Genomic DNA, 144,179 nt, shown 5'->3' with positions numbered 1-144,179 from the left:
TTTGGGGATGCTTCCATTACAACAAGGAAGGCATTTCAGCATGTATTTATTTTATTTAAAGAAGCAGGGATCTGGTAGTGAGAAAAGACTATAGAATAGTTGCATTTATTCATGGAGCAAGGGCAAATCAAATACTCTTCATAATTTTGGTTTTACTAAAATATATATATTCCATCTGTCTTCTTAGTTTAAGGTTTACAATAATACCTGCATGCTCAGTTTCTACCCTAGACAGATGTTTGATACCTCAGTATAGATTAAATCGTGCCGTTGCAGGATGTAGTTCATATTTGGGTAAGGAACTCATCGGCCCTTTCCTTTTCCTCTAGGTTAGGAAGCTGGGTTAGATCAGGAAACTATGGTCTCCCTATTTTGGGGCAATTTTCCATTATTTACCTTTTCCAAAATCAAAAATAAATTATTCTTTTTAAAAATCTGACTGGCTTCATTACTCTGTAACCAACGAGTATACCACTATCATACATATAGGCGAGTGATTATGTTGCTAGAGATTATGAGGTTGTCATCACTTAAGGAGTTGGCACATCTTGGGCAAGAGATAGCAGTCACTCCTGGAGTAGGCTTCTCTGTAAACATCCAAAGGACAAGAGTAACGGTAGGTTCCTAGCCCAATGTTTACATTTTTCCAGTCCTGAGCGTAAACCAAGACCGTATGGCCATTTTAAATTATGCTTACACGCTTCAATGGCTATCCTAATTGGAGACGCTAACCTCCATAAGAAAGTTTATTGTAAACGGCACTGAGTAACAAGCATAATCATATATAAATGTAGTAAATAAATTAGGAATCTTCCTTTCCTTAAATGTTTCGCATGAAAGCCATTTAAGCTACATCAAACTAGCCTTGCCTTACAGTCACAATTTGGCTCTTAAACTGGTTCTTATTCCATATCCCTGTACACCACAATGCCAAACAATAAGATTTCAGGGGAGCAAACACTTCATGAGAAAGGAACGCTCATGCAGCATCTTTTTGCTCCTGGAGATATGCTAAGTTTTAGCTATGCACCATTTCATTGACCCATAGATGTTGGTGACCTTTATATCAACCTAGCAAGCATGTGCTCAGTTTTCAAATTATGTGTACTAAACAAAGGTGCAAAGTAGCACCATCTTTGATCATACCCTATTCCACTCAGTGTAAGGGACAGGGAAAGGAGGTGAGATACTCTGCCTCTAGATAGTCTTTCAGTTCACTTACTGGATCTGCATTCCACTTTTTGACAAGTGTCCAAAGTGGCTTGCAGTGGGTGGGATCCCCCAGATAGAGTTGGGGAGGGGGTTTCCACTGATTATCTCTCACACAGCAGACTTCCAACTCCCCCCTCGTTCTGTTCCTAGGGGCCCCTTCCAACAGAAGCATAGGGGAGGGGCCATGGCTCAGTGGTAGAGCATCTGCTTGGCATGCAGGTCCCAGGTTCAATCCCCAGCATCTCGTTAAAAGAACAACTCTAGGTCTCTCCCTCGCAAACCTTATTAATATGGGTATTCAGGAAGCGATGAAGTTACTTAGCACAAGGGTGGCAGACCTTGATTGAGTACATTGAGTAGGGCGAGTGTGCTCCACTGCTGCTCTAGAAATTTCTCCAACCACCCTCCCTTATTTAAAATTTCTCACAACTCCCAGCCATAAGTGAGTTTTTATGCTCACTACACTGAATGTCATTCCGACAGCTAAATTGAGCGGTCGTTTGATAAAATTCCATTTTCAGATAGGCTATGTGTCTGTCCATCAGGAGCAACTGAGACAATAGATCACCTTCTGTTATTTTGTAATCTATGGGCTACACCCAGGGCCACCTGGATTGCGCCCATTTTATCAAGATATCGTCTTCCTGTTGACTCTTGGGTGGTCTCATTCTGTTGGGTGATGCTGACCCAGAAATACCCAAATGTCTCACAAAATATCTGGTTAATGAGTTTCCTTAAAGGCACAACAAGGTTAAACTATTGTTAACTAGTGATATTATTGTAGTTACTGTTATGCCAGTAAAGTAACTCATTTCTTGGTTATTGTGATTTTAATTTTAAAGTTTCAAGTATTTTAATAATTTAAAGTTACTGCAGTTGTACATTTTAATAATCTGTAATGTTAAAATTATTTTATCCTATGCATGTTGTGCTCAAGACCTTTGGTCAGATGAACCTGAAATAAAAGGAAGTTAAAGGGACCAGGCACGTAGGTGATATGAAACACCTCTGCCTGAGAGCCTGGAGAGCCACTGCCGGTCTGAGTGGACAATACTGACTTTGATGGACCAGGGGTCTGATTCAGTATAAGGCAGCTTCACATGTTCATTTCAGATTCCACTTGGGGCTGCAGAAAAGGAAATCACACTCTGAACGCAAATAGCCTGTGGGACACTCACTATTCTTACAATACAATAGATTCCTTTAAGTTTTTTATTAAAAAAAATAAATATGCAAAACAAACTGTGAGGACAGAGACCGGCAGGGTTGATCAAAAATCAAAAGTTTAAAATACTGGGGAAAAATAAGAGAAAGCAAAACAGTCAGAGAACATGGGAGAATAGAAGGGCTGAACCAGAAGTAGGCTTGTGATGGTACCTGTGCCTGCCTCCCTTTCTGGTTAAGCACTTTGATTTTAAGCAATTGATACATGAACCTAATGGCATCGGAGTTTTCTTCACTGTATACTTCCCTGCAGACTTTCCACATTCACAGGAAAAGGATAGCTATGGAAGTTGCAAAAATCTTCACACCGTAGCTGCTTAAAACAGCAAAACCCACGTAAAGGTCCATACCATAGGTCTCAAAATTACTGAGAACTTCGTGTAAGTCACGGATTTTCACGGGCCAATCACCATTTTAGGCTTTTAAATGTATAAAGAAAATTAGGTTTGGTAGTGGTTTGAAATTATTTTCCCAAGGTTTCTACAAATTTTATATCTGAAGTGCCACTTCCTTTGCTGGTTTAGATTGAAAATGTTCAGAATCCTGTCATCTGCAGAACTGTCATAATAAAGTAAACACAACTGTACTACACATTAAAAAGTATTTTAATACATAAAATAGTAAATAAAAGTGGCAAGCTTATTTTAAATAACATATTTAATTAAAGTTTTTGCAAAGGCAAAATATTAAACTTAAAATAGGTCTTAGTACATCAAAATACTAAGTATTCTAATTGTATTCCAAGCATGGCCTTTGAAACACATCCTGTACATCCCAGGAAAAGCATCCTTGATCTTCAATTGTACAGACTGAATTTTACAAACATAATAAATATATTTAAACCCTTACACATAACAGTATATGTACAACAGCAGTTGACAATATTAGCTCAGAACAGCAACTAATGATATTTCCCACCCCTCTAAATTGTATTTGTACCCTAGGCACACAGGAGCAAGCGAAGGTTTGATGGTCTCATATGCGGCTAGCCTGCAACTCTTTTTCCACTAAAAAATTAAAATATTTTTCTTGTTAGCATACAAATTAAGGAGAGTTCAGAAAACAAGACCAATTATCTTTGTCACAGCAAAAGCTTGGGGTTGGATCCTGCATGATTTTTTTGCGGACAATTTTTGCCAGTTGCAGCAGATGTGATTCCTCTGTTCCTTGATGTCCCCTCTCTCAGGAATAGCATTTCAAGGAGCATTCAGCTGTAGCAGAAAGAGTGGATGCGCAGAAATCCACTCCTCTTTTTGGAAATTCCATCGGTGGAGATTCTGCAGCATCCAACCCTTGCTTTCTGAACTGTCTGACTTTAGAATACAGAGAGGCAAAATGTTCAAATGTCTAGTTTTGGGAAACGGTGCAAGTCTCAAGCCAAACTTTATCTAGTGCCATTTAATTTTACAACTGCATTTAAGGGCAGACACACACAAGATAGTGGATGCTCCATGAACTGAGCAGTCGGTGTTCAGCCCCCCTCCCCAAAGAAAATAGTTATGTGTTGGTACAATTCTAACTGGAGCTGTTGAGGGGAGATCGGTTTATGCCCTCCACCACGCTATTTTCCCAACCTGAAATGGCCCTGTGGAGCTTCTACAGGGAAGCTTCATGGTCCTGATCAGAACTACCCCCAATGCCTGATTTATTACTTAATAGGAAAAAAATGGCGGGAACTCCATTCACAGAACATCCAGTATCTCATGCAGTTCTGGTTTAAGACAGGGCAGCCATGCTTCAACACGATTAACTAAATTTTTGTTTTTTTTTCTGAATTTTGCAAAACCAAGCCAAAAGATCATTTTCAAGCAAGAGTTTCAGCATGAACAAGTAAAAAGGCTATTTCCCCCTCCCCTCCTGTACTGGAACTGCAAAGTTTTACCCAGCAGTAATTTGATGGGGACGTTATTGCTGTTTGATATAGATAAGGAAAGAACACACACAGAGGTGCTAACACTATTTAAAAATAAAAAGACATTTCTACAAGTCTGGTTATATCACATGTTGCATGTTCTTTGCTTTTTCTAGCAACTGTGCTTCAATCACAAGTTTCATCCCCTTGAGAAGACAGGTAGCCACAATATTTGTATTTGCGAAATCATGATCCATTTCCAGGGAAACAACTGATGACAAAAACAGGTTGTGAATAGGAGCAAGGGAGACAGAAACTTGCTTTGCCACTGAACAGTCGGGGGAAACATTTTACACATTAAATTTAAATAGTCCAATATAAAGTTCTTTGTGACAGTTATCATTAAAAACCTCCTTAAAAGACAACTTTTAATGTAGATGCTTCAAATGATTGCACATACAGAAAGCCAATGACATCCTCAAAATGTTTAGTTACAACTGAAGTCCTGTAGGAAGTCAACTGCCAAAGCAATCCAATGGGCCTAGAATATCATGTCTACATAAAGCAGGAATATTTGAAGATTGCAAAGGCACAAGACTCTCACCTTTGTGCAATTACTCTGTAAATCTCCATTAGCCTGATTAAAGCATTAACAAGTTGTCTTCTCCATTCCATTTCCCCCCCCACACACACATACATCTTAAAAGTTAAAAGGTGCTCCTGTTATCTGTGCAAATCTAAACATAAGCCCTTCTTGCAAACCGTTAATTGCTTCAAAAGTAGAGACAACTGATAAGTATTTCAATTAAAACAAATTCCAGGTCTAAGCAAAAGAAAAGGACCTACGTAAAGCTTAAAGACTAGCCATGGGAATCCTTTGCCCTCACAAAAGGAATGATGATTTAATGGAAGCCTAACAAAATTTTCTGTTCAATTACAATGTTAAAACCATGATTAAAATTCAAGTACATTAATAAGTGTAAGCAAACTACATTCTTACAGCAAGCCGTTACAATAAAATGAAATTAAAACATGCCTTTTGATTTAAAAAGGAACACTTGATGAAGCAAGTAAGAGCACAAGTTTGGTACGTTTGACTGGCTTTCACAAGAACTTCACAGGTCCTCCTGTTAAAACACCCTCATCAACCAATGGATACACACCCTTAGGTAATTTGCAAGACGCTATGCCTGCTCCATATAGACCTATCTGTAAGTCACTTTTAAAGCTGTGGTATCCTTTAAAATAAATACAAAGGCTAGAGACAAGCAGCTATTCAGTGCCCATGATGTACACAATGTTAACACATTTGTACAGTATCTGGGTTCCAGTAACAAGTAGTAAACTGCCATGAAGTTGGGTTTGACAGTGCAGTGTTATGGGATTGGTTTTAAGCCTGTGCTGTCAAATTAAAGGCTAGAGTATACAGTGAACAGGCCATGAGACACAGAAGGATGCAAGGGAAAATGGCAATTAATTTCAATATAGTCACATAATCTTCGTATGTTACGTAGTGGTATATTTTCTTCAAAAATCTACCTTGTTTTTACACAATGGGAATAAACTATTTATGCACTAACACATCTTCAAGCCCTGAGCCAAAACTGCAACCAAAGAGAACTGCAGTTTCAGCAGGAGATGAAGATAATCAGAAAACAAAAACCCAATGATGCTTACATGGTATAAAAATTCAGATGTTTTACATATGTCACTATACAACAGAATATACAGATTTGGCCAGCTTTAGCGATAAGCCTGGGCATAGAAAAACCTAATTGCTCATTGCAATGTACAATGGATTTCCTGCAAGCAGAAACAACCAATGCACTCAAAATTGAAATGCAAAGAAGAGAGTTTGGGAGATGACGAATAGAAGTAGTACATAGTGCTGATTAAACTTACTGGCAATTTTCTTTAGTAAAAATACTTAAAAGTTTCATTTTCCACAAGAACAGAAGTATTAGAAATTGGATGGGGGGATTTACTATTATTCTCCCCATCCGTTAGCTCGCTCTTCCTGGCCTCTCTTAACTGCTTTTCACACGACTTCTGTGCACACTGTTGATCTACCCTGCAATGGTAAATCACCTGGAAGAGCATGTCTTCCTCAATTACGGCTGAATTTCAGCCCCACCCCAATAGCGATCCTGTATCCCTGAAAATCTGATTTCCAAAGACCCATTCCCATGGTCACAGAGCCTTCCAACAATGTCATGCTATTTATTGCAATTATTACTTATAGAATTATTAGAGCTAGTGTGATTGTATTCACCAAATCATTATGATTCCTTCCCACACACACACAAAATTAGTCAAAGGAAACTGGAAGCTCTTTCAATGCTGCACGCCCTCTTCCAAAGTGCAGAGTCACCTGAAGCTTTTGAACTTGTCCCCAGCACCACACCTTCACTTGGCAATGGGAATACATTATGTTAACAGGAGGGATTCTTTTTTAAAAGACTTTCAACTAGTCTTCAGTACACAGACCCACTTTGTTCAGCTTTTTTTAAAAAGAAGACTCTTTTGCAAGAGCAGGGAGATAGTGATCAGTTGCCATCTGCAGGTCCTTAAAAGCATGTCCTTTTGAATTATCAACACAGTCAGAATTATTAAATTGCCTTTAAAATACAAATGGCATATTTTGGTACTGGGATTGGAGTTGTATATAAAAGACCTAAAACTGTAAAGTTATGCATGACCCAGCACAAGAGATTTAAAAATAGTTTACTCATACAAGGTAATTAGAACTCAATGTTTCTGTTCTTACCATTTGGTTAGAAGCCTGCACACAGTTTAAGCAAGATTCTTACCAACCACACTCCCAGAGGGAATGGTTCAGCACAGTTTACACAAAGACACACTAAGCTTTTTCCATATTACCATAAAAGAAGAGTTCCTTCAAATCAGTGGAAAGGGAGATTAAGCCTCACATGCTAGTTACCTTTATCTATAGGTAGAAGTGGTTAATTAAGGTATTCATACAAAACCAGCTTTCAGGCATAGCTAGCTGCACCAATGCCTCAGCTTTCCCATTTGAAGTAGTGTCTACATTGCCATGCTAGTTCTTTGTTCTAGTAGTCTTGGTTCTACTGTTCCTCTCTGGTGTGCAGAAATAAATTTCTGCTGAAGTATATGTCTGAGTCTTAACCTTTTCTGCTTTTTCATCTTGGCTCTAAGTTTGTATGAGAAACCTTCACCATTCTGCATCTCCAATGGCTTTGGAAAATACATAATCTCTTCCATTAAGATTCATGATGCCGTCTTTGAGGTGGAACTTCCACTTGTTCTTACTTCTATGAATCTGCAGGGGTGAAAGGCAAAGTTGAAGAGACTCATCCCAGGTCTTGCTTTATAAACCAATATTTTATCCTATCAAGCTAGCCTTCCTATACACGGTAATATAATGGAAGACACAGGTTGTTGTGTGTGAAGGATGCAGGGCCACTGTGGCACATTCACTCCTAGCTCCAACAGCAGCTAACAGAAGTGCCTTTTTACTTACAGCTTCCAAGAAGTCTATCTTGGCAAATTTATACTCAAGGATGACATTTGTAGTATGATCACTACTGCTAGAATGACGTGATAAAGAAATGCTCATCAGTCTAAGTCATTTTGGTGCCACACTGGACACATTTCTTAAGCAAAGACCATTGTGCTATCAAAACAAAAGGTGACAACCTTGCTCACTGAATTAATTGTGAAGTAACAGAGAGCTAGAAGAGTATGTCTTCTCCAGCTGGTGGCAAAGAAGGAATGAGGGGGAATGGTGCCTTTCCCCTCGGCAAATTTCGGTGGAAAAGTGCCGTGTTGCATGGCCATGAGGAGGAGCACCTTTTCAGTTGATTAGGGCTAGAAAGTTCTTTCTCTCCGGCTGGCCTGCACATATGCAGTCCTGATGTGGAACTGCATGGAAGAGCATGGAATCTTTCAAATTCTCTCAAAAGAGATATTTTCACAGTCTTTCAGCACCCAACGCAATTGCTTTCTGTTCACATGCACTATATTATATCAGCTTAGCTGTCACCCAATTAAAAATCACAGTTGAATAACTGGGTCTCTATTAAATTTCAGACTGAAAATAGCTTTGACCAAAAAAAATTGACTTTGTTTTAAATGACATATTTATGAGACGTATACTAGCATTATTAATGTGTTATTTCCCTTCTCTTATGCATAGGAGCAAATGCTTCTTTTAAGATGGAATCAGCCATCTGCAATTTTTCTGCATTCTTCTGTTAAACGTAACTTTTTTTTAAAAAAAGCATGCTGGCTGATTAATTGGGGGTGACATTTTAATAAAGCAATTCATCTAACCGACTAAAGTGTTGCAGCCCTAATTACCAGCAAGATATACTAGAAAAACACAAGTTTTGCTAATAAGACTATATAAAGAAGCATGTGTCTTTTGCTTCACCCAAAACTTTGCTGAGGCAGCTGTTACCATATAGATGCTTGAGAGCAGCAGTTGGCTAAGGTTTCAGGAATCCTACTGTTCAAATTATTACCTTATCATACTGGCACACAACAACGTTCTCGGTATCAAATAACTCTTGTCCTTCTTCATCACTCACATCATCTTCACTATTTAGAGGTTCCTAAAAGAGATTAATGAACTGTATTATCAGATCACAGTAAACAGTATTTATTTACAAGTCCTATACCATGCCTACGTGGCCAGACACAAATCAACTTGAAGAAAATGCAATTAAGATAATTTTTGTTAATCAAATCCCTAATTTGTCCACTGAAAGTTGTCCTGTCATTAAGATTGATTACTGCTTTTTTAATGGTGTACTGAACCCAGAGGTAAGTAGACTATCTGTAGGAGTAGGAAAGGTACTTTGAAGCACACACTCAACATTCATGGATCTTACCTCTTCAACCTGGCCATCTTCACCTCCATCCTTTTCTTTGTCCTCTTCTTCATCATCATCATAATCTTCCTCCTCCTCCTCCTCTTCCTCAGATGAGGTGTCACCTGCTCCATCTACCTGCAGCACTAAAGGTGCCTGTGGTTGTGCTGGTTGCTGCGGAGGTTGCTGTTGACCTGCTGCAGGCATCTGTGCTTGTGCTGGTGTTGGCGCCGCCACTGTTGTAGGTATTACCTGGGTTTTGTTTCCTGTAAATAAAATCTGCTGGGGCTGAATAATTACCCCCGTTTGCTGTGAGATCCCTCCAGGAATGGGAGCCAAAACCTAGCAGTAAAAAAAATAAAATAAAGGTATTGTTTATAACACCACAGCAATTTGAAACCAAAGTTTGTCTTTGTTACGCTGAACCTTATACTAATTAAGGGCTAAGGCAATATAATCCTTATTTTTCCCTCTCAGTGGTTCCATCTATTAAGGTGCACAGTGTTAAGACTACTCACATACTAGCCAGTCACGGATAGGACCCAAATAAACAGTAAGTGGATTGAGTTTCCAGAATCTCTCTTCTTCCATAAAATCTGCTCGAGGGTCAAAGGACCCTCAAGAACAGAGTGAGATGCAATACGGAGGGCTGCAGTGCAAGGGAGAAACTGGCAGAAATAATGTCCTTCCCTCTTGCACAAACTCTTCTACCAATAGAGCAAGATCTCATGCACAACTAGTGTGTGAGAGATTTCTGCCATTTCCCTTTTCTTATGTTTCCTATTGTGCTGTGTCCTACTCTGTGCCCAAAGATTCCTTTACTGTCAGGCAGCAGCTTTTTGGTGGATATAAGATAGGGAGAGGTATTAATAGCTCCATGTGTTGTTGTTCTTTTTAATAAATATTGCAAGTTCATTTTTACAATCAAGTATCATTAACATTAATTATGAGATCTAGTCCACACTTAACTAAACATAGCAATCAACTTTGTGGGCAACATTCCAATCAGCAGTGATTTAACACTTTTCTAGACAACGCCACCCCCCATACCCAGTGCAAAGTCCGATGGAAATGGAAGGAAGCAGAGGTATTGTATTTACTCAAAAGGAATACTAGCCTCTCCTCCAGTATGTCGTCAAGAAAAAGAAGAGATTGTCTTATGCTTACATTCAAGCTGCAAGCATGTACAGAAATAAAAAAAATCTGTGTATAACATGAGGGGAGACTGTCTTACATACAGTGTCGCCTCCATTTTGGGCAAATACAGCAAATTGTGTTTGTTTTCACTTCAGCACTGCCTCTTATCACACTGGCATTTAATTACTCAGAAGTGCAAAAAAGTGAACGACAAGCATCATTCTACTAGCAAAAGTGAAATAAATTGTTTCCCCCCATTTTTTTTCACTTTACAAGCTACGTTGGGTTTTAATCTTTGATGAAAGTCAATTCTCAACTTCACTGAAGAAGAAACCAACGAACTAGAAAACCAATGCAAATCTTGGCACACAGACAATGTAAAGTTAGACATACTTGCAGATTTAGTTTTAGAGATCTGCTTTACTTAGCCCTAATCATCTTACTTGCTGAATAACAGGAGACTGTACTCCACCAGGTTGCATCTGTGGTATAACCTGTTGCTGTAGAAGCACTTGCTGTTGGGGCTGAATGATGTACTGTGCTCCATTGGCAGTTCTAACCACCTGCAGAATTTGGCCTGGAACAAGATCAGTCTATTTGAATATTTCAGTTAATAACCTGTGACCTTTCTTGAACTATACAAGTTACACAACAAAATGCTACATTATTTGACATATAGGAGCCCAAGTAGTTTAAACACAAGGATATATACACAAGCTCTGCAAGCACTTCAGTAAATATCAACTGAAGTAGCTAATGCTAGATTGCTAACTTTACTTCTATAACTCTCTAGTGGCATGTCAATTTCCTACCACATAAACTAACTTGCTGGATCAGACCAGGGCAGCATTGCAGGAAAGAACCTGGGTTGTTGCCATGCTTTTGATTTCCCACTGCTTACAATGCAGAACAAATGAAGGCTTCCTCATTTCAAAAGCCTCCAAAGATCAATTTGCAATAACATCCAAATGTGGTCAACTGGTAAGAACAGAGTTTCTTTCCCACTAACCAGAATGCTAAACCAAAAGTAAAGGACAATTTAGAATTCCAGTCTGAGAAGATGCAAACTGCAACTCGACCAGCTGCCCACATTTGGAATTCATGAGAAACAAGCTGAACTGAAGGCTTCTGAAACTGGAAGCTTTTCAACTGCACTCGGCATTCAAAGGGAGGGATGCAGTATGCAAGCATGACAAGCCAGGTTCAGGCCCATCACAAATAAAGCTTGGTTTCGGTGAGTTAATTATCTGAATGCAGCAAGGAAGTTCATACGATAGTGAACTCTCAGAGCCCAAACATTCATCTAGCACAGCATGCAGTCTCTAGACACACCTATAATCAAAAGCAGCTAAGCCTGAAACAAAACACAGGAAAAACACAGGAGGCAAAGCCAATGAACTGCCAAATTATTTAACAGAAAAATCCAGATGTGTTTCATTGATCTTCACATATCTGACAATCATGCAATTTTCACCAGGTTGTATAAGAGTTTAACTACGGAATACATTGTCCAATAAAAGTGTATGAAATGTGCTGGAATTGTTTGATAATTCAACTATCTTTACTAGCTTTTCCTTTCGTATTTTTTTTCTGTACTTCAACTAGATTTTTTTAACTTCCATTCAGGGCATCAATATTCAAAGGCATACTAATTCTAAGAATTAATTTAGTTCTTATAGCAAACAGCTGTTGCTACAGGCATTCTCTATTAATTTGTCTAATCCATTGCTCTTCATAATTTTGATGCCTAAGGCAGTCTGTTTTTACACTGAAGCCTAAGGTACAGTTCACTCTTCTGTTGAAAACAGCACATGTATAGTTTCTTAGTTAACATCATGAACAGACAGGCATCTTCTTTGCAACTACAAAACAGTCCAGTCCAAATAATCCCTCTGGCATTCCACTATCCGCTCCGCTCAGTCAGCCTGTCTTTAGGATGTAGTAGTACTTTCTGGGATTTTCCTGTACCAGTCAGCTGTAACAATCTCAGTGCAAATTCCTTCTTTAGCTTGATGTCATTACCCACATATTGACAGAGAAGTGGGCATTGTATTATGAGTAGTGAATATATAAACATGGTAGTGTGGTTCTTCAAGGCACATTGGTATACCCTGGCTCAGACTGGAAATCTCTTTTTAAAGCCCTCTAAGCTAATGACCATTATCACATCTTACAATTTCCAAAAGGCTATTAAATACTGTGTGGAGTAATACTGTTTGTCATGAACCTACTAGCAACATCTCAATACTGACAGTTCTGAAAAGGAAGGCAACTAAGAGGACACACGCTAGACTATTACAATAATCATTCTTAACAGTCTAAGGATTATACATAGAATTCTAATGTGGATTCAACACCTCTTGGCAGGTTAAGCATTGACAAAATACGGAAATTTGTTTTAGTATATTTTACTGTGCATGCTTCAACATCTTTCTAGAATTGGTTATGACTATATGGTATACTTTACTGCCTTAAGTAAAACTTTAATCACAAGGCTTGCTTCAGTCATCTCAACCAAAAAGGTTTTTTTTCCATTTGCTATAACCATACCATAGACATACTTATTACATTCTAAGCTTTAAGGGGCTCTGGCTCAACGACTTTTCCATTATCCAGAAGAAGGTATGAAGTATCTATAATTTAAGATTAATATATTTCAAAGAACGCATGCCTTAGGAAGCTTACGCTTTCACACAGACTAAGCAAAATCCATTTGGTAATTTCAAGCCTGGTTTCTGCCTAGCTTGTTTTCAGGATAAATTTAGGAGCTGGTTTTCAGCTATAAACCTTAAACAATCCAAGTCTTGATTTAGCACAGGGAAAATCTCCTCCCATACAACACGCCTTCTTCCATTTAAGATTTGCCTACAAGGCCATGCTGTAAATACCTTGTCCAGAAACTATCCTAACCACCAGACACAGGACCTTTTCTAAAGTAGCTCCAAAACTTTAGAATGCCCTTTGCCGCTCTCTACAACAGGTAGACAGAATTTTGTATTTGTTATATTTTGGGAAGGTATTTTTTATATGTGTAGCTTCAATGCATAGTTTTGGTTTCTAATTTTAATTGTTTTACAATATTTTTTGTTTTACCTTTTATACTATATACCAACCTGAGATCATATATTGAAAGGTGGTCTGACAAGATTATAAATTACCTGAATTTGTAAGAATCTGTTGAACAGGAGTAACACCAGCAGGCAAAGCCAAAGTAGCTGCAGTGGCAGCAGCACTCTGAAAGGAAAGAAACTGGTTAGTAACAAAAATAATTATACAATATACTAAATTTAAAGTGAAAAATCAAGTATTTGTCTTAGAGCAGAACAGATCTGTGTACTCTATTTATTGGATTTCTCTATATTCAGACCCATATTGTGCCCTTCTCCCATCTTGAGCATCACTTCAAAGAGCATGGTTTTCAAAAGCCAGTAGCAATAAAAGCAATAAAAAGTGTAATCCCTTGCTTTTGATTTAAAAAAGACTTAACACATAAAACGTCATTGCTATAAAATCTGTTTTCTTCTGTGTAAGATAGGAAAATTTATTCATTCTACCATTCACAAAGACTCTATGAAAGAAATGAACACTCTTGGCCAGATGATCAACTACTGATCTTAAACAAGTAAGTGTAAAAGTAAAATGAGTAGCAAATTTCATTCTGATGGTGTTCAGAGTTCCCAATTAGGCTAGCAGTAAACATAGGTTCTTAACGCCAAGATAGATAAAGGTTTTTACTCTGGTTGCAATATTTCATTTTAATCACTCAATCTGTGATCTACAAAACATTCTGCTAGATTTAAAAAGTTAAATACGCCTTTATCTGGCTGTCACCTGTAACACAAGCACACCAGAAGAAAGGCCTGATACACCACATGGTCTATTTATGGATCATTTTGACCCAGTTTCTGTGATGGATGTCAACAAGACCTTGGGATCAGTGAAGGCCACTGCTCAAACTCTGGATCCTTGCCCATTCTGGCTGCTAAAATCATGTAAAATCAGTATCTATTATAAATTAATCACTAACTCCGGACACCTTCCCTCAGCCACTCAAAGAGGCGGTTATCCGTCCATTCCTACAGAAAAATGATGTGACCAATTATTGCCTAATTTTTAACCTGCCCTTTCCGAGCAAAGTGTTTGAGACAGTGGTAACGGACCAACTCCAGGTCATCTTGGATGAGTCATCTGCTCTAGACCCTTTTCAGTCTCGCTTCAGCCAGGCTACCGGACAAAGACGGCTCTGCTAGCTTTAGTTATGACCTCCATCTGAGTGTAGATGAAGACCAAGCCTCTTTGCTGCTCTTACTGGAGTTATCTGCAGCCTCTGATACAGTAGGCCATACCATCTTGTTGAGGTGCTTGGAGGCAGAAGGTGATAGGGGATGTGCATTGAATTGTTTCAATTAATGCCTCACAGATTGGACTCAAAGTGGTTATTGGAAACCAGTTCAGTGTGGGACCTAACCTGTGAAGTTCCACAGGGCACAATCCTATCCCCCATGCTTTTCAATCTCTATGTAAACCCTTGAGGACAAATCATCCGTAGCTTGTTGATTATATTGACTCACTCTGTGTCCTCCTTGAGTTCAACTGTGAAAGGCAGACTACAAATAACGTAAATAAATAATAAACATTAAATATTAATTGCTAAAAGAGACTGTTTCATACATTTTTATGCAGAGTGATAATAAATGTTAAATAATCATGTATATGATGTAGTGTTAATCTACATAGTAAAAGTTAACAATTTTCCTTTTATGCAGACTACACAACTAAGCCTGTTTATAAACAATCAGCCCCAGGACCCTTCATGTCTTCCAGATACTGTAAACTACATAATCTTACCATGCCTGAAGCATTCATGTGCTGTATCAGCTTTGAGTCTGGCACAAGAACTTGCTGTTGAGGTGCTAACAAGAAAAAGAATAGTAATCATTAGACTCAAAACAGAGTAATTTGCCATGGCTTATTAGTAAAACAACTCTAGTAAAAAAAGATCATTTAACATTGTTATATCTAAAGCTTAGAACAAGGCTTGGCAAATTTGAGGTGCTGGGTAGTGATAGTGCCAAGAAATATTATTGCAGTGTCTAGTATTTTCAGCAGTGATTTTATTTTAGCTATATTGGAGTACAGTTGCACCTTAAGAGACCAAAAAGATTTTCAAGGTATAAACCTTTGACTCTCAAAGTTCCCTTTGTCAAAAATCCTCAGCAGAAGTACAAAGGCATTATTTCACATCAGAATACATTATTTGACATAAAAATACATGTCCATGGAATTATTGTCAATACTTGCTTATGTTAACTTTTACATCATTCAATGGTAACAGATGAACTAATTTCTTAAGCAGTTGTTTTCTATACTGGCTCCAATATGCAATTAAATGGAGAGGTTTTTAAAGCAATTATTAAATTCTGAGAAATTGTGGAGAAGTTAGCTTAGGGTTACAAGTCAGTTTTTTGTAGTGTTAATGACAATTAGGGTTACCCCACGTTTATTTATATACTACAGAATGTTTGTCATACCTTAAAGAGAGTTACTCCGGTCTAAGTTTATTCATTTCAATGGGCTTAGACTGGAGTAACTCTCCTTAGGAATGCACTGTAAGTATTATATTTTGTGGTAGCAATAATTAGAAAATGCAGTCATTAAAAACACAGAACTCTAAATGTTGAAAAATGAGTCTGGCTCCTAAAGACGAAGAAAATTTGTCATAAGCTGAGTGATAACCAATTCTCTGACTAACAAGGTTCCATTTTTACTGTTTATGCTTTCTAAAAGGGAAGGCATTTTTAAAGTACCTGCCGTTTAATATTAGAGGGAACAATATATCCACTAAAGTTCTCCAAATGAGGACCTGAGCACCAAACACTAACAGGAAAAAAGGACACTGAGAAGGAGAGCATGGTACGCTTGGTCTATACAGGCTATGCTAGCTAAGGATGGAGAGCCTGACATGACTTTTAAAAGTGCTACACTATTTTGGGAGACATTGTAACAAGCAATGTATATTTTCTTTGATTAATTCCACTTGACATAGAGATTGAATGACTTATCAGACTTTCCCCCCAGAGAAGACCCACCTGGGAAGTGAGTCATGTATATTGTTTAGTCTAACTGCACCCTTAAGGATTCTCAATTTAAATGAGAACAGGCTTTGTTACCTGGCAGATCTGTATGTTGTCATTCATGACTTGCCCAGCTCTAATTGGTCCAAGGCAGGGAAGTCTGATTTGTTTGCCAACATGGGAATTCTTAGGTTTAACAGAAGAGGCAGAACAGGTTGTACAAAAACTCTCACCTTGGATTCTACCTGATGACTACATAGAAAATGCATAGGCTAGCTACAACTGCTCAAATGTATGAAAGACTGAGATGTGATGCACTCAAAGCCACTTTGGATTCTTAAATGATTTCCCAGAGGATTCTAGAAATAAGAACTTTATATCCTTATATGGAACTTCATAAAAACCACAGTGATAAAAAAAAAACCTTGAAAAGGTTTTTTTCTTCTTCTGGTCTTTATAATCAAATATTTCATTCAATGAGCTTGTCGAAAATGATACCAAGTCCATGCTTCTTGCCTCGTGCAAAGGAATGCCTAGATTACTTGGTTACTTAAAAAAAAAATTAAAAGGGTCTTCTGTTTAAACCAGCCAAGAGTCTGAATCTGACCTTGCACAGGATTGCAAGGCTGAGACACAGTGGTCCCATTTTAAGACTCTGGGCCCACAGGAACTTCCCCTTGTTATAATTAAAGAGATAGCAACTGTCAAGATAAATATCTAATTTTCATCCCCTTCTCCAAATACAGATATTTGCTTAAGACAGGCAATTAGATAAAACACAGCAATAAAATACCAACTGCAGTAAAAAAAAATCTAACTAATTAGCAACAAACTGATACAAATCTAAAACAAAAACCAAACAGAACAAATCAAAACTAAACCATATACCTGACAACAAAAGGCCTTTGTCAACTATCAACTATTTTCAAATGTATCATTGTTGACCAACGTGACTGAACAGGTGGTAGCTGGACAACTTCAAGGTTTCCTGGATGAAGTGAACTATCCGTATTCTTCCCAGTATAGGTTAAGAACTGGATACAGGGGACTGAAACAGGCTTGGCCCCCTGATGAATGACCCATGCTAGAAGATGGATGGGGGAATGCAACCCTTGATCCTTCTGGATCTCTAAGTGGCTTTTGATACTATCAACTATAGTAACCTTTTGCATACATGAACTCATCAGGCTATGTGCCCTAGATAATCCTGAACTTCCTTCGGTCACCTTGAATTACAAGGAAAGGCAGAGTATAAAAGTTTCAATAAATAATAAAATTCAACCGGTCTCCTAGCAGGGTACTGTTAAAGTTCATGTCCTTGTTGAGGCAGTCAAACTGGGTTATGGGATTAATGCTGATCCTAGGATGTGGCAGGATCAGCATAGCAATACTTGTAAAGATCACTGCAATTCCTGGCAAATGTAGACTGGAAGGCATTCCGGCTGATGAAGAGGACACTCTTCTTTATTTGACAAGCTCAGGACAATAACCAACTTGTGCACCAATAGCGTAGTGCCAAATCTGCATTAGCAAAAGCAGCTTACATTGATAGAAGTTATGAAAGTAGCTATGGATGACAAGTAACCATTCTGGCAGCACAACCCCACAACGAAGCAGAACTACTGTGTCTGTGCCCTGGATGCAGAAAGATGATTGCTTTCTTACTGGCTCGGTATCTGGCTCTTTATCTGACGTCTTTGGTTTTTAATGTACAGAGCAGCAATCTGTTCCAGCAGCTTTGAGGGTCCCATAGCTGAGGCCTTTTCAACCACTCCTCAGTTAGAAGGGATCAAAGGGGTACAATCAATCCACCAGCCCTCAGCAAGTGTCAGACTCCAGCCAGGAGCTGGCTTTCAATATATAGGCCAGAAGCAGATCCATAGTCCAAAGCAAGTCACAGTGAAGTTCCAGGCAGCAATTCAGGACCAATGAAGCCAGAGACAAGAACATAGTCAGAATTAGTGAAAGAGCAATTTCCAGGCAGAAATCAAGGGAAAACTTTCCAAGCAATATCTTCCATCGAGAGGTTGTCCAATCTAAGGAGCAAGCTCTAAGGCTAGAGGCTAGCAAGCAGAGACTGGCCCGTTACATCTGGTTGTGTGCTTGGATAGGCTCAGACTAAACGGCATCTGCCAGGCTTGTAATGAAAAGCAAATGCTGGGGACACGGGACCCAAGGCACACGAGAATGGCTGCTGAGAATATCCACCTGTTAGTGTCTTACAGTATGGGCTTTTCCATGCATTTTTGACAGCATAACGAACGCAGTTATTACTCAGATATTGCACAGGGCCCAAGACATCTTCCCTTCAGACAGTACTTCTGTTCTTGAGACCCATTTCCCACCATTCCAACAGCAGTACTTCAATAAAAGAAAAATGCTCCAAGTGTTCTGGTTGGCTACATGTACAATGATAGTTCAGCTTATGCTTTCCCATGCAGAAGAGCTCCTTGTTTAATTCCTGCCATCTGTATTTAAACGCTCTCTAGCAGCAGGTATCAGAACCTTTATCTGCCAAAGACCCCAGAGAGCTAACGAGTTAAGCAATAATGAACTAGACAGACCAACAGATGGCTCTGTATGAAGCAACCTCATAAGCACAGAGACCCTGGCTGCAAAACTTTCTAGTTCTTCATATTTCCACAGGAAATTTTCCATTTCTAAAGATTCATGGTTGTACATAATTAGCAGCAATGAATGGATTCAACTGCCAATGTTTCGATGCTGTAAATAAAGGGGGCTCCTCCTAGAAACAGTGTTTTCTTGATTTACAAACAGGAGGGGGCCCCACCAGAAATACATATAATAATTCAAATTTTAAAAATTGAATTATGAATTTCCCTGATTTGTTTTATAGATCAAATTAAAACCAAAGCTAAAATAATATCTAATTCTCAACATGGCTGTAGATGCAGATAATTAAATTCACAGATTAGGGTCATGTAAGAGAAAAAATGAACCGTTTTAAAATACCAAAATCTCTGCAGCCATTTTGGATTACCTAGGCAACTTGGCTAATTCAAAATGGCCACTGCAGCCTCACTTCAACACTGGAGGTGAACTGGGGAAAGAAGGAGTGGGATGGCAGGCAAGACAAGGAAAAAAGGAAAAGGGGGTTGAGTAGGAAGCAAAGAACAACTGGGGGAAAGGGGGGGAGTAGGGACTGCAAGGAGTCAAGAAAGCTGAAAAAAAGAAGAGCTGCATGAGGAATGGAAGAACAAATGAGAAGGAAAGTGGCAGATGGGATGAGACAGGTAGGTGGGAAAGAGGGAATGAGCAAAACTGTGGTGGCTTTGATGGACACGAAAGAAGTCCTCGCAGGTTCCCCATTAGTTTTTATAAGTCTCCTATCTCACAATGGTATAAAGGATTTTGTTACCACCAATCAGCTAATGGAATAAGTAAGGGAAATGATGAGGTGCCCCAGTGACCTTTATTGTCCAGAGTTAAATTTTGTTGAAACAGATGCACAACAATCATGTCCGCAGCACATCAGGCACAGTTCTTTGGGCGTGCCAAATTTAGTGTGTCAGTTTCCAGGGCCTTCAGGTTTTTTCCCTCCCTTAAATTTAAACAACATAAAGACAGTACACAAGACTTTTCAAGTATTATGCCAATCAAATAATTTCCACATAAAGTTTTGAACTTGTCTGAATATTTCAAACCACACTTGCTTTATTTCCCCCTGATCAAATATTTCAGTTCAATTATGTGTTGGTTTGGGAACAAAATTAACATGGGATGCTTTTAAATTTGTTTAATAAATTTAAGACAAAATAAATTTGCTAAATCAAATCACACTCACTGTAAAGTATTCCATTTCTGATTTTTCCACAAAGCCCCGTCCCTGTATATGAACGAGGAGAAAGCCACCCTATGAGACAGTAAGATCATGTTTGCCTTGTTCTCTATCAGTAGAACAAAATGATTAATAATTTGTTGTTCTGACACATTTCTATGACATAAGTGTATGTGCATGGCTAAAGCTGTCCATGTCCTAAACACATAGTAGAACAGTTGCAACAAAATAGCCAGTTCACTGCCAGACCATTAGACCTCATACTAGCTATCTCATTTATTTGCATAATCTACAGCTTCAGTAATATCTTCATAAACAATGCTTACAAAAAATCAAGAGAGATAGTTTAAAGGGCTGCTGCGTGGCTGAAATGTTTGCTACCTCACGAAGTCTTTCTCCAGTGCTCTGCATATTCAATCTACTGTGTTTTTGGAGGATACCTTGTGACTCACTGATGCTTCAAAAAGGCAAGGTCTGTTAAGATGTGAAAAACTGACGCTAGAAGAGTTACAAAATAAGTGGGAAAGGAAAATATTTAGAGAACAGGTGTTCACTTGCACAGAAAAACTGCTGCACCCACATATCCCAAGAAAGCCAATAAGGACTTTGCTTGTACCTTGCTGTGTTGCAGGAATAAGGACTTGCTGTGTCTGGGACTGCTGCTGTACTGTCTGTTGTGGCTGCGGTTGCGGGTGATGGTGAGGATGGTGGTGCTGTTGTTGTTGCTGCTGCTGCTGTTGCTGCTGCACTTGCAACAAAAGCTGCTGTTCCTCTGAATGAAATCCATCTACAGCCTTGGACTGCAGCAGTTTGTTCTCCCACAGCTGTGATTAAAAAGAAATGCTCCTAATAAATGATTAAGTACAGCAGCTTATTCTACACTGTTATTGATCTATGAGACTATTCAGCATCTATTCAGAGCCAGCATGGTGTAGTGGTTAAGAGGAGTGGACTCTAATCTGGAGAACTGGGTTTGATTTCCCACTCCTCCACATGAGTGGCAGACTCTAATCAGGTGAACCGGGTTGGTTTCCCCACTCCTACACATGAAGCCAGCTGGGTGACCTTGGGCTAATCACAGTTCTTAGAGTTCTCTCAGTCCCACCTACCTCACAGGGTGTCTGTTGTGGAGAGAGGAAAGGAAGGTGATTGTAAGCCAGTCTGATTCTTCCTTAAGTGGTAGAGAAAGTCGGCATATAAAAACCAACTCTTCTTCTTCATCTATTCAATTACCAGGGAAGAGGACCAGAGATCCTACATTTTGTTCTCTTCTTTGTTTCACTTACACAATTGTCTGCCCAACAATATTGTCAGCCAGGCACAACATTTCTAAAGCGGATAGGTAGGGGCTTAGGGCAGTTTCCAGTGGAAACTGAAAGCAGCACAAGAAACAGAGTTCCCTTCATTCTAACTTCAAAATGCAGCTTGTATTTAAAAGTACATTGCAAGAACATTACACTGGAACAAATAAAGCAAGCATGCAATGCTCACTGCTTTCTCAGAGGATATTTATGACTTTGCTTTTTAAAATAGGAAATGTTAGCACTATTTGGGATATATTAATAATCATATAGTTTTGCTTATCCTATTATAAATATATTAGTTTATTAAAATTTCATTTGCAAGAGCAGTAATTTTCAATGTAATCTCATTGTAAGTGGAGAAGAAAATGTTGAGAAAACATTCTGAAGCACAAATCTTTGTTTTGTTTAAAAACCAAACACTAGCTCGTTTTTCATCTTTACTAGACAGTGATGTGGTCATATTACAGCGATTGTATTTCATTTTCAATACCAGATGCATCATTTTGGAGGAGGATAATTTGAAGAATCTTAAGCAGCTACATATCTTCTTAAGAGACAAAGCTTTACTGGAATACTGGAATAGCACGTTGGCTTTCTGCCCAGTTCAAATTTCATTTAAGACTTGAATTCACTAGGTAGCCACAAGCAACTACTGCTTCTAACTTGCAATAGGCAATATCAGTGATTTCCCTTGCATGATCTTGAGGGTTACTGCACTTTGTATTCCCAGAGATGTATTAAGAGTTTGAAAATGTTATAAAAAACATCGCTTTAAAAGGGTTTTTGGATACCACGGCTAATAAATGGTTGGAAGACGTCTTCACAGCTACAGGGGCCAAACAAAGTGCGGTAATCCCCCTTGTAAGAATTTCAGATGTAAATGAAGCACTTTGAATACTTTTCTGTTTAATACTCATATATGAAGTAAAGCCCTTTCCCTATATGAAGCCCTCAGTTTAAGGGAAACAATGCTCTAAGTCAGCGGTTCTCAACCATTTTGGTATGGTGACCCCCCAAGTCCAAATTCACTTGGTACTGAGACCCATCCAAGGCTGACCCAAGGTTTTTGTGTGCCCTAAGCAAGCTATGACCATAGCACCCACTATCTCAGCATTCCATTTTCTACAGTGGCTAACCAGATGTTTTTGAGAAACCAATAAACATCTGCCCCACTATGAACCCCAAACAACTGGCATTTCAAAGTACACAGCCCTTGCATATGGAGGTTACATTCTAGTATTTGACCACCCTCTCCTTTTCCATTCCTCCCTCTAATCCTCCCCTAAGACTCTAAGAAACTCATTGTAGTAACCATCAGGATACATATTACTTTATCAACATGTATATGCAGTGAAGAAAAAAATACCAACTAACATATAAAATAGAAGATGATGTTTCCAGGGTCAGATTTTGGTTTCCAAAATAAAGAAGAGAGCAACTGAAAAGGCAGTGGCAGCTATTAGGAAGGGCTGGCCCGCGACCCACTTTCAGAGGCTTCGTGACCCGCCCACTAAGTGACCTGCAGTGAACATAACTTACTGTTTTCAATTCCACAAGGACTTGCTCATCAACACCCTCATCCAGAAAGACTTCTCGGACATCATTGATAACATCTTCAATCACAGACCTATATAGTTTAGGCTTTTTAAAAAAAGGTACAAGAACTGCTTGTTAAGCACTAATCAATGCTAGCAACATTTCAAAACATTTTGAGGAAATATTTTGCATATCTGCATCATGATGAATTAGTGAACTAGTGTCAGAGATCACATTTCCAGATCATCTTTGCATAAATTAAAACAGGTCTACCAAACAAGAGCTCAGTTATACTATCTCCATCTGTTAATATCACAACAATGTGATTTTACAAAGAAACAGTGCCTCTACTACAAAAACAACAATTCATATATGTTAGAAACTACTCTACATTGGGCTCTACTCTATTTCAAGCATGTATTCCTACAAAGGCACCGCACTTGTCTTCCTAGCGATGTATTAAGAGTTTGAAAATGTTATAAAAAATACTGTTTGCACTTTCTATGTATTTCCACCGATGTATTAAGAGTTTGAAAACCCTTTTAAAGCGATGTTTTTTACATCATTTTCAAACTCTTAATACATCGCTGGGAATACAAAGTGCGGTAACCCCCCTAATTGAAATACAACCTGTGTTAGGAGGGTTCTGCATCTCATTTCTCACTCAAGTAATCCTGACCCACAGTTTAATCAAGCCAAATACCAATTTCTGTCAGTTGGATAAAACTTCAGTTTGCAAATTCCTTACACGTCAGACTACAAGAATCAGGTTACACTTCTAACCGTACATACTTAAATGTAAATCTCATATAATGTATTAGGGCTTACTTCCAAGTAAATGTGCATAATGTCAAGTTGTCAGAGTAATTTCGCACTGCCAAATTAAAGTAAGCCATAGAGCCAGCTTACTTACCTTTAACTACACTATGAATTAAAGAACAAAAGATGCTTAAAGCCAAGCATTTCAGGATAAAGCTTCTACTGGGGTTAAAAACAAAATCAACAGGGCTGTTCCCCCCCCCATCATCACTCACCACAAAAGGCATTTAAGATAATGTGAAGCATAACCAAGTTTATCACATAATATACATAGGCACACATAACACCTTAATCTTGGTTTTGTATACAAGACAATTGTATGGATTAGTAGAAAAGGGCAAGAGGCCAGTAGCACCTTAAAGACTAACAAAAATATTTTCTGGTAGGGTAGGAGCTTTCTGAAGAAGTGAGCTGTGGCTCACGAAAGCTCATACCCTGCCAGAAAATATTTCTGTTAGTCTTTAAGGTGCTACTGGGCCCTTGCCCTTTTCTACTACTGCAGACAGACTAACACGGCTCCCCACTGTGAATTGTATGGGCGTTTACATAAAAATAAGCCCCATCAACTTCGATGGGGCTTACTTCCAAGTAAACACGCACAGAAGATAACTAAAAGACCCGGGGGACTTTTTCTTTTTTTTTTTTTTAAAGGGGAAGGAAATGTGTCCTCCCTTTTTGCACAACGTATCATTAGGAGATCCGAAGGGGCGAAATAAAACTCAGCAGCCCACCACCCGCTTTGCCATTCGGCAGCCACTTGGGTTCCAGCAACGAGCAGCGGGCTTGAAAAACAGAGGGCGAGAGCGGCGGGAGAGCCCAGACAAAGCGAGAGCGCCGCTCCGCCCGCGCGCCTCGACGGCGTCAGGCGCCTCCCAGGCCGCTCGCCGCGGCTCTCTCCCTATTTAAAGGCTGGTGCGGCGTTTAAATGGAGAGGCGGTGACGTGGGGCTGGAAAGCACCTTCCCATCCTGGCAGAGTCTATATTAGAGAGCGGCAATGGCTCTATATAAACAGGGCAGCCGCGGGGAGGAGGAACACAAGGAGCAGGGAGGCAGGAAGGAAGGAAAGAAAGCGAGGGGGGCAGCCATGATGGATCCGAGCGGGCGGCGAGAGGCGCCGGGCCTCCGGGTTTGTCGACCACCTTCGGGGCGGCCGGGGGGGGGGGTGAATTTTGAATCTGGGCTTCTTCTTTTTTTTTTTTTAAATGTAGAAATCGTGACGGGGAGGGGGGGGAAGCGACACAATCCCCCCCCCTTTTTTTTTTTGCTTTCGTGTAACTGCTTGTTGCAAACCTCTGTGGAACCGAGACTCGGCCTCGGTAGCCGCCGTTACGGGAAGCGGAGAGGAGGAGGCGGGAAAAGAGAATTGGGGGGGGGGGGGCGGCTCGTCGCTAATTTTTTTTTTTTTTTGCTTTTTTAAAAATAATTCTTGACCAACGAAGATGGACCAAAGGTGGCTTCTGAACGTTATATTTTGGAGGGGGTGGGGAGAAGGAGAGAGGAAAGGGGGGGAAACCTTCTGCCGGGTTGAGGTAATAAAAGTGCTTTTCAACCTTCCGTCATATATAAATATATATATATTACGCTAAATAAAAAAAGGCTCCGCGGATGGTTTCCACCACCAACGTCTTAAGAGCAAGGAAAGATGGAAAATAAAGAGGAAACACAAGCATATTCTCCGGGGGGGGGGGAGGAGGAGAGGGCAGCCCACCACCGTCCGTCCCCCAGGCTGAGAGAGAGAGACGTGCGGGCTGCGGGCGGAGAGCGGCGCCAGCTCGACCCCCCAACCCCAGCTCTGCCCCGTCAGCCGAAGCCGAGCCCCCCACCCCACCCCAGGCTCTGGGGTCCGCGGCTCCGTCCCGCCGCCGCCGCCGCCTCTCTCTCTCGCCGCCGCCACCACCGCCCAGCCCGCCCCCCTCCCCTCCCGAGCCCCTGCCCGGCCCTGGTCCTTACCACGGGGTTTGTATTAGCCGAGTTCGCCATGTCCCGGGCCAACCCCCCTGGCAGGACAGCCTCCCCTGGCCCCCACCCCCTCAACGGCGGTCGCGGCAGAGCGGGCGGCGGCGGCGCTTCTCCCTCCCCCCACCCGCCCCGCCAGGCAACGGCCGCGCTCGAGCGGGCTCCGTCCCCGCGGCCCCCACCCTCCTCCGTGCGTCCCCGCGGCCGCTCGCCGGGGAAAGCGCGTCAGCCGCCCTCCCCCGCGGCCCGGCCTTACACGGCGGCCCTTGGGCTGCAGCCGCCAGCCGCCTGCTCTGCTCGCTTCGCCCCTTTATATAGCGAGTGGCGAGCAGCTGCGCGAGCCGCCCGCGAAAGGGGGAGGCCGAGCCGGGGAGGGAGAGCGAAAGGCCGCGAGACGGAGCGAGACGTTGGCGCCGCCGCCCCCCCCTCCCACGCTCCTCCCTCTCTCCCCTACTCCCCCCCCCTCGCTGGCGTCACGGGAGGAGGGCGCCATGACACCTACCGAGGCGGAAGCGAGGCGCGCGGAGGGAGGGGAGACACTCAGGAGCCACCCACCGTCGTCGCTGGCCTCGTGAACATTTTCGGGCTGCGATCCGACCGGCTCACGCTTCGACACCCACCGCCTCTAGAAGACCTGCGTTCCTTTGAACAGCGTTCTTCTTTTATCGTGCTTTCACCCCCACCCCACCGCAAAAAAAAAACGAGGGAGAGAAGACAGGCACAGATCTCACTTCCGGGTGAACGCCGCCACGTGTGGGGCAAGGGACTACCGAGCGGCGCGTGACGGCGCTCGTCCCTGGGCCGCGCTGTCCCCTTTCTGTTGGCTGCCCGGCACGTTCGAATGGGGACCGGAAGTGCCGGTGCAACGAAAGCAACGGCTGCGGCTCGGAGGAAGCGCAGCTGCTCAACCCCAACAGCGTCTGTGGCCGCTCGCGCGAGGAAGACTCCCGTGCGTCCGAAAAAGCTTGCCCTTGCAGCGCTTTCAGTATTAGTTGGAGTGGCGTGTGTTATCCAGGAAGAAAAGGCCAAGAGTCCAGTAGCACCTTAAAGACTTAACATTTTCAAACTCTTAATACATCGCTGGGAATACAAAGTGCGGTAAAAAAAACAAACCCAATTGAAATACAACCTGTGTTAGGAGGGTTCTGCATCTCATTTCTCACTCAAGTAATCCTGACCCACAGTTTAATCAAGCCAAATACCAATTTCTGTCAGTTGGCTAAAGCTTCAGTTCGCAAATTCCTTACACGTCAGACTACAAGAATCAGGTTACACTTCTAACCATACTTACTTAAATGTAAATCTCATTTAATGTATTAGGGCTTACTTCCAAGTAAATGTGCATAATGTCAAGTTTTCAGAATAATTTCGCACTGCCAAATTAAAGTAAGCCATAGAGCCAGCTTACTTCCCTTTAACTACACTATGAATTAAAGAACAAAAGATGCTTAAAGCCAAACATTTCAGCATAAAGCTTCTACTGGGGTTAAAAAAACAAAATCAATAGGGCTGTTTCCCCCCCCCCCATCATCACTCAGCACAAAAGACATTTAAGATAATGTGAAGCATAACCAAGTTTATCACATAATATACATAGCCACACATAACACCTTAATCTTGGTTTTGTATACAAGACAATTGCATGGATTAATAGAAAAGGGCAAGAGTCCAGTAGCACCTTAAAGACTAACAAAAATATTTTCTGGTAGGGTAGGAGCTTTCTGAAGAAGTGAGCTGTGGTTCACGAAAGCTCCTACCCTACCAGAAAATATTTCTGTTAGTCTTTTAAGGTGCTACTGGGCTCTTGCCGTTTTCTACTACTGCAGACAGATTAACACGGCTACCCACTGTGAATTATCCAGGAAGATTTTCTTTTTTCACTGACTGTCAGTGTAAGACAAGCCTTTCCGGAGGTTGCGTGCAGCCACGTGGAACCAAAACAAAATGTTAAACCAAAAGCCGTGACACCCGTTTTATTACGACCGACCAAAATAACACAGAGTAGTGTGCAGACTTTCCAATTGTCCAGTACCCTTCACTGGGATGTTAAGGGTGGTGTGTGTGTATGTGTGTGTGTGTGTGAAGAGAGTACTGTTACACGCACTTAAAACCTCTGGTAAACACTCTGTAGTTTTGTAGGCCAAGCAGATTTGAACAGATGCTTGGATGAGGTGGGGTTTCATGTTGCGCTTCTGATTTTCTGGGAAGAAGAAAACGGCTAAAACGATAAAAACCAGTAGTCCATCAGCAACCTCACTGGGACCTAAGGCCTTTCAAAGGCCAGGAACAGGAGGAAAAACTAGTCCTTATATGAACAAATATGTAGATTAATTTTAGACCATGCGCTAGGTAAAGTATCAATTGAAGGAAGTAGTATTACCCAGCACCTCATTGTGGGCTGTTTTCCTCCCATTGAAGGACCCCTCTGTCATCTAAATGCAAGTTCCAAGAAATCACGTCAATACTTATTACAATCAAGCAGAATAATACCAATCAGCATGCAAGCTTTCACGTTCTCCAGAACTCTTCATCAAGCTGACCATTATTATATATGTTTGTTGCCTCAAGCAACATGGCTTTTGATAGTTTGTATTTCACATTGTTGCATGTGTCATCTCACCATCTGCTTCTGCTGTAGGAATTCAGGCAATTTAGCCACAGCATATAGATGGAAGGCACATGAAATAGCAATTTTGCTGATTAATGTAATTGTTACTTTAAAGGATTTGCAAGACAGTTTACTAGGGTGCAAGCAGCCTTGTTAGAGTAGAATATTAGTACCCTGGGGACAGAAAATACATCAGTGTCTTTCTTATGGTCATCAGAAACCACTGTATTTCTCCACAAAAATACATTGTCACAGCTACGTTTTTGATCTGCAGTATTTCAGCCAGTTGAAAAACTGGATTAAAATGTTTTTGAAGTATTTAAATAGAAATCATATTGTTGTAATGTATATTGGAGCATTCTTTAAAAGCACTTTCTAAACAAAGCATTAATTTTTAATCCTGGTCCCATGTATGGCTACTCAGAAGGAAATAATAAATTCAGTGGGACTTATTTCCTTGTAATTAAATGTATTTCCTTGTAATTAAATGTAGGGTTAAGGTAAATATTAACAGTGCAATCCTAAAAAGACTTATACCCATCTAAATCTATTGAAGTCAATAGTCTTAGAAGGGTATAAACTCTGATTTGGATGGCACTGTAAGGCTGCAGTTCTTTAGATGTTCTTTGTAACTGCCTAGATTACCCAAACTTACTTTTGCACCAAATTTATTTTAGATTCAAGTCATACTTCTTTGACTTCATGCAAACTGTCACATCTGGATACTGCTATGCTCTACTCTGACATTCTACTAGAAGCAGGGAATAATAAAACGTGGCATTCAAAATGCACTGTTAAACCTTTCAGATTCCCCATGTCTGCTGAGTTTCCCCACATATTAGCAAGTACATACAAAGCTTAGAACCCATTTTGAACCTTAGAAGTCTGAATCTGACTGCTATAACCATTGTTATGTTGACTACAGTTTTTTTTCCTGATAAAACCTTGTTCAGTGTTTCTTATTTAATAAAGAGAGATTTTAAGGCATTCCTCATCCCAGGACACTTTATAATTTTTAAATTTGCTCCTTTGCAAACAAAAGAACTTGATAGTTCTTATGTTTTTACCTAGTTATTTTCACTTAGGAATTTCCCCAGGGTGGGGCAGTTTCAGTACCATCTCCTATGAACACAGATGGCTGATACTTCACTTTCTCAACTTTGGCCCTAATTAGAGTAAGTTGGCAAGATTTTGGCACAGCTACATCTAGGCCATATTACACAATACACTATAACACCTGGCTGCAACACTATCTAGTCCATGGGTTCTCAATGGGGGGGGGAATTCCCCTCCAGGGGGGAATTGGGACCACCATTCAGCAAAGTGTGATGTTCTGTAGATTATGTACAATCTGTAAAATTGTAGTTTGTTTTTAATTTAATCTGATATTCAATAAAGTTTATGACTATCTTGGGAAGGGGGGGGACAATATTCTGAACAATGATGAAAGTGGGGGAATGGAGCAAAAAAGGTTGAGAACCACTGATGTAGTCTGTTCCTCTTGTTAATTCTACATCAGGGATGTCAAACATAAGGCCTGAGGGCCAGAGCCAGCCCCTTGAGAGCTCTTATCCGGCCCATAAGCCACCACCACCCCACTCTCAATCTGGGCTGGAGAGGCATGCCCTGGCCCGACCAAGTGACATTTATGTCATATCCGGCCTTCATACCAATTGAGTTCGACACCCCTGCTCAGCATGATTTTGGATTGGGGTTTGTTGTTTATATACCCATATCCTCTATAAGTTTGGGAAAAACAAGTGAGATCTTGTGCTTTATCTCCTGTCAACATCTGACAGTGCATTCCTGAGCCTGGGGGCTGAATGGGCATAGGAGGCTCCCAGACCCCAATCCTGGCATCCGTGCTATTTGTGCCGTGCAAACTGGCACAGACGCCAGAGTAGTGCCACTTGCACTGGCCCTCAGGGACTGCAGCGGCAGTGCAGCCCTCGGACACTGGCTCAGCCTTCTGCCCCTGCTGGCGTAAGTCCTCGCGCTGGTCCCAGGGGGGCATTCTGGGGGGTGGAGCTGCTGGTAGGCAGACTCCTGACCCCTTTCAGGCCTGGAATGCCACCTTCAGCTGTGCTGTGCCAGGTTTTTGCTGGTGCAGCATCGCTTTTCTCTATGGAGCTTCCCCCCCTTTTAAACTTTTTAGTTTAAAAATCCCTTTTCCCCTGCACCGCAGCCACACAGTCCCCAGCCACTGCAGGTCTCACCAATGAGCTGTGAATCAGTGATATAATAGCTGCAAACTAGGTTTCAGATCATGGCTTTCTAGAAAGTCGCTAGCGTGAGCTTATTTTTAGTTGATCGGATAGCTTAAATGCTTGTAAGGTACTGTTTCTGGAGTTTCACGATTTGTGTGCTAGTTCTAAAAGTGTCATGACAGCTGGGGATTCAAGCAAAAAAAAAAAAAAACTCGTGCCAAATGGTCAGTTAGCAGAAAAACAAACAGGCACTGATAGCAATGGTCGTTTATGGAAAGCAATAGATCAAGCAAAACACAACGACATGAATACAACGTAGTATCTCAAAAATAAACAAATAACTAACAGGCATTCCGGGTGAAACATCTACCCAAGCAAGTGAAGGTGGCGCGTTCCAGTCAGGACAGCTGGGCGAGCTTGTAGCAAGGCCCCGGAAGGTGGGTAAAAAAACGTTGACTGTGTTTCCATGCAGATCGTAGCGGCGCCTCTAGCCTGCAGTTGAGTAATAATCCACAACAGGGCGGAAAGTTGTGGTGACCCGAGATAGGAGCCCGGTGCAAATCCTATTTCGCAGGATGCTTTATCGGGATTTAATGCAACGATATGTGTCTTGCAGTATAATGACATCTTAGTGTGGGTGTATGGAAGGCTAATAGCCTGTCTTAGGATGACTGTGATTTATCATACTGGTGTATGCAGATGCTTATCTCTGGCATATCTTCTTTCCTTTGTATCCTTTCAGGCATTGTAAAGCACTTTGCAATGATACACATGGGAATGAAAGGACATTATATTAGTAAACGCCAAGGACAACAGAGTCTGGGGTCAATGCAAAAATGCAAAGCAATGGGTGACTCCTTAGAATCAGAGTTGGAAGGTACCACCAGGGTAATCTAGTCCAACCCCCTGCACAATGCAGGAAATTCACAACTACCTTCCCCCAACACCCCCAGTGACCCCCTACTCCATGCCCAGAAGATGGCCAAGATGCCCTCCCTCTCATTATCTGCCTAAGGTCATAGAATCAGCATTGCTGACAGATAGCCATCTAACCTCTGCTTAAAAACCTCCAGGGAAAAAGAGCTTACCACCTCCCGCGGAAGCCTGTTCCACTGAGGAACCACTCAAAATGTTAGAAAGTTCTTCCTAATGTCTAGACGGGGGGGGGGGGGGGGGCATTTCAGTTGTTATATTGTTGGAGAGCTACAGCTTAATATAAGGTTGCCAACTCGGGGTTGGGAAACTCCAGAGGATTGGGGGTGGGGAGAGTTTGGGGAGGGAAGGAAGCTCAGCAGGGATGTGAGTATACTACAAAGCTGCCATTTTCTCTAGGGGAACTGATTTCTGTGTTCTGTAAGAACTCTAGGCCGTACCTGGAGGTTGGTAACCCTAACTTTGTGAATTGGAACAATGTTCTACTTGCGATCCTCCTGATACATTCAGTTTCCACTTTGTGTAAACACAGCAATGCAATGTAAGTATTTTTCAACCTCAGTACACCCAGTCAGAAATCCTGGTTTGTGGCAGGTATGCATTTCTGTGCATACCAAGGCTGGCCACTACTACGGATGGCTCTGTTCACACAAAATGGCAACCAGGCATCTCAGGAGGATCATGGGTAGCGCGCTCTCCCATTACACAAGGTTGGAACCAGGCGCAGATTGGCCGTAAAAGTGACCAGGAAGAGTCTCAGTGGGTTGATGACTCGGGGGGAGTGCCTCCACACTGGGGCCACCTGAATCTGTGGCCCACTCCTCCCACCAGGGCCACCCCAGCCCAAATAGAAAGGCTGGTGCAAGCTGGAGGCGCAAGGAAGGAGGGCTTGCCATGGCTAGGAACATTCCCTTCTGGCTTGCCCTCATCACAGCGAGGGATGGGATGCTCCTGGCCTCACCCAGCTTGACTGGACACCTCCTACTTGGGGCTGGTCAGGGAGCACACCCTCCCTTTTCCAGGGCTGTTTCTCCTTCCTTCATCTCCCCAGATGAAATGTCAAAAAATGTAACAACCCCAAAGGTCTAAAACGAAACAGGACAAGAGATCACTTCCTCAGAGGTATGAAGTGTGCCCTCAGTTGGCAGATAAGGTGGGTGCATGTGTACAGAGAAAAAACCAAACAGTGGGGCTGAAAGGTGATGAAATGCAAGAGTACCAATCTATGACAGTTCATTGCACCAGCCACAGGCATTTGGTAGGTCTCAGACCTGGAGGGGAGCATGAAAGGAGGGTCGTCCGCTAGCCTATATTACCTAATGGCTTCCTTAACCTTCTTGTAGCAGCCATTGTGGATGTACCTACCAGAAGGAAGGCCATAATCACAGAATCAGAGTTGGACCACCAGGATCATCTAATCCAACCGCCTGTACAATGCAGGAAATTCCCAACTACCTCCTCTCCACACACCCAGTGACCCCTTCTCCATGCCCAGAAGATGGCCCAAAAAATCTTCCAGGATTCCTGGCCAATCTAGCCTGGAGGAAAATTGCTTCCTGACCCCAAAGTGGCGATCAGCATTTCCCTGGGCACGTAAGAAGGGGCCACGAGAGCCAAACACTGACACAACCCTTCCTGCCCTCACTTTCATGAACTGCCTAAGCTCACAGAATCAGACACTAAGTGCTCAACTACATTTTATATTAGCACATAATTTATTTCCTTGTGCTTAAAAACTTTTATTTGTGGTGAGGGGCTATGGCTCAGCATTAAAGCATCTGCTTGGCATGCAGAAGGTCCCAGGTTCAATCCCCGGCATCTCCAGTTAAAAGGACTAAACAAGTAGGTGATGTGAAAGACCTCTACCTGAGACCACGGAGAGCCGCTGCTGGTCTGAGTAGACAGTAATGACTTTGATGGACCTAGGGTCTGCTTCAGTATAAGGCAGCTTCATGTGTTCAATCGTGTATCCCTTCAAAAGCCACATAGCTGTCAATGTATGTACTCACATATACCGTTGGGTACAATTTTTAGCCCTGTGTAGAAGCACTATGATTCAAAGTACCACCACCAGGCCCTGCCCCCACTCTATGAGTCCCCAGATAGGGGATGTTGGGGTCTGGTAACCCTAAGCCAATGTGGTGCAGTGGTTAAAGTGCCAGATTAGGATCCAGGTTCAAATCCCTGTTGTTCCCCTTCCCTTTTAAAATCTATAGGGCTAAGTAAAGGTATTTTAATACTTAATAGCCGTATAAAGGATATTGATTATCAAGAATTGCTGTGTTCTTTCTTATTCAATTTAGCTCCAAGGATTCCTCATCAATATGCACCTTGTTAATCAATTTTAGCCATTCCAAGATATCACCATGCTTTGCTGGCTAGATATAATATGTTTCAATCTCCATTGAGAACAGGAAGATATAAAAAATATTCCAGCTAATCATGCATTTTGTCCCTGCTCTGATAACTTGATTGAATCAGTAGCTCATGTACTATTTCATTGTAGATTTTATATTCAAGCATGCCTGGATTTACTGGAACCTGTTTTGGATGATTAAAAACTGTTTTCTGAGCAGGAGACTCTTACATTTTTATTGGCTGGGGTTGATCAAAGAATCATGGTACAAGTAGCTGCATTTTGGCCCTCTGCTATGAAAATACGGGCTGAGATAATGTCTTGTGTATAATTTACTCTGATAACCTCTAACCCTTTTCATTGTTTGATGTACTATGTTTAATGATATATGTAGAGATATAATTTGAGGTAATGAATTAACGAACATAGTTTTTTGTTCTTCTATATGTCTTATGGGCAGGGCCATAATAAACAGTGACTGACCCAAATTCCCACTCTGCCATGGAAGCTTGCAGGGTGGCTTTGTGCCAGTCACATACTCTTAGCCTAGCCAACCTCACAGAGTTGTTGTGGGGACAAAACGGATAAGGTTGCCAGCTCCGGGTTGGGAAATACCTGGATATTTTGGGGGGCAGAACCTGAAGAGGGTGGGGTTTGGGGAGGGGAGGGACTTCAATGCCATAGAGTCCAATTGCCAAAGCGTCCATTTTCTCCAGGTGAACTGATCTCTGTCGGCTGCAGATAGGGTTGCCAACCTCCAGGTACTGTACACAGCCACTAATAAAATTAATGACACTAAGGGTGTTCTTGCAATATTCTATTATGCCCTTAACATTACAACGTAAAATAAACCATCACAGTGGATAGTAATACAGTTACTCAAATGCACAAACGGAACTAAACATCTGAGTCCATATGGTAGATGTTTAGATGAAAAACAACATCCAATCACTTGTGAACACTGTGGTAACTTCTTAGAACACCAGGGAAAATGATTATGACTTATCCGGCAGTATGAGCTCTTCGTGCCAAGATGCACTTAATCCCATGGTCAGCTGGTGGTTGCTGGCCAATCCCGTGCTGTAATTGGGAATCCTGCTGATGTGTGTGACTAACACAAACACGCTGCTGGAAAAAAGCTATGTGTTCTATGCACATAGAACGTGGTGACAGGACCCTGGTTTCATCTTGTTTCACGTTGTAATTACGTTGGCTTGAAAATACGTTGGCTTCTTCAGACTTTATATTCTAACATCCGACTGCAATTTTGCAGTTCATGAGAATGACATCGTAGTCCCTTTGTCAGAGGGGAGGGACTTCAATGCCATAGAGTCCAATTGCCAAAGCGTCCATTTTCTCCAGGTGAACTGATCTGTCGGCTAGAGATAGGGTTACCAACCTCCAGGTACTAGCTGGAGATCTGCTATTACAACTGATCTCCAGCCGATCGAGATCAGTTCACCTGGAGAAAATGGCCACTCTGGCAATTAGAGTCCAATTGCCAAAGCGGCATTGAAGTCCCTCCCCTCCTCAAACCCTGCCCTCCTCAGGTTCTGCCCCCAAAACCTCCCGCCAGTGGTGAAGAGGGACCTGGCAACCCTAGCTGGAGATCAGTTGTAATAGCAGGAGATCTCCAGCAGGAGATCTCCAGTTAGTACCTGGCAACCCTAAAAATGGAGGAGAGGAACAATGATGTAAACTGCTTTGGGTGTCCATTGAGGAAAAAGGCACAGGATAAATGATTTGACTGCTCTTTTGTCCATTGTACGTATAACACCCATAAAGACAAGAGCCTCAAAATTGGCCACTGGCTTCAGGATGATCGTGGGCGTTGCAGTGCCAAACATGAAGGGACTCGGGACATTCTGGCATAGGTGAACTCCAGAACCCCTGATGCTATATGCAGTGGTAGTTAAGGTAGGCTGTGACAGAAAATAAAGCTATAGGTCTCAAAATAGGCCCTCAGATTCAGGGTGATGACAGGAGTTGCAATTGCAATAATTAAGGGAATAGGAGCAACCTGGACAAGGTTATGTAGAGACCCAACCCCAGTGCTTATTTGCACTAGAAGCAATGGTTGTCTGTTTGTGGTAGGCATAATTAAACAGAAAATAAAGTTGGGAGTCTCAAAAACGGCCACCAGTTTCACGATGATCTTGGAATCCAAGTTTGAATCCCCACTCTGTTGTGGAATCTTGCTGGGTAACTTTGGGGCAGTCACTCTCTCACAGGGAAGAATGTTGTAAGCTGCTTTGGGTCCCCATATGTGAGAAAAGAGAGGTATAAATGAAGTAAACCTATAATAATTGCAAGTAGCAAGGGGGTAGGTGTTTCTGGAGATAAACTCAGCCTAGGATGTAGGGATCCAGGAATGTGGAGACAGCACAGATAGGAAGGGTGGAGTATAACCCCTCCTTTACACAAGAAACCTTCAGATATGAAAAGTGCAGTGTACATGGAGTTTCCTTTGAAGACTGTTCAGAAATTGTGGGTGGTTCAGAGATTGTAGCAGAGAGATTGCAGGGTGGATGTAAGCAATAAATCACAGATCTCACCAGTTTTGAAAGAATGGTATTTTCTGCCAATTCATTTCCATGAACAATTCAAAGTGTTACCCTAAAGTTTAAAGTCCTGAATGGTTTGGGATCAGGGCACTTAAGAACTGTCTGCATCTATACAAAGCTGCCCGTCTGTTAAGGTCAACTAGAAGGTAACCACAGATAGAGTCTTCTGTGATATGATACCTCTAGTTTGAATTCCCAACTCACAGTGGTTCACCTAGTGACAATTTGTGGAGGTTTAGGGACTTGCTAAAATCTTTATGTTTATTTTCCCAAGAGTTTTTCTGAATGGTCCCCCCCTTCTCAGTTTATATTATTGTCTTTCCTTACTCCCAATTTAGTTAGATTTTAGCAGTTTAGGGTCCTTGCAAAGATATGGGGGGGGGGGTAGGTATAAATCTTTGGAAATCCCTCCCAATACAAATACAGATAAATGTGATAGATGTCCAATAAATGTTTTTCAGATCCACCGTAATGAAACCCATGATATGTGAATAGCCAATAAACCACAAAAAAGAAGGGAAAGGAATGGGTTCACACCTGAATCTGATATACCAATAGGGATGAAACCCGTTATCAGTACTGAATCCATGATAATGAATGCTTTAATTAACTGGGTTTCAAAAGGACTTAACATGTTACAGTGTGACTGAGGTCACATTAAGCATGGCACAAGGCAAACACATTACACAAGTCAAATCAGGTCATACTTGTTGCCAAATCAATTCCGCAAAGAGCTTTTCACAAAACCAATATCTGAATGTAGAGAAAAAAGTAAGATTCTTTGAGGCCATAATGCACATATTATAAACATGGCAATCCTGATCCACTTTAAGTCACCTTTTGAAACCACAAAACAGATTCTAGGTTTTCTCACTAGACCCAGTCCTCAATAATCAGGGCAACCATGCTGTGGTTTTCAACTAATGAGGTTCAGGTCAGACAAAAGAAAGGATTTCTTCACTCTAACCTGTGAACTGCACTGTCATAGGACATAGTGATGACCCCTAGTTAAGTTGCCTTTAAGAGGCAATTGGACCAATTCATGAATGGTAGGTCGATCAATAGCTGTTAGCTATGGGCTACTGAATTTATAGTCTTCTTTGAAAAACTACTGCAGGACTAACAGATTCCCCTGAAGAAGCCTTTTGGGCAAAATTCATAGGGAATTTTATCTGAGTAATAAGATATATTTTTACCTATTTTGTACCATTGGCCTTGGCATTTTTTAATCTTCTGTGATTGGTGTGGTCCTATTATTTCTTCTTGCTGGGTTAGATGGACCACTTGTCTGATCCAGCACAGCTAACCCTGAACATTAGAGCAGACGTTACTCATCTAGCCTGTGCTTAGCAGTGCAATGTTAACGAACTATGAGAAATTTCCTGATACTTTGATTCCTCAGCTTGTTTTTTAATACTAAACAATTTAAATGCCTGATAGTTGCAAGAAAGATGGATGTAGCTTTGTGATTGTTAGCAATTATTCTGACCTGAAGCTATCACAGTGGCCAGTTTCCCCTTTCCCAAATGTAAGTTCCTCACCCTTTGAAAGTTTTAAATCGAAGGCACTTTACACACACATTGCTGACTGATTGCTGGAAAAATGCAAGCAGACACAGCATCTCAACCAGATAATAATGGTGTTCCTAAGAAATAATCACTGTCCCTGTTCTATTAGTACATGCCTTCCATGCTACAGTAGCATATTACATATAGCCCTCTCAGATGTAACTACTCTGAGGGGGAAGGATTCTATTCCTTTTAAATGGTGGTTCTTGGGGCTTGTTTGTGGTCACAGGTGTTACTGAATGATCACAACTGCAAATAAATGAGCAAGCTATGTTTGCTTGAACTTTGTGGCTTCAGTGTGCAAAGTTTGCAATTTGAAGGCCTTTGGTGGAGGGATACATGCTTATCATTAGATCAGCAGCTAGGCAATATATGACTTAACCTTTTTTTTTTAAAAAAGGATATTCCGTTCAATGGAATTACCACAGGTTCAGTTCACCCTCAAGAACCACGCTGGGGACCCCTGGTTTAGGATCTCAGCATGTTTTAATATAGCATTACTCTGGAGTAAACACAGCACTGAAAATCCAGTTCTGATGAATAATCTGTATGATTTAAAACTTTCAAAGGGGGAGGAGCTTACAAGGTAAAAAGATCGGTTCCCCTGAAAGAAATGGCACCTTCAGTGGGCAGGCTCGATGGCATCACATCCCTGCTGAGCTCCCTCCCTCCTCAAACTCCACCCTCCCCAAACTCTGCCCCCAAGGAATTTCCCATCCTGGAAATGGCAACCCTACCAGCTCTTCACAATAAGAATAATGATAAAAACAATCTCTCCCCTATTCTAGAGCAAAGAATAGAACCCTTCATGCATCCTGCTACTCCCGTGGCTTCTTCTCATGCTTTTCAGTAACATTTGCAAGCACACACAACAGTACCTTACAGTGTTGTTATCACAGACGAGCGCATAAGAAGAGCACTACAGGAATAGTGGTCATTGATACCTCTTGTTCACACATTTGGTTCCATGCAGCGTCACCTTGTGATTGGGTCAGTAAAGGTCTGCAAGACGGAGCTGTTCCACCAGGCCTATGGTTGAGGACAGCGATGGCCTTTTATGCAGGGACGTTTCCCCGCAGCCACCCCCGCCGCCTGCTTCAGGGCTTCCTTTTGCTTATGCATGCCTTTCCTGACGTCAGAGGTCGCCTCCCTCTCCCTGCATGTTTTGCCTGTTTTCCAGATGCAAAACACACAGGGAGAGCGGGGCGACCTCTGAAGGGAGGATAAGGCATGTGTAATCAAAAGGAAGCTCCGAATCAGTTGGCAGGGGTGACTGTGGGGAAACGTCTCTGCATAAAAGGCCTATGGGTTTATGTTTGTTGCTGTCGTTTAAAATGCAGGCCTCTAGAGTAAAGAAGAGGGGCTGGATGGGAGATTATGGTTGGTTATGATTGGGTGGTAACTGTACCCTAGGGGGTGGGATTGACTGGTTGGTTCAGAGGATTTGTGAGTGAAGACCTTGAGTTGATGAAGAACTTGAGTGAGATACTGTGGAATGCAAGATAAATCTGTGTTCTTTATGTAAGTTATTAGCCTGTGGCAAGTGAGGAAAATAAGCCTTTTTGGAAGTGATTAGCCGAAGCAGCAAGTGAGGAAAATAAGCCTTTGTGGCTAGATCTACTTAAGGAACTTTAGAGAAAGAGGAACCATAGCTATCTGAAACCATTACGCTTATGAACCATACAGAAACTGTTACACTGTTATATTTCTAAACAAACTCTATGCCTAAGTGAGAGCAGCTGTTTTATTTAGAGTAAAGGATCCCATTTTATCTCAGAGAGTCACCTAGAGTTGCCAACCTCCAGGTACTAGCTGGAGATCTCCTGCTATTACAACTGATCTCCAGCCGATACAGATCAGTTCACCTGAAGAAAATGGCCACTTTGGCAATTAGAGTCTATAGCATTGAAGTCCCTCCCCTCTCCAAACCATGCCCTCCTCAGGCTCTGCCCCAAAAACCTCCCACCTGTGGCAAAGAGCGACCTGGCAACTCTAGCATCACCCACACACACTGACCGGTCTGACATTCTACTAAATGTATCTAAGCCATTCTGTTCTTTGAGTTACACTAAGAAGTCTTAGGCGAGAGCAAAAGTAAGTAGGAAATGCTAAGGAAGGCAAAAAGGCAGCATAACACGCGTCATGTCAAAAAACTGCAGACAGGGGCCATTACAGCTGTTACATATAATGGGTCTAAAAAAAAAACACAAGCCTTACAACTACCTTCAGTAGAAATGCTTCTCAAAAGCACCAGTTCACAGCTTCTTCGGGCACAGCCAAGATAATACCTTGCAGGTGAAAAGCATCTCTTATATAACCGCAATCCAGCATACTTTCTAATCCTGACAAGACTCACAATTGTAATCAATGTAAATGACCACTGCAGCAAATTAAGCAGAGACATTTTGTGATACAGTCTTTCAACCAGTCCTGTTCCAAAAAAATCCATGTAGACTTAAAAAAAAAAAAAAGATTGTTCCTATTTTGTAATCTACATAGGGGAAAGAGAGGGTAAATCTTATCATATCAATCATTTTTTTCAGCTTAATGGGTAGTATCTTTCACGTTTTGGCCTACAGCATTACTTTCTGGCCACAAGATGGCAAAAGAGTTCATCCCATAGGAGCGAAATAAGTCAGAGACTTTGATAGACATCTCTTCATTTTGGAAACAACCTGCTGGAATATTCAAGTGTGGTACGGCATAAACTTGTAGCAAGATGAGGGAGTAGATTTCTGAGGTGGAAGAGTAAAGTATGTCATCTTTGAGTACTCTCCCTTTTAAAATATTCCTTGCAAATGAAATACTAGTATAACAGTGATAAAGGTTTTAGTCCAGTTTGCTCCCTGCTGTGCTAATTTTCTGACTGTGGAGTATTATTTTTATAAAAGGGAACATTAAAAATGGTACAGTGGCACAGTCTATCCTATCACCTCAACACAGTTCCACCTTGTCTAGTTAAAAAAAGGTGACGGTCCCCTGTGCAAGCACCGGGTCATTCTTTACCCATGGGGTAAGGTCACATCCCGACATTTTCTAGGCAGACTTTATTTACGGGGTGGTTTGCCAGTGCCTTCCCCAGTCATCTTCCCTTTACCTCCAGCAAGCTGGGTACTTGTCTAGTTAATGTATTTTTATTCCACCTTTAAGAAACAGCCATTGGTTCTGTGATTTTGGTTTTTTTGTCACTTTTTTTTTTACATTTTATATTTTTCTATAAACCTGGGGCTCCAGACTTGTAGAAAAACCCTTCCTGTCTGTTCCTGGCCCCACTGTGTGGATTTTTTGATCCACACTCTATTGTCTGGTTCGGAATTAGATATAACAAGTGGGGGAATCTGTGAGACCCAGGAGAGATCCCATCCTTCCCCCTCACTTGGTGATAGTAGTGGCTCCCATTGCCCCCTCCACTGCCCAGCCCCTTGTTAGGACTGCTGTCCCCTCCACCTCCCCTGCTCATATGACAGTGGCAGTTCTTGCTCCTCCTTCCCCACCCGTTCCTTCTCCCTAAAGGGAGCCAGCATGGTGAGGTGGTTAAGAATGGTGTTTTGGAGCAGTGGACTCTAATCTTGAGAACCGGGTTTGATTCCCCACTCCTACACATGAAGCCAGCTGAGGGACCTTGGGCTAGTCAAAGCTCTCTTGGAGCTCTATCAGCCTCACCTACCTCTGTTGTGGAGAGGGGAAGGGAAGGAGATTGTAAGGCGGTTTGATTCTTCCTTAAGTGGTAGAGAAAGTTGACATACAAAAACCAACTCCTCTTCTTCCTCTTTGTTGAGATCTCACAATGTAGCATTGCAAATTCTCTGTATTTTCTCCAAACCTTACATTCCCCCCCCCTTTTGTAATTTTCTGCTAACTTCTTGAGTGGTGATGTTAAAAATAAGGCCACCCCTGCAGTTACCCCTGAATTTTCTCAACCCTGAAAGATCCCCTAACTTCTGCCAACCCTGAAAGATCCCCTAACTTCTGCCAAAGGCCTGGATAAAATATCGAGTTTGATATCAAAGCAGAAGCCCCCAAACTAGCAGGAATTTCCTTGGATGCTCTCCCATGGGAGTAACCCAGATGTTGGAATGCTGCCAAGAGCGCATTGATTAAAGGCCTTTTGTCTGAAGCCTCCAGAGCTGTCTCACACCCATGGTCAAGAGTAATTGGCTCAAGTTTGCTAGTCCTGAGGTCCCTGAGCCCTCTTCACAATACAGCCTAACTTGCTAGCTCAGTTGCAAACCAGGGGATGCCATCAAGCTGCTACTCAGCCTTTGAGGGATCAGCCTGGGCTAGTCTACTACTTAGGTTAACTCAATTACCCCATCTAAGCTATTACACTACCCCATCAGCATGGCTATATTTGGTCTTCTGCTTCTACCCTGAATGCTGATCTGTCTGCGCTCACCTGAAGTTTGAGCTCACCAATAGAAAACAAGAGCCTGCTCCCTTGATCCAGCCCTGCTGCGGGTCCTAAACCCTGCACAAAACTGGGTGAATAATAAATTCCCCCACTGAAATGTAGCCACTTCTGAATCTACATATTGGGCATTTTAGCCCACCCCAACTCTGTACTTGGTTCTGTATCCAGGTTTCCTTTCTCAGCTTTACAGTTGGTTTGCTGAATCACTGAGCCCTCCTTCCTTATGCTCCCGGATTTTCGACCCTCAGTTGGACCTCCAACTTCATAGCTAGTTACTGTTTGGGATTTTCCATCTGCCCCAGGAGTTCCCTGCCCTGGACCAGTGTTTCCTTCTTCTGCCCCAAATCACAGCACATCAGTTTCTTCTTTTCAGGATAGGAAATGTCTTTTGTTTTCTCCCTATATTTTCCTCAAAGACTCCCCATTTGCACTCTGATAGTGGCGCAGAGTGGTAAGCTGCAGTACTGCAGTCCAAGCTCTGCTCACGACCTGAGTTCGATCCCAACGGAAGTCGGTTTCAGGTAGCCGACTCAAGGTCGACTCAGCCTTCCATCCTTCCGAGGTCGGTCAAATGAGTGCCCAGCTTGCTGGGGGTAAAGGGAAGAGGACTGGGGAAGGCACTGGCAAACCACCCCGTAAACAAAGTCTGCCTAGAAAACGTTGGGATGTGACATCACCCCATGGGTCAAGAATGACCTGGTGCTTGCACAGGGGACTGTTACCTTTTTAGGCAACTACCAAGGGTAGCATTGCTAGGATTGTACAGCTATATTGAAACACTAGTTTATGTTTTTGCTTCCTATTACATTTCATTTTCCCAGCATTATATCTTATGAAAATAAATATTTTCTTACTTGTGATCCTCTTTGTGTCTTGTCTTTCTAAGGGATTCTAGAAAGGGATTTGTGTACAGGAACAGTCCCAAATAATTACCCCAGAAAACAAATGTGGTTCTGCACATGTAGAGATCTAGCTACAGGTGATAGACCTAACACAGGGACCTAGCTGAGTAACACAGATCTGTAGGAAAATATCCCCTATCTTTACAGTCTCTGTTTTTTAAATCTATACTGGGACCAGGTTCAGAATGATATATATGACAAGTGGGGGATCCACAGGAACTAATATAAGGCATCTCTTTTTCCTCTCTCACACTCTTTTCTCTTTCCCTATCCCCACAGCTTCTATCCTTTTCCTTCTTAGAATCAGAGTTGGAAGGGACTACCAGGGTCATCTAGTCCAACCCCCTGTACAAAGCAGGAAATTCACAACTACCTCCCCCACACACACCCCGTGACCAATAATCCATGCCCTTCTCTCCTTCCCAGGCCTGACCAGAGTCATCCAGAACAGTGTCCAACACTGGTGCACATGGTAATATTTTAATTTCCCCCCACCCAAACGAAACTAAGGCAGCTATCGCATCCCCTTTTGACAGGTGGACATGCAGACTAAGAAACGTGGTTACACCAACCATATAATGAAGTCACCTCCACAGGTCACTTGGCAAAGGGACAGGGCTCAGATCCAGCGTGTATGGGGTGGGTTTTAATACCTTTAGTAACAGCTTTGGGCAAGGCTAGGGTGTGATCTAACCCAGAGGTTGAACAGTGCTATAAATGGTCTCTCTAGTTCTTTCATCTGTATGCAATTTTTCGGCACAGGAAAATCAAATGAACACGACAATAAATAAATAATTTCAGTGAAGGTAGAACTTCATTTGCATTTATTCAACAGTTTCTCCCACAATTCAAAACCAGAACAACATTTTAACAAGAAGCCGCAAGGGAGGAAAAAGTCACAACAAAATGTCTAAAGGTTCTGCCAGTGTGTCGACTCTCTCATAATACATCAAAAAGGTACAAACCTGTTACAAAATATGTAAAAAAAACACAGTCACAATAGTGCAAGAGGCTATGGGCTATCTGTCTGGATGGAGGCGGTGAAAAAAACAGGCTGAAAACTACTTGTCCATCCTGCGTGGCTTGAAGTGAAATAGCAAAAGAGACGGATTCCTTCCACAATAAATAACCAGGGGACTCTGCACAGCTAGCAATACCATGAAGTCATTTTGTCTATAAACAATGATCAGAACCTAACGGTGGGTTGGATTCTGTGGGTCCATTCTGCCTGTAGCTGGCCACCTGGCAGGAGAATTTGGGGGTGGAGACAATCTCTTTGGCATCTGGCACAAAATTGGAAATGACATTCATTGCATCAGGGCTATGGACTATGATTAGTCAGAGACTGAGTTTTGAGCAACTCATAGTGTCATCCTTGACACAGTGACGTGCTTTCCAGTTTTGAGCCAAAGTGATGTTGCGTGTTGGTGTGAAGCCAAAGCCCCCCCTCTCCATTTTTCTCCTGCTGGCCTGTCAAGCAATGGCAGTAAATAGGGGGTCCCAGCCAGCTGTCCCACTATAGCAGGAGACCTGCCCCCCCACTCTTTCCCTTGATGCTTGGCTCCTTCCCTCAGGAAAGATCCTCCACTGACAGAACGGATTCACAGGATCCAACCTGGTTCTTTTCAGTTTGCCAGTGCTCTGGAACAGAGGACTGGGTATTGTCATATCAACGAAAGATGAATCCATGTAAGACAGATGTAATAACAGCAGTGATGCCTCTCCTCGGAACCGTCTGTAGTGCATTCTATGGAGGGCATGCCCTTTATAGAGCTGGTTGTTTAGAATACATTAAAGCAAAGCACCAGAGTCTGAGCTGAGCTGCCTTTTGGACACAACTGAAAAAGTGCTAATTGTTAAGTTTAGAGTGCTAAGAACTTGGGAGTCATTTACCTAAGACATAATCCTCTCCCCGATTTCCCCTTCTGATGATTGCATTCCCTAAATTCAGCTGAAAAGGGGGCCTTTTGAATGTAGTCTGAGTACATGATGTCCATATAGGGGCAGGCCCCAAAGCTGACACTTTTTGCATCTTTTTTGGAGGCGGCTGTTAAAACTTACTGTTTGGGTCATCTCTGAAGTGAGGCCAAGAGCTAGTTCACAAATACATGGATGTCACTTGAGCTCTGTATCCTTGATCACAGTTATCTGAATTTGTAAAAAGGCCCCCATGGAAAGCTTCCACCTTGATATGATTCGGAGCCAGTGGCTTGGATGCATGGGTGTTTTTCTATGGGTGTAAGGATTTCCACCTGTGGAGTGTGACTTTACCTCCCACGGTAGCCTGAAATGCCACCTGAAATTCTGTTCCCTGGGGGCGGACCCAAGCCTATGTGCCCTGGCATCCCTATCTGGACAAGGAACTGCACTGGAAAAGGTGACTTTTTACAGGTGATTTTGCTATAGGTGAGATTTCTCAGCATAGTCCAGCTGCTTGGGCTGCACAATGAGCCCCCTTTAAAAAGCAGCGTTAATAACTAACAGTTGCTTGCACGGTCAGTGGTTTGGAGCCTGCATTCAGTTTCCCTTGTGTCACCCCCCACCCCACCCATCATTCAGTTTTTAAAAGAGGACTCCACGCATATATAGCCGACCTTTGAAATCAAACAGAGCCAGCCTACTTCTCAGCAACAGAGCACATTTTGCATGCAGAAGGTCCCTGATTCCATCCCTAGCATTTCTCGTTAAAAGGAGCTCAGGAAGCAGAATGGGAAAGACCTCTGTTCAAAACCCTGGCAGTCAGGAGAGTTGGTAGCTCCAGATAGATAGGTGGGCTTAATAAACAGAAGGCAGCTTCATTTGTTGATATGTAGGCTCCATTGCCGCAACCTTGACAAGCAGGTACTAAACTAGATCAGATGAGGTGAGGGAAGAGGCAGAACAGGGATCTGTTCTCTACAACTTGCTTTCTACCCCTCCCAGCAAGACCTATTCATCAAATCAATTCCCACATTATATCCCAGCATTCTAAACAGTTTAATATTTTTAATGCTTCTGCATCGTGATCCTATTTAGAATTGCATTAGGGCTTAATGCAGAGATGGATGCAAACCCAGCCCAGGGGGCTGCAACCCAGGAATTACAAAGGATTCCTACATACAAAGGAATCCAGCCAAAGTCAAGCACTTTGTCCCACTGATGGGAGAGTTACAAGCAAACATATCAGGCTAAGACCCCCCCTTTACGTATACACCCATACTTGTGAGTAAATATGCATAGTATTGAGTTGTAAATCTCCCAGCAAAGTATGCTTAATTTTGCCTGGATTTTATCCAAACTCTGCAAATATTGGCTTTTATTTCTAAATATCCAGGACCATTGTTGGAATTTCACTCTGGGTGCAATCATTTATACAGTGTAGAAGGCACATTTTTGTTTTTAGAGGTGTTATTGATTAGGGACCAGGGAAGTTTCCACTGCAGATCAAGGCTGTACCTGTGGACACTGGGTGTTTAAATCACACTGAAGTCCATGAGATTTCAGCAACCTAAACTGCATGCAGGGTTGCAGCCAAAGTGTGGAAATCCCAACACTGTTTTCTCTCTCTTCCACATTCTTAAGTGACTTTTGAAATGGTCCATTGATAAAAGTCGCTTGGAGAGTCTCCAATGTGAGAAATGCTATGTAGAGTAAAGCGTGCGCACTGCCCAGGATGCGAGGCCCATTTTGCATGCATGATCAGTAGCATGGCTAGACCCTTGCAGGTAGCTCTGCAAGGCAATTGTTTGCCATCATAACTCTATTGCTTGGCCTGCAATTGCATTATTAATTTTACAGGTATTGCAAGACTTACACAAATGACTTCAATGTGGAACATTTCAAAGTAGATACTCCCACTGCATACTGCCAAAAGCAAATGCTGCCTTCTAGCTGTACCCTTTCCCCTATAACATAAATATATGCACATGGTGGCGGGGGGAGGTGGGGAGATTGTTATGACTAGCTATGGCCCTCAACATCCTCCATGTGTTCACTACAATGCATGTGCAGGCCTTTGCATGTACCGGTGCATGCACAGAAGGGCTTTCTCCATAAAATCCAAAAACCTGGAAAAAAGGCTTCTTGAGTGCATGAAGATATCAATATATGTGTACAGTCATAGATGGGTAGACTATATGTATTTGCACCAATGAACATGCATAGGTCTGGGACAAAGCTTGCTTCTGTTACCCTGTTTGCCCTCCTTGAAACAACTTAAAAGGGCTACCGCAGCTAGGGACTGCATTCCAGTTTGCACTGGTTCTCACTGGGGGCAGAGAAGAAACAGTGGGTTTCCTGGGAGACCCAGGTCATACTAGTGACCTGCACATATTCACAGAGGACTAGAAACTGCCAAGATTGTGAGGACTTATTCAAGCATACATACAAACATCATATAGCAAATTTCCCATGTAGCAATTTGAACTCTGTTTTGCAAGGCAGTTTGCTGCTAAACAGCTAGTGCTTACTCAAAGGGTGTATTGAAAGTGCAAGAGCATGGGTTCTGAGTAATGTGTTTCTGCACAGGAAAGATGTCTGTTTTTCCTGATCTACAAGGAGACAGGCATACAGGATGGGAGGAAAAAAAACAGACGTCTGCTGACAGCTCTAGCCAACTGATTAGTTAGTAAGAACGCTGATAATTTTAAAAATGAGAAATGGCTATCATTGTGAAATAGAAAAAATTATCTTCATTATTTGGGGAACAAGTATGGAATACTACTACTACTACTACTACTACTACTACTACTACTAATGTCTCTGAAGCAGAGACTGTTGAGAAATGGGGAAGGTACTGTACTGTAGGCAGGGCTGGGAGTTCTCACCACACATACAAAATTCCAGAATCCATTCAAAGGTAACCCAATGTTGCACTAAGAAAAACTATCATATGAATCAGCCATGCAAATCAATCCAGTTTGCATCCTCCTGTTTGTAAGGAGGTGGGGTAAGAAGCACTGAAGCTTTACTAGGGATACAGCCTCACTCCAGTTGAGTAGTGTCCTGTCTGAAATAAAGTTGTCTAAATAGATGCCCTACCCTGCCCTGCTCCAGGCTAGCCAGATCTCATCAGATCTCAGAAGCAAAACAGGGTCAGCCCTAGTTAATATTTGGATGGGAGACCACCAAGGAAATCCAGGGTTGCTACGTAGAGGAAGGCAATGGCAAACCACCTCTGTTCATCTCTTGCCTTGAAAACCCGATGGAATCGCCATAAGTCGGCTGTGGCTTGACACTTTCGACCTACTAAATAGAAGGAGAGTTGGCTTTTATACCCTACTTTTTCTCTACTGTATGGAGTCTCACTCAAAAGTAGCTTACAATCACTTTCCCTTTCCTCCCCCCACAACAGGTACCTTGGGAGGTAGGTGGGGCTGAGAGTGATCTGAGAGAACTTGGATTAGCCCAAGGTTACCCAACAGACTTCATGTGGAGGAGCGGGGAATCAAATCCGGTTCTCCAGATTAGAGTCTGCTGCTCTTAACCACTATACCACACGGGCTGTCTAGATGTCCTCCTTAGGCATGTCCAGATTATCTCCACAGCCACATGGGCTAGAAACTTGGATTAAAAAAAGACAAAAACCCTGAAAGCTAAGATCCTCAGGATGTTAATGTCTGCACTGGTGTGAGGCAACTGTGCACTTAGGGAATTCAAAGAGTCTTGAATGCAATATATTCTTTCTGCTCTTTATACAGTAACACCAACTGTTGCGGGAAGCATAAAAGTCTAGCACACTGAAGTCTTTCCAAGGCTGGTCCCACACTAGTCACAGACTCTGCAATTGCCATAATTTGTTTATTCCGTTTTTATGGACCGTTCAGTCAATCCCTTTGCATTCCAGTATTTATTTTTTATGTTCTGTTCCTGCCTTTTCAGACTGATGTGTGGTTTTAAAAACTTAAAGCATGCTAGCAATACCAGGGTAGCCCATGTGAACAGTCAGGGCAATTGAAACTTCTTAGAGCTGTAGTGTTTTCAATTTTTCAGTCCTTCCTTCTCCCTCTGCCTTAGGGTTGCCAACTTCCAGGTACTAGCTGGAGATCTCCTGCTATTACAACTGATTTCCAGCCGATAGAGATCATTTCACCTGGAGAAAATGGCCACTTTTGCAATTGGACTCCCCTCCCCTCCCCAAACCCCGCCCTCCTCAGGCTTCGCCCCCAAAACCTCCCGTTGGTGGCGAAGAGGGAGCTGGCAATCCTACTCTGCCTAGTTCTTTTTGTATTCATTAATGAATTGTAAATTATCAGCTCTTGGTCCCTTGCAGAGGGACTTGTGCACTCTTTTTGTAGTTTGTCATAGCCACAGCTCTTTTAAAATTTTGTAATTCCACATTTACAATCATTAACAATGAAATTAAAAAAGCACGAGCAGTGACTAGCACTGGATATAAAGAAAAAAGGCTATACTTAAGTTCCCCGCCCTCACAAGGGAACAAAAACTGATAATTAACCTTTGGTTCATAAGTGGTGGGAAAGAACCGGAAACCCCAAGAAGTGTGATTAATTAGACTGAAAACGTAGGAATAAAAGGGAAATTTTGGGGGAAATGGGACTTTTGCTGAAGTATATTTAATGGTAAGTTTTTAAAATTTATTAAAACTTTTATATCCCACCTTTCCTCATGGTTCAAGTGGCTTGTCAGAGGGAATGGATTTTAATGATACAATGCTTTATTAAGTGCTGTGTGGAATACTGGTTTCAATTCCGCTTGCATCTGAATGTCAAAAAGGAACAACTAAGCAGCACAAAAAAGTTGGAGCATGGAACCACTTTAAAATAAGACACAGAGTTGGAACAGAAAACGCAAGTAGCCTTCTCATCACTTATTCCACCCCTCCCAATCCGGACAATTTTCATTCCACCATACCTGTCAAAGAGTACCAAAGACACAATTTCTAATTTGTCAACAAAACTATGATGTGGGTAACAAGCCATAACCAGTCCTCCTAAACCATCCCGGGGTGGGGGTGGGGGATCAAATAAAATCTGTTTCCTCCAAGTATCTTCCCCAGACAGGAATGATCAAACATCAGTCAAGTTCTCCTCTACTGGCAGCTACAAGTACATCAAGTTTAAAGAATAACCCTGGCCTTGGCATCAGTCTCAGTGACTAAAGGTAGCTTTCTGAAGACCTATCAAAACCCAAAGAAAATGTGAGATATTTAAAAGGTCCAACTTAGATGTAGGGAAAATTCACTTGTCGATTTAATTGTGTTTCAGTTGCTGGAATTCTCAAGAGGTTCTGTCTACTGGAATTCTCAGTAACTGGGTCTACCTTAGTTGAGGGGGAAGGCTGTCGTATCATGGAAAGCTTTTATTCCTGTCACATGAACAGTTTAAAATGAAATGTTTATCCCCTACACCTCCATCTTCCTCAGTACTATTGCAGACCATCCAGAAAAGCTCTTCCCAGGACTGAATTACCAGTTTTCAAGGGCAGGTCAAGATGTTGTTACCCAGGCTAGGTGCACACCTTATGTATGTTTGACTTGTAGTCATCGAAACACCATTATCTCATTGTGAGAAGATTAGCAGTAGGGGTGAAGGCAGGCTTGAATGAATTGTAAGTCTTTAGACACTTAAGTGAGCTGCTATCAAAGCCACCAGGGTATTGTAAACAAATCTCAAATGAGCTTCCGCTCTAAACAAGGTCACCGTAGGCAGAGACCTAGATACTCCAAGTGTTTCCCTGTTCTTCCAACAGCTCGAAAGAGGCTCCGTCTCTTCTCTTCCACAAGGCCTGTTGATTATATTGATATAACCACTGACGGCGGACCATTCCTTCAGTGTACAGCACATTCCTTGGCATTACCAGTTTCGTCTCCCATCACATCAGGATTTAAACTCTTTTTCTGCTCTATTTCCACCTGATGAGAAAAAATAATTAAGGAAAAGAGCAAAAGCTTACCTAATTTCTGCTTTCTGGCAACCTGAATCAACAGTAACTTGCTCTAAAACAAGAACAACCAACTTCTGAAGTCTTAGGGGCCATATTATTTTCAGGCAGTCATTGATGAGTGGGAAGTGTATATTGGTCCTTATCTCTCCAAACAATGGAACACTACTGAAGGAACATGTTTTCTATAGTGATTCCCCCCCCCCCATCTCACAGACAATGGAATTCTTGCTTCCTAAACTACCATATTCCTAAACCTTGGAAGCTGGCCCTTCCCTGAGAAGGTTCAGGATGGGGGAGAGAGACTGGATTCTTCTCAGCCATGATGTTAGTGCAAGGCTATGAGTGAGACCTGTTTCAGCAAAGGGGGAACTGCCTGTTATTTAATTACACACATAAACATCCCGTGGGTGTCCCTGCAGATCAGATCTAGAGCCTTATTTGGGGCATTCATCATGAAACTAGCTCTCTAGCATGGATTTGTCACATTGTTTGCTTTGGAAAGGGCAAAGTTTACTTCATTGGAATGAACACTAAGTCTAAATTATGTATAACTTAAAAATTTAAATAAATAAATAAATAAAATTGTGTAGAAGGGGGGACCTGCAAAGACTTACAGGGGATGGGAAAGCCTATTGGGTTGGATCCAGCCATCTGCTCCTGCAAAGATTGCAAATCTTCCCCACTTTCCCCTCCCCCCAGTGGTCCCTTCTGACCTCGGAAAGCTAAACCCCCAGGGACACATGGAGTAATAGCCATGTGGGTCAGTCTGCTGCAGTGAGGAAGGGGGTGAAATTTTTTCCTTCCTTCCTCTTCTATCAGTGCAGCTGTGCTGATGGAAGAGACAAAAAGGCAATTTGCCCCCTTCTCACTGTAGCCCACTGATTCACATAATTATTACTGTATGACAGTCATGCAACCTGGAAGTCAACTTTCCTAGGATGACAGAGGCTGCTGGGAGAAGGGGAAAGTGGGAATGATCCATGACTGTGGCAGCTTACCATTGATGGATGCTGGATCCAACCCATTGGCCCCTTACCTGCCTTGCCTTATGCTTTCTGGGCCCTGAGCCACCTGCTGGGGGGCGGGGGCTTGGAGAACAGGATGTGCTTTCAGTTCCACCACTCTACTGCCAGCCAGCTGATTGGTGAGCTAGGAGCAGAAAGTGTGTAGGATGTGCTTTCAGCTTCAAGGCTCCATCCCCCAGTATCATCCAGTTGGGCGGGGGGAAGGTCCTGAAGTAGTGAAGCTCCAACTTCTCCTGATAAGCTAGCCAGCTCTGTGCCCCTTCCATCAGATGGCCAGTGATGTTACCTGGGGTTGCTGAGCAACCCAAAAGTGGCAGTTGAGATCTCACAATGTAGTGTTGCATGATCATGGCTGGCCCTGTTTAGTGTGAGTTGCAATGTCTGCACAGTGTTGGGGAGTTTGAACACCCCAAATTCTTATTTTGATAGGTTCTACAGGTTTTTTTTGCGGGGGGGGGGGAAACCTTGTGCTATAAATGTAATATCTCCATCCATGCTTTGGTGAGCTTCTCAATCATACCTTGTAACTGTAATGTGCTGAATAGTTGACCCACTTCCTGACATCGGTCTTGCCTTCCACAGAGATGGAACGAACGGCAGCCTTGGATGCTGAAGTGGTTGGCATGTCAAACTCCACATCCGCATAGCGGACAATACTGGAAGGCACTTCCCGGTCAGAACCAAGCTCCAGGTGGCAGAAAAAACAGTGAGGATGACCAGAACCTATAAACGACCAGAATAAGACTATGGGAATTAAAAACTGGCTGAAATTTAACAATGAAATTGTGTAGAAGCAATTTCTTAAAAACAGAGGAAAGCAAGACAAGGGCAGAAAGGCAGAATATAAATTTTGTAAATAGTAAAGACAATCCAGTTGTCATAGTTCGGAGTGCTGTTTACATGTAGACACAGTAGGTTGCATGCAACAGACAGAATTGTGGTGACTGAATAAAATCTGTGGATTTCACATTCCACTGTTAATTTATGGATTGACTCCTGTTGATGCAAACATGACATCTGAATGGCTTTTATTTTTTAGCTCTGTGGCAGCTACATTGCGCCAGATGCCCCAATCTGAATCTAAACTTGTCAAAGGCAGTAAGGAAACATCTGGGTGGAGGCTGTTTGGGTTCCTGCTTTGGCTTTATGAGTACAAGGAGCTCAGGAAAATATCTTTTTATAAGCTGGAACATGAGAAAGCATGCATTGATGTGGGACTGGTGTGTGTGTGTGTGTGTGTGTGTGAAGAATGGGATTCAGCCTTCCCCCTTGCAACATTTTCCCCACCCAAAATGGTCCCAGGTACATTAGTTACCCCACTGGAGCTTTGCACACGAAACACGTCACTGCATATGCAACCCCCAGTGGGGAAAATAACACCTCCTGGGATATTTTCAGCACGATTCTCCTAAGCAGAGTTACACCTTTCTATGTCCATTGAAGTCAATGGGCTTACAAGGATGTAACTCTGCTTAAGATTGCACTGTTTGTGTGGAAAAAAATGGCACGGGGTGGAAGGCTGAAGCTCTTTCTCCTCTCATGTTGTGCTTCTGATCCAAATCTGACCCCTGCGGCATTTGGGGACTTAGTTCCCTGAAGTTAGGGTTGCCAATCTCCAGGTAATAGCAGATCTCCTGCTATTATAACTGATCTCCAGCCAACAGAGATCAGTTCACCTGGAGAAAATGGCCACTTTGGCAATTGGACTCTATGGTCCCTCCCCTCCTCAGACCCCGCCCTCCTCAGGCTCCGCCCCCAAAACCTCCCACTGGTGGTGAAGAGGGACCTGGCAACCCTACCTGAAGTGGCCTTAGGCAAACCAGTCTCTTTCCGTTTCAGCCCCAGACCCCAATGTGAGACTGAAGTGTTGTTGTTGTTTTATTTAAACCTGATAAGTTTAATTAAGATTTCTAAGGAGACTTGCTTTGAGATTTGTTAGGAGACTTGCTTTAAAACTGCCCTATTTTTACATCTGCACAAGCATAGAATCATAGAGTTGGAAGGGACCACCTAGTCCAACCCCTGCACAATGCAGGAAATTAACAATTACCTCCCCCCCACACCCCCACACTGCACTTTTGAAAAAGGAATATGCAGTATTGGTGTCACAGAAGCAATGATTTCATTCCCTTTTTCTAGCTGACTTTGAAACTGAATAAGAGATTAGGCACCTGCTGTTTAGGTTATCTTTTGTCTTAGCTAAATTATTTGGAAGAGTTACAGAAACAAGGCCTGAGAAAGTACCTTTCAAGAGTTGAGGTCTGGCCTTCTACCTTGCTTTCTCAGAATGAGCTCATAAGTACTTGCTGGCTGGTCATTTGCATCTGTGCTTTATCACTTATTACAATAGCTAAACAGATACTTAGAAGTAGTCACATGATTGTGAGAATGAACTTTAGAGAATAAGATTGATAATTTTATCTATAAATAAGCATTTATGTAAGAAGCAAATCAGATTTCTTTGAACTGAAGTCTCAGGATGCAGAGGTTGAAGAATTATAGATTTTGGTAAGATATTGGGATCTTTGGGCTCATTTGATAATCCCTAAAAGCAATAGACAAAAGACTGATACCTGATTTGTTTTAAATATTATAATCAATTTTGATATGTATTAATAATGTTAGGAACTCTAATTATAATAACCTGCCTTTCCACATTTTGTGAAGGTATAATTATCTTATGCCTTTATTTTATAATGTCTTGCTTAATAAAAATAACCTCTTCTTTAATTAATAAAAGATAAAAAGATTCTGCAGGTGTTCTGCAGGTCAGTTGCTGGTTGCTCAAATAAGAGGGAAAACAGTTCTCACGGTCCAAAAAGATTATTGTATTATCAAAAGCCAAAGAAAAAGGAGCAACTTTTCTGGCATGATAAAGCAAAGAGAGATGTGAGGCTGCTATTGTTTCAGGAGCAGAGCTTCTGGAGGAATTCTCAGTTCAAAATCTCTCTAAGTGTTGTGAGAGAATAATTCACACGCTACGTTGGTAGGACTTGCTCTGATTGGTAGGACTTGCTCAGATTGTCAATGAGTGAGTGATAAAGTTTATTGTCTGCGGCCAAAGGCCATCATAATCCACCATACAAAACATTAAAATAACTTTAAAACAGTCTGACCCACAAGAAACTAGTATTTAAATAAGTTAAGTTCCCTGATTAAAAACAGCTTTAGCTCGGATTTTCTTAGCTGCTAAAGCAAAGAGTGACACTCTGTAGGAAACATCAGGATTGGCATCTGACAGGAGAAAGAGCAGCTTCTCTGGATCTGGAGAAAGATTTAGGCCCTTTAGAAACGCTCCGAGAAATTTAAGTCTGGGCTCTGTGTAAAGAGGACAGAATAAGGTGTAATGAATTAAGTCCTCTGGAGCAGCTCCACAAATACATAGGCGAGAGGCCCATGGTGTTTGGGAGTAACGTCCAGCTATCCAAGCCATTGGCATGGTTTGAAACTGGAGAGAGGTAAAAGCTATTCTGAGGTTATGGAAGGGAATACTGACCAGGTATGAAGCTCTGACATGATCCCTTTTAAACTGTTTAAGCCATGGTGAGAATTTGGACTGGGAGATTGATTGCCTGTCTGATGCAGCATCACACTGGAAGATTGTCAATGAGATTCGGCATCAAAGCTATGTCCTATTATCCTTCAATATGAGTTGGCAGTCTCACAACAAAAAAGCAGCAATCAACTGTATGCAGTGATGTTTTCTTCAAGCTCTGTTTTGTTTGTCTACAAACAGATACTCACACTGAAGCATCAAATCATGTCCAGTTGGGACTGAGGCTCCTCACAGCCCGTAAACAAGGCTCCTTTCATCAGCCAAAAGCAACATGTTGCTTTTGAGTCGGTGGAACGCAAGACAAGTTACCAGACTGTTCTTGGAACGGCCACAGCAGTGCTTTTTCTGTGGAATCTTGGTTTGGCTGTGTTGATCTAACAGCTCCAACCTGGCCCGGCGCGGGATTTTTCATGACCAGTTTTGTGCCATCGGAAAACAGCTGCCCCTCCACACAACAAAGGACAGCTGTACAACTCACACACTTGCCTTCTGTTTCGCAAGGGGCAACCGGTGCTTTCATGCATCACAAAAATCAATCCAGCAAGACCCGAGTTAGGCCAATTTCAGAATAAGCCAAAAGTACACATTAGTCAGGCTACACCAGTAGATTCAGCAGCCCACATTTATGTATTCACAGGGTTGCCAAGCTCCAGGTGGGGACTGGAGGTCTCCCAGGATTGCAATGGATCTCCAGACCGCAGAGATCAGTTCCCATAGAGCAAATGGCTGGTTTGGAGGGTAGACTCTGGGGCCATTGTACTTTGCTGAGGTCTCTCTCCCACCTAGCCCCCCCCCTCCCCAGGCTCCACCCCAAAATCTCCAGGAATTTTTCAGTCCAGACTTGGCAACTTTAGTATTCATAGTAAATAAAGCAAATTTAGGCCTTACTCTCCTTGAAATGGTAAACTTGGATTGGGACTTCGCCACTTCATACTGCAGATGAGCACACACATTGCTGATTGCTGCATTATGCCGGGGGGGGGGGGAATCCTTCTGGTAAAAACCTAGATATCAAGAAGGGTTCTACCCTTCCTTCAAGCACCTAATTTTCCACACATGGCAATTTTCTTTCGTATGGAGATCTTTTAATCATCTGAGCCCCACCTGAAGTCCGAAGCTGGGTGTGGACTAAGCTTGTATCGTTTATGCTGCTTATAATATGAGACTGTCAAAGACTTTTGAATATTTTTGACAAGGCCTGTTGCTATGGCGGAGTCAAAAGGGAGGTGAATGGAGATTATTTTGAAAGACCTCAAAAAAGGCAAGAACTCTATCTAGTCTACCTTTATCCTGCCCTTCTTCTAAGGAGCTAAGGGATGGTGTCATGGTTTCCCCTGCACACTTATTCTCAGAACACTCTGTGAGTTGAATTAGACTAAGGGAAAGTGACCGGCTCAACAGCATCCAGCACACTTCAAGGCAGAGTAGGGGCTTGAATCCACATCTCTCCAGTTCTGAAACGGTCATTACCATTGCATGCTAGGGAAGTTTTTATGGGACAGTTAAGGCCTGGCCAGTATCCTAGTTTCTGGGACTTTAACTAGACACTGCTTTTATGCCTTGCCGAAGGTTTTTTAGAAAAGCTCAAGATGCACATCTTCAGTGTAAATGTTCCTGTAGTACTGTTTTGTCGTACCCTAATCTCATCAGCAGCTCCACTGTTATCTGACACCCACCCTATTCCCACTATTGATCTGTTTTTCCCTAGACTCTCTTCCTGCTGTCTTGGTGGTTGTAAACTGTATTGTAAGGGTGCTTCTAAATCAGAAAAAAAATAGTCCTTTCCTTCTTTTTTCAGCCTTATTGTTGAAGCAGTGCTAGTTATGATGCAGGGCTGGTAGAAGTCTTCCTGGAATTGAATGGGCTGTGCAGCTTTACTGTTAACCATGCTGCACTGGATTGCCCATTCAATGTTAACTTTTACATAAGATGCACATGGACCTCAGACTTCCAAGAACTTTGATGTTTCCCTCACCTGCTAGAATCTAGGCAGGCCACATCTACTATGACTTCAGAGCAGCTAAGCCAATGGCAACCAGCACTAAAGGGCTATTACTTCTCTGCCAACACAGGCTGAACTGTGATATCTGAGCAGATTGGCCAATGGCTCAAGAGAGGCAGATAAGCAGAGAAGACAGAGGCAAGAGAGGAGAATGTAAAAGCAGGATGGGTGGGTTAAGCAGCATCAAGAGGGCTGTTAGGTACAACTAGCGTCTGTTGTTCTAACTATTAGTACTGTTGCAATTTTTTAGACATTCAGAAAACACGGTTACCTCATTTTATGCAGCCAGTTTTTGAACTTTCCAACTAAACATGTTTAACAACTGTCAGGCTAAACGTTATTCCAGTGTACCCCCAAGTACAATGTATAAAAGACAACTTTCTGCACAACCATCCCGTTTAAGCAGAACTACCCACCAGAGTTTTTGTCAGGCAGTCGATTTATCCTCCATACAATGGAATTAAAGGCATGCTCATATTTGGCAGTTCCTAGTGTTACTCTCATTACTGGCTCTGAACCAGAAACACTGGTAGATCCAAAGCTGGCACATTTATTCACTTTTGCTTTTAAAGACTTTTCCCCAAGGACGCTTTCTCTACGGAAATTTTTCACCCACTCCTGTGGCACTGGGTAGCGGACCATCACATTTTCACAGGGAACCTGAGTTAGAGGGTCTCGGTTGGAGGAGAATCCCGGAGACATCATCAGCCAGCTCTGGAGTTCCACCTCCGCCCCATTGATACTGGCGGCAATCCTCAAGGTGAAAGGCAGAGTCTTCTCAGAAAATGTACTCCTAAAGCGCATCAGTTCAAACCGGCAGGCATCCAAGGGGTTAAACAGAATGACGCGGTTGCTGGTGAACATCTCCTCATCCACACAGCTGTGGAAGTGGCAGTCGTACAACTTAATCCACTTGGTGGTGGTGGTAGGCATGATGTCATGCCGTGAGACGATTTCATTCCCTTTGACCAGGATGTCATTGAGGCCTAGCCTGCATTCTGCCAAGCCTGAAAGGAATGTGAGAATATGCACTCTTGTCAACACATTGTGCTGCAGAATCCTGTTGTCCCCTTTGGCCAAGATGCCATAGAACTCATCCTTTACATCCACTGTGACTTCCTCTTCTTGGTAGTTTAGTCCCACTGTGCTCAGGTCTGTCGATGGGGTGGGCAAATCCATAAGCGTATCCTGAACTGCCCTGATGAAGCTGAGGAAGTCTTCGTAACTAGTTGTACCAAGCTTTATAACCTGTTCCCTCTCTGCTGCGTGAGTGACAGCTGGCTTTGGCTGGTACTTCTTTTTCTCCTTATAGATGGTACGGTCTATCCTCACACTGTGAATCCTGCCATTCTCATCATAGTTCTGGAGCTTGGGCTCTGAAATCTCATGGTTGATTTCAAGCTTGAATGCCTTGAAGGGCTTCTCCAGTCCCTTCTCATAAAAGAGCTGCAAATACCCACTCTCAGTCAGCTTCACGTAAATTGGCCCCCAGTGTCTAGAGGACATGATGTTCTTCTTGTCTGGTATCCTCAGCATCATTGGCCAACCGTCCTTCCGCTGAGGTGGCCCCAAGCTGGATAGAGTGCCGTCCAGTTCAGACGGCAACGTGGGGTCATCGTCAGGCAGAGCACAATGGCTTAGCTCATCTGGATCCCCAATCTGGAGTTGCTTGAGTTGTTCAACAACATCTCTCTGTGTTAGGTGTTTACTTGACTCATTGAAGCTGATGGTCTCAGGCTGTTGATGGAGGACAATGAGGGAATCTCTCTGATTTTTACCAGAGGGGCCAGACACAGAGCTGGAGTGGGAGCGCCTATCCCGTTCTTCAAAGAAAGAGCTGAATGGGTTGATAGGGGAAGGTTGAACGTCTCTCAGAGATTCATCGAGGAAAGGGTTCGTAGCACTCCAGGGGGGCGCACCGCTGACCGAAGGCAACCTGGTTATAGAGGAAAGGTCTAGTTTCTGAACTTTTGAGAGGTCACCCAGTGTGCTCCTGGGACGTTCCCTCTTTTTAAAGGATGAGGTGAGGAGGTTGGAATTTGCATCTGGGGCCGGTGCTGCTGCTGCTGCTGCTACTGCTGTTGTTGCAACTGGTGGAGTCACTGTTGGTGGGGTATCTGCTTTCACGGGGGATAAAGTCTGTGGAGAAACACAGCTGGCTTCATTGTCATCAAAAGTTACCCAGCTGGGGAAACGAGCTGGGGTTAGGTTTTCACTGTGGCCATTAAAAGATGTGCCATTCAGCTGCCAGCTGGGAGCCTCCATTCCTAGCTCTTCATCTTCTGGAAGCGATGAGGAATTGTCTAAAGGAGAGGGGGAAGGAGAAAAGAGAGCCATTACTATAACATATGTTTTAAATATTGCAGTATATCTCATCTTTGTTGCTATACACATAAAGACTACAATGCAATATATGTTTGAACGTGTGCTAAAATGTTCTAGAGTTGGGAAATTGTTCCTGTAGAGCAAAAGACCCCACTCTCATCTCCTTTATAAAATTGCTGGTGGAAATAAATGCTCTTCACAACAGCCCAAAATGAGACAGACATTTTGGTTCTGCTTATGATAAAGATGATGCAATCCCTGTACAGTATACTTTTCAGTGATTCTTTTAATTGGTCATCTCTGATCAACCATATTCAGATACATTGCCTGAGTCAACAAGATTCTCTTATGTAGACACTTAAAAAATATAACTGTGCTACTATTGATTCTATCAACCACACCAATTTGCCTCTGGACAGAACACACTCAGTGGGCAAAAACGCATGGTCGCTTTATCCTCCTTTAATCCCTGTTTCAGCCAGGATTCAGCCTGGATCGAACGCATGCGTTTCGCCTAATGTGCGTTCGATCCTGGCTAAAACAGGGATTAAAGGAGGATAAAGCGACCATGCGTTTTCGCCCTTTGATAGTTTTTCAAGTTCCGTGGCAAAAAAACAAAAAAAGGTCAAGCGTTCAGCATTAATTCACAAAACAGCTTTGTGACAGTTTAGCAACTCTTTAAGTTCCCTTGTACAGAGAAATACGTTTCACCAAAAAATGATGCTGGGGTGGGGTGGGGTGGGGAAGAAACAGCTAGGAGGGAAAAAAATGAAATCATATAGAGCTTTTTTACCTTCTCATGGCTATCCATAGCTCTAGGAGTCATACCTCACATACCAAACAGATATTCCCTAAGAAAGGTGCGATTGATAGGCGGCTATCCTGCCCTTTTCCAAGTTGTGTACTAATCCCCTGTTACCAAGGTTTGAATGTACAAAGCCATAGCAACATCCATTCAGGAGGGAGAGAATGTTGGAAGGCGGCGTGGGAGGGGAAAAACTGAGAGTGAACTGAGAACTCCAGTGGTTGTTCAGGAAACAAAGGGTGTGACTGTTGAGGGGATCACTGGGTTGGGAAGTCTGGCTCAGGTAGAACAGATTGGTTATTTGGTTAAGGTTAAGGTAAGGTAAAGGTCCCCTGTACAAGCACCGGGTCATTCCTGACCCATGGGGTGACGTCACATCCCGACGTTTCCAAGGCAGACTTTGTTTATGGGGTGGTTTGCCAGTGCCTTCCCCAGTCATCTTCCCTTCACCCCCAGCAAGCTGGGTACTCATTTCACCGACCTCGGAAGGATGGAAGGCTGAGTCAACCTTGAGCTGGCTACCTGAAACCGACTTCCGTCGGGATCGAACTCAGATCGTGAGCAGAGCTTGGGCTGCAGCTTACCACTCTGTGCCACGGGGCTCTTTGATTAAGGTTACTGAGGAAAAATTATCTTCCTCAAGAGCGAGTCTTCTGAGGGAAGCAGGCTGGATGTGCCTATGTTGGTGTGACTACGGAGTCCGACTGAGTTGAAGCACCCCTGAAATTTGAGCTGGCACACGCTGGTTAGCTGAAACCGAAAGCCCAAGTTTAATTTTTTCCAGTAATTATGTGAAAAAGAAAAGATTCGCCTCAGCCAAATGCTGCGAAGCTATGTTGCTGCAGCAACATTCAAACAGCAGCTGTTTTCCAACTTGACTGTTGAACCCTGCTAAGAAACCAAATAATGATCCGTTTGCCATTCTTCTTCCTGTGCCTCGCTCAGGTTTACAAATAATTCGTCATTGCTCACAATAGTGAACTCTCATTAGTCCAGCCATCAAAATAAAAACTGGGCCACGATACCTTAAAACCCATTAAGAGAGATTTCTGTCATCCTGCCCCAGATTAAAAAATAATAATCACAAAAGGTAGTATTTCATTTTGCTCTGTCTACATGACTGAGTCACTGAGTCACTGGAAAAGACAGTCATGCTAGGAAAAGTTGAGGGCAGCAGGAAAAGAGGAAGACGCAACAAGAGACGGATTGACTCAATAAAGGAAGCCACAGCCCTCAATTGGCAAGATCTGAGCAAGGCTGTCAAAGATAGGACATTCTGGAGCACATTGATTCATAGGGTCGCTATGAGTCGGAAGCAACTTGATGGCACAGCGCACACGCACACACACACTTACATGACTGTTTCATAGATCTCCTGTGTATTGCAGGTATTGCCATACCGAGGGGAGACAGAGGAAGTGTTCACACAGACATGTACTGCACCATGAGGTCTTTCTGAGGGAAGGCTAGTGTAGATCCCTCTCAGTACTAGGGGTAGGCAGATTTTGCACCGCTGCAAGTGCATCTACAAGTACAATTTACTTTTTCCCAGGAGCAATTGGTCAGTGCAGTGTAGTCATCAGATTGAGGCTTGGACTACCTCCCCACCCAGGTATGAAATTCACTGGCTGACTTTGGGTCAGTCATCCTTTCAGCCTGGCCTACCTCATATGGTTTTTATGAGGAGAAAATGGGCTGTGAACACCACTCTGAAGAAAGAATGAGATTAAGAAGTGATTGATAACATGGGACAAAAAATGGAATGTAGTAGGGGAAACAGCCAGGGTAGAGTCTTTACCTGTCTTTGTATCAGAGAGGATTGCTGAACACATGGATAAAGAGGAGGTTATTTATGTCACAGGTCCAGGAGCCTCCTAGTATGCCTTGAGAACTGCAGATTTTAAATTTGCACCATTTTGAATCCAGCCTATAATTTCTCAGGTCTATTCATTTCTGTATCAGAGAGAAGGTGGATGAGGTTTCCTGTTTATGGTCTTATTAGAATGTACTTTATGCTTCAATTGGACTGCTTGCCTAAATGGAAAGCTTCCCGTCTACTGAATTTTATCATGCCTTAGGTTATTCCTATGAAATGCAAAGCACACACTGGGTACTTCATATGATACCTACTTCATCTGCTACATGAGGCTCCCACATAGCTCCATCCTTGCAGGAATCTCAATCCATTACAAGCCAGTTTTAACAAGATAAAATATTCTCTCTTTAAAGCTTTTGGGTTAATACTAACCCAGCTTCAGTCAATTTCATTTGCTTTCCTTCAGTGGAGTTTGATAACATATGTGCTCACATTTCATGGTAAAATGGAAGTCTCAGCCTAGAGACTCAATACCATGGGCAAGAGATGTATGACCACAATTTTGCATTAAATTATAAAGATGTTTGACCTTGAGGTCTATTTAGGCCAATCTCTTTAATTAAGAAGACTTAGACCCCACTTTTATTGGTTGCCGCATCAGTGTGGATGCTGCTAAAGAAAAGAGCTTCCTTCCCTTTAGTCAGTGACATACAGTGCAATGGTAGCATATACAAAAGGTAATCATGTAGGCTTTCTTGCTAACGTTAGTTCCCATCCCAGTATAAACAGAACAAGATGGAGGAGCAGGGCCGGTGGAGGTACAATGCAGGCCAGCCACATGGCTGCTGCGTACTCATGTGACAGATGGGTCTTGAAGTCACATGGAAGTAGTTTTTCAGGTGGCATCCATACTGGCAGGTGAGGTATGAATTAGGGCCCCTGCCTTCAAACATACCAGCTCCTGATCCAGAACATAAGTCAAATCCCGTAGAAAAGATACCCACTTTTTTGGGTTTCCCCCCCCCCCCAATGCCTCACTATATCACAGCAGTCATCACAACACTCCCCATGCCCCATTTGTTGGGGGCATTTCAAGCTGCAGTAGGAGAAGGGAAGCAAGGAAGTTATACTTCTGTGTATGGACCTCATAACTAAGTTGTGTAGTTTAACAATATGGCCAGAAGATGGAGCAATAAAACCAGATTAAACTTCAGGCGCCGAAGATGCTTGTTAAATTCAATACAAGATAGGAAAACAGTCCCCCCACCCCAAAAGTAGTAGTATATGGAGGGAGGGTCTCACTGCAGCATATGCACCGAAATACTAAACACTGCATTCACTATCCAAAAAATACCCAGTCCATAACTGTGATTTTAAGAACATACATTGTTAGATTTAGGTTCAGTTGGGACATAATGTGAAACCATAATTTATTTCAACTGTGGTTAGTTGGTGAAACTAGAATTTGGTTTGCGCAGAACTGCTCAAATCCTGGTTTGCCTTGGTAAATGTTGCTCTGGCCAGGCATATCTATGGCCAGGGAAGCCTCTGGGAACAAGCCAAGGTTATGACAGGATGTCCATCACAAACCTAAAGGACTGCCTCCCCCTACGCCAACTATATTAATCGTGCCAACTTTTGTTGGCTGTCCCTTCCTACAGAAAAGACAGGACTCGCCTGGTCCACAGTTTTTCCTTCAATTGCCCCGGAGCTCTGAAACGGGCTTCCAGTGAAGGTTTGAGCAGCTTCCTTTCTCCCTGTTCTTCCCAGCCTTGGCAAAATTGTTTTATTTAAGAGATTTTAATTTAAACTAGCCAGTGCCTGCGGCTTGATGGTAGCAGGTTTATTGATTTTGGATAGTTGGCTTTTATCTTGGTAGAGTTTTCATCCTGGTAGAGTTTTCATCATTTTTTATTTTTTTTTTGTATTTTCTGTTTCGTAAATTTATTTATTTGCTCACTACCTTTCTCCCAAATGCAAGAACTGTGTTGGGTTTGCTTGAACAAAGAAAGGCAGTCCCCTTTGACCACAAAAAGCTCTGCTCGTGATCGTGAGACCTGCATGGATAAAAGCAATGTGCAGTGGGTGCTGTCGTAAGGAAGGTAATTAGGCGGTTTGATTGAGAGAGCTTGTGTCAAAAAGCTGGCAGGATCCAACCCAACATTGGTACACAAAGGATCTTGATAGGGCTCAAGCAGGCACTGCTCCCTCCTTTGCCCCTGCGTATATATATGCACAACATCTGGAGTTGGCACAGACAGCACCCACTGAACAATGTTAGGGGAGAGGGGGATCTGCACATGCCTCCTATGTCTCCATCCAGCCCCCCTTCTCCACGCCTTGCAACCTGTGCTCTGAACACAAGTAACTTGCATCAGACATAGAGGGAAGGCTAGATGGGGATATGGAAGCTTTGTGCATACCTCTTATTCCCCCTAATGGTTAGGGTTGCCAGGTCCCCCTTCACCACCGGCGGGAGGTTTTGGGGGCAGAGCCTGAGGAGGGCGGGGTTTGGGGAGGGATTTCAATGCCATAGAGTCCAATTGCCAAAGCGCCCATTTTCTCCAGGGGAACTGATCTCTTATCGGCTGGAGATCAATTGTAATAGCAGGAGATGTCCAGGTAGCACCTGGAGGTTGGCAACCCTACTAATAGTACAGCACAGTGATTTTCAGATTTCATACTTTCTGCGTATCAGTACCAGACAAGGAACCTCCGTGTTCTACAGAGAGCCTTTTTTCATTACAAGGATTCCTGGGTAGGATGAACACTCAGGTCATGAAGGCCACTGTTGGGCCTGACCATCACCTGGCGCAAATGCGTCCTACGAAGACACATCACACTGGCGGGGTACTGCAGAAGAAGAGCAGTAGTGGTGGCCAAACTGTTTTTCAGTTGTTCTGAAGAAGCCTCTGGGAAAAGTCTGAAAACCAGGAAGACCCAACATGAGATGGATTGACTCAATAAAGGAAGCCATGGCCTTCAGTTTGCAAGACTTGAGCAAGGCTGTTAACGATACGTTTTGGAGGTCATTAATTCATAGGGTTGCCATAAGTAGGAAGCAACTTGACTGCACTTACACACAGTTTGCCTATTGTGTTTTTTTAAAAATTATGTTGCATTGGACAGATAACTTGCCATGTAACAACACTGCATAGAAAACATGGTAATTAACATTTGATAGCTGGTAGCTTATGTCTGCAGCCTGTCAAAATCAAAATCATCAAGAGATGCCAACAAAGCTAAGACGTTCACTTGTCATGTATGTTTTTTTAACCAGCATATTCCAAAATGATCAGAAGCCAGAACACCATCTATTAACTTGGAATCCATAATGGTGCCCATTTTACTTCTCCATAATACTCCAGCTACAATATTAATCATAAAATGAATTCTGCAGCTCCACAGTGTTTATTTTTACACACACACACACACACACACACACACACACACACACACACACACACACACACAGCAACAAAAGCTGCAGCCTTGAATGCATCGTGGAAAAGGAAAACACCCTTTGCTGGGAAAGAATGCTGCTCTTAGCCACACAAGAACTTTGGCAAATGCATGCTCTGCACCTTATCATAAAGCAGAAGTGACTTCATGGATACCATAGGCAACGTGGGTAGGAAACTGTTTTCTGGGGGGAGGTGTTAACTCAAGGAAAAATCACAGGCAAATTCGGAAAGCAAATAAAAAACCACAACAGATTTCACATCAGTCTTTATCTACACTGACTAGCAAACTGATTTCTTTAATTAGTTTGAAGGATCTACCACTCTGTAGTCACAATATTGGAGAGGGGGATGAAACATGCAGTCATTCATGTAAGGTGAAGGACAAGGAGGAAACGAGGGTGCCTACAGACACCCAAGTGCGCTTAGGGATGGTTCACATTTTGGGGGTAGCCTCTAGGGCTGCCAACCTACAGGTACTAGCTGGAGATCTCCTGCTATTACAGCTGTTCTCCAGCCAATAGAGATCAGTTCACCTGGAGAAAATGGCCGCTTTGGCAATTGGACTCTATGGCATTGAAGTCCCTCCCCTCCCTAAACCCTGCCCTCCTCAGGCTCCACCCCCAAAACCTCCCGCTGGTGGCAAAGAGAGACCTGGCAACCCTAGTATTAACATCCCCCCAAACCAGTTTTCCTAATACAAAATGTCCCATTAGGCTTGACAGCTCTGGGTTGTGAAATTCCTGGATATTTGGGCATGGAGCCTGGGGAGGGCAGGGTTTGGTGAGGGACCTCATCAGGGCATAATGTCATAGAGTCCATTCTCCAAAGCAGCTATTTTTCTCCAGAGGAACTGATGTCTGGAGAGCAGTTATTATTTTAGGAAATCTCCAGGCGCCTCCTGAAGGCTGGCAACCCTACTTGGAGCTATTTACCCCATGGGAAAAGAATACAGCTGACCTTAGCTCAGCTTATAGTCTAAGACTGAAAAGAACTAAATACCAGGGAAAGGTTTTAGTTGAGGCTCTTAAACTTCCTCTGATCCTGCAACAAAAGAAAACCACGGTGGGGATACCAGCAGGCCACCCGGTATTCTGCTTTCAAAGCAGGAACAGCCTTCAAAAGAGACAAGGGAATGCATTTAAAAGCCAAATTGGGAGTAATTCATTCATCCATATTATTTTGATATGACCTCATACAGTTTAGCCTTTCTCTTCTCCCTCCCTACCCAGGTCATTTATCTTGCTAGTAGAGTATTTTTGGAATCTTGGACTTGCATTCTAATGCTGCACAGGTAAACTATTTTATTATAGCACATGTCCTGTCTTTCATCACTGGGAAGCCTTCTATTCTCACAACATTCTCCCTACATGGGAGGTAAATTAGGTGAACAGAAAGCTGAGGTGCCCAAGGCCACCCAGGGAGCGTCACACACAGAAGAAGGGTTTGAACCTGACTCTCCTATGATCAGGCCCAACACCCCAGTCCTTCAGCCACACAGATGACTAGCATGTGGTGAAGTGTGAATTCCCAAAGGCTAAGCAGGACACTTTCCTGGGAAGGAGCCTCACTGAATAAAGTGGGACTTATTCTTAAGTAGACCTGCTTGGGATTGCTCCCAAAAGCACCCAGAAGAAAAGGGGCTCCCAGATGCTTCACTTGAACATAAGAAAGGCCATGCTGGATCAGACCAAGGTCCATCAAGTCCGGCAGTCTGTTCACACAGTGGCCAACCAGGTGCCTCTAGGAAGGCCACAAACAAGACAACTGCAGCAGCATTGTCCTGCCTGTGTTCCAAAGCACCTAATATAATAGGCATGCTCCTCTGATCCTGGGGAGAATAGGTATGTATCATGACTAGTATCCATTTTTACTAATAGCCATGACTAGCCGTCTCCTGCATGAACATGTCCACTCCCCTCTTAAAGCCTTCCAAGTTGCCAGTCATCACCACATCCAGGGACAGGAGTTCCACAATTTAACTCTGCGTTGTGTGAAGAAATACTTCCTTTTATCTGCTTTGAATCTCTCACCCTCCAGCTTCAGCAGATGACCCCATATTCTGGTATTATGAGAGAGGGAGAAACGCTTTCCCCTGTCCAATCTCTCAATACCATGCATACTTTTATAGACCTCTATCATGTCTCCCCTCAACCGCCTTCTTTCCAAGCTAAACAGCCCTAGCTTGGAAGAACAAAAATAAGAACGGCAGGGTCAGATCTAAAAGTCTAATTTCATGCATACTCTGGAGAGACGTGCTGTCTCTGCCTGCTAGGACTTTGGACTTGGTTCAGATCAGCAAGTGACTTAATATCCGCCTCCTCTCTGATTTCTATCACAGATTGATTTTTAGGAGGTTTCCTGCTGACAGAAAACTGTTATCAGGCTGTTAATATCAGACACATGCGCAGGACTGAGAAAGGGCAGGCCTGTTTCTTCAGGGAATGCTGGATTCTTAGGGAGGAATCATTGTTGTTAAACCATCTTGGAGCTCCTCCTTCCCAGGAGCAGGACAACCAGGGCAAAGCTTTAAAGAAAGCCACCCAGGGAATATATCCACTATGCATTAAAGGATCAAGACAACGACGTGTCTAGACAAGCTCGCCTTATGTTCTGCTTCCAACAGAGTAACTGATTTGCATCAAAAAATCTCGCCGAGAAAAGCACAGTCGATCCAAAATAGAAGATTTTTTTTGCAAAAAACTATTAGTTTCCTAAATCTGTACCCAAAACATAAACTGTGCCCAATACACAAACTATATTTTACTGTGACATTCTAATGGCTGATATACAGCAGGGGATTTCTGACAATTCAAGTCTCAACAAGATGGTTTCTGAAAAACCGCTGCCAGGAGATCAGGGACTACATGCACTGGGTTTTTTTTTTTTTTTTTTTTACTCCTATAGACATGTTAGAGCCAACATGGTGAGGTGGTTCAGAGAGGCAGACTCGAATCTGGAGAACCGGGTTCGATTCCCGCCTCCTCCCCATGAAGCCTGCTGGGTGGCCTTGGGCCAGTCACAGTTCTCTCCGAACCCTCTCAGCCCACGCGGAGGCAGGCAATGGCAAACCACCTCTGAACATCTCTTGCCTTGAAAACCCTACAGCAGGGGTGGGGAACCTTTTTTCCGCCAAGGGCCATTTGGGTATTTATAACATCATTCGAGGGGCCATACAAAATTATCAACTTAAAAATTGGTCTTGGGTGGTCCTAGCAGCTCTATAGCTAACGACTCTTCTGCAAGGGGAGGGGGAAATGTCTCTTTTCTTAGCAAAACAAACTCACATCTGCCTTGAATAGAGGCTATTCCTGTCCGCGGGAGGGGGTGGATCACCAGTCTTAGATCCTTCTGAGCTAGAGATCTGCCAGGACCCACGAAGGGCCAGACCGAATGATTTCGCGGGCCTTAAACGACTTCCGGGCCTGACCTTCCCCACCCCTGCCCTATGGGGTCGCCGTAAGTCGGCTGCGACTTGATGGCACTTTCCACCACGAGCATGTTAGTTACAGGGAAAACCTTACAAGGAAACTTTCCACATCCTTGTTCCATTTGTTTATCAAAAGTAGGCTTTGTCTGGCGTGAACTGCTAATCTAGGTCTAAAAAACAGCTTTGCAGCAGCACTTTGGGAGTTTGGTCGTGAGCGACGAATGATGCTTAAAGCCAGGACTTATCTCTATCTAAGAATACAGCTCGTGTGAAAAGATTTATAGCCTGACTTCCATAATGTCATGCGGAGCGGAAGTTGGAATATCGCAGTCATTTCTATTTTCAAACGTGAAGCTTTCACAACACTGACCGGACCAGCTCTCATTGGCTTTCTTGCTGGACTCCAAAATAGCAACGTTGCCTTCCTGCTTCTTGTGCCCAGGGTATTTCCCAGGGATCAAATGTTACTTTGGGCAGCAGTATATCCTCTGTCTGCTGAATATGACAAACAGAATGAGAAGGAAGGGAAGGAGGGAGAACAGCCAAAGTGTTATAAGATTAATATAGATAACTGGAGGCAATATTTTTTCATCATTTCTTGCTCGTCAAGTTATTGCTAGGGCAGCAACAAGCCAAGCTGGAGAGCGGCGACATAAATACAGGCAATGTAAATATGATCGATAATTTCAAAATGACAGGCAGAACAACAGCCTAGGGAAGAGTTTATGGCTCAGTAGGCTCTCCCAGGCAGCTATAAACAGCAAAGCTATTACCATGGAAATTTGGGCCTGATAGAGAGATAATTTAGTTTTAGTTTTGTTTGCTTGCATCATCCATAAATTATGAACCAGCCAAACGGAAGACTTTTCATTATAGCGAAGCAGAGCCTGGCAAACACAACAGATTGATTCCATGTCGTTTTCGAGGGTGATCAGAACAGCGATACTCCCGAGCACAAGCATCTTGAAAGAAAATGGCAAACAGCAAGGGTATTATTTTGGGTATGATGGGATCTGGGAAGCAGAGCATGGTGCACAAGCCTCAGAAGAGAGAGCCGAGAACTGCCACAAACACAGTGCTGGGGATTAGTGATCGGAGACGTGTGATTCCTTGTATGCTCTTATTTCTACCGTTCTCACGCAATCAGTTTTCTCCCAAGAAAAGCCATTTTCTGTTTGCCTTTTATTCACACTACCACCTCTCTGTAGTAGCCTTATATCCAGAAGAGTACATCATAGGATAGGATGATGAGAGCATGTATAGGTCTGCCAGGAAAAAAAAAAAACCTCAGAAAGAATGACTTGTGCGTATTGATGGTGGCTGGTATACATTTGGGCTGGTGGGGCAGAGGACAGGCTGGGCAGTGGTAGGCAGAGCCAACTAATTCTGGATTCTGTCCCCCATCCTCCTCCCTCACAGCACTGCAGAAGATGACAACTGCACTTCGAAGACATTCTAGAGCCCGTCTCCAATCATACACAAATATAACACCGAGACCTATGCACGACTTAAGCTAATGTAAGCTCCCCTTTTGCAATTGTGTTTATGATTAACAGTAGGCATACCCAATGCAAGACATAAATCTTCCGCATGCTCCCCTTTCCTAAAATACGCTACTCGTAGCGGCACTGGGCCAGTTATACGCTCTCAGTCTAGTCTACCTCATAGGGTTGTCGTAAGGACAAAATGGAGGTAGCGTTTCCAACTCCAGATCGGGAAATTCCTGGAGATTTGGGAGTAGATCCTAGAGAGGGCAGCAAACTCAGCAGGGTATAATGCCATACAGTCCACCCTGCAAAGCAGCCATTTCCTCCAGTCTGGAGATCAATCATAATTCCAGGAGATCTCCAGACCCAAACAGAAGATTGGCAACCTTAAATGGAGGAGAGACAAATCGTTTAAGCTGCTCTGCGTCCTCATTAGGGAGAAAAATAGGGGATAAATATGGTTACCAACCTCCAGGTGGTGGATGGAGGTCTCCCACTATTACAACTGATCTCCAGGTGACAGAGATCAGCTCGCTTGGAGAAAATGGCCACTTTGGAAGGTGAACTCTATGGCATTATACCCCATTGAAGTCCCTCCCCTCCCTAAACACCGCCCTCCTCAGGCTCCACCTCCAAAATCTCCAGGTATTTCCCAGCCTGGAGTTGGCAGCCCTAGGTATAAATGAAGTAAATGCATGTGCATGATGGCTATTATGTGAAACTATATGTATACTGAACGAGGAGTCCGAAGACATGAGGCTGGGTCCTATAATCCATTAGTGGAAAGGACCTGGTGGTTGCAAATCTTTCTTTCTTTGCCCTCCACCTAGCAATCCTTTGTGACCCTGGAAACGCTTTCTCTCAGGATCATGGGACTAATGTGGTCTTACAGCTATGTGGTTTGGGAGGCTACAGTGGGGAGGGGCAAGGGGGCAAAATGACCCTCTCTGCTTCTTCCATCAGCACAGCTCAACTGACAGAAGGGGGGAAGCAATTTTGCCTGCTTCCATCTCCCCACTGCATCCTCCCAAACCTGTATCAATATTAGTCCATGTGGGTCTCATCATCCTGGGAATATATTTTCTAGGCTTGCCAACCTCCAGATGGGGCCTGGAGATCTCCTGGAATTGCAACTGACCACAGAGATCGGCTCCCCTGGAGAAAACGGCTGCTTTTCAGGGTGGCCTTTATGGCATTATACTCTTCTGAGGTCTTTCCCCGCCCCAAGCCCCGCCCTACCTAGACTCCAGTCCACCCCCAAATCTCCAGGAATTCCCCAACCCAGACTTGGCAACCCTAATAATTTCCCAGGGTCAGGAACAACTGGTGGGGGAGGGGGAGGAAAATGCAGGAGAGATCTGCGTTCCTTATACATAACCATCTGAGTTTGGTCTTTTTCACAGCAGCATTTCCCACTGCTGAAGAGACAAGCTCCTGTGCAGTTTAGGACGTGGCTTGTCTCTTTAACAGGAGAAATTAAGCTGTGTGGTTGTGCTTCTCCCTGGCATGGTGCACATTCTTTCACTGCTGGCCCAGAACGTGGTTAGGTTGCTAGGGAGCATCTCAGTATTAGAGAATGTACACTGTTTAAAATTCTTCACAAATCAGAAAACTGGAGTTCTTTGCTTCCATTATTAGAGAGGGATATAGGCCTTGTTTGCGGAGAAGTGACACACCAGTGACCTGCTCTACTCATGAATAGATCCATTAGCAGAAAGTCTTTTCCATCCAGTGTATCCAGTATTTCCACAATACCAATCCAAATAAAGGGGACGTTGGAAGGATGTAGTGGATGTTGCTCTTGAAAACGGCACTCTCTTTCACACAATAAAATGTGGAAGCAAGGCACTAAACAGTGACAATTTAGGATATGACATTAACACTACCAGCTTTACCTGGAATGTAGCCTGAATGTGCAGAAAGAGTGGGAATAAGGGCTGTGGCTACTTAGAGATTGACTGACTTTAGGGCATGAGTTTCTACCTACTTCATTAGATTCACAGAACAGACTGGAAATCGGGGAACCAGATCTCCCTCCATAAAGGGGGGGGATCTTCAGCATTGTGCCAATGCACAACATCACTTTGGAAGTGACATCATGATGTCAGGACAACACTCTATGATTCAAACTCTATGGTAAGAGCTGTCCACACCCCACCCCTGTAATTCTCCTGCCAGGGTGCCAGCTATGGCTTGCAATCCTAAGTGAATAGGGACACGTTCCCAAGGAAAGTAGTACGGAGGATAAATCAAGGATAACAAGAACACAATGCAAAGCTTACTTCTTGACAGCAGGACCACTAGCTGTGAATACTAATTTATCTAACGAATACTAAGCCAGTGTGGTGTAGGGGTTAAGAGCTGCGGACTTTAACCTGGAGAACTGGGTTTGATTTCCTGTTCCTCCACATGAGCGCCGGACCCTTAGCTGGTGAACCAGGTTTGATTCCCCACTCCTCCACATGAAGGAGTGACCTTGGGCCAGTTATAGTTCTCTCAGAACTCTCTCAGCCCCACCTACCTCACAAGGTGCCTGTTGTGCGAAGAGGAAGGGAAGGAGATTGTAAGCCGCTTTGAGACGCCTTAAGGTAGAGAAAAGCGAGGTATAAAAACCTAATCTTCTTCTTAAAAAGGTGCTGAATACAATAGTGTCAGGGACTTGGATTGTGATTACTGTGGGTCAATTTATCCTCTATGACAAAAGGTATAGTAATGTGTATTAACGATTGTAGATATCTCAATGGGCCTTAAGCGTCGGGAAATGGCTTTAGCCTAGTGCTGATCAGGGCTTGGAAGAAGTGAGGGGGCAGATAAACATGCCCGTGGACACTTTGGCAATTGGATTCAATGGCATAAACCCTGCCCTCCTCAGGCTCTGCCCCAAAAACCTCCCGCTGGTGGAGAAAAGGGACCTTGCAATCCTACTGTTTTCCTCACCGTCACCCCTCCTTCAGGTCTTTGTTTTGATTAAGCATGCTGTTTCCAACCATCAGAGGTCACCGCGCTCCCTCCCTGCATTTCCCTGTGTGCCCACGTTTTCAAATTTTGAGATAAAAGAGGTCTCTGAAAATGTGGGCAAAATGCGGGGGGGAGGAGCGAGGTGACCTCTGACAGTCGGAAACGGCATGCCTAATCCAAAGACCTGAAGTAGTAGGAGGGGTGACGGGGAGGGAAACAGCCATGCATAGAATCATTGAGTTGGAAGGTACCTCCAGGGCCTTAGTTAAGATTGGGGAATAGATGTTCCTCATTTCCTGCACCACTTAAGTGACTGACAAACAACAGGCTTATGGACTGGCTTGAGTTGTTGGTCCTGCAAAATATAACCCCAGATAAAGACTAGTGGCAAGATCTAGATATGAAGTTGGGCTGGCCCGGCAACCAGTTCAGGAGCAACCAGGGGGAAAGGGGCTCTTTCCACGAGTTGCCACAGGGAGACATTTTGACTGCAAATTCTGCCTGCCCTTTATAGAAATGTGTGTGTGTGTAAAGTGCTGTCAAGTTGCAGCTGACTTATGGTGACTCCGTAGGGTTTTCAAGGCAAGAGACGTTCAGAGGTGGTTTGCCACTGCCTTCCTCTGCATAGCGACCCTGGTCTTCCTTGGAGGTCTCCCATCCAATTACTAACCAGGACTGCCCTGCTTAACTTCTGAGATCTGAGGAGATCATAGAAATGTACCCGTACATCTTTCTGTAAATAGCAGAAATCAGCCCAGACATGGAATTTTACTCAGCCCCAGATCCAAAAGAAGCACAGTTCAACAGGGAACACGTGTGCTTTGGAGGTAAGATTACATTTGGAATTAAGTGCTTTGATAACTTCCCTACAGAAAGGACTGGAGACTTGGGCAAAACAGAAATAAGAGATTTTCCAGAGAACTGTAATTGATAAGGATTCTTGTGTGTGTGTGTTGTCCCATTTTGTGCGTTTGTATCTGGAATGGAAAGCAAAATGTTGCTTGAACCTGCATAGAGTATCACAAAGCAATTGGGATGGTGCAGAATGAGGTTAAAAGTCAATGGATAACTAGCATTTATGTTTCTGGACTGCACCTGCCAGGGTACCAAGAGGCATTTTTTAGTCTGACTACCGAGCGTGTCAAAAATTCATTATCAGAGTTTTGCTAAGTGTGCAGACTTAAAAAAAAACAAAAACACTTTAAATAATTCTAGTGTTGGATTATAAATGGCAAGAAAGACTCTGGAATCCTAGAGCAATTACCTTCATGAGCCCAAGAATGTGACTTGAGGGTGGGGCAATGGCTTTCAGTCAAGGAATGACCTTTCTACCCCCTTTTGCATTGCTAATGAGGAAGAGTAGAATTAAATTGCAAATGAGAATAATTCTAAGTCATAGGGAAACATGAATGCTGGTGAGGAAATATTGTGGCAATGTGTGAATTGGTAATACGTAGTAAGCCAGCGTGGAATAGTGGTTAGAGTGTCAGGCTAGGCTCTGGGAGACCCGGGTTCAAATCCCCACTCTGCCATGGAAGCTTGCTGGATGACCTTGGGCTAGTCACACACTCTCCATTTAACCTACCTCCCACGATTGTTGTGAGGATAAAACAGAGGAGAGGAGAACCATGTAAGCTGCTTTGGGTTCCCACTTGGGGAGAAAGGTGGTAGATAAATAAAGATATGATCATATTAATATATGAACTGGTTATGTGATTAATGTCCTTAATGAGCTGTATTTCTGTTTGATCTGGGGCTCAGTAAAATTCCATGTCTGGGGTGATATAGTATGTTTTTATTACTAATTAACCTGCCAATATTTTGCTTGGACACAGTCTGCATAACTAGTCAAGAGACTAAAATGTTGCTAGGTAGTGTTGGGTGTTTGTGTGCTGGCAAGTCACAGCTGACGTATGGTAACCCTGTAGGTTTTCAAGGCAAGAGACATTCAGAGGTGGTTTGCCACTGTCTGCCTCTGAGCGGGCTGAGAGAGTTCTGAGAGAACTGTGACTGGCCCAAGGTCACCCAGCAGGCTTCATGTGGAGGAGTGGAGAATCAGACCCAGTTCTCCAGATGAGAGTCCTCTGCTCTTAACCACTACACCAGACTGGCTCCTTAGTAGTGTTACAGACGTGGATTCTGATTACGATGGAACAGTCTATCTGTTATTGCAAAAAGAATGGTAATATGCCTTAACAATTACAGATATCTGCTCAATGAACAGGTGCCAGGAATGAGCAAGTGTCAGGAAATGGCCAAGGATCCATCAGAACTTGGAAAAGCTGAATAGAGTAGGCAGGTGTGTATCTGTAAAAAAGATCTCTCTCTCTCTCTCTCTCTCTCTCTCTCTCTCTCTCTCTCCCTCCCTGCATATTTCCCTCCCTCCCTCCCTGCATATTTGTAAATAAAGCAAACACTAGAAAATACCTTAAGTCTCCCATGTTCTCATGCCCAAAGGGAACCCAATCTAGACAAACGAAACCAAGGTAACTTCTCATTACTCACTGAAGTGGCACTACATAGCCCCCCATACCTCATTAACCATATGCATACCAGAAAACTTCAGCCCAGTACATTTAATCCATTACTATCTACGCACAGAATCACATAGTTGGAAGGGACCATACAGGCCATCTAGTCCAACCCCCCCGCTCAATACAGGATCAACCTAAGCATCCCTGACAAGTGTGTGTCCAGCTGCTGCTTGAAGACTGCCAGTGAGGGGGAGCTCACCACCTCCCTAGCCGCCAATCCCACTACTGAACTACTCTCACTGTAAAAAATTTTTTTCCTAATGTCCATCCTGTACCTTTCCACCCATAATTTTTACCCATTACTGCGAGCCCTATCCTCCACCAACAGGAACAACTCCCTGCCCTCCTCTAACTGACAGCCTTTTAAATACGTAAAGAGAGCAATCATGTCCCCCTTCAATCATGCCTCCTCTTTTCCAGATTAAACATTCCCAGACTGAACATATTCTATTTGTTGGGTTGCCAAACTCCAGGTGGCACCTGGAGACCTCCCGCTATTAAAATTGCTCTCCAGGTGACGAAGAAATGGCTGCTTTGGAGGATGGACTCTATGGCATTATAGCCTGCTGGGGTCCCTCCCCTTCCCAAGCCCCACCCTCCCCAGGCTCCACCCCCAACATTTCCAGGTATTTCTCAACCCAGAACTGGCAACTCTATCTATTTTTTTTGACTAGCTAACTATATTTAGGAGGGTTATATTTCCCAGTCCTCCGGGTAAGAAGCAGGAAAGGATACACTTAAGCCCTGGCTTACCCTCACCTTCCATTTTCCTACTCCAAAGAGCCTCCAATTAGGATGCCCCCAAATCAAGTGTTAGGTGCCATTTCAAGCAGGAAAACACTAGGTATGGGAAAGGTTATGTGTCCTTTCCACCTGCTGCTTCCAGACTCTGACTTTTAATTTTTAAAAAAAATGCATTCAGAGCTCCTATACATTCATGCAATTTAGTTAGCCAGGACTGTGTGAAGATTTAATCCTCATCCAAACGTAGCTCTTTAGTCACTAAACCGCACTAGCTCTCAATGTGATTTAGTTCTGTATCATAGCTGCCTTTTTCTCCATTGGCCATGAATATTTTCAGTAAACGCTGTGTTATGCAGTCTTTATTTACCAGGACACAGACAAAAAAGGCAACCCTCTCACACACAACAATACAGCCAGTTATTTCACTAGAGGAACTGTAGCACAGACAACACTTTGGTAATCTAGCCTGTGAAGTATTTATTGTATACTTTTCAATGGAACGGTCTGTTCCCCCCTCTGACATTTATGTGTGTTGGTTTAGTCTCATCGGGTGGAGTCCCTCCTCAGTTAGTTCTGTTTGTTAGTTAGAATTGGTAGGGGCTCCCTTGTCCTGAGACCAGTTGTTCCCATCCTTGTATCTTCCTGCTAATAAATGGATGTTGTTTTGAACACACCCATCTCTGTTGTGTGAAATCTAAGAGCAGGAACCTGAATGAGTACCCTATTCCTGATGTGCAAGCAAATGGAACATCCCATAGTCAATTTTAACCAGCATATTTTTAAAAGTAATTTGTTGCTGCTTACCTTCTGTGTTTTCTGCAGAGGAAAATAAGCTGTGTTCAGAAACATCTGCTTCTATTTGTAGAAATACACACAACAGTACTGACTTCTGCCAGGCAACATGGATGGCACACAGTTTAGAAGTAGGGTTGCCTGGTCACTTAGATTGGCGGGCAACTGCCCGCCAATCCACTGCCTGGCTTGGAAGCAGAAATCGCCACACCAACACAATCATGTCACTTCCAGTTTACACCTGGAAGCGCTGCATGGCAACGGGCCTTTTACCACTCAAACTCCCTGCCTCAGCTTTGCCCCAAAAGCCACCTGCCAGAGGAGAGGGGGGACCTGGCAACCCTATTTAGAAGAAATGTACTGCCTGAGTCCTATGTATATAATTAAGCCAAGGTATGGTTGGGAGCACAAGCCTAAGGGCAAAAGTTAAAGGGCTGATGGCCCTTGGCACTTAGCCTGTGGCTTGCAGCCTGTGCTAGTCTGCCCAGTAAATCATGACCTGCCCAAGATGTGTGTGTTTATTTGAATCAAGTTGCTTAAACTGGTTTATAGGGATGGATCATCCTACACTTACCTGGAGAAAAGAGGGGGCAGGGTCACCTCAAAAGGCTATGCTGGGTTCATGGATAGGGAGGCCAGGTCACCTCCTACTGTGGGAGCCCACCAGTCCCCAGCCTCCTAGTGCCTGCCCAATTCAGCAGTGGGGCAAAAAAGTGTGGGGCATTGATGTGACAGCAATGGCGGGACATCATTTCCAGCAGAAAACATTCTAGAACATTCTGCCGACAAGCTGCCGACACTTCCGGGTTCATGCTGGAAGCAACATCACGGCACTGCAGCAACATCTATTTGAATGTCCCTGCACCCCAAAACACTTGCAGGTTGCCAGCTTTGTCTGGTAACTCTATGGAACTTGCCTGGACAGTAGCCATGTGGGACAAGGGTTGTAGTAAAAAGGAAAATGAAACAAGATTGAGCAAAGAAGCTGGCTGGATCTGACCTACAGTGTTTAAACTGAAATTTCTTTAAACCAACGTGAGTCCATTAGGGAAAAAAGCAACACAGAAATGCTCCCAATCAATAAATAATATGGGATTTCCTTCCCACGACAGAAATTTTAACACCAGCATGCTCTTTATTGAGCCAGACTTCATTTGATACAGAGTTGGCCATGTTTAAACTCACTGACTGTACTGGATTAGAACCTCAGTCTTTTCCCTTCTTGACACTAAAAGAGAGGGTTCAATACCATTAGAAATGAAGGCCTTTCCACACTGTACATACACTTTTTACTCATTTGCTGCTGGGGAACCAGATTCCTTTCCATAAGGTAGTGCAAGGGTGGGGATCATGCATATTTTCTCAACATTCAACGAGCAATCTTTCGCTGATGGAAAAAAATAGTTTGGGGAAATTGTTATTTTTAGGACTGCATGGAATACTGTAGCACATCCAAAACTGGAGAGCATAGGGAAGTTGTTGTGATAACCAGTAGCCTCCATAGACACACACCCCAGCTATTCCTGGGGTCCCCCATTTCCCCATAGTGGCATTTTTGGCTGCAGCAGGAGTAGGGGAGAGGGGAAGATATCTTTCCATCTGCAGAAATTTTTGGCAGAATCCAAGCCATGGTCATAAAGCAATCTTCCCTGGAACCCTACTGCTTAGTTGTGGTCAATGTTTCTTCTTCTGGGGAACCAGTAACATTCGGGACTCCCAACAGCAGTGCATTTTATTTGCAGTTCCTAATATCTTTTCAGCTCAGACACCAAGATTCCAAGAAGCATCCAGAAACATTTATATTCGTGCTGCATCCCTCATAATAAAGAATGGAAATCACTCATTCTGCTTTCATCACTGGAGCAAAGGGGACATCCTTACATTACATTGGGACCCCTTGATTACAGATATTCCCATCATCCAGATATACAGACTTTCATCATGAGTCCTCAGCTGCTAGCTCAACTGCTCACAATGACAGGAAATCAACAGAAGCCAATACTGGGCTGTTATCTTTCAGCTGTCATTTGGATTTTATTTGCTATCCTACACTTAGAAGAATAGAGAGCCATCGTAGTTCAGGGGGTTACCAGAGGTCACGTCACAGAAACTCACAAAACGGAATTAGCCAAGAGGTCACAGTTTCCTCTCTAACATTTCACACTCACCTTCTCCTATAAGACACTCAGATGGATGGAAGGAGGGTGGGGAGGGGAGGGTTTTTTATTTAACAAAGAATGGTAGGTACTAAGCCTACAGTGTCAGAACAAAAGTTGATCCGGGAGGGAATCACATGATCAACAATAAAAAAATCACGGTATAACAAAATTTGATCATTATCCTGGGATTGCAGGCTGGGAAAAGGACAGGAAATCCATGCTTCCTTCCCTCTTTCACACCGCAAACAACGTGTCATTTCCTTTCCAGCACTGGAGACAAGTTGCTTCTTGAGTTGCAATCCTAGCTTTAGCTTATAAGCTTGTGATATACCTTGTCTAAAAAGGCCCTGGCTATCATGTTCTCCATGCAATTTAGGCTTCTAATTATTTCTGATTAGCTGTTCAGCAGCAAAAAATTTAAGGCACTCAATGAACTGATGGAACTGGGGTCCCCAAAGTCCTAGTGCGGCACTAGACTATCTCCACATTATAATGTATAACATACTCTCCAAAAACAGTTGCAATGTTTTAGCTGAAAACAGATCGATCGCCATGGGATGCATTCTTTGGAACTATCTGTGATATGGTGCACAGATAAACTGGGCCTTATATGAAAAATCTGCAAATAACCTGGCCAATGACATTGTTTTTCATAGTTTGTAATTTGCCTTGCATTTCAGCGAGAAAGGTGAGCTATAAATTAAGATAATGATAACAATAACAACAACTCATTCTGTTTCCTAGCAGGTGATAAACCTTTTGCCCAAGAGGCTGCACACACCACAATCTACACTATAACTAACTCAGTCAAACTGCTAGACTGCTCCAGAAATATGTATTTTATTCTCATCTTCTTGACTGAAGAGACACTCCTTGAGACTCTCTTTAAGTATTTGAAGGGCTGTCACTTAGAGGAGGGCAGGGAGCTGTTCCTGTTGGCAGCAGAGGATAGAACTAGCAATAATGGGTTTAAATTGCAGGCAGAGAGGTACCAGCTGGATATTAGGAAAAAACGTTTTACAGTAAGAGTTGTTCGACAGTGGAATCAGCTACCTAGGGAGGTGGTGAGCTCCCCCTCACTAGCAATCTTTAAGCACAGGCTGGACAAACATTTGTCAGGGATGCTCTAGGTTGATCCTGCATTGAGCAGGGGGTTGGACTAGATGGCCCCTATGGCCCCTTCCAACTCTATGTTCTATGATTCTATGATTTACAAGGTATACATTAGGGAAACTCTTCCATTACCACCCTCCCTTCTTGAAATCCCCCCTTTCTGTTCTCTTTTAAGCCTCTCTTTTGCATTAGCTCTTTATCTGGAGGATGAATATGCATAATTGACACCCCCCCAACACACACACACACACACACACACACTGTATTGCAGACAACACAGCAGTCTGCAAAGCAGGCTCTTCTGAACAACTCCGGATGGGGGGAAAAAACCCCTCAACCTGTTGCTATAGTAGCCGGGCAAACTTGATTCAGTGGCAGAATCGCTGCATGTTCCACGAGCACATCAATTTTATATCGCTGCCCAGCACACAGCCAGGCTCCCGTAATGAAGCAGAACCTAGCTGTTAACACTTTGATGAACTGGAGCAAAAAAAAAAAAAGAGCACAGAAGCAAAGACACAGACACACAGCACTAGATACAATGATAAAGTATCTGCTTTTGGGGATAACTGAAAAACCACTAAAAACCAAAGGGGAACACATCACTTTCAAAGGACACTCTGGTGGTGTCTTAGTGCCAGTTATCTTAAAGACACAGCCTGCTTCAGTGTTATTCTTCAGTGTTACAACTAATGAGGTTATTCTGACAGAAGGAAAGCAAAGCTGTGGTTGCTGTCCTGCTTCAAGCTGTATCCCTCGACAGCTGTGACTACTTTTAAAAAGTGAGTCACAAGTTCCAGGGTTGCCAGCCAGCCAGATTTCCTCAGGCATGATCATTTTTCTCTTTCCTGGCCAGTTGCACAATAGGTTCCCCCCCTTTTTTTCTTTCTGTCATCTAACAGTGGGAATAGGAGACAGGCTGAATTTTAAGGCAAAGAACTTGTGCTGTTCAGCCCAGGCTCTTTTGTAACTCAAAAGCAGCTTTTCTAAACACTGCATCTGTCTTTGCCAAGGGGAAGTTGAAAAGATAACCAGAGACAGAGAGTGTGAGGGCTGTGCACCTTAGCTGAATTAGTGTTTTCTGTTGGCTCCACCCTCTGACCCCTTCATACTGTTCTTGGACACAGGGGCTCCATCCCTTGCCCCCCCCCCAAATGGCCTTTCTCCTTGACAGATTTGTGCCTTCCGGGTGTTGGCAATCCTACCCACAACTGCTGAGGACAAGTTGGTGCGAGGCTGTTGCACCTCCTCCTTTTTGCTTCTGGAGATTGCATGAAGTAGTAAGCCTGCCAGGTGCTGAAGCATCTCGTGCCTCGACAGGTGTTCACACTGCAGACGGAGCACACACACACACACCTCCAGGAGTTCCTGAGAATTCTGAACAAGGAGAGGAGGACATTAGTCTACTTAGTGGAAAGAGGATATAATTCAAATCTGAGACCTGGCCCACAGCTGCCACAACAACAAGTTAGCAGTGTAGAATGGACTATATAATTTCAGATTGCAACTGGAGAATCACCACGTGGAAACATTTCCCTGGAAGAAGAAAACTAGCTTGGGAGCCTGGGATAAAAATCTCCCCTTTGGTGTAGTAGGATATATATATATTTTTAATTTGCACAAACTCTTTACATAGGACAGCATTCAAGAGTGGCACTTCCCTTCTGCTCTGGTTCATTCTGTTCTACCCCTCAGGATTTTACCATCTCATTCCGCTGCAATGTGTAGGCCAGGCCAAAAAATTACTCTTAAATGAATTTTGATTTTCTAGGTAGCCTCGACACTTGGATCCCAGTATGGTTAACTGAATAAAGTGGAATTCTGAAGACAAAAGTGCACCCTTACAGAACACTCTTTCCCTACTGTAGTTCAGTGGGCTTACTTGCAAATAAATATACATATAATTGTCACCATTCCTGTGGCTATCTTTTGCAGAATTGTGCCTGTGATGTTGTTTTTATTTTGCTTCAGACTAAATCCAATTTAAATGTTTCAGAAAGGAGCTACAGCTGCACTCTACACATAATTTAAAAGGCCCTCTGTACTGAACCTTTTTGACTTCGACTGACATTCTTGGGGCTACATCAGGCAGCCGGAAGGTTTTTACCTTTCCCATAAATAATTCCGAGAACACGTTCTAGTCTGGAATGCATCATTTCTAAATGCTGTCACTGTGTTACAGATCACAAATATATACTGCTTAGTAGAATCCTTTTCATTCATTTCACAGATTCTGAAAGTTTGGAAGCCCGGACTAGCCCTCTGTTGTAAAAGTTCCAACTCTTCAAGTCAGGACAGAAAAGCTGCTAGATCAGCATTCCGGAGAATATTTGAATCCTTGTGTGTCTGGCCACAACTGGACCCTGTAGGCAACGAGGAGATTGTAAAAGAGACACAGAAGGAGGGATGAAACAAACCCTCTCCTGCTTTTGAAATCTCTACAATTAAGCGTGGCGTTTGAGAAAGACGCGTTTCTTTCCTTTTAAAAACCTGCTCCTTCGCAGGCCCACCACTGATGAGGAAAAAATGCTAAGTGGTGAAAAGGCAGTCAACCCAGGAACTATTTTGTCTTCTAGGGATGCCCTCTGCTCTCTGTGAATTTTAGGAATGCTTTGTGTGTAACCACGGAGAAAACAAACAAACAAACAAAGGGTGGCAGTATCGCTAAATGGAACAATACTGAATGATTCTGGAATGACAAAGCACTCGCACACGCTCCGAACCTCCTGCGGCGGCTTCACCATGGCCCAGATTTCTTCACGTCACGGGGATCTCTTAAAAGTTATCGTAGGAGCTGTGTATTCACGAAGAACTCCATGCAGCTGGGACAATGTTTAAATAACCCAAACGAATGGGTAGAGGCAGACTGCAATGTCCCTACCCCCCACCCCCATAAACCCGCCCCTGAAAACAAACAAACTGGTCTTCCCCCTTTCACAGACCAACTCCACACTCAGGTCTTTCTCATAGAGCCGCCCCGTTTAGTTTATCTGCATGGGAGATTATGACAACAAAACAGTTCCCACAGGGCTAGCGTAACATTTTAACAGATTCGGCTGCTTCTGAGCCAGTGTGGTGCAGTGGTTACGAGCGGCGGACTCTAATCTGGAGAGCCGGGTTCGATTCCCCACTCCTCCACTTGCAGCCTGCTGGATAACCTTGGGCCAGTCAGTTCTCTCAGAACTCTCTCCGCCCCACCTATAGGGTTGCCAACCTCCAGGTAGTGGCTGGAGATCTCCTGCTATTACAATTGATCTCTAGCCGATAGAAATCAGTTCACCTGGAGAAAATGGCCACCTTGGCAACTGGGCTCTATGGCACTGAAGCCCCTCCCCATACCCCGCCCTCCTCAGGCTGCGCCCCAAAAATCTCCCGCCGGTGGCAAAGAGGGACCTGGCAACCCTACTCACCTACCTCACAAGGTGCCTGTTGTGGGGGGCGGGGAGAGAGGGAAGGAATTTGTAAGCCGCTTTGAGATTCCTTTCGGTAGAGAAAAGTGGGGTATAAAAACCAACTCTTCTTCTTCTGTGACAGACCAGGAATTTCAATTCTCATAGCCATTTTGACTTAATAGCGACATATTAAAGCTCCATCAGCTAAGATTTTGGAAAGGCGATGGGACTTGTAAAGCATTCAACAGCTCTAAAATCGCCATCACTTCTGTATACGTATTTCTGGACAGTGCCTACAATGCCCACTTGGGACAAACTTACATAGGAAAAGGCGGGGCATAGATTTGTTCCCATTCTCCCTCTACGTGCATTGAACTGTCTAGGTAGGTCTCATTATAGGGCTGCAGCCAACTTAACCCACATTTTGACGGTTTTCTAGGGAAGCGCAGGCTGTGATTCCAGCATGCGAGGTGGCAATTTCATCATGCCACCATACCATGCCCATGTGAATCAATCCTTCCTAACTTGTTCATCTTTGGTCAGCAATTTTATAGTGAATGAATAATGAATGCTCAGTGAATAACTGGTTGATTGGTGACTGATGGGTGCAATATTTACTTCAAAACACAGTGTAGTTGGAGAAAACGTCATGTCTATCACCCATGGAGCTTCAACATTCTCCCTGGGCAATACCCTGAAAAGGGATTTGGCACCCCCCAGGTTCTCTTCTCTATCAAGACAGCCCCCTTTGTCTAGGTCATAGTCCTGGCTAGATAATTTCCTTGGCTAAATTGCCTCCCTCAGCCTCCTGCTATAGTCTCCATCCTATAATAACTCCTCTTTTTTGGGAGGTATACTTATGTAAGGTCCCAGAAACCCCATGAATGTCCAGTCTACTATCTGCCTTTTCCTGATCATTTCTGACATTATGAAATAAGTTATATAGCTAGGCTTGCCAGTTCCAGTCTGAGAAATTCCAGGAGATTTTGGTGTGGCACCTGTGGAAGGGGGAATTTGGGGAGGGATTCGCCTAGAATCTATGGTATACCATAGAGTATGCCCTTCAAAGCTGCCATTTTCTCCAGGAGAACTGATACCTGAAATTTGGAGATCAGCTGTCCAAGGTGCAAGTAGTGTGCTGCCACTGGTGGGCTGTAACTAACAGGTGAACCACCCTATTCTGTACCAACTGCAGCTCCTGAACAGTCTTCAAGGACAGCTCCACACAGAGCATGATGCAGTAGTCTACTCCCTATGTTAATGCAGCATGAAACAATACGGCAGGATTCAGGAAGGAAGACAATGTGATTTTTGGATCACATCCTGTGCGAGAATCTTGCAAGGATGCTGTTAATCAGGTCTTGTGTCTAAACAAATGCCTCACTACATCTTGCCAGCCGCCTGAACATCCAAAACTACCTGTCCCGACAGGACCAAGTTGCCACTGCCACACCCTTTAGGAAGCCATTCTCCTAGAAAGAGCAACCGAAAAGTCCTCATTTGTTTCATTTTCGTGATTCAGTGCGCATCTGTCATGCTGTTTATTCATTTTATGCATTTGCACTGTTAAAACCTCTTGATAAGCAACACGCTAACCAAAAAGCCAGTGGCATCAGGAGATGAGAAACGAGGATCTAAAATAAAGCTTGAATTTGAAAATCCGTAAACAAGAGTGCTGAGTAACAGTACTGTCTTCTTAGAAAACCACAAGAACCCAAGCTTTCTTTCCCTTCAATGATAATTATCACAGAGCATGGGGGGGGGGGGGAGAAGAGGCAGATCATGTCCCAGAATCCCACAGTCCCACATCTGCATGGCTGATTCCACATTCTGCCTAACTATTTATCAATGTGAACTAAAAGCAGTATTCTTAGCTCTATTTATTAATCATTCTGAGTCTAAAACTTTAATCTAAAGAACATCAGTCCTTTGTACTTTATGGGATTTTTTTTACCATCAAGTCACATCTGACTTATGGCGACCCCTGGCGGGGTTTTCAAGGCAAGAGAAGTTCAGAGGTGGTTTGCCATTGCCTGCCTCCACATCACCCCCCTGGTATTCCTTGGCGGTCTCCCATCCAAATATTTGCCAGGATCGACCCTGCTTAGCTTCTGAGATCTGACGAGATCAGGCTAGCCTGGGTTATCCAGGTCAAGGCCCTTAGGACAGTGAAATTTTAGAGGTAGGGGGGCAGTGTAAGAGCTGAATGGTAGCAGCAGCAAAATTTAAGACTACTTATAAACGTAAATCGTGGAACTGTTACTGAGCGTCACCCTGTGACTGCAATCAGAATAGGACCATAGTTTATACATGTACCTACGTACAATATTAACATTTTTATGCACCACCTCTTTAATAGAGTGCAAGGCAGTGTGTGTGGACAAGTAATCAAAATATAAAACATAAAACACCAAGCTCTAAAATAAAAATTAACCAGCACTAGTAAAACAATAAGCAAATAAACAACAAGCAAATAAAACCAGGTAAACCATGAAAACACAAAAATAAAACCAACCTTGGTCCAAAGCCATATAATGTTTTACAGGTTAAAACCAGCACCATACATTGTAACTGGAAATAGACAGCCGCTACAAAACTTTAAGCATCAGAGTTATATGCCATTCCAGCTAGCAGTCTTGTTGCTGCATTCCAGACTAACTGAAGTTTCCAAATGACTTCAAGGACAACCCCACAAAGAAAGCATTAGTTTCCAGAAACAGACAAAGCATGGATGCCTAGCAATCTCTTAGAATTACAACTGATCTCCAGCCTTCAGAGAATGGGGGCAGTGTGGATCTAAAAGATCCCATTTTTGCGGGTTCAGATATTTTTTGGGTTGTCAGCGGCGTGCTTTTATTCCTTTTCAACTGATCTCCAAACTAGAGATCAGATCCCTTGGAGAAAAAAAAAACCCAGTTGCTTAGGAGGATGGACTTTATGGCCTTACACCCCTCTGAGATCCCTCCCCAAACCCACCCTCCACCCCCCAAGTCTCCAGGAATTTGCCAGTCTGGAACTGACAATCCTAATTCACTATGGCTAGGTCCAGCTTCTTAAAGTTGTAGCTACAGAACTGCTATACACTATAAAATCTCATTTAATTTCTATGCTACCTCTCCAGAGCATCTGTTCAATAAAGAGAGGTGTGGTTTATTCCCATCATATGCACATGTCTCATACAATGAGAGCAGTAAGTTAGCTCTTCTTCCCCTATTATCATTTCACATCGTGGAAGAGAATTGGGAGAGCACTTTCATGGGCTATGGAGTTTGCCCATGCTCTGAAACAGGCTTATTGCTTTACATGTTTCTGGGCATAATGCCACCGTTGTTTTCTACAAGCCATTATGCATAATAAGCCCTTAAGGAAAATACACTGCACCACATATCTTGATTTCTCTTGTGTGTGTGTGTGTGGGGGGGGATCATATAAAGATACTTCTAGTCCCTTCTCGGAAAAAGACAGGCATAGCATATGCTTTCTAAGAATCCTAAAGCACCATAGAGATTAAAAATAACTAACTGTATTCATAAAACATTTATTGCAGCATCAGCTTTCTTAGGGAAGAGTCTATATAATCGAATGTATGCAAACAGAACCTTTTATGAAAGCCCAGTAAATGTATTAGTCTTTAAGGTGTGGCAGGCTTTTTGTTTTTGCTACAATTGACTAAAAAAAAAAAAGCTCCTGTTCAGGATTAAAATGCTGAGATTTCTTTTAATAAGCTTAACTGCTCCAAACAATGAAAAGGAACTTCGGTAAGGTAAGGTTGCATAATTTTAAGGGGGAAGTTAAGAATGATGCTGGAGTTAAATGTACTCAACAGATGGCATTATCAATCTGGCAAATGAGGGGGGAAAGTCCAGAAGAGAGGAACGATAAGCAAATCAACGTGGAAAGTGAGTTTAATGCCAGGCTAGTACACACTTATTGCTGTTTCTGTACAAACTGCTGTTTCAAAAATGCAATCAAAACTGATTTTTCAACAGTAATAATTAATGCCTTTAAAAATACATTATTAATTTCCTTAGGCTGTCTTGAAAGGCCTTGCCAGAACTTCCATGCTTTTCATGGTACCCAGGTGGGTGCTGAAAGCCCTGTTTAAAAATAACAGAGGATGACTCCTTTTTTAAAGGAAGCCAAGAGTAAATTAGCATCCCCTGTTAATTCTCATGGACTTACCAGGAAGGGACCTTCTTTCTTCATGGAAGGCACAGCTTCCAAATGTTGTCACTGAGACAATGAGTTTTGAACAAACGCTAAAAGTCAGGCATCACAGCTTTTAACAATGCAGTCATTGGATTAAATTGAATCCTTCACTTGCCTACTCACAAATCTGGTTTTTAATATCACAACATAGCTTTTATAGACCATTTTCAAAAGCAGGAATCAAAATCAGTTTGTTACTATCTATAATCTGAATGCAAACCTTCATTGGCTTGACTTTTAATTTAGGGCGGTTTTTTTGTTTTGTTTTCTCTGTCATATTCCGTGGTAGTTTTTTTGTTTTTAAAAGTGCCTGTACTCATACATAAGGTTGCAACAACTCCTGCCAATTCCCTGTTTAGGATTTGGGAGAGCCCCCAAACCAGTACTCAATACAGGCAAGTAACATCACAACAAAGCCCCACTCATGTTAATGCTCAAGAGTCACTTATGACAAGTACAATGCAATCCAATCTCCTGCCTATTTACTCAGAAGTCCCACTGAATTCAGTCAGCCTGTTCCCAGCTAAACGTGCATAGGATCACTCCCTTAGAACTATTCCACTCCCAGCCTCTCCAATATCCTTTGAAGAGAAGGAAGTTTTTCCAAGAAGATCTAAGAACACTTTCCAGTGTGTAATACGTCACTTTGTGAATGTTAAGAATGAGGGAAGGAGACTCTCTTTAAAATTATAAGTACGTTCTAGTGAATGCCGGGCTCCTGTTTGAATTACAGACACAAAGAAATGTCAAATCAGATCTGAGCACAGTTCATGAAAACGGCACTAGATGCTTAATGGTCCTTTGGAGGGAAAAAGTATACATACGCACTCGCAATGAGTTTCATTGATAGTTTGTGTTTCAATCAGCCCAGTTCATACTTTGCCCCCCATCTCCCCCCAAAGGGGATGTCCGGCCCAAAGGACATCAAGCTCCATCTTCCCTTTCATGTTAACAGGAATCCTAAGAGCACCAACATTTCTCCATCAGGTGGACTGGGGGGTAATCGAGCCACTGCCCCGAGTTCATTCTGTATGCAACATTCAGTGGCCAAAAAGCTGCACCGAAAAGTTTTGTCTGTCTTCCCAAACAGCTCAAGCAGCAGCCTCGCCTCCTCCTCCTTCAAGGATCCCAAGCTCAATCTGTAGAGAGAAAAGCAGGCTCCCCCCCCCTCCCAGTTCTCTCAGGTTACATTGAGGACTTTTAAGTTGCAAGTATCATCGACCCCATACTTCCCTACTCTGTTCCTTCCCAATCGACTTCTGGTTCTCCCTCTCCTCCCATGCTGCTCTTCAGTCTTGCCCGTCCCCCCACCCTCGGTTTAAATCGAAGCAAGCCAGGCAACGGGGAGCCACTCACCCCCGAGAACCGGTCCTCTGTGGCTGTCAGCTGAGCGAGCCCCTTCAGAAGGACTGCTGAGCAAGGGCTCCCTTTTGAGTCGCCGGGTGTGCGCGAGGCTGCTTGTGGGAGTGGTGCGAGGAAGTATGCATTATGCATGCTTGAGCAGGACTCGTGGCCGTTTTGCCTTGCCTGTCAGTCGGCCCTGCTTGTGCAGTGTGGGCAGGGCATAACAGGGGAGGGAAATGCAGCAGGTTACTTTTTAAATCAAAGAAGGCACACCCAGCCAGATAAGGAAATGGGCACCATAGGCATACGGGGTAGGGGGGGGCGGTCAAAGGATTTGAGGGTTAACCTTGGGGGGGGGGTACTTCCTGAAGGCGATGGGTGGGAAGAGGGGGGCACCCGGTTGGCTAGCTTTTTCGTTTTTTTCTTTTAAGACTGCCTCAAAAGCCATGTCTTTTGACAGGGAAAGGCTGCCCTTTAAAAACAGCCTTATCAGGACAGGATATGATTATCTGGTAAATAAACAGGAGTCCCAGGGGGGGTGGCTACAACAATCAAGCAAATTTATTACAGCGTAAGCTTTTGTGAGTCAGAGTTAACGTCAACAGATGCATAATGTGTATTTCCCTCAGGCCAATGTATATACACATCAGGAAGTCAAGCCTGAGGGATGTACACCTCAGGCATCTGCTGAAGTGAGCTTTAAATCACAAAAGTGTATCCTGGAGTCAATATTAGTCTTTAAATTGCCACTGAACTCTTTTCTTGAACACACGAAGCTGCCTTATTCTGAATCAGACCCTTGCTCCATCAAAGTCAGTACTGTCCACTCAGACTGGCAGGGTCTCAGGGAGAGGTGGTTTCACATCACCTCCTTGCCTAGTCCCTTTAACTGGAGATGCTGGGGATTGAACCTGGGACCTTCTGCATGCCAAGCAGATTCTCTGCCACTGAGCCACAGCCCCTTTTCTGCTGTCACAGACGAACACAGGTACCCATCTGGGGTTATCTTGCAGAAAGGGAAATACACTCTGCATACGCTCAGAGGCTTTCACAAGTTGTACCCTTCCCTTGCCATCAATAGCTTTAAAAACAGGGTATTTTTTTTTTTTAATGAATGCATCACTTTTTTAAAAAGAGGTTTAAAAATGCCTCCTATGCCAGGCAAATGTGAAGTTCCCTCTTGCTTCCTGGGCACCCGGACCGATTCGAAATCATGTGAATCCCATACATAAATACATCAGCTGTCTCGTGTTTTAGCAGTGGCAGGTGACATTATGATAACGACGCCAAATGACAGATAACAATTACCCTCTGCAAATACAACACTAATCATTTTGAGAGGGGGGGGGAAATCTTAACACAGCTTTGTTTACAACGACTCAACTATCCCATTCCTCTGGGAGACAATTCCAATTAAAATTAACCCCCCCTTTTTTTGGTCTCTGACTAATGGATGAATCTATTAGAGGAGACATTGGCTAATTCAGGCCATCTGCATTGCAGTCTGGGAAAACCACCTGTTGGTTCTCATCGTTGACCCCAGAACGAACCCTTCTCTGCCTTGTGCTGCATTGTCCCCAATATAATGGTGGCTAATGACACCCCCATAGTCCGCCCACAAGGCTTCCAAAGTGCTATTCTGAAAAACACTGCTAAGGCATACCCACAGAGCTCCCTTACATTCCCTTTCCCTAATTAGAGGGACATCCCCCCCATTATAATTTCCTTTATCAAGCAATGCAATAGGGTGGGGGGTTTTTTGGTCACAGAAGCATGAATAATTTCACTGCTAGCCTTGAATTACAGAGGCAGATTGGGATCTGAGGGGAAAATACGTTGGTGAACGTCATCGCATGTTAATTCACAGCGCTAACATTTATTTAATTACTCAATGTAAGCATTTATATCCCGCCTTTCTCCTCAGGCTCTAGGGGGCTCACGCAGACACCACCAAGTTGTAATAAAAATTTAAAAACACCCCCATAATAGAGTTAAGACCAACATATATAAGACAGCAGGAGAGGAAGTCGGGAAGAGATTGCTAGCAGAAGCTCTGAGCTATGTTTGTGTTGTCTCCTTGCAGGTATTTAAGCTTGAGTATGGCCAGAGGCATTTCTTGAAGAGGATGACGGTTGGGAAGAGCCCGTGACCTTGTTAACAGAAGCGGAGCATGTTATTTCCTCTCCTTACAGGACCTTAAGCCTAGACATAGCTAGAGTCATTTCTACCAGGGTAAGAAGTTGATAAGAGCTTGGTAGCAGAAGCTAAGTACCACCTGAGCTGACTATGGTTTTTTCCCTCTCCTAGCAGGAACTTACGCCTGGGTGTGCCCAAAGATGCAAGCCCTTGGGTGTGAGTTGAACAGCAAGAGCTACTAGGATTCCTAGGCCAGACTCAGACCTAGAAATGGTCTCCTCACCTGAGGATGACCGGGATGAGCCAAGGACCCCCCTGAGGGAATATTAAAGGTTCAGGGTACACCTGGAACCATGGTACCCCCTCATACCCCGAGCCCCTGGAAATTGTGGCCTTGGCGAAAGGGCCTGTCCCTGAAGCCTCAGCTCCAGCCAATGCTGCCGATTTGCCAGACACTGGGACAGTCAGCCCCTTTTTGAACAGCTGTACTCTGGACCCCCACCCACCCAGCAGGAGCAACAGAAACAGCTGGCGGCACTTCAACTTCCTATTGCCAAAAACAGAACAAGAGCTAAAGGTAGGGTTGCCAGCTCTGGGTTGGGAATTACCTGGAGATTTGGAGGGGGGAGCCTGAAGAGGGTGGGGTTTGGGGAGGGGAGGGACCTCAATGGGGTCTAATGCCATAGAGTCCACCTTCCAAAACTGACATTTTCTCCAGGTGAACCGATCTCAGTCGCCTGGAGGTCAATTGTAATAGCAGGAGATCTCCAGCCACCACCTGGGGGTTGGCAACCCTAGCTAATGGGCTCCTGGTGCCACAACTGAGAAGGTCCTTTCTTGGGTTGCCATCTTTCACCCTTCAGATGATAGGGGCACCCGAAGCAAAGCTCCAAATTTGACAGTATGATCAGTTAGGATCCTATAGGAGTAGGTGGTCCTTAAAGTATGCTAGTTCCAAGCTGTATAGGGCTTTAGGAGTTAACACTAACACCATGAATTGGACCTGGAAGCTAAACGGAAGCCAGTCTAGATGGATCAAGGCTGGAGTGATGTGATCCCTACGAATGGGACACAGAAATGGCCAGACACACATATTTCAATAAATAAAATTTCATCCACGCCTTCCCAACAATACTTTCTCAGCAGTTGCCTCATCCTCAGAAAAAGCTCCCTGAAAAAGGGGACATGCTTTCCGACAACTAAGGACCTCAAGGTGCCCTTTTCACACATTATTGCAAGTCATTCCAAATTATCAGCCCTGCAACAGAATATGGTTTAGTTCTGGCAATCACTTCAATGAACTAGCCTAAGGGAGGACACTAGGGATTGCTAGCTGAATGCTGTCAACCAGTCCCTTCCCAGTACAGTGATAAAAGACGTGATACAAAAGGTCCCAATTTCAATCCATGATACCTCCAGTTAAAAGGATTTCAGAACTGGGAAAGACCTCTGCCTGAGATCCTGGAAAGGCACTGCTAGTCAGAGTAAAGCAATAGTCCGCTAGACAGACAACAGTCTGACTTAGTAGAAAGCAGCTTCACGTTAAGGGATGACCATCTGTTCGAGTTATCAGTAGTAAATCACACAGTAAATTTTTGTGGATTCAGTTCAAGCATTCTGAGGACAGCCACTGTTGACTGTGGATAGTCAACAGCCATCACTGATGAAGGCAGAGAAATTAGAGAGACACAAACCCTAGTATGGCATGAACATGAACAAACCAAGACAAGAGTTCTGGCTAAACACGCAATATACTTCTATGACTGAAAACAAAAAAGTTTGTTCCTGAAGGAAAAAGAATTCACCATGGCCTTTTCCCTACCAGATCACGTTTACCATCAGACCAAGCTTCTTTAGAGGCATTTAATGGCAGAATTTGAGAAGCTTATCTTTGCACTATTCCTGTAATTATTAAGGACAAAAATGGCAGCCGCGAAGAAGCCCCCAATGCCCTTGACAAACCTGACAGAGCCATTTAACTTTTTTTTGCCTTTCTACAACTCTTCTCATCCTATATAAACCTCTTACCAAGTGCTTTTCGAATGGCAATTTTCTGCCTGAGGTATCTGGCGATGGAGATAGCAAGGCAGGGGAAGCCAAGAGGTCACAACAGCCTTGCTCCCTGGTTTCTGGACACCAATTAGGGTCCATAATGAATTCATTCCCCAAGAGTAATCACCAGCCAGGCAAAACACACTTAATACAGGGATGTCTCTGCTAGATTAAATCACATAAATTGATTTTATTTCTTAACTTTATTTCCCCTTCTCACCTTGAAGAACAAAGGTAGTGTTACATCTGTAGAATGTCAAGGGTACCATTTACATATGTCAGAGAAAGGGGGGGAGAACCCTAATAACTCTCTGTCCACCTCTTTCCCAGAGGGCAACAGCTCCCATTTGCTCTTGCCAGTTTTTGTGTCAAAGATGTTGTTTGCATGGTCGCTTAAACCCTCCTTTATTCCGTTTCAGCCAGGATCAAATTTTTGGGTATGCACGTTACCTCACTCCTTGGAAGCTCAACGCTGCTTCAACGCAAAACGAACCCGGCTTTTCCCATTCCTCTTCTTGCCTGAATTAAACCGTGGATCCTGGCTCATTCCGGAATCACTGAATGAGCATACAACTTTCTTGGGTTGAGCTTCGCCCCACCCTTTTCCAAACCCCTCTTCAAGGTAGCATGCTGATAGCCAAACAGGGGAAGCACAGAATATTGGCTTCTCTCACAGCCAATCACGAAGCAGTGTGTAAAGAGGCAGGAATTCAAGTGCTTCCTGCTACCTCGGAGCTCTTTCTGAGCAAAATAAAGGCTTTTTAAAAACGAGGCTTGGATTTCTCCCCCCTCCCTTTCGGTTTGCTCAGTTTTTTGTTCTTAAAATGGTTTTTTATGCGGCAGTTGGGTTTGGGGGGAAGGAAACCTTCTCTCGCGAGGTAAGCCAATTACAGAGCAGCATTTAAAGGGGTGGGACTTGATTTGAGCTTGGGAGACTGCTTTTCTGTATTCATGCCTCCATTAGCACAGTTTCGTCCCTGATCATTCCAGCCAATGCACACAGTTTCCCCCAACCCGGGTTACTTTGATCCTGGCTGGAACGGGGAATAAAGGAGGTTAAAGCGACCATGCATAAATGACCGACGTATCTGCACATAGTGGCTGTGTATGTGGAACTAGAGAAATCCATTCATTTGGGCTTAATTAATCCTGAACCAGAGGATGTAATTTTGCTTATGTGATCTGAATGGCAGAATGAGAAGGGGCTTGGCTACCAAGATCTACCTCTGTAGGGCAATAATGGAGTCTTTCATATATGAAAAGACAGGCATCATGGATTGAATCCTCAAGAATTTGAAGAAAATATGAGATTGATATTTGGTAATACAGCCCTGTGGCCACAAGAGGGTACTGTGATGCAAAGTACTTCTGATAACTGCATTATGGTCAGCTAGACAGGGGCGCCACTTAAAAATGGAATACAGCGCCCCCTACCCTGTATTTTAGCCCACATGCAGTATATTTCTATCTGACTTACTTTTGTTGGAGAATACCATGTTTGCCAAAGACAAATCCTTGTGATTCCTTGACATAATAATTAAATATTTAACACAGATATAATACTTGCAAAGTTCAAGACACTTAATGGCAGAAGTGAAACATGAACTGGAGAGCTCCCAGATTACAACTCATGGTTACTACACAACACTAACTCACAATGTGTCATGGTTACAATTATTAAAATGGAACCAAAGTAGTAACCGCTAGCACTCATGAAAAATATACCATTCTTTTGCATATTTTTTTTTTAAAGGGGACTGAAAATCACTTTGCCCTACTGCAAGAGACACTCTTGCAATAGCACATCATACAAGCTGGGCTCCCTAAAGCCAGAACTGAGGACCTGTGCACTGGCATGAAGGCACATTTTATTGGACAAAATCAAGGTCGCCCACTCCACTTTACTTATAACACAGAGATCTCTGAGTGCAAACGGGATGGGGAACACGAGGTTCCAGACAAGAAGAGTTGATTTTTATATGCTGACTTTCTCTACCACTTAAGGAAGAATCAAACCGGCTTCCCTTCCCTTCCCCTCCCCACAACAGACACCCTGTAAGGTATGTGGGGCTGAGAGAGTGTGACTAGCTCAAGGTCACCCAGCTGGCTTCATGTGTAGGAGTGGAGAAACAAATCCAGTTCACCAGATTAGCCTCCGCCGCTCATGTGCAGGAGTGGGGAATCAATCCCGGTTCTCCAGATCAGAGTCCACTGCTCCAAACCACCGCTGTTAACCACTACACCGCGCAGGGAGCATTACATGTTCCTAGTGTCTTTCACGGATTTCAGTGAAAGAGCTAGGCTAGTCACATGCTATTCAATCACTCAAATTAAATTCAATGTATATGACAGCTAGCCTGCTCATTAAAAAAGTGTGTGTGGGGGATGGAGAATTTGGGTACTCCCCTTCCAATATACATGGTGAAGTACTAATTGCTCTCAGCGCCAGGGAACCACACAAAGGGTTTTCAGAGTGCATGCATTACTGTTGATTCATCGAGGTCACGGTCTGAAAGGAGGCCGGGGCCAAATAAATCCCCCCCATCACAGCAACACCAACAATTTAATGAAGATGTGCTCAGTCACCCTTATTAAGGGAGATTACGAGGCAGAAAGACTGCTCAGCTACTTTCCCAGTGACGCTTCAGAGGGTAATAATTTCAAAGCGCAGTCTGGCAGGATGCTTCTAAAATTCATAACAGCATCAGGGAGTTCAATTGTTGGTGAAGACAGACAGCAAGAGAGAGACAGGGAGCGAGAGAGAAAAGAAGGAAGAAATGGGAACTTTCCCCCATGTCAATCATTCTTTCCTCACTTGCAGTCCCTTATGATAACAGGGATATCTATAGAGACTACGATGGCATTTGCATGGACTACAGAAACATCTACGACAATCCCTTACCTCGCCACAGAGAACAGGCATCCAAGCATCTTGGGCAGAAGAGAAGGGCTCCTCTTAGAGCGTTACAAATAAAAAACCGAGGCACAAAGATGGGCTAGTCACGATGGCAAGGTTAGATTACTGCAATGCGCTTTGAGCGGGGCTTCCTTTGAAGTCACCTTGGAAGCTTCAGTCGGTATAGTAGCTATTATCTTATATTCACACTTTGATGTGCCAGCACACGCGGACAGTGTGAAGTTTAATATCATGTCACCTTCCTGCACTGACCTGTCCCCCTTTCTCTTATGACCAGACACCTGCACACACCCTACACTTCATTTTTCTTCTGTTGGCTGAAATGGGGGAGGCTGAAGTAGCAGGGCCGACAACTGGAGCAGAACCTGTGCCGCCCATTTGACAGCAGAAGACAGAACACCAGAAGGAATACAACAGAGGGAGAAAGCGGGGGGGGGGAGACCTCAGTGTGAGTTCAACTGTGGTCTCTCCCCCCCCCACCCCAGGCTAAAGCTTTATGCAAAGGCATTAAGACCACAAGAGAAGGCTGGGACAGTCAAGGAGATCCTTAATAGTGCCTGTTTGTGTAACACACTAGCCTACTTTTACATATTTCAGAGATGTGGTGGAGAGAGAAAAGGCCTAGCGGCATCATCGGCAAAAGAAAATGTCTTTTTTTTTTCCACCCGCAGAAGGGACTACGAACTGAAAAAGGTTTGCAGGGAACCCGGCAGATCTCCAAGGATACCCCATAGTTCACATCGATATTACGTTGCCGGAGGCAACCAAGCCTCTGCAAACAAATCAACCCAGGCAAGAAGGAGAAGAAATGAGTTCATGAATGCAGAGCCTCCAGAGCCCCCCTCCCCCCCACAAGTTCTTTTGTGCAAAGTTTCCCAACCACCTTCTAATTCTGTATGGCTATAGAACACCCAGCCACAAAGGAAGTGTTGAAAGGCACTCTGGGCAAATCCAACTGGCCCATTTTCAGGGCCAGGACTGTACTGTACCGGAGAGCTTCTGTTTTACATAGCTTGGAAGCAATGAGACTGGCAAACAACCTTCCTCTGCCCACAAAGATATTTGCCCATCTCTTGCTGTAATGCATCCTCCTTAATCCTTAAACAGATGGTATTTGCTTCCTTGCTCATTCAGAGTTCTCTGCAGTTCCATCCTCTAGAAGAATCCCTATTGCCCAGGGAGAACGATTATAAATCCAGTTCTTCCCTTTTGCGATGTTCTGCAGTATGAACATTCAAAGTTTACTAAAGTGCCCTGCCGGCGCACACAAAGGACTGGGCTTTCGGACTATAGAGGACTTTTAAATCTGCAAATGAATACTTTAGCACAATATTGGGTTGGATCCAGTGGAAAGACATTGTGAAGTCCTTGCTACAATTCTTGCAACCCCAACAAATAAACTATTCTGGGGCTGAGAATGAATGTCTAGGGGACAGCTGCAAAGACCTGTAGATTTTCTTTTACACTGTACTTAGTTAGATGTGAGTCCAGAAGCACCTTAATGACCAACAAGAGTTTCAGGATATAAGCTTTCGAGAATCAAAACTCCCTTTGTCAGACACAGTAGTTGCTTTAGGTATCTTTTTGAATATACGAAATTTGGGGCATGTCAAAACTCACAGGCAAATTTCAACAATCCCAGAGGAAAAAATTGTATTTCCTGGTTCATCCTCTTTCGGCATTTTCGAGTGAATGTCTGGCAGTAATCTTATTTAGGTGACGGAGATACACCAATAAGTCTTGACACTTCACTGATTACCAATATTCATCAGTACGTGCATGTCAGGAGTGGATGCCTAATAAATGCCACGTAGATGGAACAGTCAACATTCACATGTGAATGCCAATATTCAGTAAATTTCAGACATTTACAATAACTTTATGTGACGTTTTCAATGATCGAAGTACTTCATGATCTTCGTTCCCCCTCTCCCCTGGGAATAAGCCCGGAGGTAGATTAAGTTGTTCCAGGTGTCCCATAGATTCTGTGACTGAAGAAGTATCGGAACTCCAATTCATTGTCTACTACAATGGCTGCCCCGTGCAATGTATCTGATTTAGAAATCAATTGATACAGAATTTTAAAAAAATCTATATGCATTTTTTTAAAAAACACTGTCCAACAGCTATTTAAGATAAAGATGTGCAAAAGTATGAAAAATGTTTACTGCAAGCTAAGAACTATTTTGCTTTGAGAAACACTACAGTTCTATTTGGGCATTTTCCAAACACATTCATAGGGTTGCCAAGTCAGAAAATACCTGGAGATTTTGGGGGTGGGGCCTGGGAAGGGACAGGTTTGGAGAGAGGAGGGTCCTCAGTGGGGTATAATGCCATACAGTCCACCCTTCAAAGTGTCCATTTTCTCCAGATCTGATCTCTGTCACCAGGAGATCAGTTCTAATTCCAGATCTCCAGGCCCCACCAGGGCAAGAGCCTAGTACTATTTATTTCCTCACCCCACCAGGAGGTTGGCAACCCTAATTCTGCACCCACTTTGCTGGAACAGTATCAGCTCACTGCTCCTGTAAAGTCTGCTGTCCTCTCTGCATTCTTCCTTCTGCAAACTCCTCCTCCTGTTATCCTGTTCATGCTATTTAAAAGCCATGACACGAACAGTTAATTCTGTTTAATACCCTCTGCTTAAACTCCTGCTTGGTTCTTACAATGTGCAGATTCAGATGAACAGCTGAACAATCCTTTCCTGATGTTACATCCATATGTACCGGGATCCCAGCAGCCATGTTTTCCCCGAGTTAGTGTGACCCACGCTGAACAAGGCCAATGTGCATATTTTGTATATGCGTATTACTTCAATATGTGTGAACCAGGGATAAGTTTGCACTTACTGAAGCTGTGCATGTGTGCCAAACATATGAGTTGCACCTGTTCAGACCACATGGTGAATGCATGTAATGGGAGGATCTACATGCTGTTAGGAGGCTCCCAGTACACGTGGGTGTAACGTCTGAAATGAAATGTAGTAAACCAGGGAGTTTGTGGAGAGGGAGGATCTTGTGGGTTAAAGCTGCAGTCTTAAACACACCGTACATCCAGGGGGCTTACTTATGAATCAGCAGGCGCTTTCACACAGCCGATAATGCACTTTCAATCCGCTTTTAATGCACTTTGCAGCTGGATTTTACTTTCTGAAATAGCAAAATCCACATCATTAAAGTGCATCGAAAGTGGATTGAAAGTGTATTCAGCATGAGCGAAAGTACCCAGCATGTTTAGGGTTCTGGTAGAAGCTGGTTCTCTGCTCAGCGATCAGTGCTCCTTGTGATGGCCTTACCTACCTTCTTCCTCCCAAATCTTTGCACTTCGTTATTTAAGGCAGTCAGGGGTTAAATTGCCTGCATTTATGGCATTCAAGCTCATCCATTAAATTATATCTTTGCTCCAAAATCTGCTTCAGGGCATTTCAGGAAATTACAGCAGTATACCTTTTAATTTCCAACTCCACTTCTGAGCTCTGTGATAACTATCAGCAAACCTCAAGGCTGGAGCCAGTAGGTGTCTGTCTGGGCAGGCGCCTACCGACTCAAATGCTACCTGGAGCTCCAATTTCAATCCAACTGGTGATTTCAGCCAAGGAAGCCAGAATCCCACCCGCTAAATACAATGCTTTGTTCTCCTCCTGAGTGCATGGCATGTGTTAAATCAGATATAAAAATGTCCCGGAAATGCTTGCATTCAGTACAATCTACACAAGCAAAATAGTAACAGTCTGGGACCTAACTGTGCCTACAAATTCTTTGTCAAGGGCAAGCTAAAATCTCCTTGCGTTAAAACCAGTGAGCAAATTGGTCACTTCACTGTGAGCAAATCTGTCACACCTTACAATAGCAATGGCTGGTTGGGCTACTTTTAGCTAAGTTAGAGTCCATGCCAGGACTCTAACAGGGGAGGGGCTGTGGCACAGTGGTAGAGCATTTGCTTTGCATGCAAAATGATCCCAGGTTCATTCCCCGGCACATCATCTTAAAGGACCAGGAAGTCTGTGATGTGAAAGACCTTGACCTGAGACCTCGGAGAGCCACCGACAGAGTAGATGATTCTGACTCAGACAGACCAATTATCCGATTCAGTAGAAGGCAGCGTTGTGTGAGCATGCCTTCACAATATCTGCACTCAGTTGCAAGGTTCCCCCCATCCATGCATTCATTGCTCAGGTGAACATGGTTACTGGAACTGCAACACAGAGACTGTCTTGTTTGCATACACTGTAATTTTTCTGTTTAGTGCTACACATAGTTTATTGTGATGTGCAAATACGCAACCTCTACTGAGTGCTTTCCCTTCATGGAAAAAATCAGAATTGATGGTTTGAAGTAGGTTTCTGATTCTAGTTTGGAGGAAAAATGCTAACCGTGGTTTGCTGGTTTATAGCCCTTTCCAAACGTTATGTCCATGCATACTGGGAGGTTGGCAACCGTAGCTCTTGGGAGCTTGTGCTACCTGCAGCACTCCTGATACATGTGGTCACCATGTTGTCTGAACAGGAGGGGTGCATGATTTTGCATGCACATACAAGATTTGGTATGTGTGGACTAGAACCCTGGAAAATCCAGTGGCCGGTTTGTAAGCTCTGAAGCTATACACACAAGCAAAATGTGTGTCCTCGTTCCTCGCCCGACCCGCTGAAATATGGTGACTGCAATTGCTAGGAAGGGTTCCATGAAGATGCTAGACTCCCACTATGTGGGGATGCAACATGTGAAAACAGCTTTGGACATTGCAGCAAGCTGTGGTTAGCCCTAACCAGGAAACTGCAACTGCAGAAGACAAGGGGGAGAGAGAGCACATGGTAACAGAAAGTTTATTTCAAGTTGGGAGGCTCATCTGGGCTGAACCCCTGATCATCTCAGCAACGGATTAATCAGAAAATACAGCTCAATCTTCAGAGCCTCTATCATTATCCAGGAACAAAGTCACACAGGAGGGCAGCCAACTTTGTGGTGTACGTGCTCTTCTTCAGACTTCCTCCCTCTCTTTCCACATGAACTCTGCTTCTGATTAGCTCCCTGTGCTTAAGAGCAGAGAGGCCTAAAACCGATCCTGTCAACCTCTCATCACTGCATTACCACATTCCTTTTGCTTTTTACCGACGTGATCACTTCATCCTTTCCCATGATTTAGAGGCAAGCGTTTTAAGCTGCAAAAGAAACGGAGCCTCCCGTTTCAGACGGGGGGATCCCTCTCCTCTTCCCCACTGGCTGTGTGGTCCTGCCAGTCTATGGGGATAGAGCAGGGTCACTGCTCGGTTATGGCAAATGCCACCTTTGCGCAATTGGCAAAGCACATACTCCAGTAGCCTGAGCATATGAAACGAGTTACAAGGCACAGCAGTTAGCGCTACCGCTAAAACCTCACCGATTTGATCTCCTGCCACTTGGAATCCACATCAAGAGAACGAAAGCTCCTCAGCCTAGTATTTAATTCACCCTGGGAAACCAGCTCATTATGGGGCCGCAGTCTTGAGCCTTGCATGGCATGCAGGGTACGTTTCTGCCGTGAATGGCGTTGAGCTCTGCACAGTCCTGGCTTGCTCTCACTCCCAACTGTAAGCTATTGAGGACCCAAAAAAAGCCCCCCCCCCAAATGGAAAAATTCCCCAGACCACCCTTTCACTTACTGGTCGTATTTTTCAACTCCTACTCTTGTTAATTAAAGAGGGTTCCTCTTAGAGCCAGGCACTTAAGTGGGTTTTTCAGGATGCTTGAAAGATCAGATCCAAACAATGTGGTTCCACTGCCCTGCTTCTACCCAGCAATTTGATCCATCCAGTAGAAACAGAATAGTGGGAGGGACCATTGCTCAGAAGCAAAGAATCTGCTTTGCATGCAGGAGGTCCCCGGTTCAATCCCTGGCATCTCCAATTGAAATGATCGGTTAGTAGGTGACGTGAAGGACCTCTGCCCAAGACCCAAAACAGCTGCTAGTCAGTATAGACCTGGATGGACCAATGGTCTGATTCAGTATGGCAGCTTCATGTGTTGGTACAGAAGACCAAGAATTTCCATCAACAGTCTTACGAAGAAGCCCAATACATTCTCTCCTGCTACAAAGTCTCATGCTTAACACCCATCACCAAGGTAGCTGATTTGCCATACTGCATTGCAGAGCCAAAGTAAGCAAGCCAAGAAAACCATTCATAGAATCATAGAGTTGGAAGGGCCATACAGGCCATCTAATTCAACCCCCAGCTCAATGCAGGATCAGCCTAAAGCATCCCTGACAAGTGTTCGTCCAGCCGCTGCTTGAAGACTGCCAGAAGGGAGCGCACCACCTCTCTAGGCAGCTGATTCTACTGCTGAACTACTCTTACTGTACATTTTTTCCCTAATATCCAGCTGGTACCTTTATGCCCACAATTTAAACCCATTATTTTGAGTCCTATCCTCTGCTGCCAACAGGAACAGCTCCCTGCCCTCCTCTAGGTGACAGCCTTTCAAATACTTAAAGAGAGCAATGATGTCTCCCCTCAATCTCTGTTCCAGACTAAACATTCCCAAGTCCCCCAGCCTTTCCTCATAGGACTTGCTCTCCAGGTCCCTGATCACCCTTTGTCACTGTCCTCTACACTCGCTCCATTCTGTCCACATTCTTTTTGAAGTGAGGCCTCCAGAACTGCACACATTTGTTTGCAGATCTTTCCCACAATGTGAATATAGACCTACTTGCTTGGTTTCTTCCAGGGAAGCTGAAAGTCACAACAAACCCTTGAATGTTGCCCCCCCACACACACACACTACCCCGTGCATTAGCCACAGACTACTAACATTATCCAAACCGTAATCCAGGCTGCCAGGAATCTGGCATTTAACTTGACTAAGAACAGCATAAAAGGGGCCAACATTCACACACTGTTAACATGATCTATGAAGAGATGCGCTCTACCTCAGGGACCAACAGGCAATATGCGATCGACTTTTTTGTTAACCTTATACGTCTGCCCATTTCATTCCCTCTGGCTCCGTTCGGACCTTTTAAATGTAAGGATAATAAATGCATGTACACACTACCAGGGGACACTAGATCTCTCCTGCTCTTCACCACCACATGTTGATGCACAAACTCACATGGACCATGGCTATAAAAGAACATCTGGCTGCCTCTTGAGGAGCTGGTCTTCCTGAACTGCATATCTTGAGACTGTACTCAAGGCTGCACCAAGATTCACTGTGAACAGAGATTTATCCAGCAGAGATATTTGACCAAGGAGATAATGCAAATCCTGCCTTACCAGTTGAACCTGCTGCAGATGCTGCACCACTGGTCAGGTCCTCTGTATTTATGGATTGCAGATCTGTATAGGAAGGGGTCATACTTGGGCTGCTGGTATTCTCAGAAGTAGTTGTCCAACTACTGTCTGAGGTAACGGGTCGTCTCTTAGAAGATTCTGATGAGGGACATGTCCAGCAGTCTGTTTTTGAAGAAAGGGCTTAAAAAGAAAGACATACAAAGAGAGAGAGAGACAGGAATTTAGTCATCATGGCTAAAAGCAGTTCATCACAATTTCATGAATGTGGCTAGCCTTCTTTAAACCCATCTCTCAGCCTCACCTGCCTCACAGGGTGTATGTTGTGGGGAGGGGAAGAGAAGGTGATTGTAAGCCAGTCTGATTCTTCCTTGAGTGGTAGAGAAAATTGGCATATAAAAACCAACTCTTCTTCTTTTCTTCTTCTTCCTCTTCTGTCAGAGGTAGACTTGTATGATGCAACCCATCAGAGGAAGAGCTTCATATAGAACATCTCTACACTACAAATCGCTGTTTGCCTTACATGGAATTCCCTATAATGATTGCCAGAGTGTAGTCAGGAAACATGTTACGCCAGTGTTTCCCAAAGTGAGCAATAATGCCCCCTGGGGGGCGCTGAAACAATCCAGGGGGCGGTAGTAGCCTCAGATGCAATTGGGGGGGCGTTGAATAAAAATAAGGGGCGGTGGAAGCATAAAGGAAGAAGAGAAGAAAATTTTGAAAAACTGTTCATACCTGTTTCATCTGTTGTGTAACATAGAGTTAAAGTCATAGTGATTACTTTATTTTCCAAATAAACACACAAAGTGTAAGTTATAACCAATCAGTGGTAGAGGCAAATCTACTGTGAAACTAATGAAACTTAAGCTTCAGGGGCCCTAATCCTGGAGGGGCCCCCTGAAGCAACTTTTTTTTAATGAGTGAATTTCTCAACAAAATCGATGGAGTTTTTTAGTGATTGAATAATAAACCAATGTGTTGAAGTAGTAAATATTGACTTTAGATTATGCTCTAATACCCATTTCATATGGCCTCAAAATGTCTCTGTAACTGGTCAAATTTCAAAATTTTCTTGGGGGCTTGTAGCGCTTGAACCCTCAGAACCCCCTCACTGAGCTTGCCAGAATCTATTCATAGCCTACATTTTGGCAGCTGGATCCTCAAATCCTTTGTTGGTGCTTGGCTTAATAGTTCTATACCTCAGCCCTTAGGCTAGAGCCAATCGGAACCATAAAAAGACATCTGAATGCTTAATGCACACATCTCGCTTGTACATTTTAACACCAAAAATCAGATCTTCACCTCTTTATCCTAACAATACCCCTCTGATGACCTTCAACTTCTCTGTTATTATTATTATTATTTATTAGTTAGTTAAATTTATAGCCCACCCTCATTCCCAGTCAAAGCCGGGCTCAGGGCAGATTTCATGATCCTAGGCCTCAAGTGCAGCCTACAGGCCCTAGGTAAAGGTAAAGGTCCCCTGTACAAGCACCGGGTCATTCCTGACTCATGGGGTGACGTCACATCCCGACATTTACCAGGCAGACTTTGTTTACGGGGTGGTTTGCCAGTGACTTCTCCAGTCATCTTCCCTTTACCCCCAGCAAGCTGGGTACTCATTTTACCGATCTCAGAAGGATGGAAGGCTGAGTGAACCTTCAGCCGGCTACCTGAAACTGACTTCCATAAGGATCAGACTCAGATCGTGAGCAGAGCTTGGACTGCAGTACAGCAGCTTACCACTCTGTGACACAGGGCTCCTAATACAAGACCTAGGGAGGCCTATATTACAGTAGTTACCAGGCCTACATCTTCCAGGTACCCTCTGGGCCTTGTGACTGGTGGAAGAGTATTTGGAGGGAAGGCTAGGGCCAATCAGGGGTAAGGGAATGATGCCTGGGGAGAAGGAATAAAAGGCCTTGCCTGAAAAGGGAGGGTGGTTCACTTCTAGGGAGCCGGGCTGGGGAGAGGCTGCTGCAGACAGAGGGATCCCTCATCCAGGAAGGGGTGAGTTAGCTTGAGGCCTAGTGCCAGGAGACAGCTAGGGACAGGTGAGTTAGCCTGAGGCCTAGTGCCAGGAGACGGCTAGGGACAGTAAAGATAGATACGTTAGGGTTTTTATTTGTTTGATTGCCTGCCTTTACTGGTTTTGTCATCCTATTGTGGCTTGAGTTATCATTATTATTAGACCTCTTTAATAGACTGTTTGTTACTCTGCCTGGGTTCTCACGCCTCATTTGGTCACCTAGAAAGTACAGCCTGTTGGGAGAAGACGCAGCCAGGGGCAGGGAGGGTGCTCTGGGCCCTCCTGAGTTAGGCCCACACCAGAGTGGTGGCAGCTGCTGAAGATCCCATACCTCTCCCTTACCTGACAGCAGATAGCAACAATCATAATAAAATTATATATATCTCCAATTCATAAGTAATCAATAACATTAATAAAACCATTCAATACAATTAACACAGTTAACAAGATGGTACTCATATAATTACAGGGCCATTGGAGGCCTGGCCAAGCAGCCAAATCCTTATATGAGAAGTCCCGAGGGGGAGAGAGGCCAGTAATGAGGACAACCTGTGGTCACCCTCCATTGTAGGCCTTGTGGAATAGCTCTGTTTTACAGGCCCTGCGAAACTTCTGAAGGTCCTGCAGGGCCCTGATGTCACTTAGAAGAGTATTCCATCAGACTGGGGCCAAGGCCGAAAGAGCACTGGCCCTTGTTGGGGACAACCACACACTTTTAGAGAAAACCAATACTTTCCTCCACGCATTGATGTTGGTTGGTGTGACTTTTATTCCTCCCAATTTTATTTTTCTTCATTTTTGGTACGTTTTTTATTATCTTTGCTAGTGTTTAATGTTAAAGGTGTATAGGTCAAGGTGTGCTTATAAGCTTGGTCCATAGGTAGCATGGATGATATTTTTATATCTATTTCTACTGGGTTCATTAACCATCAACTAGTGCTTCAGTAATGACTAAAGTAATGACTACAGGAGAATTACACAACTTTAAGGTTGACAATGAGGAAACTGAAATTGTTCAAGACTTTCTATTCCTTGGCTCCACCATCAACCAAAAGGGAGACTGCAGCCAAGAAATCAGAAGGAGATTGAGACTGGGAAGGGCAGCCATGAAGGAGCTAGAAAAGATTTTGAAGTGTAAGGATGTGTCACTGGCCACCAAGACTAGATTAATTCATGCCATCGTATTCCCTATTACTATGTATGGGTGTGAAAGCTGGACAGTGAAGAAAGCTGATTGGAAGAAAATCGATTCCTTTGAAATGTGGTGTTGGAGGAGAGGGTTACGGATTCCGTGGACTGCCAAAAAAACAAATCAGTGGGTTATAGATCAAATCAAGCCTGAACTGACCCTAGAAGCTAAAATGACTAAACTGAGGTTATCGTATTTTGGTCACGTCATGATACGACAAGAGTCACTGGAAAAGACAGTCATGCTAGGAAAAGTTGAGGGCAGCAGGAAAAGAGGAAGACCCAACAAGAGATGGATTGACTCAATAAAGGAAGCCACAGCCTTCAATTTGCAAGATCTGAGCAAGGCTGTCAAAGATAGGACATTTTGGAGGGCTTTCATTCATAGGGTCGCCATGAGTCAGAAGCGACTTGACGGCACTTAACACACACACTGTGCTTCAGTTCCCATATTTACTGAGATATTTCTGTTTTCTAGAGATACTATAAATAGGCAACACGTGTGAAATTTAATTTAGGTTGTTTCTGAATTGTGTGACAAGCAGTTAACAATAATGCAAGTGCAATAAGTATTTAAAAAATTTAATTCATCTTCAAAACATTCGATCTTTACGGATTATGGAACACATACAAAGCAAAGTGTACTATTATTTCAATATGCTATTCATGATTTTTATTTTAATATCCTTTATTATCTTAATTTTCTGTGTGTAATGCAAATGTTACTATGGTTGATTTTAAAAAATAATTTTACAATTTCAAACTTCAAGGTGTCTTGTTTACAACATCTTTTTTTACTGCGTTGTAGGATGTAGGTAGAAATACAGATACATAAATGAACGCTAATTTGTCACTGCATCTTTCTGTTTGTTTGCTGAAAGAAGGTATATTTCCAGGGGGACGCTGAATAATTTTTTTTCTGAAAAGGGGGCGGTAGGCCAAATAAGTTTGGGCACCTCTGTGTTACACTGTAACTTCCTAACTCTGGACCTCACTGACAGTGTGTAGAAATGTGTTGTGAATTTGTGATATTTTAAAACTTTGTTTTGTTACAGGCCATCGTTCTAAAACAACTTTGAATAACCATGAAGACTAGGGACTTATAGGCAACATAGTATAGTGAGCAGAATGCTGTACTAGGATCTGGGAAACTAGTCTTATGTTGCTATGAAGCTGGGCCAGTCACTCTCTTTCAGCCTAACCCACCTTACAAGGTTGCTCTGAGGATATGATGAAGGAGGGAGAACGCTGTATGCGGCTCTTAATTCCCCAAAGGAAGGAAGGAAGGGATAAAAATGTATTAAAGAGAGATGCTCTCTCAAATGAAAGCTGGGCGTTTTCAAGACTTTAACAAAATGCTTTGGGGCTGTAACAAAACCGCCTGTGGAGAAAACTAATGCAACTAATCCCCACTTTATGGGCCAATTCACAGCAGGCATTTTCTTGCCCGGACAACTGGAACATCTGTATAGGAAAGCCACACAAGCACAGTGATGTGTATATGCTAATATGTGTATATGTTAACTAAACATGAATGTTTATTCAACGAAATGTTTATTTCACTTTGTAGCAACTTTACTGCAGAATAAATAGGCATGTGTTTTCCATACAATCCAGTATATCTGTTGCATATTTATTACATGTCTATCCTGCCCTTCCTCAAAGGAGCTCAGACAGCCTACATGGTTCTTCCTTCCTCCTTTTAATCCTCACGATAAGCTTGTGAAGCAGGTTAAGCAGAGAGCAGTGACCAGCCTATGGCCATCCATCCATTCAACTTGATGGTTGATTAAACATTAACCCTGGGTCTCCAGGGTTCTAGCCAGACATGCTAATCACTACTCAACTTGGGCTGCCAAGACATTTTCCTACATGGGAATAAAATCTGTAGGAAAACCATCTTGGTAAAATAAACCTCACAAGCAAGACATTTTGGGGAGGGGCTGTGGCTCAGTGGTAGAGCATCTGCTTGGCATGCAGAAGGTCCCAGGTTCAATCCCTGGCATCTCCAGTTAAAGGGACTAGGCAAGGAGGTGATGTGAAAGACTTCTACTTTGAGACCCTGGAGAGCCGCTGCCAGTCTGAGTAGACAGTACTGACTTTGATGGCCAAGGGTCTGATTCAGTACAAGGCAGCTTCATGTGTTCATGACATCAGCTATTGTGGCAGCAAAACTACTGAAAACAAAGGTGTAATAGGATGGCTTAAGGAGGTGAGAAGCCTTGACTTAGATGGTGCAGGCTAGTCCAAACTTTTCAGATCTCAGAAGCTAAGCAGGGTTGGTCCTGGTTAGTATTTGGATGGGAGACCACAGAGGAAGTCCTGAGTCGCTACACAGAGGCAGGCAATGGCAAACCATCTCTGAACATCATTTGCCTTGAAAACACTTGGGGCCGCTTGCTGCTTGACTGCACTTTCCACCCTCACCACCAAGGAGGAGATGGAGACTACAGAATTTTGGTTTTTGTTACAGATGTTGGACAGATACCGATACACTTTCCCCACTTTCTTCAGAGTAGGCATTGGAAGACGTAGCATACCCCTCATTAGGGTTGCCAACAGCCTGGGGAAAAGAGCCCTGCCTCTTAGATAAAGGGGATGTTATTTGCCAGGTGCTGTTAGTTGCCTCCACCTACCAATTTCCACACATTAAAGGACAGGACATTTTCCTCCATATTGTTGGCAACCCTAGCCTATGTACAGCTTTGCTTTTCCTAAATCTCCTAAATTCTACATGGAAATGAAAACTGCATCTGCTGCTGGAATTAAATTCAAGCCTTTGAAGCCAACTCTACCTAGAAGAAGTGGTTGGAGAGTTCCTACCCCAAATCAGCTTAATTTGTGCTGCCTGCATCCTACAGGCTAAAACATTAGCTACAGCACCCTTTTTCCTACAGCACCAGGTATCGCTTCAGATTAATTTTGGTTTTAACATTACCCACAAGCGTTTTTAATTTCCAGTTATTGCTTTCTTCTTCTCTCTGATGCCACAGTATTCCCCATTCAATACTTTCCAGGTTCAGCGGAAATACCACATTAAGCTTCATGTGAGACTCCTATTGTAAAAATGCCTCCCCGAGGACAAGAGGTAAAGTCCAAGTGGTTCCAACCTTTTGGAATCAGACAAAGCCTTTGATTGGAGCAAGGGCTACACCTGTGACCTTTTCTAGCTCTCATTTTCATGCTTGGCCACATTCCAGGATGTTGCTCATGCCAACAATCTATCTTATTAGTACCTTATTTGCTTGCCATTTCAGATTATGCCTCATACTGAATGAGAGTCTCTAAGGTCCTGTTCTTGAATTGGCTTCCAGACTGAAGTGATGCTTCTGTGGGAACCAGTCCCACATTGCCCCAGTAACCAGGGCTGGTTCTCCAGCCACGCCACCCCAAGCGGCTGCTTGGGGAGGCGCCATGAAGAAGGTGTTGACAGACCGTAGCAGCTCAGCATGTCCCTGGTTATCAGCAGCATTGGAGGAGACAGGACTTGCCTCCTGGACCTGCGCCAGTGATGCTGCAGAGGTTCAGCTTGAGCCCAGAGGGCTGTGATTCAGGAGGACACAATGGGTATACTTTGCTTGAGATGGTTGTGGGAGAGGATGGGAAAAACCGTGGCTCAGTGGCAGAACCTGTGGCATGCAGAAAGCCCCAAGTTCAATTCCAGGCATCTCTGGTTAAAAGGATGAGGAGGCAATTTGAAAGACCTCTGCTTGAGACCCTGGACAGCCACCGCCAGTCAGAGTAGACACTACTGACCTTGACAGACCAAGCATCTGGCTCAGTATGAGGCAGCTTCTTGTATTTGTGACAAAATTCCTTCATGTTGTCCTGCAGGTAATCAGGGTAGCATGTATGTTGTATGACAGCTGCAGTTATTTCCTGTCACATCATTCCCAGGTCTAGTGTCACACTGTATTTGCACAAGAAGTCACATTTATGTGATGAGGGGCATTTTTGCTATTCCTTTCCCATGTCTTGAACTATTTTGTACTCAACAGGAGGAGAAAACCCAAACTGAAAATAAAAGCCACCTTGGAGGTGGTCTCTTTAATCAATAATCTAAGCAAGGGTCTAGCTTTTCCTCTTAAAAAAGCCATGTGAAGGTTGGCTTGCAGAGGCCGAGATCAAAGACCACTGGAGTGCCCATACTGTGCCACTGGAGAAAATGTGGATATTACCCTTCTGCTGTCCGCCAAGGTCACTGAATCTAAACATACATTCACAACGAAAGAAGACTGCTGTTAATACAACGTGTTGTCACTCCTGCCTGTATTACTGTCAATAGAATCATAGAGTTAGAAGGGGCCATACAGACCATCTAGTCCAGCCCCATACATGGCCTGTATGGCTTCTTCCAACTCTTTGATTCTACTGGCGGTAATACAGGCAGGAGTGGCAACAAATTGTGTTAAGAGTGGTGAATGTATGTTTAGATTCAATGACCTTGCAACTTGGTTGAACATAGGAAGATGTTCTAACCTGTGTGCTCTGGCGAAGTGCTGGTCCAGGGGGCATCTTCAAACTGGACCCAGGTGTTCAAGGATGAAAAATCAAGTTTTGGAGACTGATGGTTTTCAAGCAAACATTTGGATGCAAGGTCTGCAGTTGCTTGGTCCACTGCATCTCCCAGCTCAACTTGGGCAGGAGTCTGAAATTCTCCATCCAGGTTTTGAACGCCTTCAGAGGACGTATCAGATGAGGAGAGAAATTGCTCAAGAGGTTCAACCGGATGACCTGAAACAAGAGACACAACGTTCTTAAAAAACACAGTGTGGCACTGACCTTCCCTCCTTCCTTCCTTCCTTTTTAAAAACTTCTTTGTAATTTGAAACTATTCGTAAAGTGTGGATGTCATATAGTGGAGCTACAGCTATATGCTTCTAAAGCCAGAGCTACATTACATAAATAAAAAATGCAGGTTGCTGCTGAAAATCAAGATCTTCCCTTCCCCTTCTCTAATATAAGTCTCCTTACAGGATCCTTATGCGGAATATTTTCTCAACCCTGCCAGCCTATAATATGGAGGTGCTATGGCAGAAAACAAACACAGTAGCGACATGGGGTGAAATGAACTACATACCATGGAGGGAGAAGGTGGAACTCAACTCAAGTCCTGTTGTTTTTCATCATCCTTGCATTTCTCATAACATACAGCTCTCCTACAAAAATATAAAGCTGCAGGGCTCGAAGGAACTATAAAGAATATCTTTTACTTCACTGAACCTGACGATGTTGTCTCACTGTCATCATGCTTCCCTTTTTAGCCACATGTGTGGCATACTATTAATGCATAGTTTTATGCTGCCCTTCTCCATGGGAGCTAGGGACAGCTTACATGGTGTTCTCTCCCCAACTTTTATCATTGCAACAACCCTGTGAAACAAGTTAGGCTATGAGAGAGTGTCTAGCAGGGTTGCTAGGCCCCTGGTTGGGGGTTTTCTATTCTTGGTTCCTATTTGCCACTGAGAATTTGTTTTTAAATGACCAGCAGACCAACAGCATGATGTCACTCCTGGGGGAAACCCAAAAGTGGCACCAGTCCCCTTTAGAATTGCTGGAAACCCCACAAGTGACATTATGCCATTATGTCTCCCCTCCCATCCCCACCCTATTGGTCTCTCGCTGGTTACCAGGATATGCCTGGCAACCTTAGTGACTGGCCCAAGGCCAGAGAGCTTCATGGTTAGGCAGCTACTTAAACAAAACATAGAAACAACCCCCACCCACCCCAGGACATGTAGGAAGTACTCATGTCCAGCTTACTGACATGCTTAGGAGGACGTGCTGCTGTCTAGCCTACTGACTTGACTTCTACCAGTGAGAAATATTTCTTTAGGTTTAAGGTGGGGGTTTGGATGCAGAATGTGGGGATGAACATAGAGACAAAAATATTGTTGTGATACATATCCCTTGGTTTCTGGTTTAATTTGGAAAACTAATTTATCTTGGCTTAATTTGTCTGCTAGGTGGGGCAGGTCCTGCTCCCAGTAGCAAGAAATAAAGGGAGTGTTGGTTCAGTGTGTTGGGTGGAGCTGGCCTTGATTTATGGTGTATGCTGTAAACTTGATATAGCAAGGCCTCGGCTATACTCAGTGGTAGAGCCTCTGCTTGGAACGCAGAAGGTCCCAGGTTCAATCCCCAGCATCTCCAGTTAAAGGGATCAGGCAAGTAGGTGATGTGAAAGACCTCTGCCTGAGACCCTGGAGAGCTGCTGCCGGTCTGAGTAGACAATACTGACTTTGATGGACCTTGATGGTCTGATTCAGTATAAGGCAGCTCTCCTTCCATGGAGGTTTTTAAGAAGAGGTTAGATGGCCATTTGTCAGCAATGCTGATTCTGTGACCTTGGGCAGATGATGAGAGGGAGGGCATCTTGGCCATCTTCTGGTCACTAGGGGTGTGGGGGGGAGGGATTGGACTTGATGACCCTTGTAGTCCCTTCCAACTCTATGATTCTATGATTCTTTGTGTTCATGTGTTCACTAGTGATACTATCCCTAGGCTAAGGGATGCACCTACAATGGAATGATAAAGGGGTCTGCACTTTGGGTGTGCAATGGCAACCTGTGGACCGAGTCGCACTGAGTCAAAAAAGTGACTGGTGGCACCAGTCCACTTCATCCGATGGAAGGAATTTACCCTGGGAGGTAACTGGGAGGAGCAGCCCATCGTTGAAGGAGACCCACTCCGACTGGTGGGAGGTGATGGCGTTGGCCAGAGATGTCATGCTCGCTGCAGGTCACTGTGCATCTTCACACCCCAGCTGATAGTACAGTCTGAATAACAGACCGCAGAGAACAGACGCTTTTTCTTTGCTGTAAAGAGCCCTTCAAACACAACAGCTGTAAAGAAGACGAAAATTATGTTTCATTCTGCACACATCGATTTTGCTTACCGAATGACAGCAATGCGTATATTTTGCACCTACCACTTGAATACCATTAACAACCCTAAATCTATTTCCTTGGCTTATTTCTTCATTACCTGCATATTACTACTCACACTCCTTTTGAGTTGATAGGGGTCACAGCTGCTATAAATTTTATTTTTATTTATTTGATTTTTATCCCACCCCCTCTCCTGTCGCAGCAGCGGTCGGAGCAGCTAACATACAAACCATCCCACCGCTTACGAAGTGTTTTTGTGCTTTGTATTTTTTGTTCTGAGTTGTACTTGTTTGTTTATTTAAATGCATATGCACAGCTAACTCCCTCGTAAGGATGCGACACCTGCATTTAATACCTTGCTCAGATGGAGGAATTACCATTAGATCATTCCGATTTTATTGGCGTATATTAGACATGCCTTCACAGATGGTTGGTTGTGCATTGGTTGACACACAAACACACGCTGGAAGTTGTTCAGCCAATAGCAGCATGGTTGCATCACATTTATTTACATGATTGATGGGAGCTCCAGGACACGTTCAGGCCTGATTTTACTTTTGTCTATATTTGCAGCTCCAATAATGAACTGTTTCACATGAAACCTGCATTGACTATTACAAAAATTATGTTATTGGTTGATTGTAGACGTGCGTATGCACAATATTGTGACCACTGAAAAAGGCCCTATGGGCCAAAATACATGTAGTCTTGGTGGTATTTATAGTGCAACCAATTGAGCTGTCTTATGTGATTCTTTATATGTATGTAATTTACCTTTTGAAGCGTAAGATTTTAACTCTTAAAGTGCGATTGCACTTAATAAGAAATATAAATTTATGAGTATGCAAACATGTAATCCATATAACTTGCTTGCTCTTTTTTCTTTATTTCTGGAATGCTAACAGTTATAATAGATAAGATATAAAAAATAAGATTATGACTGGAGAAAATTTTTAGTTAGTATGTTAAGAGAATAGATAGGTTAAATTCATGTATTTCATCTTAAATAACAAGCATTGAAGGTTATTATTATAAAATAGATTAAATAAACTAGGCATGGTATAGTAAGAAGTCTTCTATATTTTAATGCAGATTTAAACTTAAGTTGAATGGTAAAACTTACTTGGAATTAATAAGAATGTTGAATAGATGGTAGAAACAAAATTGTCTGAATAGATGGCCATTTTAGGATAAAGTGAGGCACATTTGGTAATATGTTATGTGTTATGTAGGTAGGCAGTTGTTTGTGTGTTATGTGTTTGTAATCCAAGTTTAAAATAAAATTTGCGCTTAGTGGTAAATTATTTTAAAACAATAATAAATATAAATATAGACACCAGTGTGGTGTCTATATTTAAGAGCAGTGGGCTCTAATATGAAGAACCGAGTTTGATTCCCCACTCCTCCACATGAGTGGAGGACTCTAATCGGGTGAACCATGTTGGTTTCCAAAGTCCTCCAGATTAAGCCTGTGGGGTGACCTTGGGCTAGTCACAGTTCTCTCTAAACTTTCTCAGCCCCATCTACCTCACAAGGTGTCTCACAAGGGAAGGGAAGGGAAGGGAAGGGAAGGCAATTATAAGCCGATTTGAGTTTCCTTAAAAAGGTAGAGAAAATCGGGGTATAAAAACCAACTCTTCCCTTCTTCTATATTTATAATATCGTTTTTAATTATTGCAGCTCAACCTTCTAGGTTCCTAGTCTGTTTCACAAGTTGTGTATAGCTCCCTGCACCCAAGCTACCACATAGAGTGTCATAATGAGGAGGGTGCTGATATATGGCAGGGACTCAGAAGAAGAAGAGTTGTTTTTTATATGCTGACTTTCTCTGCCACTTAAGGGAGAATCAAACCAGCTTACAATCACCTTCCCTTCCCCTCCCCACAACAGACACCCTGTGAGGTAGGTGAGGCTGAGAGAGCTGTGACTATCCCAAGGTCACCCAGCTGGCTTCATGTGCAGGAGTGGGGAAACTAACCCAGTTCACCAGATTAGCGTCCACCGCTCATGTGGAGGAGTGGGGAATTGAACCCGGATCTCCAGATTAGAGTCCACCGCTCCGAACCACTGCTCTTAACCACTACACCACGCTGGCTCAGGTGTCTCCCAGTCACTGGCCATGCAGGAGGAGACGTTTGTCACCCCCTGGACCTGCACCAATACTAGCTGGATCTGAACCAAGGCCATGCCACACTGCCAGGGCAATGGGGCTTGGCTCAGACCTGGCTGGCAGAGAGAGTGGAGGAGGTGATGGATGTACCTTGCTTGGGGGACTTTAAACCACCCTTGTTTTTATACACTTTATTAATCAAAATCCGACACTGGAGTATAACAATGGGAAGACAAGATTCCTCGAAAGTGGCATCCAGCCCTAAAGCATTCCCACTTCTTTCCCAGGTATGCATGGGTCCAGGTGCATGAGGGCCCAATTTGGATCTGGTCTGCAGCATTTATTAATTAATGTTATTTATAGTCCACCTTTCTCACTGGGACTCAAACTGGATTACACAGAGCGAGTAAACGCAATCAACAGGGTGGGGAGTTCAATAAGCAATGCAATATGATTAGGGTTGTAGAAGCAACCAGACATCTAAAAGCAGAACTGAAGAAAAGCATAAATATTAACATGACACACTAAATGATGCAAAATTACCTAGCATATGGAGACAGGGGGATTAGAACTTCCCACACCATAACATTTTTCTGACCGGAAATGGTCCAGAGGACTTGCTTTTTTCCATGTGTACTCTTGAGCTACAGGTTATGTTTCCAAAAGTGTGCCAATAGCCACCCCCCCCAGCCCATTTCAGATCAGGAAAATGGTGTGCAGGAAGGTGGGGGGGGGCAACCTTTTTGAGCTTGCAGCCGCCTTTATAATTTTGAAAGGGGGTTGTTGAGCGCCACGCAAACATGGCTGCTGCAGAAGACGGAGCCAAACGCAATACCTCCCTCCTCACGTTGCAAAAGAATCAGAGAAGGTATTAAAAAGAAATGAAGGAAGTCCCAAGATAAGGAAGGGAAAAAGAAAAGGGTGAATAAAAGAAGGAAAGCATGAAGGGGAAATGGAACCACACACTGTTTAAGGAAAACACAAGTGCTTCCCAGCCCTCCTGAGCCTACAGTGGCAAATCCTCTTATCTGACTGGGGTTGCCAGCCTCCAGGTGGCGGCTGGAGATCTCCCGCTATTATAACTAGTCTCCTTGCGACAGAAATCAGTTCACCTGGGGAAAACGGCTGCTTTGGAAGCTAGCATCTATGGCATTAAAGTCCCTTCCCTCCCAAGCTCCACCCCTACATCTGAACGAGGGCCGCCAATAGGGTTAACAACTCTGGCCTGGACATTCCTGGAAATTTCAGGGTTAGCACCTTGGGAGGGTGGGGTTTGGGAAGGGGAGGGATCTTATCAGGGTATAATGCCATAGAATCCATCCTCCAAGGCAGCCATTTTTTCTCCAGGGGAACTGATCTTTGCAGTCTGGTGATCAGCTGTAACTCTGGGAGATCTCCAGACTCCCCTTGGAGGTTGGCAATGCTGTGTGTGTGTGTTAAGTGCCATCAAGTCGCTTCCGAATCATGGCGATCCTATGAATGAAAGTCCTCCAAAATGTCCTATCTTTGACAGCCTTGCTCAGATCTTGCAAATTGAAGGCTGTGGCTTCCTTTATTGAGTCAATCCATCTTTTGTTGGGTCTTCCTCTTTTCCTGCTGCCCTCAACTTTTCCTAGCCTTTTCTAGTGACTGCCTTTTCCAGTGACTCTTGTCGTCTCATGACGTGACCAAAATACGACAGCCTCAGTTTAGTCGTTTGCTAGCAGTCAATAACAAGACCAATTTCTAAAAAGCTTGGCAGGAGCCAGGGGAAGTCCTGGCAGGTACCATGGCGCCCACAGGCACTGCATTGGGGACCCCTGGTCTAAGGCTCATCTCCACTCGCCATAGTCCCACTCTGAATAGGGCCCCCTTGTTCCTAAGACACACAGAACTGAAGAACGTGTCTCTGCATTGAATGTGATGGCATCCCCAGAACAAAGTGACATGTTGGTCCAGTTATTTAATAAGATAAGCCCTACACAACCTATGCAAAACCACTATCCCCAGATCTGGCATTATAGACCAGTGGGATAGTGAGGCAGGCTGTGCACAAACAACCACGTTATAGTATAGTAAACACAGTGGCAATACAAGAACATTGCTAAATTGCTGAAGCATGGGGAGGGGGCGTGGCTCAGTGGCAGAGCATCTGCTTGGCCTGCAGAAGGTCTCAGGTTCAATCCCCAGCATCTCCAGTTAAAGGGACTAGGCAAGTAGGTGATGTGAAAGACCCCTGCCTGAGACCCTGGAGAGCGGCATTTATCCTCAATATAAATGTGCAAAAATCTTTAAAAATATGGATGGGAACTGTTTGATGGAAATGTCCTTAAGTATGCAAATATTGTCAAATAGCAATGGGATGATTGGGATAGATGACTGGGATAGAACTTTAGAGTTCCATGCATACCAGAACTACGTTTACTTAATTATGTAGCAAAGATTACAAGAATTTGTATTACATTATTACAGTGGTTCATTTTTATTATGTCTGTCCTTGGAAGAAACAGTCTGCCCCGCATAGGAGGGAACAGTTAGAGCTCAGTATGATTAGATTAACTACATTACTGCAATTGAAAAACTTCATAGAACTTTGGGTTCAGCTGTTGCAACACACAAGAGATCAAAGAATAAACTGAAATGGGTATTTTTAATTTGGATAAGTTAAGTACCTTCAGAATCAAGGGGCCAGAATTTAAAATAAGTGATGTGCACAGCCCCCCCCCCCTAGCCCTGGGAAATTCTGCTCATGCTGTTGAAATAACTACATCAGAGCCAGATATTAAACTAGTGCAGGTTTCCCATGTATAGAAGTCTGTTGAAATTCTGTCATACAGCTGTTAATAGAATAGAAACCCAGCCATGGGGATGGGAGTGGTCCTACCTAGAATCTTTTTAGCAGGGACCTGGAAATTTCTGGGTGTAAGGGCCAAACTGCATTAGTATTGAGAATCTGTCATTGATCACTCCAACATTTAATTCAGCCTCAACATGTAGCCATGTGAGGCTGGATACAGACTGGTTTCCCCAGGTGAAACTGACCCTCTCCCCCTCTTCTTGGATGCTTTTCAGAACCAGGGTTCAATCCATCCAGCTTTTTCACTCACTCATCCAATTCCCAGCCTCACTTACAGCTCCCATCCCGCATGTCTTTTGTCCATGCAGGTCCCATGATTAGGGTTGCCAACCTCCAGGTAGTAGCAGGAGATCTTCTGCTATTACAACTGATCTCTAGCCCATAGAGATCACTTCACCTGGAGAAAATGGCCACTTTGGCAATTGGACTCTATGGCACTGAAGTCCGTCCCCTCCCCCAAACCCCAGCCTCCCCAGGCTCTGCCCAAAAAAGCCTCCTGCCTGTGGTGAAGAAGGACCAGGCAACCCTACCCATGATCCCCAGCATAGCCTTCGGGGGGGGGGGGGCTCCTCTTGTTCGCGCTGGTAGAAAAAAAACGGAGGAAAGGAAAACAATGTAAGTGCTTTGGGTTCCCCACTGGGGAGAAAGGTGGGGTATAAATGCAGTAAATAAATAATCAAACAAAGGCAGGTTGGATCTAACCAAGGCCCCAGCAAGGAAAAAAATGGGTATCTATGTGATGCCTCTCCCCCCCCCCCCCCAGTAAGACTACAAACAGCTGGGATGGGTCGGTTATGATTGAGAAAACAGCACAGGAGAAGGCAGTGGAGTGGAGCGCTTAGTGTCCAACTAGGCCCTGGGTTCAAATTCCCACTTAGCCAGGGTGATCTTGGGCCCAGTCACTCTCTCCCAGCTTGACTTACCCCACAGAGTTGTTGTGGGGATAAACTGGAGAGAGGGAAGAATCACACATGCCATCCTGGGCAGAAGGGTGGAAGAAAAACATGACCCCCCCCAAAAAAAAAGACTTTCCCCAACACCATGGCCCCAACTCCCAACAAACACCCCCTCCCAGCTCCGGCAGCTGTTTTGCGAGGGTAGGTTACACATCAGAGATCCGATCCCAATTCCCTAACATCACGTGTAACTTGGCCTTAAGCCATGGCATTGAAAACAGATTCTGGGGCAGGGCTCTGATGAACTCTGGCTCAAATTAAGCCCAGTTGGTAATCTTCCACTCCTCCCCACCCCATTCTCATTCCTTATACAGCTTCCTTGTTCCTGGCAGGAAAGCAAGCTGGCAGGGTTTCTTCGCAGCGATGAAGTTCTGAGTTGGTCACTTTCACCTCTTCTCCCATCCAAGCTTTATGCGGTTTTACAATGCAATGCTGTGGGTTTTGTGTGTGTGTGTGTGTGTGTGTGTGGGTGTTCAGTCCCACACAGTATTTGAAACAAGTCAGGGACAGTGGCCGCCGTCCAAAGACATTTAAGGTCCCAGGCATTTTTTGGTGTTCTCTTTGCCTTTGCCCTTGAGGCAGGGAGGGATAGACTGACCTCAACATTTTGTTGTTTTTCCCACCTGACCAAACGGATCGTTCACTTCTGGCGCGCTTAAAGATCTGTACAGTGAGTCATGTTGAAACAGGAACGAACAAAAAGAAATCCGAAAACAAAGAAGCAAAACATTTTATCTAGAGTTTAATGCTCAATGAAGCCCCGATGATACTTTAAAAACAAAGCCAACCCCAAGATGCTTTTTAAAAGCATCTGGAAGGAAAGAGGAAGACAGGCAGTTGCTGATGTTTTCCCTTCAGCTGGACAGCAGTTACCTTACATCACCCCTTGTCTACTCCCAGCCGGGCAGACGTTCACATCAGGCACACTCCTCCCACGAACTGATCAAGGCTGAGAGTTTAAAAAGAAGATTATCTGCTGTGTAACTGGGCAGGCTGCTTGGTTGCTTTTTATCAAGGTCCTACAGAATACAGATCATGGCTTGAAACACATCCCCCCACCTTCTTCAACATCTAACCGGATGAAAAATTTCAATAGCTCACACATTGGTCTTGGTGTAGTGGTTAAGAGTGGCGGATGCTGGGAGCCAGCATGGTGTAGTGGTTAAGAGCGGTGGTTTTGAGTGGTGGACTCCGATCTGGAGAACCGGGTTTGATTCCCCATTCCTCCACATGAGTGGCGGAGGCTAATCTGGTGAACTGGATTTTGTTTCCCCACTCCTACACACGAAGCCAGCTGGGTGACCCTGGGCTAGTCACAGCTCTCTTGGAGCTCTCTCAGCCCCACCTACCTCAGATGGTGTCTGTTGTGGGGAGGGGAAAGGAAGGTGATTGTAAGCCGGTTTGATTCTCCCTTAAGTGGTAGAGAAAGTCAGCATATAAAACTCTTCTTCTAATCTGGTGCACCAGGTTGGTTTCCAACTCCTCCACATGAAGCCTGCTGGGTGACCCTGGGCTGGTCACAGTTCTCTTTGAGCTCTCTCAGCCTCACCCACCTCACAAGGTGTCTCTTGGGGGAGAGGAAGGGAAGGAGATTATAAGACACTTTGAGACTCCTTAAAACAGGGGTGGGGAACCTTTTTTCTGCCAAGGGCCATTTGGATATTTATAACATCATTTGCGGGCCATACAAAATTATCAACTTAAAAATTAGCCTGCTATATTCGGTCAAACATTTAGCCAAGAGGCACGACTAGAGACGGGTCCGAGTGTCTGCCATGTTTCTCCACTGCCCGGGTGGGAAAGGGTTAACACTGTTTCTTGGGCAGTCCTAGCAGCTCCATAGCTAATAACTCTTCTGCAAGGGGGAAAGAAGGTTCCTTTTCTCAGCAAAACAAACTCACATCTGCCTTGAATAGAGGCTATTCCTGTCCGCGGGAGGGGGCGGATCACCAGTCCTAGATCCTTCTGAGCTAGAGATCTACCAGGACCCACGAAGGGCCAGACCAAATGATTTCGCGGGCCTTATACAGCCCCCGGGCCTGACGTTCCCCACCCCTGCCTTAAAAGGTAGGGAAAACCAGCATATAAAAACCAACTCTTCTTCTTGATTTAAGGGGGGGGGGAAGGTATTCAGGAGCTTTTGTCAACATCATTTCTGCTTGCTTTCAGGCTGCAGTGAGTAACTTGCCCGATGGAACAGATAGCACTTCAATTGTGCTCTCCGTGTCATGTTAGAAACCCTGAACAAGGCACGGGCGTCTCATCGGCACTGTGAAAGCATCCGTTTGTGTTGGCTGGAATAGCACCGGGCCACAAAAACCGACTCATAATATGTGAACAAGACCCTAATGACCCTATGAATCACTCTGGCACAGCAATTCACAGGGTCGGGTGACACAGTCCCAGAGCTACTATTTAAAGACAACTCTTCCCCTTTTGCCAGCACCAGGATCCAGCCCAGCTCCAAGGCATACCCAGCAGCAGACATTAACACTAGCGGTGCTAGTTTTGGTGCCTGAAATCCCAAACGATGCCTCCCCCCCCCAGTTATATTACTATTTTCATGTACCGCAACGGTGGCACCACCTGTTATATGTCAGGATTTGTATTTTGGGTACACTTTTAAAGGGCAGCTAATTGTCAATGGATAATAATGTGCTGGAACCAGACTAAAATTTCCATCAGTAGAATGGAACTTTCCTGTCGTCCCCCACCCAAACCATGAATTTCTACCAAATGCTGCTGTTGTGGGATAGGGGACTCTAAGGAACAACAGGGGGGGGGGGGACTGCAACTGAAAGGGGGAATTGGTGGAAATTTCCAATTTAATCTAGATCTAACTCAATATTTCACTGCTGCTGGTACCCACAAATGTGCTGGCTGTGAGACTGTAGTTCTACCAACCAACCCGTGTTACTTGTCACTAAAATCAGCCCACTGTTACCAGAAGTCTGAAGAGTAGAAAATGTTACACTGGTTTTTAAACATGGGTCCAGAGGGGAGCCAGGAAATGCCTAATATATTAGGTGCTGTGGAAGACAGGCAGGACAATGCTGCTGCAGTCGTCTTGTTTGTGGGCTTCCTAGAGGCACCTGGTTGGCCACTGTGTGAACAAGCTGCTGGACTTGATCCAGCATGGCTTTTCTTATGTTCTTATGTAACAGCATTTATGTTTTCTTAATGTGATTGGATACAGGCCATCATGTTGAAGGTGATATGCTTGATCAGTTGCAAGACAAATGCAACTGTGATGTTTAAACCAGGATGTGTAAACTGCCGTCTCAAGTGATCTCTTATTAAATATATCTCTTGGGGAAAGATGAGAGAGAGATACATTTAATAAATAAGAGATCACTTGAGACGGCAGTCATCAAAAGGTGGATATGTTTGTGTGAACCTAAACCTGAAGATAGATTCCAAGGGAATTGTAATGTATTTAGTTGGTGCAAGGACTATGCTGAACTACTGAACTGCTGAACTCAGCTGTGCTGAACTGTGTTGAGCTTGAGGCTCTGCTCCAGGCTCCATCGTCTGTTTCTCCTATCGGACAGTGGACTTTGGCCATCCAACCACGGACTGGGGGGGGGGGGGGAGTGGCTCCAGGTGGTTGGGAACTGTATATAAGTTGGGGTGTTTTGTAGTTAAGTTAGTTCTCTCTTCCCTGTTAACTGAATAAAGCGGTTGCTGTTGGAAATCTGTCTCCAGCCTCGTGTGTAACCTACGCATACATAACACTGGGTAAATGATGCATCTTAACTGCTCAGGCAGAAAGTCCTGTTTGTTCATCAACAGCTACAATTCATCTGAGGTTGTCGATATTCTGCAGTGCATCTGCCAGAGAAAGACTGTTGACTGCCAGGCCCTACTATTAGGTACTAATTTAGCAGAGACTGCCAGCAACTAGTGCCCTGGCAATGAAATCTTAAGCAGAGTTGCAACCTTCCATTTTCACTGAAATCAGTGGGTTCAGAATGGTGTAATTCTGCTTAGGATTGAACTGATAGTGAGGAAGAATGGATGCTGTATTATACTGGAGAGGTGGACTTTAACCTGGAGAACCAGGTTTGATTCCCCACTCTTCCACATGAGCGGTGGAGTTTATTCTGGTGAACTGGATTTGTTTCCCCACTCCTACACATGAAGCCAGCTGGGTGACCTTGGGCAAGTCACAGCTCTGTTAGAGCTCTCTCAGCCCCACCCACCCCACAGGGTATCTGTGGTGGGGAAGGGAAGGTGATTGTAAGCCGGTTTGAGTCTCCTTTAAGTGGTAGAGAAAGTCGGCAAATAAAAACCAACTCTTCTTCTTCTATATGGTGAGCACTTTAGTCTTGTACCATGGATGCTGTATTGTCTGGTGTACCTTTGTATCTGTGGAAATTCCATTACAAAGGAATTTAAGTTGATATCACTTTAGTGTAAAATAAAGATTTGCTAAACTCACAGCTATGAATAGAAAGCTACACAAGGGAACCACATTACTAGCCATTAGATAAACAATGGCTCTCTGCTCACAAGATCTTGTTGGTGATTGCCCAAGGATAATAGCCCTGGCTTCCATCTGTGAAGTGGGATGCTAAGGACATGTCAACTCATCACAGTGACCTAATGTGGATGGATTGGCACAAGTATTTATTGTGGATGCATGCATGATCTCATGGTGGGTCTAATTGTATAGAGAGCAATTGTTCATTGTCCATAGCCAAACAGACCAAGTCATACTTCCTGATTGTCAGAATGAGGAAATGTTTATCTCACAGGATGGCCAGAGACTATAAATAACCAGCTTTCCCTGAATGGAGCTGCTGCAGGAAGAATTTAAGAGAACAACATCACATGGTTAATATTTGTATCAATCTATATTGTAATTAGGGCTGCCAACCTCCAGGTGGTAAGTGATCTCCTGGGATTACAACTGATCTCCAGGCAACAGATTGGTTCACCTGGAGAAAATGGCCGCTTTGGAAGGTAGACTCTATGACATTATACCCCACTGAAGTCCATCCCCTTCCCGAACTCCACCCTCCTCAGGCTCCATCCCCAACATCTCCTGGTATTTCCCAACCCAGAACTAGCAACACTAATTGTAATGAGGTTAAGGGCTTTGCAGTGGCGTCAAAGCATCTAGCACCGACTGGCTGAGCTAATATATCATGGAATATTCATAACCATTCTATCTGCTGAGAAAAATTGTCAGCAACAGAATGCCTGTTAGAATATATCTCTAAGTTCAAGTGAAAGGTCAGCTTTACTGAGGAAAAGCACACACTGCTCTTCCTGTTGCTAGGGCTGAGATGAGAAAGTCAGGGGAAATAAGTGAGGAACGTAAGTTAAGAGGCATAGTGTCCAAAGGCAGAGTGCCTAGAGAAAAGGGACACCTCAGGCAGTGGCTTGAAAAACAGGCTCCTGAGGTCAGTTAGGTGGAAGAAGTGGACTGAAAAGAAGGGCAAAGCATACAGGGAAGAGAGAAAGGGAGGTGCTTGTGAAAAGAGCATGCCTGCAGAAGAACACCATCAGGACTACCAGTGTTTATGGCTAGTCTGCACCCGTTTGAATATTACATTGGTGTTTTCTGCAGATAGCACAATCATTAACAGATTTTTATGTTCTCAGTTGGACGGCTGCCATTTTTTGCTTCCCCCTACCCCAGACGGCAAAGGGTGCAGACTGATGCTAGCTCTGCCTTGAGCCTAGAGAAGTCAACAGAGTATCCTACATAGGACCTTAAGATCATAGTCTGGAAGATCTTTCTTCCAACCCCCCTCCCTTTATTTTGTTTTTATTTTTAAATATCCAGCCATTTCATATTCAAATGTAGGGTACCACTGCCACATTGGTGGAACACATCCTAGGCCACTACTGGAATGCAGAATATTGGACTGACACCAGCTGCTTGTTGTCCTGGCACAGAGATTCAAGACCACAGCACTGGCCAGAAATAGGATTGTTGCGAGACACGCACACCAAGGGGAGCAGCTCAAGTCTGCTATACCAAGACCAAATGTTTGTGCCATCTTAAAAGCAAAGAAATCTACCCATTTCTTTATTTAATTTTGTCATTTGGACCCTGGTTTTTTCCCCAATGGAGGACCAAAGCAGTTTACAACATAGCTCTCCAACCTTCAGTTTATCCTCAGGTAGGTTAGGATGACAGGGTGTGGCTGGCCCGAAGTCACCCACTGATTTTACACAGCGGACTGGGGGTTCTAAATCTGGGTCTCTTGGACCCTAGTCTGAAACTTATAACCATAGCATACTGTTGGTGGCGTATGTACGGCCCATGAGCTTTTCTGGGGCAGAACTAACCATCAAATGAATGTGACCAAAAAAGCCTATAACACACTACTTTCCTTTAAGGTGCAGTACAACTTCGTTGTGAATCCATTTAAGATAGAAAAAGAAGGAGTTGGTTTTTATATGCTGACTTTCTCTGCCACTTAAGGGAGAATCAAACCGGCTTACAATCGCCTTCCCTTTCCCTCCCCACAACAAACACCCTGTGAGGTAGGTGGGGCTGAGAGAGTGTGACTAGCCCAAGGTCATCCAGCTGGCTTCATGTGCAGGAGTGAGGAAACCAACCCAGTTCATCAGATTAGCCTCTGCCGCTCATATGGAGGAGTGAGGAATCAAACTGGCTCTCCAGATTAGAGTCCACCGCTCCTAACCACCGCTCTTAACCACTACACCACGCTGGCTCTGTGCACCAAGACCAGGTAACAAGTTACATAAGATGGCATTTACCCAGGAACTGCAGTATGTTAAATAGGATGAGAATCACACTATATCATTCCTCAGCAAGTAACATTCTTTTTTGAAGCAATCTTGTCAGGGACCTTGCTGGATCCTCTAGAGTTCGGACCATTTCAAATGAAATTCAGTTCAACAGAGACCCCCCTTGAAACACACAATCTTTGTTAATGTGGGTGTTGCATTATTTATATATGCAAAGTATTTGCCCGTTATGCAACTGCACAGCAAGAGACTTGTAGGATTTCTGCACTTGCCTAACCTGTGGATATGTAGCAGGTTTACACAGGCTCAGACAAGGTTTCCTCTCTGTAGCACACATTGTCGGGATCAGGAGAAGGATTTGGCAGACCCTCGTGCCAAACCTAGCTTTTTCATCTGGCCTAAACCTACGCACTTGGATGTGTAGGTCACCCCCAGCGGCAGAACACAAGAGCTTGTTCCCACTCCCTCATGTATAACCTGAAATGAGAACCAGGTTCCTATTCCCCTGCCAGCCAAAACTCTTGTCACCTTTTGGGAAAATCAGTCTCATTTTGGACACCCTGGCTGTTCGATGAGATTTATATTAGATAGTAATATACCCCAGTTTTCCACCTTCATCGCAGAAGGAACCGTATGTCAATTGAACACATGAAGCTGCCTTATACTGAACCAGACCCTTGGTCTATCAAAGTCAGTATTGTCTACTCAGACTGGCAGCGGCTCTCCAGGGTCTCAGGCAGAGGTCTTTCACATCACCTCCTTGCCTAGTCCCTTTAACTGGAGATGCCTAGGATTGAACCTGGGACCTTCTGCATGCCAAGCAGATGCTCCACCACTGAGCCATGGGCCTTCCCCGCTGTGACATCAGGTCCAACACTAATCTGCAGGTAATAAATCCGGAAACTACCATTAGCTTCAGCACTGGTATTAGCTAACTTGCAATGTGTAGGAAATCCGGGAGGGGGAACACACATGAATATAATAGAAAAAGGTACTGCAGTTATTAGAGAAACGGGCTCCTTAACAGACTAATGATGATTTCTCTTTCTAAACAGCATTGCTCTTTGTGTTCTCCCAGTGACTCATTCTTTTCATTTAATTTACAATTCCAACCACATTTCTCTCTTTCACGCCAGAACCAAATGTTTCTTCTGCAAGTGAAAAGTCAGCTCTAATAGTAAACACGGGAAAGAGCCCATTTCATCCCACATGCAACAGATTTTCTTCAGTTGCACAAAACAAAACAAGAGATAAAGTATATAATCATCCTGTTATAAAACATAGCTTTGCAACACCATATTCTTTGAGATCTGTCCTAGCTCACACTGTCTGGGGGAAGTCTTTAAATCAAGCAGTCTGTCAAATGACAAATCTAGCTCACAGTTACATAATCAATTTGGCTCCTAAGAGGTCTTGGTCTAAAATGCTATCTTAGTTGGGAATGGAAAAATAATCATAATAGCTTATATTTATAGCATCCAAATGAAAGCTCTCAGAGACCAGATGACTAGAGGGGCATGTTACTATTTTACACCTCTTACCACTCGGCAAGAGGATACAGATGGCTGAACTGTCCCAGAGGAAGTGCTTATGAGATACTCCGTAGAGGGACAGAGCTTACCCAGTACTCAAAAGTGAAAACGCATGGTCACTTTAGCCTCCTTTAATCCCTGTTTGAGCAGGATTCAGCCAAGATCGAACGCCGTTCGACGAAAACGCACGCGCATGCGTTCGATCCTGGTTGAATCCTTTAATCCCTGTTTCAGCCAGGAGGCTAAAGCAACCATGCGTTCTCGCCCGGGGGCTTTTCCCCAGCAACAAAACTACAGTCTTGAGGGCTGGAAGGAAAAAGAAGAAGAAGAAGCAACCTTCCCACAACAGAACTGCTTTCTTGAAACAAAATGTCCGAGTTCCACACAACTGACCACTGGGCATCTTTTTATGTGCCATTTTGTGGGCACTTTTAAAAGTGATTTGGGGAGCACGAAAGGAACACCAAGAAGCAACAGGTTCAAGACTGCAGCTGGGTGGGCAGGGGTCTCCGCTACCTAACAACATAAAAGAGTAGGCCTCGCTGGCTCACTTTTGGGGGTGTGGGGAAAGGAACTGTGAGAAGAGAGTTTCTTCCCAGAAAGACAACTGTGCTCTTCTCTACCTGTGTGAGCTGCCAGGATGGCACCCGCTGCCAGCATTCAGAGGCAGGCCCCTCTTTCTCAGCATCTCAGGCCCAATTTAAACACTATGCTGGTGGGCAAATGGAACTTAGTCACACGACATTGTATACACCCTGCATCTCATTTAAGCTGGGCTCTCAGCCACTCCATGTGCGGTAGGGTTGTCAACCTCCAGGTACTAGCTGGAGATCTCCCTCTATTACAACTGATCTCCAGCTGATAGAGATCAGTTCACCTGGAGAAAATGGCCGCTTCGGCAATTGGACTCTATGGCATTGAAGTCCCTCCCCCTCCCAAACCCTGCCCTCCTCAGGCTCTGCCCCAACCCGGAGCTGGCCACCTTCATGTGCGATATTGGCACACTGCAGGTCTGTAGTATGGGCAGGCATTATGCTGGCATGCTGATGTTACACACGCGGCACAAGAGAGCCTGGTTTAAACAAAAAGCTGGGTGTGTTCAACACTGGGCAGGTTAATTTAAAGTACCACGCTTAATTCAGGGCTCATGGAAACCTCCATAAATGGGAAGGACAGCCAATATCCAGATTTTCTTGGAAGAAAAAGGCCTTCGCACACTAGATGATCAGTAGGCTAGCGAGACAACATATTCTACTTGGAGAGATCCCAGCGGCAGAGAGGGTGGGTATTCTGACTAAGATTCAACCACCACCACCACCACCACCACCAAAGAATTAGGATCCTCCAGGACTCACAGACGTATTTAGGGAAGTTCCACAGGAACTGGTGAACTATATCAATATTTTCAGTTTCTCTTCTCCAAAGAAGTCAGGGGTGTTTCTGGCATTACAACGCCAGTGCACACATCCATCTCCGAAGATACCTTTATCAGATGACATTTTAAAGTAATACACATCTTTTTTAAAAGTGCCAGGGGGTGGGGAGAACGTTATGCTAAATTTAGCCCTAGGCCTGTGGGTTACCCAGTGGAATTTTTTCAACTTTTGGAACATCACAAACTGCTTTGGCAGCAGCATTCAGTTTCAAAAGTGGTTTGTCAGGAAACGGGTGGTGAAAGTAAATAAGCATGCTGTTCAAAATACACAAATCCAACATACGCAGAAACACACAAGTAGTTGAATGGTCTCTGAAACCAAGCCTATGTCAGAAGATGCTTCAAAGTGCCTAAAAGGATAATTTCCTCAGGCATCTATATAGCTCCCTTTAGTAAGGCAAGAGATCTGCTTCCCTAAAGTTTATAAAGTGCTTTAAGGAAAAACAAAAGCCATTTATGCATGGGAGGTTTTGCCTTGGATTTGCTGCTCTCTAGATGCACATTTTCTCTGTCCGAATTCTCAAAACTCTGCATGGGGGCTTATGGTTGAGTTTTGATAATTTGGATGGGGAAAATGTGCATCTAAAGAGTCACAAATCCAAGGCACAACCTCCCATGCATAAATGGCCAAAGGGAAAACTGCAAACCTTAGTAAAAAAAAATGAGTCTGCTGGTTCAAACAAAAGTGATTTCAGTTTTATATCACTTCTATTACTAAGGCTCTTTTTGTCTCAGCACCCTGCCTCCTCTGTCATTTTTCCCAAGCCTTGCTCACCTGCCCTTTTCCACTCTCAGTTCATTAGCTACACTCTTCCTTCAGCCAACCTGCATGTATCTGGGCTCTCTTCCCCTTTACACCCCAAAATCTCCTTTCAGTCCTCATTTTGACTGATAAAGCTACTGTCAAACAGTCTGTGTAAGGCTTGAATCCTAGCTAAACGGACAACTTCTCCTTCCCTCCAGGAAAACTGGACTTCAAACATTCACCTTTATCCCTTGAGCCTCAGAATGCTCCACGCCACCACAACAGCTCAGCCAGTCAGTGCCATGGACTTTTCCTCCACAACCACAATACAGTACACCAATTGCTTGCTTCTAAATCCTTATTCTCCCTATTTTGATTACAAGGAAGTATTAAATGGGAGGAGGAACAGTTGGTATGGCCAAACTTGTAAGCTCTGGAGAAGGCAGCAGCATTTTCTCTCAAAAACATAGGGATGTCTTACTTTTTCCATATCTGATGTTTAACTTATTTTCAGAAAGGACATAAATGACTATCTCACAGTACAAGTACTGCAACAATTGACCTCAGACGCACATGAGACCCCTCTTCCCTCTAACACAGGGGTCACAGTCTACCAGGAACTTCTCCTGCACAGACCCCATTGACGTGAACAAGAACTGTGCAAGAGAATTATAGCATGTGGGTAGATTATTGTTCCGATTCTCTCCCATTCTGCTGCCTTACTGCCCCTCTCCCCAAAAACCAGCTACCTGAGGTCGCCTTAATATAGGCAACAGCAGTTTTACTACATACATGGGAAGCCACATACACGCACACGCTGGGTTTATTTTCATTCTGTCCATTGCTTACTTAATAGACACAAATAGACCCATGACCTTAAACTCTAATCACCTTACCTCAGTTTTGGAATACCACCCTTACATTTATTTATTTATTTAATGCAAAAATATTTTTATGCTGTCGTTCCACCCGATCAAGGTCCAAAAGGCAGCAAACATAAACATTTAAACAATTAAAAATTCAGTTAAAAATCATAACGTCGTTCAATTAAAACACACAGACAACACTAGAAGGAGGGCCAGTAACCATTGGGGGGGGGGGATGCCACATGAAACAAAAAAGTCTTCATGAGAATGTACATAGGCTTGCTCCGGCAGGTTAAGCATAACCGGAAAGAATGTACAGGGAAATAGATGACTGGGCCTTCTACGCCATACTGATTTGCCACTCTGAACTCCCCACCCCGTTTTACTAGCAGCTGGAAAGAGAATACATTCAGAAAAGGAAGAGAGAATGACTGGGCGGTTAACAGGGAGCGAAATAACCATTTCCCCTTGAAGCCAGTGCTTGAAGAGGTTGCCTGAAGACCCAAGAGCAACCAACCCCATCATAAATTAGGAGCAACGCTGCAACTGATGTAGGAACATTAGGGCAGGTTACTGTGTGAGTGTGTGGGGTGGTGGACATCCCACCACCAGATTGTGAGACCCCGTCTCAAGGAGAGAGCAGATCATAAGAGGTGTCCTGTCGGATCACACCAGCAGTCCATCTAGCTCAGCATCCAGCTTCATAGAGCGAGCAACCAGTTGCCCTGCAGAGCCGTGAACACCTTGGCATTCCAGTCACAGGCTGTATGCAAGGCGCTGTTCTCCCAGGGCTGGGAGAGGGTAGGCAGTCACTGATCCCCACTCCAAAAGAAGACCTTTCTCAAATTTGGCTTTTAAGAAGACTCAGAATCATAGAGTTGGAAGGGACCACCAGGGTCATCTAGTCCAACCCCCTGTACAATGCAGGAAATTCACAACTACCTCCCACGCAACCCCCCAGTGACCCCTACTCCATGCCCAGAAGATGGCCAAGACGCCCTCCCTCTCATGAACTGCCGAAGGTCCCTCAGTCCTCACAAGATATCCCAATAATCTGCAGGGGGTGTGTGGGGGTCATAGCATAACATGGTCAAATACATGCTATGTTTCTTTTTGTTAATACTTAAGGGGGGTTAATTAAAAAATCCTCTATACATGGAATGCTCTTCCTTTCACCTCCACCAATACTGCACGGGGGCTTATTTTTGAGTTCTGAGAATCTGGATTGGGAAAAGGTGTGTCTAGAGAGTGGTCAATTACAGGCAAAACATCCCATGCATCAGTGGCATAGGGCACCCCCGGTTAGGGTTGCCAGGTCCCTCTTCACCAATGGCAGGAGGTTTGGGGGGCGGAGCCTGAGGAGGGCGGGGTTTGGGGGGAGGGAATACCACGCCATCGAGTCCAATGGCCCAAGCCGCCATTCCCTCCCGGTGAACTGATCTCTATCAACTGGAGACCAGTTGTTGTTGGGTTTTTTGGGTTTTTTTAATAAATTTTTATTAATTTTTATAACATAACACAAAAAACGAAAACAAATACAATAAAAAATAACATAAAGAAAAACACAAAAGAGTATCTATATATACTTATTCATACATTTATGATTACAAAATTATAAAAATCAAAAAGATACCCCTTCAACCCTCCACCCACCTTAAAAAAGTGACTGGGCGGAGCCTGAGGAGGGCGGGGTTTGGGGGGAGGGACGACCATGCCATTGAGTCCAATGGCCCAAGCAGCCATTCCCTCCCGGTGATCTGATCTCTATCAATTGGAGACCAGTTGTGTTTTTTGTTTTTTTAATAAATTTTTATTCATTTTTATAACATAACACAAAAAAAACAAAAACAATAAAAAATAACATAAAGAAAAATACAAAAGAGTATCTATATATACTTATTCACACATTTATGATTCCAAAATCATAAAAACCAAACAGATACCCCTTCAACCCTCCACCCACCTTAAAAAAATGACCCATCACCCGACTTCCGAAGAAGCGCCTTAACAGTTTAAAAAATCTCGATTAACAACAAAATATAAAAAAAAAAATATTAAAACTAGTTTCTACAACTCACGAATTAAAACAGTCAAATCCCTTTTGGCCAGTTTATCCCAACACGGGGCGGCCTTTGCCCAAGTTTTTCTTTTTATATATATATATATATATATATATATATATATATATATATATATATATATATATATATATATATATATATATATATATATATATATATTCTCCCATACCTTTCCCATGTAGGAATCCGGTGAGTTTGGCCATCCTCACAAGACACCCATAATTTCTCTCTCCAGTCCGCCGGAGACCAGCCGGAACGGCGGGAGCCCTCCAGCCGCCGCCGGGAGGTTGGCGACCGCCGGCAGGGAGGCGAACCTCCGGGCTTTGTTCCGAGCGGAGGAGACCCCGGGCTGGGCTCGGAGCGTTTCCCCGGCTCGGTCCCCCTCTGGGGAGACTTGCCACCTGCCTCGCCGGGTCTGCGGATCGAGAGCGGGGAAGCCGCACCCGGAGGCGGGGGGTGGGGGGAGAGATCGGCTTACCTGGGAAGCGCCGCGGCAGGGCGGAGGGGCCCGAGGCGCGGCAGCCCCGCGGGAGAGCTGAGCGGCGCAGGGGAGCCCCGCGCAGCCATCCCCGCCCGGGCGAGGGGACCGCGCCGCCGCTCCTCGCCGCCCCCCTCCTCCTCCCCCCCCGCAGGCGAGGGAGGGAGGCGTTCCAATGGGCGGTCCCTGGAGCCGAGGAGGAAGGGGATTGGCTGCCGGGTCAAGGTGGGCGGGGCACCGGAGCGCCGGGGGGGGTTCGCTCCTTGCCCACCCGGGACAGGCGCGGGGATGCTCCAAGGGGGCGGTCGCCGTCTCCCTAGAGCAGTGGTGCCCGAGCTTTTTTTGACCAGGGACCACTAGGACTTTTTTGGTTCGGTGCAGGGACCCCAAGGTTCAAAATAAAAATTCAGAGAATTTGAAAATAAACTTTACATCGGGACCACAAAACGCAGCATACAAACAAGGATAAAAGAACATGAAAGATACTGCAGACTTGGCCAACCTGAGAAATCAGCAGTGGCTGAACATGGACTGACACAAACAGGACACAGGGTCTTATTCCAAGACACTGAAAGACTGGACAATTCTACCACTATTTTGTCAGATTGCACAGAGAAGCCATTGAAATTCATAAACATCAGCACAACTTTAACAGAAAAGAGGAGAGTTTAAGAATGAATAAGGCTTGGCTTCCTGCCCTGAAAAACCTCCAGACAAAGACAACATTCAACAATAGCCATACAGATTAGCTTTGGATTACACACATTAACAGATCACTTCAGGATACAATGGTTCCATATTAACATACCATACCCTCATTAGCACATTATCTTGATACTTACAGGACAATACTTTTGCAGGACAATACTCAGCTCAAACCCAACCCTTTCTGACTATATATTACTCTTCCTACACCCTTGACACTGAGAGACACTGTCCTTCAGTGTTACTACTCTGAAGATGCCTGCCACAGTTGCTGGCGAAACGTCAGGAAAGAAAATTCCAAGACCACGGTTACACAGCCCGGATAACCTACAAGAACCAATCTCTCCATCATATTTTCCTCTAAGAAATAACTGCTCAGGACCTATGGGCCATAGGAACAAAGAAGGAAAGAAAGATCCTTGGTCCATGAAAGAAGAAGAGGAGTTGGTTTTTATATGCCAACTTTCTCTCCCACTTCAGGAAGACTCAGACCGGCTTACCATCACCTTCCCTTCCCCTCCCCACAACAAACATCCTGTGAGGTAGGTGGGGCTGAGAGACCTCTTAAGAGAACTGTGACTAGCCCAAGGTCACCCAGCAGGCTTCATGTGTAGAAGTGGGGAAACTAATCCAGTTCACCACATTAGCCTCCTCCGCTCATGTGGAGGAGTGGGGAATCAAACCCAGATCAGAGTCGACCGCTCCAAACCACCGCTCTTAACCACTACTCCATGTTGGCTCTCAGTTGTTGGGTCTTAGATAGCGAGATTCGTTACATGTCAGACAGTCAAGGGTTAATTAGCCAAATGGTCAGGAAGAGCAGATCGCCATTGCATTCATGTCATATGGTCACGTAGGCAAAGTAATCTACATTTTACTGCTTTGGTATATCCTTTGTTTGAAAGAGAAACTGTATCCCAGTTACTTGCAAGTTACCAACCTGCAAGCATGGAAGAGTACATTCTCCCTGTGAGAATGGCTACTCGGGAGTAAGCGTAGTAACTGCTAGAGGAGTCTAGCAAGGCTAGGAAACTTAGATATGTAGGAAGTTTATTGTTTAATCCATGTACCCTAACCTTTGAGATTAGTTCGAAAAGAATTGATTTGATTAAGAAAACGACTCTGTAGTATTTTTGTGTGTGACTAACCTTTATTTTCAATAAGCCAAAACCAAGATCCATCACTCTGAATGGTAGCAGATTAATTAAGTGAGTTTCAGATCCTAACAAGTCAGTACTGTCTGCTCAGACCAGCAGCGGCTCTCTAGGGTCTCAGGCAGAGGTCTTTCACATCACCTCCTTGCCTGGTCCCTTTAACTGGAGATGTGGGGAATTGAACCTGAGACCTTCTGCATGCCAAGCAGAGGCTCTACCACTGAGCCACAGCCGCTCCTTATTCAGCTTTTGAACGTAAAAAACCCGTGTTTGCATCCCTGCCTTCACGATGGGACATTCATTCCTAAATGCTCTTTCCTGCATCATGACAATTGCAAGTTCCCTCAGTCCTCACAAGATATTCCATTAATCTGCAGGGGGTGTGGGGGTCATAGCATAACATGGTGAAATACATGCAATGTTTCTTTTTGTGAATAATTATTTTTTTACAGAGAAAGGTAAGCAAAAACAAAGCAATGAACAGCAATAACAACGCCCCCAATACAGCAAATAAAACAGGTATCTGATCTAAGTAGGAGACTTAAAATCCTATGTAGAATTACTCCAGTCTAAACCCACTGAAACTGAGACCAGAGTAACTCTGTACAGAAGTCCTCCTTCCAACATCCAGAGTTCCAGAGAACTGAAAGCCTGTAGAAGAAGAAGAGTTGTTTTTTATACCCCTTTTCTCTACCAAAAAGAGTCTCAAAGCATTTTACAATCATATTCCTTTCCTCTCCCCACAACAAGCACCTTGTGAGGTAGGTGGGGCTGAGAGAGTTCTGAGAGAACTGTGACTGGCCCAAGGTCATCCAACAGGCTGCATGTGGAGGAGGGGGGAATTGAACCCTGTTCTCCAGATTAGAGTCCTTTGCTCTTAACCACTATACCACGCTGGCTCCTGACACCACACTTTACCCCTTGCTGCATCATCATGGCAAAAGAGCAGAGGTCATGCAAGTGGTAGAGTCTGTGTGACTGTCATTATATGCAAGCACGTATTTGCTTACATTTCTATCCCTTCCTTAGCCCATCATAGAACTGAAGCTAGAGGACATAGAATGGTCCCAAGTGGTCCCACTGAGAGCCAGCGTGGTATAGTGGTTAAGAGCAGTGGTTTGGAGCAGAGGACTCTGATCTGGAGAACCTGGTTTTATTCCCCACTCTTCCACATGAGCGGCAGATGCTAATCTGGTGAACTGGATTTGTTTCCCCACTCCTACACATGAAGCCAGCTGGGTGACCTTGAGCTAGTCACACTCTCAGCCCCACCTACCTCACAGGGTGTCTGTTGTGGGGAGGGGAAGGGAAGGTGATTGTAAACCAGTTTGAGTCTTCCTTAAGTGGTAGAGAAAGTCGGCACATAAAACCAACGCTGCTGCTTCTTCATCATCATCCAGGGATGCAGTGTGTTTTCTTCAGATTGCAGCAGAGAACTGGCCATGTGGAAAAGAGGGAGAGGGTGCTCAACCCTTTCCCCAATCACCCATGGTCACTCTTGCCACCCGTTTCCCACTCTGCAGGGCTCCAGGCATAACGTTACCTTTGCAAGGAGGGGAGAACCAACTGGGGAGAAAATTGCTGTAGAAAGATGGAAAGCAGGAAATGGTAAAGCTCTCCTTTTCTCTTTCTGAAAATGGACCCTTTCCACTGCTCCTTTTCAGCAAAGAAACAAGTCACGTGCAGTTGTGTGAAATGTGTGGTTTGGCTCCAGTGTCCAAAATTAAATGTTAGAGGAGTGTTTATTTGCTCTTTACTCCTGTTCTAACCACAGCTACACTGAGCCTGGTTCAAACTACTCAATGGTGAAGAAAAGACACTCCTCCTAGGGGAGGGGCCATGGCTCAGAAGTAGAGCATCTGCTTGGCATGCTGATGGCCTCAGGTTCAATGCCCAGCATCTCCAGTTAAAAGGTTCAAATAGCAGGTGGAATGAAAGACCTCTGCCTGAGACCCTGGAGAGCTGCCACCAGTCAAACATGACAATACTGACCTTCGTAGAAAAGAGTCAGTCTAGGGCACAGGTATGCACGCATGTTCACTCTGTTCATGCTTCACACGTGACAAAAGAGACACAGGCAGATGTGTCAAGTGTGATAGTAAGTTCCCATGTTCCAACACCAATAGGAAAGCTTGTGAGGAAAATCGTCATCTCTGAGTGGATGTTAAAGGTGGAGGCTGGTTGAAAGGAAAGTGAAATCTGTATAATCAAATCTGAAAAGAGGAGAGCCTTTACAGTGGCCCAGTTACAAGTGTTTCCATCAAAAGTTATTAAAGGTAGATATGGTAGTATTCCATATGGGCAACAGTTTTGCCCCTTCTCTGCTGATCAGGTAGAAGACCTGCCACATGTTCTTTTCCACTGTGCCCTGTACACCACGATAGGACCTAGATTGATCCAGTGCATACCACAGGTGTTGGTCTCAGAAGAAGCGCGAGCAAGATTCTTGCCGGCTGATGTAAATTTATCTATTACAAAGAGAGTGGCCTCTTTTTTCATTACAGCGTTTAAACTAAGGAAAAGTTTTAATAGGCCTGATACAGGTAATATAATGGCTTGATAAGGTCCACAATATCCTGGTAAATGATTTTAATGGGGGGAAGTTTGTATGGTTTTATTTCAATGTGTAGTAGTAGATGTTATTGTGATATTGGATCAATACAGCTGTGGGTTGAATTTTATTTTATTCTATTTTATTTTGGGTGTAGTTGGATTGTTAAGGTCTGTGACCACAACATAAATAAATTTGATTGATTGATAGTAAGTTCCCATGTTCCAACACCAATAGGAAAGCTTGTAAGGAAAATCGTCATCTCTGAGTGGATGTTAAAGGTGGAGGCTGGTTGAAAGGAAAGTGAAATCTGTACAATCAAAGATCCCTTAACTCGTATTTATTTCATCTTCTGTTCAAGGATTTGGAATTCATAGCAAACAAGCATTGTGATGCGAGAGTTACAAGAAATTGAAGGCACAACTACGAGCCGAATACCCTCATAATTAAGAGTCCACAAGGGTGGACTTGAAGGGAAAAACCAGCCCTGAAAAAAGGCTCGGCCCCTTGGCACACCCCCAATGTAAGGAAGGGAAAAGAGTCTCCTTGCCAAGCCAACAACACCACAACTGGGCAGGGTGTTGCCATCTGCGTGCAACCCAGACACGCTCCACCCGTCTTGCCCTTGGGCTTGCTCAGCCAAGGGAGGGGGCAGGCCATTGTCCCATCAGGAAAAGTTCTGGTGTACATAATGGCCAGTCTGCCCTGGGAATCAGATCACCCGGTGTATAATTTAGCCTCAAGATGCATCTGCAGAGAGACCACTGATACAGATCAGAACTGCAGCAGTCCAGAAGGATTTTTAAGTCTCCCCCACCCCACCCTCTGCCAGTCAAAACTCCACTTGCCCTATGCTGTTTTTAATCTTTTTAGGAGGAAAAAGGAAACCTTTGCCTGCTATTTTGGTTTTAGAACATAGGTCTGTATGTCTGTGGGATTTTTTCCTCTGAAGATCCAATATGCAATATTTCTTTCCACCAAAAGTGAATGGTTCAGCACTATTAACTCATAGAACCCTTTTGCATGCTACTGTGCCAAGCATGCACACACATATTGCTTTCTCTTGCAAGAACATTTTTTCTCTGCTATGCACAATATTTACTCAAAGGCTAACATAACTCAGCATTGCCCACAACCTACTGCATGTAGCACTCTCTGGCTTATTAAATAAAAATTATAGGGCAAACAGGATGATTTTTTATTTATATTTCAGCAACATCAACACAGGGCAAGACTCCCTTCTGCTTATTACCAGCAGCTGGTATTGGTATGAAAATGAAAAACATTAATTAGCAAGCACCATCTTAGAAAGATTTTCCCACTTCCCTCTCAGAGGAGTGAATACATCTTAAAATGGTGCCTTCTGTCACATATGGATGCATAACAAAAAAATTAAAGAAGATTTCCCCCCTTCAGAATTGTTTTATTCATTTACACATCTAAGCACATTTATTCAGTTAAGATCCAGTTATATCAACTGAGATTTCTTTCATCAGAAAACAGCACCAGTAATTTTTACTTTGGACAACCTGTTGTTGATTATGTACGAAGAAGAGTTGGTTTTTATACCCCACTTTGCTCTACCTTTAAGGAGTCTCAAGGCAACTTACAATCACCTTCCCTTCCCTTCCCCACAATAGACACTTTATGAGGTAGGTGGGGCTGAGATAGTTCTGAGAGAACTGTGACTGGCCCAAGGTCACCCAGCAGGCTTCATGAGGAGGAGGGGGAAACAAACCTGGTTCACCAGATTAGAGTCCGCCACTCTTAACCATTATGCCACGCTCGCTCTCACGCTGGCTAGTAAAGTTCCTTGTGCCAGCTGAATGTGCAAAACACTGCTTGCAAAAAACCAGCAATGACACTACATATAATTTAAGATTCAGTGGTAGAAGATCTACTTTGCATGTAGAAGGTACCAGGTACAATTCCTAGCAGCTCCAGTTATAGGATCACACAGTAGGTGATGTGGAAGACTTCTACCTGAGACCCTGGATAGCTGGGCCAAACTTGAAGATTTCTGAATAATGGCCAGACCTGAAGATTCCCAAATATCTTCCATTAATTTTCAATCTGGATTATATAACTATATATTAACGTTTTTTTCTGGTTTGGGTTTTGATTAGTTAACAGCCAAACGCTCACCCCTAGACAAGTGCCTACAAGGTCTGTTCTTATTGCAGAATAGGCTGGAATAAATTAGATGGGGACAATCAGATCACACACGTACCTAGTACAATGCCTCAGAGGTGTAGGAGTAGTTATATGCACACATCCCATCAATCAATCAAGTTTTATTTCAATACAATATCAGCTCTGAATAAAAATCAAAGTTGGGTTTAAAACAATAACATAAAATAATAAAGTTGATGATTCTGGGAAGGATGATTTGAAGAGGAGGAGGAAAGATCTTCTATGGGGAAGGGTTTTCAATTAGCCGTTTACGAATCCCACTAGACCAGAGGCAAAATTTGGGTACTTGAATGGTTATCTCCCATTTTTGAGACCAATTTTGCACGTAGACATATAACGGTTGACAATGCCTTGCCATAAAACCTATGCACATATTTCCGTCTCATGACTCAACCACTCTGACTCTCTTTCCCCTACAACTTCCAGCAGGGAAACAAAATTCTGAGTAAGAATGGAAATGAACTTCATTAAAGATAGCGGATTTTAAGTCCGTGTGGGAAGGATTCACGAGGTTGGAGACGGAGTTCAAACAACAACCGCGTGTATTGATTACAGGAACAGAACTGGCTAACACAATGATCAACCCCTGTTTATATGCCCCCTTGGCCGCCTGCGGCCACTCCCCCCTTGATACGTGATAGGGGGACATAACCTCCTGGTGACCAATGGTACATATTGGCTTAGAGCCAATGGGGTCCGTTTGCTTGACCAATAGGGTGAGCAGGGTTTAGGATCCTTCGTGCAGAACTCAAGCTCCTAAGTCTCCCTTGCTTACTCCCCAACTATATACGTACACAACAGTCCTGAATACCAAAAGCACATGAAAAGAAAAGTTAAATTTTTACCATGGGTCACCATTGTACTGGTTCAAAAATAGCAACTGCTTTGATACCTGAATGCACAGACATATTTGCCAAGCAATTCTCAAAATGGCAGAGAGTGTAGGGTTGCCAAGTGGGAGGTTTTTGGGGCGGAGTCTGAGGAGGGTGGGATTTGGGGAGGGGAGGGACTTCAATGCCATAGAGTCCAATTGCCAAAGCGCCCATTTTCTCCAGGTGAACTGATCTCTATCGGCTGGAGATCAGTTGTAATAGCAGGAGATCTCCAGCTAGTACCTGGAGGTTGGCAACCCTAAGCGAGTGGCCCAAGAGCTGTGGCGTGCAGAGGACCTCCCATAGCTTGTTTGGGTGGGGTGCATGTTTGACCTTAAAAACGTAATGTTTTGGTTGCTTTCGGTCTTACAACTCATTACAGTGGATTAGATCAGAATTTTCCAAAAATCTTCCTGGAGGCCTTTAGAAGTTGATGAAGGGTCCCCTCAATTAGAAGATCAGCAATCATGTGAAAACTTCCCTGAAAGGCAGATGTTCCCCTTCCCGTACAACATATAACTATAGGGATATACTGGATTACACAGTACACACTCTCTCAAGGCGGGCAGGGAAGACCTGGCTTAATAGTTCTGGCCAGCATCCTGAACAAATAAGAGTGTGTACCCTAGAGCATTCTACCAAATGGTTTGCAGCAACAGAGTGCTACCATGTATCCCCTGTGCTAGGGCTGCCGGCTCCAGGTTGGGCTATTCCTGGAGAATTGGGAGTGAAGCTTGAGGAAAGCAGGTTTTGGGGAGGGGTGGGACCTCACTGAGGTATAATATCATAGAATCTACCCTCCAAAGCAGCCATTTCCTCCAGGGGAACTGCTCTCTGGAGACCAGCTGTAATTCCTAGATATCCCCAGGGCTTACCTGGAGGTTGGCAACCATAGTCCCCACACAAGGTTCTAGCTAGATCCAACCCAACCATTCTAGGAAAACAAATAACATTATTTGCTTGGCTCAATGCTTCTCCCGCCATCTGAATTTTGTCCTGCTAGGCCTCCTTTCTCAGTGGCTCCGTCTTTGTTAGGCAAAAAGGAATCTGGGATAGGAAGTTTGGGAGAAAAACAGTGGATTAAAAGCCTGTTTAACCTGTTGCTTCTTAGTTGCTTTGATACAGCAGTACCATTTCACCAGCAGCTCCCCGTTTACCTGCAGTGAGTATTTGTTTCCATTACTAATCAAATCTTTGTTTGCACGCCAGGACAAGCATAGTCAGTCCAATCTAAGGATGGGCTCAAATTGTACGTTGTCTCCAGTGGTTTTCAGGAAAACACAATTACAGCATTAGCTCAGAGAGTCTGTTTGGGTTTCTTCATGCTAGAAGATGAAAGAAGAAGCAACTTTTGGGGATTTGTCTCTTGTTTGTTATAAAAAATTCCAGAAGACCATTATTACTATCTGGGAGTGTCTTCAAATACTGGACCATCCAGAATACTGGATGACCTAGTTGACCCTTGATAGGGAGTCTTCTTTAATAGAGGGGCATGGGGGGGGGGGAAGCAGACAGCTGTAGAGTGAGATCATATGATATCATTCTGTTCAGCATTCACTCATTTTATTCCACTCCCTTCTGTATAATTCTTCCCAGGAAGAATCAAACTCATCTAATTTCCAAGACTCCAAACAAAACAATGCACCACAATCTGTAGATAAGCCCTTCTCAGTCTTCTGGATTGTGATGGGGAAGGGATTTAACTACGCACTTAATTCTCTTGAAATAAATGGGACTACAAAGTGATTAAACGTACCGTTTTTTAAATCTAGCTAAATTTAAAGCACTAGATAGGTCACAGGGCAATCCAATGGGTTTAGGGCTGGAATAACTATAGGATTGCACCATCCGTTGATTTTTTTAGGGGCCAGTCCCCATAGAATCATTTGTTAGAAATGTAACCTAACAATACTGAACATTTCAAACCAACATAATCCGTCCAGCAAACAGCCCAGGCCTGCACAAACCAGTTTACCTAGTGTAGTCAGAATGCAAAGCACAACTATAAACTTTGAATAAAACATGAGTTTTAGAATCTCTAGTTGGTTAGAAAAACTAGCCTATAGAAATCAAATTCTATCCTTGCTGTTATTCAAAATAAGATAAGCAGG

General features: G+C 43.8%; 2 protein-coding genes across 2 annotated transcripts; both read right to left on the bottom strand.

The window, feature by feature from the left end:
- Positions 1–6,927: 6,927 nt before the first annotated feature.
- Positions 6,928–25,803, bottom strand: GTF2A1 (general transcription factor IIA subunit 1). The gene is made up of 9 exons (XM_056850815.1): positions 25,762–25,803; positions 22,995–23,096; positions 20,768–20,975; positions 15,127–15,191; positions 13,437–13,512; positions 10,722–10,855; positions 9,163–9,483; positions 8,794–8,883; positions 6,928–7,589 (listed from the first exon to the last, which is right to left on the bottom strand). The coding sequence occupies exons 1-9, from the start codon at positions 25,789–25,791 to the stop codon at positions 7,482–7,484; spliced, it is 1,134 nt and encodes a 377-aa protein (XP_056706793.1). The 5' UTR covers positions 25,792–25,803; the 3' UTR covers positions 6,928–7,481.
- Positions 25,804–51,060: 25,257 nt separating this feature from the next.
- On the bottom strand, positions 51,061–114,694 carry STON2 (stonin 2). The gene is given in 8 exon segments (XM_056850814.1): positions 51,061–51,168; positions 52,746–52,948; positions 58,200–60,086; positions 82,613–82,746; positions 82,748–82,784; positions 104,707–104,886; positions 112,418–112,672; positions 114,578–114,694. Coding segments are annotated over 8 exon segments (2,868 nt in total). The 5' UTR covers positions 114,666–114,694; the 3' UTR covers positions 51,061–51,084.
- Between the last annotated feature and the right edge of the window lie 29,485 nt (positions 114,695–144,179).

The sequence above is a fragment of the Euleptes europaea genome, chromosome 6 (genome assembly GCF_029931775.1).
Source record: "Euleptes europaea isolate rEulEur1 chromosome 6, rEulEur1.hap1, whole genome shotgun sequence".
In the NCBI taxonomy this organism is placed as follows: domain Eukaryota; kingdom Metazoa; phylum Chordata; class Lepidosauria; order Squamata; family Sphaerodactylidae; genus Euleptes; species Euleptes europaea.
This window is presented reverse-complemented; position numbering and strand designations above follow the sequence as displayed.

What these genes read in the sequence shown, in the direction of transcription:
- GTF2A1 (XM_056850815.1), bottom strand. Translation starts at nt 25,791, where the DNA reads ATGGCGAACTCGGCTAATACAAACCCCGTG. An exon ending in ACATGAATGCTTCAGGCATG is followed by an intron (nt 13,513 to 15,126) that starts GTAAGATTATGT and finishes CTTTCCTTTCAG; the next exon opens with AGTGCTGCTGCCACTGCAGC. An exon ending in TTGTGTGCCAGTATGATAAG is followed by an intron (nt 7,590 to 8,793) that starts GTAATAATTTGA and finishes TCACCCCTGCAG; the next exon opens with ATTCATAGAAGTAAGAACAA.